Source organism: Streptopelia decaocto (assembly GCF_964273445.1).
Source record: "Streptopelia decaocto genome assembly, chromosome: 2".
Lineage (NCBI taxonomy): Eukaryota > Metazoa > Chordata > Aves > Columbiformes > Columbidae > Streptopelia > Streptopelia decaocto.
In genome coordinates this window covers 136,429,313-136,558,118 of record NC_138655.1, presented here as the reverse complement: position 1 = coordinate 136,558,118, position 128,806 = coordinate 136,429,313, and the positions used below count along the sequence as shown (strand labels likewise).

The window sequence follows — 128,806 nt, the reverse complement described above, 5'->3', positions numbered from 1 at the left end:
TGCAATGTTTCAGCTATAGATTAAAGCAATTATGAATAAATTGAGCACTTCAAAAACACACTGTAAAAAGATGGTTTTGACTGAAGGAGATTTTTTGGCAGAGGTCTAATCTTTCATCAAAAACATAGGATTGAAAATGTATAAAAAGTTGTTTATTAACCATCCAACAGTACTGAACAGCTTTAAAAAAAATCTGCCTAATGCCATGTAGGTTTTACCACTTAACTTTTCTGAAGATAGACTTTCTAGACTTGAGATCACCTTGGTAACTTATGCCTGGGGCACTACTTTTAAAATGTATACACCAAAAATAGGCTCAGTATCTAATGCTATAGGACAGGAATGTTATCTATTAATTACTTTTTTGTATCTATAATCCCAAAGACTGTGTGTGCTCTTTTTGTTCTGGCATCTGATTGAAGTTTCACCGTGAAATGAATACCTCTCATTACATGGAAGAGACTTCCGGCCCGGCAAGTAGTGTGCAAATCTTAGGAATTGTCATCTTATCAAGAAAAATGTGGAAGTTGAGGCTTTGCCTTCTCTGTAAGTAATTTCTGCTTTTATAGTTTTGTAGGAAGAGTACATCTGAAAGATGAAAAGGCAAAGAATATAGAATTTCTAAACTTTTATTTCGATATTGCAGATTTAATCAGGTTATTTAGTAGAAACAGAGTGAATACTATGCTTATCAATCACCATTGAGATGTTTTTCTTGAAAACACTAAGCCTTCAGAAAAATGCTAAAGCACAACTGTTTATCCTGCATCAAGCACAGCTGTTTCACACCAAGTCCTTTAGAAAGCTGTTAGAGCACAACACGGTAGAGCGCAAATACTTCATCTCAGAGAATTCCTGATCTCCTAATCAAGAAATTTCATTTAAAAAACTGATGATTTGCTACCATCCAGATTTTATTATCAGGAAAACAGGGAAACATAAAGAAAAAATAATAACTATAAATCAAAATATTAACATTAATGTTGTTTCATATGCTAAATTAAAAATGCAAAATGAAAACTCTTAAAGCCATTTAATGATTCCCTAAGCCTAAGGCAACAAGGAGGGCTTCTAGAAGCACACAAGTAGCAGAGGCCAGCCTTCTATGATTATAAATCCACTGAACTATGCCTGCAGCAGTCTATCAAATACTCAAATAAAACCAAATCTGTTAAAATTAAGGGGGGATATTATCCCCATGGCAGATTTAAAAAGGTGGGGAAAGCCTTTTTCCGTCCTGCAGAATTCTGAGAGCCTTTTTTCTAACTTAAGTGCATGTCATTCAGTCAGCCTTTGAGTCCTTTGGCTACTTTCCACTGGATTTAAAACAGAAATACTAAGTTTGTGCACCTTTAATAAGAAACAGGAGCCATCTAGTGAATGTGGCACTTGGTGGCATCTACCACCACCACCCCCTGACACACACAAACACGGCAAAGAGAGGTCAGCCCTTACTTGAGTTTCATCCACTGGCTGCTTAGTCCAGATGAACTCATGAACTTGGCAATCAGAGCCCAAGTCTGCAAACCAGACACATCATCCACCAACTCCTGCCAGAACAGAGGGAAAAGGTGTGGGTGGCTTGTAGGGGTGGTGGGAGCAGTGAGGACAGGGAACGGGAATGAAAAAAAAGGAACTTAAGTAACATGGGAGAGGATCAGAAATACTGCAAAAGAGGACTCCAAACACTGGAGGAGTAGCTGGGTGCATTGCGATAAGTAGAAATATTGGGAAATCTGTTACCGTTGTATGGCTGGGAGTGTAGGGGATGTAGAAGCCAAAGAAAACCAGTTTTAGTGTCACTGCTTATCAAACAACTTGATGTACTGGAAGGCATATTTAATAAATCTGGATAAAAATGTTATATTCTTCTTGAAGCAAGCTGAAACAGTTATGAGCAGGGATGGAAAGAAACAACCCACTGAGGAGAGCAACATTCTAAAATTCAGATTACCTTCAAATTCTGCAGCATAAAAAATACAGGGAAAAATAATTAATTACTTAAACTTCACTAATCAAATCCTCATTATTTTTGGTACAGTTACAGAACTTAATGGTGATGTAGTTGAATGTCTTATAGGCCAGAGTTTCTCCTAAATTGGACAGTTATCGCATTGTTTGATCTCCCTGGCCACAGACACTGAAACAAGTGATGTTTCACAAACCATTGCCATTATAAAATGGTGTAGATAATCACACTTTCCTGTCTTTTTTCAGTTCCCTTGTAGAAACAGAAATCATGCCTGGTTTGCTCTTCATTTAGTGTTTAAAGAACAGCAATGGAATATGCTGGCTAGGAGCTTTTAAGTAAGTAGAGTACATTTCCTGCTGATTTCATTCAGATTTTAGTGAAGGGGAAAGAACAGGGGGAAAAAGAATAGTACGTCACTGGCCAATGAGCATAAAGAAGTCTCTGCCCTCATTCAGGTTAGCAGAAGCACCTTTCATCCAACCTGGGAGCAAAGTCTCCTCTACTGATAGACCAAACACTTCCTTAATTACCCCCTATCTGCTTCTCCAAGGGTAGATCCATTTTTAGAAAAACATTCAGCTACAAATCACACCTTTGCAAACACTCATCATCTATTCATGTGTGCTGTAAGCCTCAAGTATGACAGCATATGTAACTTCAACTTAATTCAAGGGTGAGACAACACATACCAAGTAACTCCATGGGTCTCAGCTTTTTGCAAAGATGGAGATAATGTTAACCTGGTTGCACGGGAGAGCTGTACATCTGCCAGATGATTGTACGCAGGACCATTCCTACACAGAACTGTCAGTCTGTCCATGCTCTGTTGACATGAAATGTTTTGCAGGAACATGTTGCTACTAGAAAAAGATCATACATGTCACCACCACTTAGAGTCTTTCCCCAGCACAAGCGAGGAAGGATCAGCTGTCCCAGCAGCTGCAGCCTGCAATTGAAAGGCCTCCTTCCTAGAAACTTCTACATCTTCTCCTGTCAGATGACAGACAAGACTGTGCCACCTCCATTCAGCTTAACTGTCTTCATTAAGTAAATCTTGCCTTCATTATACAAACTGAGACTGAAAAGTTTCAATGTAACACAATTTCTTACACTAAATATCTGTTAATGCTGTATATAAATGATAACTAGTGGCACCATGCAGCATCTGTTGCATCAGCCACAACAGTGATGATTAAGCATTTCATTAGTAACAAATTATTCAAATGGATGACTCATGCTGTTTGCCTACTTATTCTCCTCCTTATGCATGCTTAAATCAAGACTTGTACACAGCCTGTCCATCCAGATACAGACTGTCAGCTATGGAAAACACTTTTTCCAGCAGTCATCAGGGTTTATCTGCACTATGTGACAAAACAGATTTCAGTGAATTGATTTCCAGCTGTGTTCAAAGATTTCTCACTTCTTCTTTTTTTGGACCTGCAAACATGGCTCTCATCTGGCAGAAGTCAGAAAATTTTAACATTTATGATTTTTAGACATAACAGTCCCTGACTGGTCAAATACTCATATAACTTGGTAGTTTTCACAAACATCCAGTATTCAGACAGCAATGGGGTCAAGTTTGGTTGTACTTGTCTGGCTAGAAAGTCTGTAGATCTGTTACATGTTGTGTGTAATTGGTTTCTGGAAACAGCTTAAGCTCTTCTTCACTGCTTACTGTGTTTTGGAAGTATTATACAATGTGGATCTTGACAGTTCTGTTATGGGATTGTAGATGTACAATTCAGAGCGTTAGTGTTTTGTGGTTTTGGGTTTTCGTGCCTGTGGTTTTTTTGTTTGTTGTGGGGTTTTCTTGTCTTTGTTGTTGCTGTTTTGTGGTTTTGTTTGTTTGTTGGGGTTTTGTTCATTTTATTTTTCACTTGTCTTGACGGTATACAGTTTCATAGGTTTATATTCACTTAGAAATCAAATTTAATAGAAGTAAAGCCTTCAGATTTACAATGCCGTTTTTAACACTAATACTTCTTGCTGAGCTGTTTAGTACAGGACTGTTTCAATGGCTGCTCTGCACCACCTGCTCTGCATTGAATGCTCCATGCATCTCGGTCCCAGGACTATCGAATCTCTCTAAATGTGCTCATTATGTGACCATATTAAAGCTCTGGTCTAAAATACAAAGTTTGATCTGTAAAATTAATGCTGCTATTGAATTTTGAGTTAATAAGCCTGCAGTTCCTGCATTCATGCTAAATCACCTACTCTATTAGATAAAATAATGTATCAGCTTGCTTTCCTGGTACAATACCTACCCGTGTAAACTTCCTGGTATTCTTGTTACTGCAACTCAAAAATGGCAAAGAAGGAATAAAAAGAAACAGAGAGAGCTGACAAAGAGCTTTTGCATGAAAACAGAGAAAGTAAATTAACGATTCTGTAGCTTAAAGAGTCATAACTGAATGAGAATGTGATACAGATCTAAAAAAGTATGAAAGAAGGTGACTGTTCTATAGTACATGAATGTAATATGTCAAACAACTTACACTTTGGGTAAGCTTGGTTGACCATATTGAACAAAACTGACTACCCTAAATTCACTTTTTTTTCCCCAGTATGCTTTTCACTCAATAAGAATGACAGTAGTTACTGTAAAGAATGGTAGATTTTTTTCTAGCTAGAAGACTTAGCTAATGGATGCATTTAAAGCACATATTTTAAACCGTTTTTAAAACATACTGTTCCTATTACTAGGTATATCTTAATTCAGTGCCATTGTTATTCATACAATATGTAAGTAAAGGCATGATCCTAAGCCTTTTGAAAATCAGATTACAATACACATACCAAAAAGTTCATTTAGCTGCTGCATTCAATTAATGTAAACTATAAAAATATTTATGCTATCTAAATCCTGCCCTCTGGTGTACTGACATGATAATGCATAATGATAGTATTTCATCCCACCTGACTCATTCAGCATTTCATCATGACAAATAGTAAATGAGACTCCTGTCTGGGCAAAATATTTGTCCCACAGAAGGTGGAAGCTAAAGACTAAAACATTAAAGGTTAAGATACAATGCTTCAAGGGGGGAAGGATATCTCGTGGAAGAATTGGTTTTACTCCTTAGTTCCTATCAGTTCCTGAGAAAATAAATGCTAATTTCACAAATTTCTCTCTTTTAGATACTCAGATTGGGAGTGCTAGTACCTGATATACGGCTCTTCTGAGCACTACAAAGCCAATGAAAGCTGATGGTGATCAGTGAAATCATCAGCAAAGTAGTAGGATCTGCATAAGTACAGTTCTGGGTTTTCGGAGAATTCAAATGACACTCTTGTTGTGTCACTTTGGAACACATGCAATACTGGCCTTAGAAATGTGCCTCATTAGGTAATTTATAAGGTAAATTATTACTTTCACTTGTAAGAAAATAGAACAAGGGTTAAAATAGTAACCTGTACAAAAGAGATTAATTCCCTTGCAATCTGGATCCTGAAATTCCACAGTCCTCTTTTAGACCAGGCTCACCAAAATGCTCCTGGAGGCATGAGTATGTCACAGCATGACTGTGAGCTACAAATGTGATAGAGGCAAATGCATTCTGGTGTATCAGGCAAGGCATTTCCATAGGAAAGGCAAGCCTCGTGCAAAACCCAGGTGAATACTCACCTGGACCACTAGGGACATTTCTCATTCCTTGGGTTCAGGAAAGATCAAGTCCATCTGGGACAGATGCAAGCGAAGACTAAGTAGTTGGTTAGGAACATGGAGGGCCTACAAAAGAAGGCAATGGCTAGAAGGAGCAAGACAAAGCCTGAGAGGGCTGTCATGACTTTCAAGGAAGATATCAAGGATGAAAGCCAAAGCAGAAAAAGAGCTATCAAGTCCAAGGAAAGATACGGCAAACAGCACAAAACCATTCAGGACTTCTTCCCAAGCAAGACAGCCTCTCCTTAAATGACGGCGTAGCAGCACATGTCACTTGCTGCATTGAGAAGGAATGGCATAGGGACTGCCAGGGCCACCTTCCAAGCTTATCTGATGGAAAGGCTTTTCAGCTGGATAGCAGTGGCAAGACCAAGGGAATGACTTCTTGAAGAGAACTGCACAGCTCACCATTTGCATTCCATGTGGACAGAGGCTCAGGAGCCATAAGAAATAGGATACACAGGGGCTGCAAGGGGTTGCAGTGCTTTGGAGCACCCACTGCTGTCCTGACAGGCACAGGAAGGATTCTTGCCCCCAAGGTCCATCAGGTCAAAGGTATTTGGACACTCTCAGAAGTCCGGGAGATGGCTCCAGCTCAAGGGAAGATAGGGCTTGGGCAGCTCCTGGGAGGCGTGAGCAGCCTGTGGGACAAGGAGCCAGGTCTGGCTCACATGCTCAGGGAACAGCCGATCGCCAGCACTGGGGTCAGGAAGGAATTTTTCCCCCTGGGGCAGATTGGCACTGGTCCCCGATGTTTTTTGCCTTTCTCTGCAGCATTGAGTGTGACCACTTTTCAGAGCTCCTCTGCTCCTTTTTGGCTCAGTTACTGCCTGCTGCTCAAGCACCAGAAAGATGGCCTCTCGTGCCCTGCAGCTGGGGTGAGGAAAGCTTTTTTCTTCCCCCAGGTGGGACAGCAAGTGTCTCCGGGGGTTTTTTGCCTTCCTCTGCAGCGTTGAGCATGGCCCCCTGCCATGGCTTCTTTAAGCCATTTTGGCTGGGAGCCTGCTGCTCATCCTCCACGATGGTGGCCCTAAACCTAGCTAGAACAGCCTACCTAAACAAACATAAAACAACTAACCTAAACCAACCTTCAACAACTGTAAACAACGAACCTTAAAGAACCTAAACCAATCTACCTTAAAAAACTTAAAACAACCAGCCATGAACAACCTAAAAAGAAATTTAACAATCTACAGCAAACTACCTGAACCAACCTAAATCAACCTAAATCAACCAACCTAAACCAAAACCAACCTTAAATGACCTAAAAGAACCAAGCTTAAACAACCTCAAACATCTGAGAAACAGACCACCTACAAACATGTAACCTCATACAGCACAAAACGACTGAAAACAACAAACCTAAAACAACCTAAACAACCTAAACCAACCTAAACCAAATGACCAAAAAGACCTAAACCAACTCACCTAAACAACCAAAGCCAAACCTACCAAACAAACCCAAACCAAACAATCTGTAAAAACGTAAACCACAAGAAAAGACCTGAACACCCTAAATCTGCCTACCCAAATCAAAAAACCTAACCCCACCTACCTAAAAAACCTAAACCAACCCAACCGAAACCAACCTACCTAAAAACAACCTAAACCATCCTGAACAAAACTGAATCCATCCCAAAACAAACAACCTAAACCAATCCAAAACAAACACCCTAAACCAACCTAAGAACCTAAGGAACCTCAAACCACCCACCTAGAACAAAAAAATTCAACAACCTAAACCAACCTATCGAAACCAACAAAAACAAAACAAATTTAAAAAACCTAAACCAACCTAAAACAGACAACCTAAACCAACATCAACCAAAAAGCCTATACCAAACTAAACCAAGCTACCTAAAAAACCTAAATCAACTTAAACCAAATTACCTAAACCAAGCTAAATAAACTAAAACTACCAACCTAAACCAACCTAATAAAAGCTAAAACACACAAGCTAAAGAATCTAAACAACATCAAACAAAGCTAGCTGAAACAAACCTAGCTTAAAAAAATGGATGTCGCAGCCAGATCACCATCACATCTAAATCAACCAGACACCATCCAAAACCAACCAACAAAACCTGATACCAACAAACGCAAGCTAAAATCAAAGAAACAATCCTAAATCCAAACAAACATAACCTAAAACAAATCACACACAAAAATGCCCTCAGCTTCCAACCTAAAACACCTGAAATCAAAGAACCTATACAACATCAACCAACCAACATAAAACAACTGTTAAAAAACCTAAAGCAAATAACAAACAGCCTCAGAAAGCATAAAACTGCATGAAACAACCAAGCTAAACCAAATACCAAAACTAAACATCTGAAACCAACCTAAAAAATACAAACTCAAATGACTTGTATAAAATGACCTAAACCTAAACAAGGCAATATCAGCCAAATGACCTAAATCTACCTAAAACCACCTAAACCAACCTATAATGACCTCAACCAACTGAAAACGACAAAGCTAAAAACCACTCTAAACCAACCAAACTTCAACAACCAAGCTAAAACACCATATAAAATCTAAACAATCAAAACTCAACCAAGCTCAATCAACTAACAAACACCCTACCAACAAATACCCTGCCCACCATGTGCTGCCTCACTTGGATGTGTCTGGAGACTTGGAAGCTTCACTATCCTACCTTCTCCTACAAATGGACCTTGACCTTGTTTGGAAGTTCTAGAAGGGGAGTGCAACGTAAACCAAATGACCTAAAACAATCTAAAACCAAGAACTGAAAACAATGTAAATGAAAACAACTTCAGATACCCCACCTAAAACAACCAACCTAAAACAAATTCAACCAAAAATAACCTACTGCCTGGCTACACATGGGCATTGTGTTAATGCTTGTGAGCATTGGCTCTGAAACAGAGTCAGAAACTGAAATAAAATGACATGAAATAACATAACATCAAAAAAATCAATAAATTAAGAAATTAAAAATAAACTAAACTAAACTAAAACAAAACAAACACTTGTATCCATTGTATTATGTGTCCTTGAAAGTGGTTTTGGAGCTAAACTCCCCCTGTCATTTCAGGCAAATAGTCTCTTTGTTATTTCACTCACTGTGAGAGAACGGAACGGAACGGAACGGAACGGAACAGAACAGAACAGAACAGAACAGAACAGAACAGAACAGAACAGAACAGAACAGAATAGAATAGAATAGAATAGAATAGAATAGAATAGAATAGAATAGAATAGAATAGAATAGAATAGAATAGAATAGAATAGAATAGCCCTGACCAAGTTGAGGGCTCCATCCAGGAAAGCAGCTCTCTGCAGGGCAGGGCCCAGGCCCATCCAGGGACAGGGGCAGAGATGGGCACACACACCTACAGCATGGCTCAGGCAGGGACCCAAGGCCCCAGGCTGAGCTGAGACACGTCCCCGGGGCCTTGGCAGGAGATGGCAGGGGTGGGTGGGGGTCCCAGAGGAGGCTGGTCCCAGCCACTGAGGCCTATGAGCACCCCCAGGACCCTGGCAGAAGTAGACTTCCAAATATTTCAAAGCCACGGAAGGAAATATGTGGTCACTTAGTGATTGTAAACAATACTTCTGGTGACATCAATGACCCTACTGTGCTTCCTCACCATACAAAGTGCAGGCTCCCCGGAAAAATGTTTGGTTTCTCCTCTTTGCACTGAGAAAAAGGAGATGTTCCAGGAGGCAGCAGGGGGGAGGAAGTTCAGGAGGAGTTCTCTCTATAAGTCAACTACTGATAATGATCCAAATCTTTTCTTTCAGGAGCTTCCCTAGAAGAACAGGAGCTCTAAATGTATAAAAAGGTTTGTCCTCAGTCTTGTATATCCCTTGCTCTACCCTTTTAAAATCATGGATTTTATTCACAGGCCACCTTAGACCTTGAAGACCCAAACCTTGGGATTCCTTTGGTCCAGGTGTTCCTTCAGGACCCTGGATATCCTAAAAATATAAGAGATTAATTCCAAAGCTTTCATAGATTAATTTTGCAATTAATAAAATTAAGTAATTACCTTCAGAAGGAAATGTGTCTGTGAAAGTCTTGCTGTGTTTATTTCAATCCCCCTTGCTCACATTTCTGTGCATCTTAGTCAATAACATGGACAGCAGCAACCGATACTAATGGAACAAGGGAAGTTGAGATGTTCTTTCACTCTTACCCAACCTTATGTATGCAGTGGCACAGGATGCTCTGCTGTCTACAAACAGTCACCTTCCTTACTCAAAAGGCTTATTATTAATACTTTTAATACCTCAGTCAAAAGACACAGTAGGGCAGCTGGACCTACTGGATCCTCAGAAACTTTTTCACCCTGAAAATAATTGGCATTTGAATACTGTAACTTGCATTAGGAATTTATTATGAAATAGTACAAAATTAAGTGATAATCACAGCATATACAAAGAATGGAAGTATGATTTGCACAAATAAATGATTTTCAGAAGAAATACTAACACCTAGGGGAAATAGTCTTGCAATCTGTACCTACAACTTCCACAATCACACTGTTAAATCTGTATAATTTGGCATATTTTTAAAAAGACATAAATTTTACATGGACTGAGAGGAGTTTGAAGCTACTTTCTGTTACCTAAAATCAGATAAGCCCATATGCAGTATATAAGGGTATGCATCGTGGCACGGAGGAACACAACGGCACATCTGCTAGGCTCCACCAAGCAAGAACTTTTGCAAGTTTAAGTAATCATAATCCAAACCAGAAGTAATGTGAATGACAGCAATGTCAGACTATGTATTTTTTTTCTTTTTTCTGTAAAGAGAAGAGCAGCAGTAGATTTACATAGCTTATTGAGAAATTGCAATGTCTTTAAGAAATCAGTGTTTACATTGTGTTGTAACATGCAGAACTTCAGTAGTATTTAGGTGGTCTGTTTCCACATTCCTGATTAAATTTGACTAGTTTGGCTAGTCCTCTTGGCTAGACATGACATAAATACAATAAATCTCAGAGATGCACCTAAACTAGAAAAAAAAAGCCAAACTTCCAAGAAACAAATATGGAAAAGCATAACGTAGTCGTACGGAAGAAAGCTGTTTCCAATTAATGTATCAAAAATCATTAACTAACCTTGGTGTATCTTGATCTCTTAGGAACTTTAAGAGATCTTTAAGGAAGAAGCTCATGATTGAGCTTCCACTGTACCAAGTCCCTACATTATTCAAAATTCTTAAAGAACTCATACACTTGTACACAGAGCAAACTTAGAATATTCTGCAGCCAGAGTTACAAAAAAAGTGAATTCAGACCTCATCTCATGAAGAGAAATTCGTGGAAACAGTTTGAGATACAACTGCATGAAAGCAATTCTCACACATGGAAGATCAAGCAGATCTTCCAAAGAATATAAAAGCAACTGATCAGAACTGTAAGCAATGTCCAAGAGGCCAGAAAATGTATGATTAAAATGAGACTTGCCAAAGGTCAAGCTGAACTAGATCCTTAATGATTTATTTATTTTTATGTGCTTCTTTAGCCATATCAATTACAAGGAACAGGGAAATATAAAAAGCAGCTTTTATATATTATAGCTATTATACAATAGTGATGAAGATATTAATACTCTAATTAATTAATTAAGTACAACTTCAAAACTAAACAAATATTCTGCATTATATATAAATAAAGATGCTGCTATTGGACAAAGGTGCAAATTTAGAGACAGCTACAGGAAAACTAAAAGTGGAAAATCACACTGTGGAAAACAGAAGCAAAGATCCAAGAGTTTAAAAGGCTCAGAAATGTTTGAGAAATTAATGGTGTCACTAACTAAATACTGTCCCAGCATTTATTTTGAGATCCACATAGGAAATATAATTTCTGAGTATGGTAGAATGATCAGTTATAAAACGTGTATGTCCCAACAGTTCATGTGATCTAGTAACTGTGACACAGTGGTTTCTGAGAAGGTGAAAATCTTCTGTATTCTTAAACACTGAATAGCTCTTGTGTTTCCTTTAAATTTGCTTGGCACCTGTCATTAGAGTAAGAGCATTTACTGGTTCAAAATACAATTTTTCATTTTAAAATTTATCTGAATCTCTCTTGTGCCAGAATCACAGGAAACACCTCTTCTGTAGTTTGTGTATATGTTCATAGCATATTTGGACCATCATTAGGACTCAAAAAATGAGTAAGATGTCACACATTTAAGGTGCTGATACCCTAGTACCTAAAGAATTTCCTCTTAAAATAAAAGTTAGATGACGTGATTATTGCAATTGTTAACTAAACTCATGTCCCATACTTTCCTACAGGAAAATGTTAGGAACACACAAACTGAATTTCATCTTTTTTATAAAAAGAACAAATAGGTGACTATCGGAAACAGAGGTGAAAAAGTCACTGTGACCCACTTCAACAGTAGCAGAGGAAGTGGAATGATGAAAAATGAAACAGATAAACATGAAAATACAGGCTGCCAATTTTGCCTTTGATATATGATAGACCATTCTATTTGAATTACTCTTAATTTTTCCAAATATTTTGGCCTACTTTATTTATAAAAACAATTGCTGAGCTCCTAAAGATTACTATTATTAAGGAAAACAAGGCTGGTTTTATGAGGAAGAATGCTTTTAGAATGGAAAGAATATTAGAACAAAATCTAAATCAACTACTTGTTGTACCATTAATATCATATTTGTGCCTTAAATTAATAAACCCTGTTAATATATAACATGTGAAATATATCTTCTTGGATAATACAAATTATCTCACAAAACTATGTAATAATACTTTTAAACCTTATTTTTCATTTACCTGAGGTCCGCAAGGCCCTTTTGGGCCAAATAGACCTTCCAGTCCCTATGTATTAAAAAAAAGACAAAAATAAAATATTTTTCTTTACTAATATTACTTAGAAACTACTAAGAATTTGGTTGGGCTATCAAAATTTAAAAATAAATTTTAAATAAAACATATTCAGTATTAATTCTTAAACATCAGCTAATAAAAAATTCAGTTTTAAACTATATGCCAATATTCTGCATTGAAATACCCTGAACCACACTCCTTTGTGCCAAAACTAGTCTTTTGTTGCCCTTTATAGACCTCCTTAGTTTATGATAGTTTCTGATACTTTATAGATGGCAAATGCCTGTTTTATCACTGTCTTTCACAGTTTTATAATCCCCCCCAACAGATTCAATATAAAATTTTATAGGCTGGGTTTTTTTTCTGTTTGTGTTTGTTTGTTTGTTTTGTTTCGTTTTGTCTTTCATTCAGAAGGCTTTTAAAACACGCCCTGAATAACTGTTATCTGACAAAACAGGTTGTCTGGCCTCCTAACAGATTCTTAAAGTTTAACACATTTAAAGCTTTTTTTCATATGAGATATGAAATTCTTCCTTTCTTGAATGATGTTTCAAGTTTTTCTATAATTCCCTTATTCCTGAAGAGATGTTACAAACCCCAAGGGAGACACAAATTTTCCTGTGCCTTCAGAATATTACCATGAAACAGACCTATTTTTCTCTTTTCTTTTGACAAAACTTCTTTCTTGCCTTTGAGCTCTTTATTGAAATATCTTGCTTAATAACTGCTCTCTAGGAATTCACAAACACTTCCATTTTCTCTTTGATACAATATATAGGATATAAGAAAAAATACACAGAATTACCATTGACAGGATTTAGTTATGATCCATGAGAAATCTGAGCAATGACAATAATACATTTTTTTTTTTTTTTATTTACATAAGTGAGAGAATTTTGAGTTTATTCTACACGTCTAGGTAACAAGACCTCAATTGTTCTTCCCCTGGGTATGCTTCTGAGTCTATGAAGTCAAGTCAAGACTGCTGTTTGGCATCTGTAGAGCCCAGATTAGTCTCCATATCCACTTGTAATTCCCACCACAGAGCACATCCAAAACTAGAGATGAAGCCAAGGACACATCTAGAGAACGTGTATTTAACACAACTGTAAAATCACGGACAGGCTGGTTATCACACCTGTTTATTGAGATTGCTCAGTATTTCCTATGTAAGACTCTGGGTTTCATTGTTTACAGCTTTATTTAACTTTAAAGACATAAACTGAACCTATTCATGCCAGATGTCTTTCTGTCTAAGTTTTAGCCAAAGCAACCTGGTCATTTACAAGAATGAGGCTAACAAAAACCAGGTGTTTTTCTTTGGTTAAATAAAATCTGCATCTTTCACAGTTTAGAGCAGTAAGGTGTATTTCAGAAAGTACAGAGCTTAGGGGAAGAGAAAGGTGAAAGAGGGATGTAGTTGCTGTGGCTCTCATGCAAATATACTGAATTTTGGCCAAACTGTAAGCCTTTGAAAAAAGTAATCTGCACCCACTTGTTAAACACTTGGATTGGAACGGGGAAGAGAAATTGGAAAGATAGAAGCCAGAGGGACTAAATGCAAAAAGGTGACAGGTCACAGCTGGAGTCTCCTTGGTGCACCATATTCCCCTGTAGCGCTTGGAATCAGACTACATTTTTCCCAGCGTTCTTCATCCCGCTCTGGGAACAGTCCATTCAGATGACAGCAATCTAGTCTTGCTGCCTACATTAGCTCAAGAGGTAATGTGGGAGTAGAAGATTTCACATCCTACCTAAGGATAAAATCTGATCCTAATGAAGTCAGTGTTTGCTATGGTGAGTATAAGCCATCCCTTTTGAAATACCACCTTTTTTCTTCTTAAGAAGATACATTGCTAAGACTTGTAGGGGGAAAGCATCCCATATTGCTTGACCAAATTTCAGCAAGTGATTCCCACACTACATCCATAAGATACACAAATACTATGTACAATATTAATGTAGTATAATAATGTACTACAATTTTAGTTGAAGAGTTGGAGTGTTGGAAAATACTGCCATATCTGTTATCTGTTCCAGCAATTATTCCTTCTTCAAAATGCACACTTGATGTTCTGCCAGAAAACGTGGAGTTCCCATTTCCAGGCACAGGCCCTTATGACGTCTTTATCTGCAAGAGGAGAAAGCGCTGCAGTGTCAGGTACTGCCTCCCTTCACAGACAATGGCTGACAGAAAAGATCAGGAGAGTACTTTTTTGACACTGTTTTAGGATTGTTTTACTTGTTTGGTGAAGAAATTTCCATTAACAAGCCACTGCCAATATCTCAGAGGATTTTTACGTCAGTTGTCACCTGCCCTGTTCTGCAGACAGAAGTGGACCTCTGGTGGGCTGTCACACTGTGACACTCAGCACTCTCTGCTCCACACGAGCAAGTGAAATTTCTTGTTTGCAACAACTTTGCAGATGATAAGCAATACAAGAGACATCACAAGAGTGTCACCGTTTGGAACAGAAATACTATTTCAAAGGCACTAACATGTCACAGAACTACTTTCACAGAAAGCAAAATGCTCCATGTTAAATTAAAATTGTCTTCAGGAAAACAACTGACTTTCCCACTACAAAAAAGTTTTGACACAATTTCTTAGCAGCCCCACGTACCAGTCACAGCCAACTCTTTTCATGTTTGCAGAATTACTGGACTTATTGCATGTGCACATTAGAAAATCTGTATTTACTACACTGCCATTGGTGAGATGCCCAGATGCATGGGAGGCCAGGATGCTGCCGCCGGACAGCGTGTCACCCCCGGCTCCCATGTGGGCAGGTCTGGGGAAGGACATTCGGGCACAGGACATTTTCTGAGGTTCTTTCACCATTTCAGTTCATCGCAGTCGCATCATCCAGCGTGACACTGTTCAGTCGTTCCCATTACTCGCTGCTTCCAGCGCGGTGTAAAAACTGTGCACGCCCACCACCCTGTTGCACCCGATTCTAAGAAATTTTTGACAGTGAAGGTGGTGAGACCCTGTCCCAGGTTGCCCAGAGAAGTGGTGGATGCCCCATCCCTGGAGACATCCCAGGCCGGGCTGGACGGGTGCTCTGAGCAACGTGATCTAATTGAAGACGTCCCTGCTCATGGCAGCGGGTTGAACTAGATGAGCTTGGAAGGCCCTTCCAACCCAAACCATTCAGTGATTCACCCCCCGCCCCGGTGCCGGTTGTGCTGTCCCCGCCAGCCCCGCGGCGGCGCCGGACACCGCCCCACGTCCCGCCCCGCGGGGAGAGCAGCTCAAGGGACACCCCGGGGCGGGTGACCCTGCCCGCGCCCCGGCACTGCCTCACGGCGGGACGCGTGCTCTGTCAGCCACGCCAATTCAGCAATTTTGGTTAAAACCCAGCGTTAGCCGGGCCGCCCCCACCCGCGCCGTGACCACGGCCCACAAGCCCCGGCCGCCTCACAGCCCCCGGCCGCCCCACAAGCCCCGGCCGCCTCACAGCCCCCGGCCGCCTCACAGCCCCCGGCCGCCTCACAGCCCCCGGCCGCCCCACAAGCCCCGGCCGCCCCACAAGCCCCGGCCGCCCCACAAGCCCCGGCCGCCCCACAAGCCCCGGCCGCCCCACAAGCCCCGGCCGCCCCACAAGCCCCGGCCGCCCCACAAGCCCCGGCCGCCCCACAAGCCCCGGCCGCCCCACAAGCCCCGGCTCCAGCCGTGACGCCACCACTTCCCAGCAGCCGCCGCGGCACAACAGTAACGCAACCGCTTTTCCTTCCCCGCCCGCCGGAAGCGCCACAGCTTTTCCTTCCCCTCCGCAGCCGGGCACCCGCCTGCGCCTCTCGCTTTCCCCGCGGGCAGCGGGGCCGGCTAGCGGCCGTGTGGAGCGCCCCGCAGCCGGGTGAGCAGTTGCCGCGGCCGGTGCGGGTGGTGGGCGGTGGTTCGCCCCTCAGCGGCCTCCTCGTTGCTCGGGTCCCGCGGCGGGCCGGGCTGAGGCCTACGGGCTCGTAGGAGTCGGGCTGAGCGGGTAACCAGCAGACACATAAAGGAGGAAGAGTAAATAACGCTTCCTTCTCCTGCTTCCAACTCTAGTAGAAGTTTATAGGAGGTGTGGGGCCTTTGTGTGTCTGCGTGTGATGGTTCTGGACATACAGCTACTGAAAACGTAAGTGATGGTGAAAACAGCAGTGTAAGCTTATGGATGCTGGTGGGACACATACCAATGAAGAGAAGGCAGTGTTGGGGCAGAAGGTGGGGTTAGGAGCAGGAAAACAAGATGGGGAGTGGGGAGTTGTATTTCTGTAGAAATCTTCAAAGAGGGCAAGACTTCCAGTTCTGGGCCCCTCAGTTCAAGAAGGACAGGGAACTGCTGGAGAGAGTCCAGCGCAGGGCAACAAGGGTGATTAAGGGAGTGGAGCATCTCCCATATGAGGAAAGGCTGAGGGAGCTGGGTCTTCTCAGCTTGGAGAAGAGGATACTGAAGGGTGACCTCATTAGTGTTTATAAATATGTAAAGGGTGAGTGTCAAGAGAATGGAGGCAGGCTCTTTTTGGTGACAACCAGTGATAGGACAAGGGGTAATGGGTACAAACTGGAACACAGAAGGTTCCATTTAAATTTGAGAAGAAATTTCTTCTCAGTGAGGGTGACAGAGCACTGGAACAGGCTGCCCAGGGAGGTTGTAGAGTCTCCTTCTCTGGAGACATTCAAAACCTGCCTGGACACCTTCCTGTGTAACCTCATCTGGGTGTTCCTGCTCTGGCAGGGGGCCTGGACTAAATGATCTTTCAAGGTCTCTTCCAATCCCTAACATTCTGTGATTCTGTGAAGACTTTTTAGGTTATAGAACAGACTTAGACAGAACAGACTGACTCTAATTTCTGTCTATTAATGCACATGAATTAGGCAGAGAAGTTTTCTGTGTGGTTTAGGGTGTGGCTCTTTATCAGCACTACACCCACATATCAAGCCACATCACATTTCGTTTTATTCTTTCTTCCATGATAATGAAATAATACTGGTGGGGGGGTTGTAAACACAGCAAATCCTGCTGTCAGTTTCTTTGTGGTTGTGTTGGTTTTGCCTCAGTAGGTATATGGCAGCAAAAACAAAGCGTGCTGCTGTGGAAAGGATTCAGATTTGGGCCTGAAATGTGTATGTGGATCAAAGTCGTTCAGAACCATGTTCTTGTTTATTTGAAGATAATTCCAGATTACAAAAGAATTTGGGGTTTGATAACATTCCTACAAATTATTTTTTCAACAGTTACCATATGCATGGATGTCACCTGAATCTTCTTACAAGAGCTTAAGTTGCTTGTAATCTTACCCTAAACATGAGTGGGTCCAAACCCGACATTCTGTGGGCCCCGCACCACGTGGACCGATTTGTTGTATGTGATTCAGAATTGAGCCTTTATCACATTGACTCTGCTGTAAGTTCGGAACTCAAGGCAGGGTCCTTGCGCTTATCAGAAGAAACTACAGCTACGCTCTTGTCAATAAATTCAGATACACCGTATATGAAATGTGTGGCCTGGTATCCAAAGTATGATCCTGAATGTCTCCTTGCTGTTGGACAGGCCAATGGCCGAGTGGTACTTACTAGCCTTGGTCAAGATCACAACTCAAAATCTAAAGACTTGATAGGCAAAGAGTTTGTTCCCAAACATGCACGGCAGTGCAATACTCTAGCGTGGAACCCGCTAGATAGCAATTGGCTTGCTGCTGGGTTAGATAAACATCGGGCTGACTTTTCGGTGTTGATCTGGGATATCAGTAGCAAATACGCCCCAGAGACTGCAGTTGCTACAGAGAAAGTAAGACTGTCAGCAGGAGATCCAGAAGCGGGACTGGTAGTAACAAAGCCACTGTATGAATTGGGACAGAACGATGCTTGTCTCTCTCTCTGTTGGCTTCCACGGGACCAGAAGCTGCTTTTAGCTGGAATGCATAGAAATCTGGCTATCTTTGATCTGAGGAACACAAGCCAAAAAATATTTGTCAATACCAAGGCTGTCCAAGGAGTGACTGTTGATCCCTATTTCCACGATCGTGTAGCTTCCTTCTATGAAGGTCAGGTTGCCATATGGGATTTAAGAAAGTTTGAGAAGCCTGTTTTGACCTTGACAGAGCAACCAAAACCCTTAACAAAAGTTGCGTGGTGCCCAACAAGAACAGGACTGTTAGCTACTTTAACAAGGGATAGTAATATCATTAGACTGTATGACATGCAGCATACTCCCACTCCTATTGGGGATGAAACTGAGCCAACAATAATTGAAAGAAGTGTTCAACCATGTGAAAACTATATTGCTTCATTTGCCTGGCATCCCACAAGCCAAAATCGAATGGTAGTAGTGACTCCCAACAGGACTATGTCTGACTTCACAGTTTTTGAAAGAATTTCTCTTGCATGGAGTCCTGTGACATCATTAATGTGGGCTTGTGGACGACATTTGTATGAGTGTACAGAAGAAGGAAAGGCTAGTTCCTTGGAAAAAGACATAGCAACCAAAATGCGTCTCAGAGCTCTGTCAAGGTACGGTCTTGATACTGAACAAGTTTGGAGAAATCACCTACTAGCTGGAAATGAAGATCCTCAGCTGAAATCGCTTTGGTACACTCTGCATTATATCCTTTATTTTAATGTAGTTTATATCTTGAAGAAGTAATATGCCTTTATATGTAAACCAGTTACATGAAGTGCATGAAAATCTTTTAAGTATAACACAACATCCTGTAAATACTTTGCATATATTAATAGGGTGTGACTTTTAATTAACAAGAAGTTTTTCAAACACTTGTGAAAAATTAAGCTTCCTATACATGAAAATACTTATGAAGCAGTATACTGAAGATATGGATCAAAAACTTACAGGAAACAAAGGTCCCTTAGTTTATGCTGGCATTAAATCAATTGTGAAGTCATCTTTGGGTAAGAATGTGCCAACTTTGATAAGGTTTATTGTAGTATTGGTACAGAATGATGCACTCATGGGCTTGTCTTTTAATTGTTGAAAAGAGTCTATTTAAAAATATAGAAATGATGTATTTCTATTTGTGTTTTCAAACATGTAAGTTTACAGTTTATTTTACAGTACTTTCCAGAATTTTCAGTGTTCTTTTCAAAGTTCCACATGGAGGTGTAGTTCTAGAAAGCTGACTTTACTGTAGTCCCTGCTAATGCAGCGACTACGTTTGTATCACTGTTTAAATAAGCTGCCTTATTCTGAAGTGGTAATCGCCCGTGGTGCATCACATTATGCTTCTCATGCTCAGTGAAGTTTTTATTAGTATAATCTATTATTTGAATCTTTTTTTTCTGTATTCATTATGTCTTATTGATATTTATGCTCCTTGGAACAAAAAAAATAAGTCTTAAGTGGTGAGAATGCTTCTAGCACGTTGATGCTTGCTAAGAAGAAGAGAACTGGTAGAGCAGGTGCTTAACTGTGTATTACATGTTTGCAAATTGGATATACTGATCACTCCTGTCAACTGTGACAAGAACCTCCAAAAGCTTAGGAGGTAGAGGAAAGAAAAAGACTTAGTGAGGAATACATGTCAAGTCTACATGCATGACTTTTAGCAGATCAAAATAATTTTGTGTGTGCTGATCCTTACCATGGAGTTTTTAGTGATGATAATTTCAAGTACTAAAATACGATACTCAGCTTTTGTCCTCTTATGATTGAAATTGAAGTGTTGTGTCGCAATTGCAGTTTAAATTGTGATTTAAGCATAATTTGACTTATTCCCCATTTCTAGGAACAACAGAGAACCTCAGGCACAGCAGGAGTGGATCTGATAGACAGGCAGATATTATTCAGTATCTGAGTGAGGAGAGATCCTTGGCTTTGCAGCTCTGTGGGTGGATAAAGAAGGGAACAGACTTAGATGTGGAACCTTTTTTAAATTCACTGGAACAGGAAGGAGACTGGGAGCGAGCAGCTGCTGTTGCACTTTTCAACTTGGACATACGGCGAGCAATACAAGTTCTAAATAAAGGAGCTTCCTCAGGAAAAGGTGTGGATTGTGCTTGGTATCTTTTGTTTTGGCATTTTATCACCTTAGTAGATTTTTATGGAAGATAGTATGGAAAAGGTGCCTGTGTTGTCTTATAAAATAGTTACTTGAAGTGGTTGTATTGAAGCCTGAGAATCTGACAAATCCTAATGTTTCACTCTGCAGACTATCATATGCTTTACTGTCTAGTTAAAATTGATTTTATGTTTCAGAATTTCCTATTGATACAGACCCCAGAATGTGTTACACTTAGAACTAGTGGCTTCTTTTATTTTAATGGAATTGCATGTTGGCTGCATGTCACATACATCTGCTTCTGTCTGTCTGTGTGCAGCTTTCTGCCAGTGCAATGGCTGCAGAATAACTGAAATGTAATATGTAGGGTCTGCAGAAAAACAGTTGTTTTGGAGTAATATTTGGTAAGAGTTACAGTGTATGAGGGAAAAGTTAAGACACTGGAGCCAGGAGATGGAGGTATTTTTGCTCTGTTTTCTTAGCAGTATTCCTCCTACAACTCCGATTTGCGTCTTTGTTCTCTTTTTAAATACAGAAGACTATCTTGTCACTGAAGTGTTTTGGTAAGGCATGAAGGAAGCTGTTCTTGGTGGGGGGAAGTGTGTGTGTGCTTTCCATAGAGAACGTTCAGAGCGGAGACAAGCTATCTTTGAATTAAAAAACAAAATGAAACTTTCCGACAAGATTAATATTTACATTAAATAGATTGTGTTTAGGAAACTTGTTGACTTGAAGCTGCTATATGCAATTGTCATCCTCCAACTAGGTCTGTTAACATGATGGCTATATATGTAATCCTATCTTTTAACTTCTTGTGGATGTGAATTATGGTAAAACAATATTTTATTATAGCAATAGGAATATATTTAGCAGTTCAAAACTATTTCAAAATACCAGAACCAGTATGATGTTGCTTAAAGTATAACTGAGGCTGTCATGCATGTGGGCTTGCAACTTCAGAGCTGCTAACTGTAAAGTAGAAACTAAGAAACACTAGTGTATGCACGTTTATTTTAGCTAGCATTAGTTATACTGCATTTTGTCTTGCATTCTGACAAAATATTCTGCTTCAAACTGATACTTTTAAGTTGCAGTTTTAATTGGATTTTTTTAAGTCCTTAAATTGAATATTGTTTCATTGATTGTTTTTAATAACACAGGTGACCTGAACCTTAATGTAGTGGCAATGGCTCTGTCAGGCTACACAGATGAGAAGAACTCGCTTTGGAGAGAAATGTGCAGTACTCTGAGGCTGCAGTTGAACAATCCCTACTTGTGTGCTATGTTTGCTTTCCTGACAAGTGAGTCTGGTTCATATGATGGTGTTTTGGTGAGTAAATTTTTCTTATATTAGAATTCCTTTAAGTAATAGGTAGATATATATATACACATATGTAGGAGAAGTGCTATATACTCCATTAATTAATCAGATTAGAATGTATTATTTTCTTCTGATGGTGGCCAATACCTTTTTTTTTCCTCCTAAATAGACATTTCATATTAGTGAATATTGTGTTAGCAGACAAAGCACATAAAAACATGCATAGGCAGCCAAAATATCCAGTATAGTCCACACAAAGGTATTTTTTTTTAGTGTGGAATTCTTAAACCATTAGAAAAGCATTATCAAAATAATTAAAGCAAGAAGAAAAATGGAGAGAGAGCTTAATAATAGAAATGCACGAAGCAGAGTTAGTGCAGGGGAGCTTGTAGAACTTTCATCAAGCTATATTTGCATTGAATTGTATTGTTCCTTGTTAAAATAATTTTACTGTGTTGAAACCATAAACAGTAGTTTCATGTCTTCTGAAATTGGTATAAACTTGCTATTTGACGAGCAAACTACATCTTTAATTATGAGATACTTTGAGCCTTTAGAGGGATAACATACTTGGTCCTTGGTTAGCGAACAACAAAAATACTTGATTCAGTAGGAATTATTCAGATCAAGGGAAGACTCCTGTAATGCAACAGAGTCATTTTCCTCAACCTGTTAAAGCCAAATTGTCATAATACAACGCTTTTAAGGTTTTAAATAAGAATAAGGGAAGAATCTCAGAGGACAGAAACCAAAGTCTTTTTTTTACACTGGCATGAGAGAATGCTAATGTTCTCTGGATATTATGTAATAATTTTATAGTTGTTTTTTGTTGATGAATTGGAAACTGACAGACAAGTATTGTATTTTAATTTTTACTGTAAAGAAACCTGTTGAAATTTATGTGAAAAAGCTAAGTACCAGAACGAATCTAGTCAAGGATTCTATTCTTAAGTGTTTGGTTTTTTTTTTTTTGGTGTTTGTGTGTTTGTTTTTAAACTTTTACTCATGATTTTAGGAAAGAATCAGGTGGTTAGACTGGTTATTTTATTTTTCTGTTTTTTAATTTGTAGTATTAGTTATACAATAGCACAAATGTTCTGACTTTCACAAGCAATGTATTGAAAAAGCGGAAGCTTGTGTGTGATGCTAGTATTCCCGTTTTTCTCTCCAAAGTATGAAAACAATGTAGCTGTACGAGACAGAGTGGCGTTTGCTTGCAAGTTCCTTAATGATACTCAGGTAAGTCTGTGGTTGAACGTTTAAGCAAACTGTTAAGCTTTTTTGGTGGAAGAGACTCTGGGGTGGAGGGTTGAACGCTGGAAGAAATCAGTGAAGAGTGACTTGTTTTCTCTCATCACAATACAATATAACATATGGTATGATCTGGTTGTCAGTTTGTACCTTCAGCTTAATTTTGTCTTTTTTTTAATATTGATGACATGCTGGTTTGTTAAATGTTATTGCATTAGCTATCTTACTGGGTTTCTATTTATTCAGCATTTATTTCCAGATATTTACCTTCTCTTGAATTAAGGCTTGGTTTTAAAGCGAGAATGTTGGTTTTTAATTCACTGAAGTATTTAAAGTATATGTAACCTCCCTCTTTGTACTTCATATCAAGAAGCTTAAAGTTTGTTGATAAATATTTGAATTCCTGCAATATAGTCGATATAGTCATATAGATTTTCCTTATAGCATTCTGTAAACAGTGTATTCTGTTAGCAAAAAGACACTGTTAAAGGAAGCCATTCAATTGTTGAAAGTTTTGACACAGGCCAATGTAAACAAGTTAGGAAGGGATGAACAAATGGCAAAAGTTCAGTGTTGTTTGTTTGGGTCTTTTTAATAGTTGAACAGATTTATTGAAAAGCTGACAAATGAAATGAAAGATGCTGGGAATTTGGAGGGAATACTGTTAACAGGGTTGACAAAAGATGGAGTGGACTTGATGGAAAGTTATGTTGACAGAACTGGAGATGTCCAGACAGCAAGCTATTGCATGCTACAGGTTGGTGTTTTACTCAAAAATAAATCCCTATAGAAGGCAATTAAACATTGTTTCTTTAGCAGTATAATATTGAATCTTGTGAGGTAAAATGTATTTTCCATAATTATTTGTGACAATATTTATCATGCCTGTTTTGTGGAATCATCTGAAGCATTCAATGTTAACTACAAATATGAATCCTCACTCTCTCTGGGTGCAATAGCTTTAGGAGATTGTAGGGGAAAGAGGCAAAATGAAAAAAAGTCCCTTTCACTAACTGAATTGGAATACCCATTCCCCTGCCTGTTGCTGATGTTTTTTCTGATAGGTTCGAAACATTATTTTTTGTTCTGAGATTATGACAGAGAACTGAGGTGAGGGGTTTTTTTTGTTTGTCTCTAGGTATCAGTTTTGTTTTTTTTATGATGGCTTTGTCTTAGCCCTTACACAGTTGCAGCTATCGCCAGCACTGTGTTTAACTGCATATGTAATCATAACAATGACATAGGCTCTGATATGTGACAGAATTTTATTATCCTTCGTCTGACAGACACCAGGTTTTAGTGGACACGGCAGCACGGGTATTTTCAACCAGAGAGGCAGACTGAAAAAAACTTTTAGCAAACACATTACAGTTGAACGGATTTTTTTTTTTAATAGACAAGTTAGACTGTATCATTTCTCATATCTTGTAGTACACTTTGTAAAGTCTTTTGAGAAAGTGAGTAATACGTGTTGTGTATCTTCAGCCTGCGTCTGACATTTTTTCCTGCTTGCTTTAGGGTTCTCCATCAGATGTACTTAAGGATGAGAGGGTTCAGTACTGGATTGAGAACTACAGGAACCTTTTAGATGCTTGGAGGTTTTGGCATAAACGTGCAGAATTTGACATCCATAGGAGTAAGCTGGACCCCAGTTCAAAACCTTTAGCCCAGGTAAATGTAATTCTTGTATGAACTGGGACCAATCCAGAAAGGAAAGTGGCATGCACTTCTATAAAAAAAAGTTGCTGGCTGCACTTTGGCTTTTGTGAAGATTCAAGTGTAAAAGAAAGACTTAAGCTAAGGCTGCCCTAGAACAGTAGCCATGCTTTTTTCAAAATATTTTTTGAGGAAGGACTTAAAAACTGTTTTGATAGAGAGTACAGAAATATGGTAAACAAAACTACATTTCTTCATATCTAATTTAGGAAGTCAGTTCCCTACCATTTTTATTAAAGTGTGTTTTATTTTATTTTTTTTTCTTAAACCTTTTTCTTTCAAACAACAGGTTGTCTTTCAGAAACTGTAACTTTTCAATACTTTTTCTGGGGCAACTGTTTCTTTGTTTGTTTGTTTGTTTTTTTCCTTGGGCAACTGTTTTTTTTCCTCGCACACTGAAGAACAAAATCAGAGATGTATCAAACAGCTGAATTCTGCATCATGGTAAGAATGATGCTGAAACCAGGGAATTGAATGAAGAACCAGTTCAAATTGGCTCTGTTTTATATGAAGCAAACCTAGAAGCTATTTTGAAGCCCTTGATCCTAAACTAAAAGCGAACAGCAGCAATTTTCATTATCAGTTTTGAACATAAGCTAAACCAACAACTGACGCCCTGTACAAGTGCTTAACATCTGGTGGCATGTTTAGCCACCATGGTGTTACCACAACACATTCCGCTCTCTCATATCTGCTAAGTATGTGCATTTCAGGGCCCACTGGTGTCTAAGGTTTGCTGTTTTGGAATTCGTGTATCTGTCGTGGCTGTTTTAGGAGAGCTGCATCCGTACTCCTCCAAGCAGGAGGAGGTTGAGTTTACTGCTCCTTCTTTATGCAATCAACATAAACAACCCCTGAAGAGTTTAAAATATGTGCTCATTGGTATCAAGTCACAACTTGTGGCACAGGAAAATCCTCATGTTGGGGACTCTAGAGTGCATCGTCTGACTATAAGGAGGAAAAGACCAGATTTAATTAAGTAAATTTCATTTCTTTCATTACTGCAATTATAACTTTGTATTATCTTAAATAATACCTTTCCAAGTCTTAGCAATTGTGAATATTTTTATGTGCTTTTGAGGCAAGTGAGCATCGTTAAGGCCTACTTCTCAGCACTGCATGCCAAATATATAAGCCAAGTTGTTAGGAACTCAGTCACAAGTAGCCTTGACTTTCCAGGGCACTGTCTAGAATATCCAGTAAATAAGTCTTTGTTAGCTTAAAAAAATCCAAAAAAATAATCATTTTGTTTCTTCTCTTTAGGTGTTTGTGAGTTGCAATTTCTGTGGAAAATCTATCTCCTACAGCTGTTCAGCTATTCCTCATCAGGGACGAGGTTTTAGCCAATATGGAGTTAGCGGTTCACCAACTAAGTCGAAGGTTACAAGCTGTCCTGGTTGCCGTAAACCCCTTCCTCGCTGTGCGCTTTGCTTGATAAATATGGGAACACCAGTTTCCAGCTGTCCAGGTGCAACATAGTGGATTTTAGTTATTCAGCTAGAGTACTAGTTAGTGGCCTAATTAGCAGTTCCTGTTGGAAGACCTTCTCTTGCACCTTTTTCTATTTGTATTCATATTGTAAATATTCATTCTCATCATTGTGAAGGAGGGAGACTAGAACACTTGTTTACATCACATCTGATTTTATGATGAAACCTATGTTTAAGTTCCTTGGTGTCAGACCATATGCACAGTTGCTTGGTTCTGACCATTTTCCCAGTGAATTGTCAGTGAAATTCCATGGTTAAACAGATGAAAAGATTCAAGCATTGTGGTGGTCAGTATTGTGAGCCTTAAAACTGTAAGAAATGGGAAATGAGATTGTTGAGATGAATTCTAGACACTAGAGAAATCTTAGCATGTAAGTGAATTTATTTTTAGCTAGAAGAGGAAGAGAGAATAAATGTCATGTGGTAAACTTTCTCTTATAAAAGCGTATGGGTCATGCTGTCACAGCTAAGACATAATATGATTGGAACCTCTTGGTTCTAAACATCTTGAGCTCAGTGTTATACAAGGTCTATGTGAAACTAATTTTGTCCATATTTTTAAGTCAGTCTTGTTATAGAGCCATGCACAGCTGTGCAGTTGTCATCTATTCATATCTCTCATTCTTCCACTGATACATGTATTTTTTATATATTTATTTTTATTTTTAAAACAGAACATTTCATATGCAGTAAAATAGGCCCATAATTCACTGGAACATAAATCAATTGCTGAAATGTAAATCACTGTTGAAAGAGATTCTGTCTGTGTCTGTCAGATGTGAAACAACAGCTCAGCAATATAAGTCTTGTTTTGGCTTTCCACCAGTTCTTCTTTGTTTAATAATTTTACTGACTTCTCTTTGAAAATCAGGCCACTTTTTCACACGATCCTAATGTCAAATTTGTTCTAGTAGTATTACTGGGACTGAAATATAAATGAAGCATGATTATTTACAAGCATATTTGTGGGGGTGGGTTTGCCTCTGCACAGGAGGATCCAAGTCAGATGAAAAAGTGGATCTTAGCAAAGACAAGAAGTTAGCCCAGTTCAACAACTGGTTTACTTGGTGTCACAACTGCAGGCATGGTGGACATGCTGGGCATATGCTTAGCTGGTTCAGGTAAGTTGATGTTGAAATCTTTCTTATTTGACATGTGTCTGCTGCACTGAGTAGGGCATGCCTGCTTTGCTGTATCTGTCGTTATGCTTTGTCAGTTTAGGGCATACGCAAAGCCACTATGATGCTGAACTTTTTTGAGATACTGTGTCTCTGCATTTACTCAAATGTATAGGTTACAAAATTCTTGTTTGATTTTATCTGTTTTTTTCTTTTTTTCTGCTATTGTTATCTAGGGACCATACTGAGTGTCCGGTTTCTGCCTGCTCGTGTAAGTGTATGCAGCTGGATACAACAGGGAATCTCATTCCAGCAGAGACTGTCCAAGCATAAATATCGTTTGAAAATGTGAGGCTCTCTCATGGATGTCCATCATAGTCCAAGCATGTATTTTAGATAAAGGTCATTTGTGACTTACTGACTGTGAAAAAATAAATTGTGATACAATTAGCAAAATGATGTGTGTATGACTGTGCTTGGTAGAAACGGGTATTCCTGAAATGAGCCTCTGGGTACGGAATGTGGTCCTTGTTTAGATGTTTGAAGCTGTTCAGTTCAAAAGCACTCCTTGAATTGTGGAGTCTTTGGATTTCCTAAAAGTTTGAGATTTCCTAAAAAATCCAAATAACTTTTAATAATTTTTCCAGGGTAGTGCTGATCAGCCCTTTTATTTGTTTTCCAAACAAAGCAGTGTTTATATGCTGTGAAAGTGGGCCTTCAGAGTAAACACCTAGAAAGTGTTTTTCAGAAGATCGGGAAGTGTTGCTGTGGGTTCCTCTTTTCGTTGCTTGATCAGACTTTTTTGTATGCAAATGATCATTTCCTTCTAAGATCATTCAAAGCGCCACTGTTAAATGTATTCTAAAGATTTTTGTTTTAAAGAAAAATAAATTTATTTTCCCAAGTTTTGTTAATAGTAAAGCAATATCATTGCTATTCAAGGTTTTTAGTTTGCCCACATACCTAAATGATGTGAATTTTAATGCTAAAGAATTTGGGGGTTTTGTCTCCTAGCAATGTCTATATCCTAGGGGAGTACCCTGAAAAGTCATGTATTTGTTTCAGTGCAAAGTACAGGGAAACTATAGGAGGTTTCATTTGATTGATTAATTTTTTACATAGTACTGTGAAGATCTGAAATCTCAAGGACTGGAGACTTGTAAATATTTAAGTTTTAAACTACATGCTGAGTTTTGACTACAAAACATTTGAAGACTTTTGGATAATAAGCATTTCCCTGTACTGCAGAAATATGCTGAGAGGTGGGAAATCAACCTATATAAATCCTGCTTCTGGTCACTAGTGGCTACTAGTCAGCTCCCAAAAGGCTGCAGAATTTTGGGTCATTGACCAGAAGTAGTTCTAGCTATGTTACCAGGTGGAATCAGGATGATTTATTAACTTGGGAGTCAATGATATTTTGCTAATACTGTGCTAGGAGCTAATTGGTATTGTTGTCCTTCACTTTGTAGGCAACAAAATTCACACAAATTAGGGAAAAAAAACCCCACCTGTTTTAAGGTATGTGATAATAACATCAGTTTACTTGGTGTGTGTTTATTTACTACTAGAAACAGTATATGAGTTACTTAACACTTGCGTGCTATGAAATACTAAATGGAATGCTAGCAATAATCTGGTACCGTATTGCCAGGACTGTGAAAATTGCTATTTTAAAAGAGAATATATTGTAAAATACCACTAGTTCTAAGTACTCAAGTGTAGTTGCAACAAGATAGAATGTGGAAACGTTTTCTGTAGATGTACATAATTACATTCAGGACTTTGGGTTATATTTTCTGGTTTACCATTAATGTTGTAATACATCTGCTACATTTATTCTGATCTAAAATTCTTACCTAATAGACAAAGATCTTTTTAAAGTTAAAAATCTAAGAGGTACTTGATATTTGTAGGCATGGGAGAGCAGTTACTTTTTTTTTTTCTTGTCAGAATATTTATTTATCTTTCCAGTATTTTTGCACACCTTATGTTGCTGAGCTATTCAGAATGTTCTCCATTTATAAATGTAAACTGGGGTTTAATGTATGATACCCTATTTATATAAATAACAGGCAATAAAAGTTTTGCTTTATGAAAATGAGGTTTTGTAAGTGTCAAGGAAATGTTTTTATTCCTCTGTAGTAACAACATTTAGAAAATTTTCCTGATAAATTCCATGTCCAGGTGAATGCAACTACTAACTTACAATGTTTTGTTTTCATATGTAAAGAAAACCCATTTATAACATTTTCAACTTGTCTATATCATCCGTTTGTGTCAAATTCTGTAATTTCATTAAATTAGATGCTTACTTTGATACTTGGCATGTCTTTGAAATGTTTTGGATTATGAATATGTACATTTTCTGGCACAGTATAATACCAGTTTTGGTTGTTGTAATTGTTAATCAGGCTTTCAGGCCAGTAATTACACTATTTGCAAAATCTACAAAGTAAGAGGTGTATGTTTTTTAATGATGAGGGTTGTTTTTTTTTTTTTTGTCCTTGCTTTGCTTTTAAACTAATAAAGCTGTGATTTTGGGGGTGATTTGTTGTCTTCTAACAAAAAGTATAGCTACAGCCATTTTATTGGCTGCAGCTACTTTCACTGTTTCCTCGTATCTGCTCAACCCTGATAGAGTTAACTAGATGAAGGTAGCCTTGCATGCTAAATGTTTTCACCCTGTGGTTCCTACTGATTACACCCCATTATTTTCATTTCATTACGTGCTTCAGCCTTGCCTCCCTTCCCTGATTAAGCACACATACTTTCTCTTTTTATGCATAGGCTGCTTGCAAATGCACACAACGTGAGTTGTGCATGCCCCAGCAAGGACAGCAGAGCAGGTCTGGTGGCAGTGACCAGGCTCCCCTTCACGTCTGTTTCAGAATTTTTTACAGCTTACCCTGCCGGACAGCTAAAACATACTGATAATTCAAGAACTGTTTCACAAAACATAGCTCTCCAACTTGAGAACAGTATTCCATGAAGACTGGACCACGTAGCAGCCCCTGCAACAAGGCAGGCAGCCTTCAGCTGCCTCTTGGCATATGACATGAGCATTATTTTAATATCAAGAATATTTTACAGTTCCTTGCATTGCTGTCTTGTTAGTATAGCCAGGGTAGGCCCTTTATTCACAAACATTGAGAGGCTATAGAGAAGCAGATGAATGAAAAGCGCATAGTGGAAACCTTATGTATCATCCCTGCAGGACTGCACAAACAAGAAGAGTCTTTGCTGACAAGTGGAAACTGCACTGTTTCCCACACAGATGTCCTGAAACATATACACAGAAGAGCACCTGCCCAAGGATGGTCTCCGTATGGGAGTGAAGTGCTATAGCCATCTAGTGGTGGCCTGTTAAATCAGGCCTGGATGGTCTCAATGAGTAATTGTATACATTTGGCAGTATACATTCACAAAATATCAATTTTCTAAAGTAGAATAGTACAAAAGACTTTTAAATGCTCACTATTGCATGCAATTATTAAGAATGACATATTCTACTGAGCACTAAAATATAGCAGTGATAGCACTACAGCATGGAGCACTGTATTGCACCACATAAATCTCATGTTCTTGTTTGCTTTAGGAGACTGACTTGTACTTCAGAGATCCTCCTTCCCAGTGGCAGTAACTTTGTCATTGTCTGTCTTCTAAGTAGAGAGGGGGAAAAATAGGTCATCTGTTAACTTTATCACCCACCCAGGTTGTAGTAGCTTTGATAAATAAGAAGACTTTAAAACATAAATTCCTTGACTGAAAACAGAGATGTCTATAAGTAAGCACAAGCTAGCAATCTTAATGAGGCATTTAATCTACATATTAAACCTGAAACCTGTTTGTATGAAAGGTTAATGAAAATGGCTAAAGTTTACTTGAAATACTTTGAAATATTTATTAATTCACAGATAACATTTTCAAAGTTAGATTTTACTTTGACTGTGTTACCTTTGGAGATCTACTTTTGCTACATGCTGCAAGGATAGTAACAAAAGTGGGAACTGTGGAAGTTTGTATGATTAAAGTCATCATGACAAGCTGGCTGAATCTGGTACTTCTGCTTAGACTCCTACCAAGAATTAAGGTTGTGATGGGAACTCAACAGCACTTGAAATCCCCAAGCCTAAGTAGGCATCTTCCAAGTTTTTAACATCAGTGCCAAACGGCAACTACCTTGTGTTAAAATTACCCGTGTCAGGTAAAATAGAACAGGTTTCACCATGTACCACCAAAAATCACACTCCAAGATAAAACATTGACACAAATAGCTAAATGTAGTCAGATCTTTTTTTATTGGATAAGAGGCCATTTTGAAGATGGAAAACACTCCCCATGTTCAATAAACTTGTATCAAAGCAAAAAAAAAAAATAATCTTTACAGCATAATCCCACCAAATGTCATCAATACAAGTTTTCTGTAAAGTATCCTAGAACCTCTACCAACAATAAGATGCCTAGAAAACTTCAGCTTCTAGCAAGTCCAATCCTGCAAAAGAACACTCCTCAGGGATGTGAAGGGTTAAATATATACAGAGAGTGAGATATCCACAGAAGTGTTCTCCTTCTTGCTGAATAAATACATTTTCAAATTAAAAACATTCTTCACTGGCAATACATGGCATACGTAACAGCATCTTTTCATTTGTTGGATATAAATGCAACTGTTAATCACACTGTCAGGTACAAAAGTTACGGTACTGTTGTCCTCTCTGAAGCTCTAAATATATGCTGAGAAAAATCAGTTGTTCTCCCCAGTGCCAAATGGGAAGTATTCAGGGAACTCATGAATAATTTTTAGTGCTTCATTGTAGAGTTCCAGATCTGAAAGATGGCAAAGAAAATGGTTATGATGCGTAAGCTAAATGCCCCACAAATGACAGCATTAAAGCACTGCTTATTTTAAAGCAGTAGAGCTGAGCATTCCCAGGTATCCCTCATCCTCCCCAGTTTTCCCAAGGCAGCCAAGCTCTCATTGCTTGCTTTCTGGAGGGTTATTTTCAGGCCTGCTAGCTGCACAACTGCACCAGGTCCAGTGCAAGGCAAGAATCATGCGGTCAGGAGTAGAAGAATGATCAGACCATAGCAATGATCTAGACTGGCTCCAGCTTTGAGTCAGTCCCCACAGTTTGTACACAATTTCTCCCATATCACTCTTCTTTTCTACATTCTACTTCGTATCTGGCAGCTTGAAGAAAGAACTCGTCCATAAGACAAGACAATCAGGCTCTCCCTTACTTATTGAAGAACAGTTAAGAACTCAAAATGAATGTGTAATAATGTATACTCTTACTTACCAAATGGACTTTTATCTTCTCTGAACTGGACATATGACATACACATGATGGTTGCCTGATTTGTTACTCTCCCCACTACTTCAACAACTCCTGAGATCTCTTCATCTAACTAGAAAACATACCAAATATGAAATTAGTATCACTGAATTAGCTGCTGTCTCTACTGCACAGCACTTAAGCTAGGAACTCTCTACAACTGATGGTTTGTTCATGACACATTCTGCTCCAGAGTTACAGCTTTTGTAACAGCCAGTTCAGTACTGATACAAAAAATATATAAAGAGGCATTACAGGGAAGATATTAGTTTACAAGTGTATCAAACTCTGTCACTGAATCACTGAACAGAAATTCATCTAAGGCATAGAGAGCAAAGGAACCCAGATTTCAATGCACTGCATTCAAACATGAGTAAATCGTAGAGCTCTGTAAGAGCTGTGGAGGTATCATGCATGCCAGAGAACAGTTCCAGTATTCCAGATTCAGGAGGTATAACTGGAAATTATTTCTTAAATAATCTACCAGTAAGTGTTCAGAATGCAAAGACACTGAGAATAACAAGCCTTTAGTTGAACACGGAAAAAAAAAAGCTACAAATTTTATTTTACTCCAAAATTATACAGCTCAAATGTGTCTTCTTTTTTAAGATACTAATTTTAAGAGTGTAGTAATGTTTCAGTAATGGTCTTCCAATACCGAACTCTTAACTTTCTAAGAAGTCTTCAGGAACAGAGCAATAGATTCCCTCCCCCCAATAATTTAGGGTTTCTTTGTTGAAAGGAACTACACGCGTGTACACACACACACAGAGAAATTTATTAAAGGGGAAAAAAGTTTGAAAGCATTTTGATTAGCAAAACTATAAGTTCCTCTATTGACATGATGCAAAACAGAGAGATGAACCTTGGATGATTTTTCTGCACACACCAGTTTCTCCTACAGCAGTGGAACAGACTGTGAAGTGCCCAACACTGCAGCTATGCATTTACAAAATTCGACCAATTAGTCTGTTGGGGAATGTTGTGGAATCATCAGTCAGATGCTTACACCTGAAGTTTTAGCAACCCAAGGCAAGAAACCTTTTCATGAACTCAAGAAAGAGTTAGGAGGCAGAACTTCTACGACCGACATTTTTTTGCAGTTTGAAGGTGAAGTCAGCAAGCTTAACATTCGTAAAACAAAACTCTTTGCCAAATCAAACTGCATTTTTCATTAAGGAGAGACTCATGTATTGAAAGTTAGGAAGTATCATGTGCAATTATTTCATATGGAAATGGAGAGGTTTCTCTGCATTTAACAACTTATTCAGAGAGAAAGACATAAAGACTACACAGATGCTCAGTTAAGCTAGAGCATTAGCCATCACAAAGAAAATAATCCTTTAATTACAATATTTGCTAGAGGAAAAATACACTTACAGAGAAAAGAGAACGCCAGAGTGTTATTATTCCTTTGGTGGTACGTGATAACAAAGGAAACAATACTTTCTGTGCAGTAACTATAAGTGTATCTTATACCTGTTATATTAAATTATTGATTTTTATTTTTTTTAAGAAAGAATGCTTCAAGCTAACTATGAAGTTTACATCAATTCTATGACAAGTGTTCTAAGAGGATACAGAAATGTCAACTCAAAAAACTCTTGAGAATATCTTATTCTTGTTTTTTTTGCATTATTTTCACAAAATATCCTGTTAGTCATACCAAGATAAAAGCAATAAGAGAGGAAAAAGTCAAATTAAAATAAAGACATACGGTGGAATATATTACACTTTAAACAACCAATAGAGGAAGACACAGTAGCCAGACAGGCAAGTGTCTGACAAGGAATGCATTCTCGATACCAGCTGAAAATTGACAAAGACCAAGGCAGTTCATGAATATAGAGACTGCAAATTAGCTGGAAGATGTAAGAAGCAGAGGCAATTGTGGAAAAGGGAGAAACCAGGGATTATTTTTTTTCCAGACTGAAAACTCAATAGATGCAAGGCACACACAGGCTTCAGAGGGGACAAAACCTCTGGTACACAGAACCACTAAATGTTAGGGATTGGAAGGAACCTTGAAAGATCATTTAGTCCAATCCCCCTGCCGGAGCAGGAACACCTAGATGAGGTTACACAGGAATGTGTCCAGGTGGGTTTTGAATGTCTCCAGAGTAGGAGACTCCACAACCCCCCTGGGCAGCCTGTTCCAGCGTTCTGATACCCTCACTGAGAAGAAGTTTCTTCTCAAATATAAGTGGAAACTCCTCCGTTCCAGTTTGTACCCACTGCCCCTTGTCCTATCACCGGTTGTCACCGAGAAGAGCCTGGCTCCATCCTCGTGACACTCACCCTTTACATATTTATAAACATTAATGAGGTCACCTCTCAGTTTCCTCCAAGATAAAGAGACCCAGCTCCCTCAGCCTTTCGCAAGGGGCAACATATTTCCAAAGTGCTCCTTAACTCACCGGCTCGTTCAGCTCCACAGTCGTATGTTTCCCTTCCCCATCCGAAAGCACGAAAAGCTTCCCCGTCGGATGAACCTACAACAGACATTAGGCCGCTCTGAGCCTTATGGCCTCAGCCGCCTCAGCCACAACCGCGCAGCGGCGCTTCCCCCCGCGATCCGGCCGCTCCTGGCCCGGCTGGAGCCGCCGCGCTCCCTCAGGCCCGGCCGTGAGAAGGCGACACCCTCCCCCTCCCCCACAGGCCCTTCGCAGGGCAACAGCGCCGCGCTCCGCCCCGAGACCCCCCCGAACAGACCGCGGACCTTCTCGACGCGGCCCACGAAGCAGACGGGCCGCCCGATGTTCTGCGCCAGGTGGGCTGTAGCGATGCGGCGCCGCGGCACCTCATGGATGTCCCCCATGGCGGCGCGGCTTTCCCGCCCTTTGGCGGAGGGGAGGGGCGCCGTTACCACGGCAACGGGGGCGGTTGGGGCGGAGGTGGGGGTGCGGAGGGGAGGAGCGGCGGGGCGGGACTTCCTGTTCGCCTGACGCGACCCGGAAGCGGAGGTGGCGGTTAGCGAGCAGCGGTGGCGGCGGAGCCGGGCGGGCCGGTGGGTGACAGCGCGGCGGGTGTCGCCGCGGAGGGGAGGCCGGCTCGGGGCTGAGCCCCGGGGAAACCGGGTTCCCCGGTTTCCCCGGGGCTCAGCCCCGAGCCGGCCTCCCCCCCGCGGCCCGTCCGGCCCCTTCCAGACCTATCCGATGTGTGTTTTGTACTCGAATAATTTTTTCCTAAATCATCTTTTATTTCCCCGCGCCTAACGGTGAAAGGGCTGGAAAAAATGCCCTATGAGGAGTGGCAGAGGGCTTTGGGCTTGTCTAGCTTGGAGAAAAGGAGGGCTAGGACTAGAGAGGTTCTCCTTCCCCTCTGCTCTGCCCTGGTGAGACCACACCTGGAATATTGTGTCCAGTTCTGGGCCCCTCAGTTCCAGAAGGACAGGGAACCGCTGGAGAGAGTCCAGCGTAGGGCAACGAAGATGATTAAGGGAGTGGAGCATCCCCCTTATGAGGAAAGGCTGAGGGAGCTGGGGCTCTTTAGTTTGAGAAGAGGAGACTGAGGGGTGACCTTATTAATGTTTATAAATATGTAAAGGGTGAGTGCCACGAGGATGGAGCCAGGCTCTTCTCGGTGACAACCAATGATAGGACAAGTGGCAATGGGTACAAACTGGAACAGAGGAGGTTCCGCTTAAATATGAGAAGAAACTTCTTCACAGTGAGGGTAACAGACACTGGAACAGGCTGCCTGGGGGGATTGTGGAAGACGTCCAGGCAGGTTTTGAATGTCTCCAGAGAAAGAAACTCTTTCTCTGGAGACATTCAAACCTGCCTGGACACCTTCCTGTGTAACCTCATCTAGGTGTTCCTGCTCCGGTGGGGGGATTGGACTGGATGATCTTTCAAGGTCCCTTCCAATCCCTAACGTTCTGTGATTCTGTGACCCTGGGGAGATGCTGAACTCTCCTCCCTCGTATCCAGTGACAGGACACGTGGGAATGGTTCAGAACTTTGCCGGGTGAAGTTTAGGTTGGATAGTGATAGGACAAGAGGAAATGGCCTCAAGTTGCACCAGGGGAGGTTTAGATTGGATATTAGGAAAAAATTCTCCACAGAAAGGCTTGTCAGGCATTGGAACAGGCTGCCCAGGGAAGTGGCGGAGTCACCATCCATGGAGGTGTTTAAAAGACATTTAGACGAGGTTCCTAGGGACATGGTTTAGTGCTATAGTTAGGGTATGGTTGCACTAAATGATTCTGAGGGTCTTTTCCAACTGAAATAATTATATGATTCTATTATATGATTCTGTGATATTAGGAGGCATTTTTTTACTGAGAGGGTGGTCAAACACTGGAACAGGCTTCCCAGAGAGGTGGTCAATGTCCCAAACCTGTCAGTATTTAAGAGGCATTTGGAAAATGCCCTTCATAACATGTTTTAGCTTTTGTTCATCCCTGAATTGGTCAGGCAGTTGGACTGGGTGATCATTGCACGTCCGTTCCAACTGAACTGTTCTTTTCTGTTCTATGTGTTTGATTTCATTTTACCATTAAAGAGCTTGCACTCTAGGGTTAGAGGAACTGATGGACGTGAGACAGAGCTAGTATCTGGACATGGTGTTCTTACCACAGGTTCCTCCTGATTGCTCTTGCAGCAAAGATGGCTAATGCTGTCCTGGAGTGCATTAGCTGTAGTGTTGCCAGCAAGCTGATGCAGGTGATCCTTCCCTACTGCTCAGCACTGGTGAGGCTCAAGTGCTTAATCTAAGTTCTGGGTGCAAGAGAGATGTGGACTTACTGGAGGGAGTCCAGGGAAAAGCCACAAAGATGATGAAGGGGCTGAAGTGTGTCACATATGAGGAAGGGCTGAGAGAGTTGGGACTGTTTAGCCTAAAGAAGAGAACGCTCAAGAGGGATGCTATTAACATGTATAAATACCTGAAGCAAGGACGCAAAGAGAATGGAGCCAGTTTTTTTTTCAGTGGTGCCCAGTGGCAGAACCAGAGGCAATGGGCACAAAGTGGAACACAGGAGGTTCTGTTTGAACATCAGGAAACACTTTTTCCCTGTGAGCGTGACCGAGCACTGGCACAGGTTTCCCAGGGAGGTTGTGGAGCCTCCAACCTTGGAGATACTCAAAAGCCATCTGGATGTGGCCCTCAGCAACCAGTTCTAGGTGGCTCTGCTTGAGCAGGGGGTAGGACAAGATGACCTTTGGAGGGCACTTCACACCCCACCCCTTCTGTGGTTCCGTGGTTTCGTTTCCATTTCTAAGACCAGTGTTTCAGGAAATACTTGAGAAAATCTAACTCTGCCCTGGCTTAAAAGGGCAAACCCCACACTGCCTATGCATGTGCTATCTCTTCTAACCAGGTGCAGGTTCAGCTTGCTAACGAGCACCAAGTGTTTTTTGTTAGTTGGCTGGGTTCATGTTGTGGTGTCTCAGGAAGCTGAACTAGCTTGCCAGGGAAACAACCTACTGCCAGAAGCTGTGCAGAAGGAGCACGTGGCCAGGGAGTGCTGTGGGGTTATATCTTCTATGGGGGTAGTGGGGGGGGGTAGCTGATTGTCATCTCCTCAGTGTCAGGTGCCATTCACCTTTTGAGTAGTTTATTTGCAAGAGAATATGCTCATCTCCCTAGCATATCTTTGGAGATTTTAAAGAAATCATAAACCTAACAGTTGGAACAAGATGCAGCAGGCTGCTGCAGAGTGGTTCTTCTAGGGCTATTTTGTCTGCCACACTTGAAGGGTCAGCTGTTAAAAAAACACACTGTAGAAGTTCTTACAAATATATGCCTGTATCATACTTAGCTGCTGTTTAAGGTTTGCAGTCAAAAGAGAACTGGTATTTCTGCTTCCCTTAAATTTTGTAAAAGAAGCCTTTGTCAGTGTTTTGTTATATGTGTGGGTGTTTTGTTTTGTTTTTTTCTATTTCTGATTCTTGACACTTATGTTCCTTTTTTCTGCTTTCAAGAAGCACAAACTAAAGGAATATGACTAATGTTAATGCCAGATTAAAAAAAATCCATTGTATTTTTTTTTTTCTTCAAATAGTAACTTACACTATGCCAAAAGCTTTTAAACTGTTATTTTGGTGTCACAGAGAAATCATTTCGATGTGCAGGTTCTTGACTCTTAAATGGTTTGTTTTCATGTCATAAGCAAGGTTGTACAGCACTGTAAACATCTTGCTCTTTTTCTGATTGCTGCTACTTTGGTGAACCACAGCAGATGCTATGGAAGAGAGAATTGCCCTGCTGCTCTCTTTTTTCCACTTCCATAGATTACATAGCTTAAACTGCTCAATGTGAAATTATTCTGGTTCTTTCTTTAAGGTCAGTTTTGTGTCTTGTTCTGACCGCGTTTCATCATTTATGTAATTACTGGCAGTGCCGCTGCAATTCTGCTTTGCTGTAGTCCTGGGCATCCTCTCTTTATCTTAGTTTGCATCTTTGGTGTTTTTAATATTAAATTACCTTTCTCCACCTATGACTTGTGAATATGCAAAAGCTGAAAAGTAATGCTAAAATGCTACTATCTTCATTGTATAGAAAAATTTTATTGGATGTAACATATTGGTTTGGCTTAAAGGTCACCCATACTTCTTGTCAAAGGAGACTGACAAACTGCAGGAGGAATAAATTAACCCCTTTGTGCAGCTCTGTAACTCATCTTTGTCCCATCCCACATATGTTCTCAGAGCCTCACAAAAAGACAAAATATTTCTTGCAGCCTCACAGAATTGCTATAGTTTGCACTGTGTTACTTGCTAATGACTGAAGCGGTGCCAAAAGCATTATTCTTTACTATCAGTGACTGAGATTGGAGAAAGAAAAAATTGTGTTCACTTTTTGGTGAGGAGGAAACATGAGGAGAAGGGAATTGCATATTCCTACCAAGGGAGATTTTTATCTTTAGGCAGTGAATTCAATTTCAGGTCTCCTATAGAAATGAAATTAATCCCATCTGGAAGGGAAAAGTGCTGTGCTTTGTAGGAGAAATTGCCACAGGAACGTGGTGCTGCCTCTGAATGGCACGTATATTTTCTGTGATTTTTGTGCTGACAGCTTTAAAAAAAAGCCTCACGACTAAGTGCTTTTTTTTCCCCCTGGTCTGTGTGACCATGCATCCAGGTCCACAAACTTCCAATTTAATTTTTACTTTGAAATGAAACTTGTGCAGAAACTGGTTGTTCTCAGCTTTCGTTAACTGAAACCTCATCTTATCTACAAGTAGTAAAACTCCAGCCTGATACTGCAAGTGCTTAACCTGTGTTCTTATCTTCAAGAGCACGAGTGTTTCCATTCAACTCTGTGTTTCTTTGTTGGACAGGGGCTTTGTTCTGTTTTTAACATGTAATTCAAGAAATTTAGTGGTTGCATTTCCCCTTGCTGAAGAGATTTATGTTTACTTTTGAAGTACCATGGTTGATAAAATTCTTAAGAGAGCAAATACCACAGACGTCCCAGCATTGCCTGCCTGCAGCTTTTCCTTTACCTATGCCATACTGTATACAGGTCTACTTTTTGTTTATGTGCCCCTCTTCTGTTTTTTTTTAGTCATTCTTTGTTATTTATTTAAAATGTAGTATGATGTTCAAAAGTACTGAACTGTGGCAAGTAATAGCTGGCAATCGCCTTCCTCCACAGTGAATACTCAGACCTGTAAGATCTGCAAGTACAAGTTTTGTTTCTAAGTGGTGAACACCCAGAGAAGGAAACAGCCTCACTAAGCATGTGAAGTCTTTTTTAATATGTGAATTCCTGCCACTTCCACGACATTCACGATAACAAAACACAGCATATGCTATTTTGTTACTGCTGGTCCCCTGGTGTTAACAGCCTAACAATTTGAGACCCGAACTTAGAGGATACTTTTGTTTGCTTTGTTTGTTTCCCTGCTTCAAGCAAAAGGATGTGTGGGGTTTTTTTTGCTTGTTTTGTTTTCTGTTTGAGCAATGCTGGAATTAAATGGAATTAAGTTAAAGCTACTTCAGAAAGTGAAAACTACAAAGTAAAGATCAAGTGTCATATATATAGATAAGTGGATTTTGTGGCTTTTAGAGAAAATGGGATACTCGGGCTGCCTTCTATCAAGGACAGGAAGAAACCTAGTATGTGAAAGTGTTTGTAACATTAATTTGGCTAGAACAAATTGTACTGATTGTTAATCTACCCTGAATTAAATAGTATACTCTGAATTAAAATATATGTTGTCTTTTAAGCAGTGATGTTTAGCTACGTTAAATGTGCAGCATTTAAAAGACAACAAATGCATGGTTTCCTGTAAAACTCTTTTGTGCCATGAATATACTGATTAAGATGCTTCCTTTCTTTGCAAGAAAGGAGAATAGTATGTGATAAAGCTGAAAACTGTACAATAATGCACAACTCAAAGAGAAAAAAATGTGATTGGAGCGACTTCAGCTCTGGCACCTGAAGTGGCTGACTGGAATCTGAGCCTTTACCAAAGCTACCTGTAAGATTTTACACATCAGCTTGATTTTGCTTCTTGTTGTTGCACACTTAAGATGAAGGTAAAATTGCATTTTAAACTGTTCCACAACTGCCTCTCCTTCATACATCATCGGAGCAGAAACCTGACTCTTGAGCATTACAGCACAGGTTTTTACCACTTGAGCTATGGGACTGACAACCCTAATTGGTAGCAGGAGAAGACTTATTCCCTGAGGGCTGAAAAAGGAATATGCTGCTGGCGCCATGTGTTGAGCCTGGGTGTGGGGGAAGGTAAGGAATAAATGAGGTAATTAGGAGTTTCTACTGTGTAATCTCCACAGAACTGGAAATATCAGTATTTCACATGGTAAGGTAGGAAAATAAGCAAAAAGGAACAAAATGCAGATAAGTAACATTTTCTTTTAATTACTGCATATCTGGGACTGGGTGGTTTGTTCTGTTCTTGTGTACGTTGGTATCGTTTATTTGGTTGCTAGCAATTGTACTGCATCAGCATAAGCAAGCAATAGCTGGCCAGCCTGCGGGATATTCAGTCTTTAAGTCTCAAGTATCAGGCCACAGTCTGAATTGTTGCTGCTTTTGCCATGTTCTATTTATATACTATTCCTGAAAGCCAGTGCTTACACTTCATATACGACTTTCTGTGAAATCAAGTATGGAAGACTTTGGTATCGCTTTTAAAAGCAGAGTTGAGGCAGTTGGTATCTGGTGAATACTCAGTGCTGATTGTGCAGTTAATTGCTATCGGTCACTGACTAGGGGAAAAAAAAGTCTTGCTTATGGTACCGTGAATATTTGGGTGGGAAGTGAGGATTTCTAGCAAATAATTAATTCAGGATTTATATATATATATATATATATTTAATCCAAACACTGCATGGTAGCACTCTTCTTTTTCCAACCTCTAAATATTCTTATTTGTTAAATTTACTGTGAAATAATATTATTGAAACTTGACACTGTGCACCTTTTTTCTGTAGACTGGACTCCTTTCCTCTGTTGGAGGTGTATGTTAGTCATTGCTATCAGTTTGTCAGTGCCTTCTCCTTTAAATGTTGGTGTCTGCAAAGTAAATCAAAATTATATTATTCAATTTTTTACTGATTTTACATTGGCATTATAGTTTATTGAAACCTTCCTCTCTGTGTTTGGCACCCAGCGTGTTTCAGCCAGACCACAGGCTGCTCCATGGGCTGGTGTGGTCCAGTGGTCTGAGTTTGGCCCTTGGGGACAGGAGGCGGCTGCTGCTCTTTGCTTGTTGTCCCAGCACTGTGGCGGGAGGAGGCTGGGGACACTCTCAGCTCCTGCATTCACTGATGCCAGCTGGGTAGAAAATAGAAAGTAGGTGGTGGTACATGGGCAGTCCTCTCGGTAAGCCGAACTTCTGGATATGTGCTTTGTATAGTTCTGTCGGTTGTTCTTCACAAGAGTCACGCTTAAGAGGCTTTTCTTACAACTTTTCTTGGAAGAAGAGAAGCTTCCTTGAGTCTATGTCTTAAAGTTCAGAATGATTAGTTTGATTAGAAGATTGGATGTATCCATGTTTATGGGGTGGTTCATAGGACATAATTTTGCAAAAGCTGGCCCAGTTGCCTATCTTCTGGCTAGTGCTCATGAAGTTTTTAATATGATTTTGTCCTTTCTAAGCTATTCAGAATTGCTTCCATGTAATATACCAGTCTTCAGAGAGAATACATCCTGGCCATAATCTTTTGCAGTTGATGTTTTTATTCCACTAGTTTCCTTATTTTGTTGTAGCTGCTGTGAACTCAGATCTTAGCTGCTTTGGAAGATTCTGTAATTGAATTACTGTTGTGAAAAAATTTGTAATATATGATTTTGTTGCAGTTTCTTTTAAGGGAATCAGTGGTAACTGGTAATCAAATTCACCCAAGTGTTAATCTGTCTCCAAGACTGCAAATGGGAAAAATGAAAAGAGATACTATGCTAATGTTGTAGGAGTGGGTGGGTTGATCTTTTAAATTGATGCACAGACACTTAAAACTGAAAATCTCTTGTATAGTTTGCTTCATTCAGGTATTCCTGCATTATAAAGCTGCACATTTTATAGGATCGTGTTTTGGGCTTCGAAGTTTAGATGTTTTATAACTAACTCTGCTGGGAAAGTTGGTGAAACAACAACTCAAAATAGCACAAAAATATGGAAATGTGCTGGATAAATGCTGAAGGGTGTTTCCTTCTTTCACTTTCCTTCAGAAAGGTTGAAATTGTGGGGTTTTTGGTTGGTTGCTTGGTAGGGCGTTTTTTGTTTGTTGGTTTGCTTTTTTTAATGCTTCCAATCCATTCAAAACTTTATAGAAACGTCTTTTATACTTCATTCTCTTTTTGCCTATTGAAGTCAATTGTTACATCACAAGGTAATCTATCTAACATAGAAAATGCACAATATTTCCAATCTGGTAATAAAGACTAAGCTGTAATACCATGTATGTGGCCTTTGGCATAGCATGAGCTTCTTGTGGTAAATTCTGATATTTTATATTTATTTAACACATTTTTTCTTCATTTTAGATAACGACTCAGAAGGAAAAAAAAAAAAAAGAGGTTATGTTCAGCTTCTTCCGAAAAAGTCAAGATTCAAAGAAGGTTACAGTGCCAGAGAGAGAGGCAGATGGATTTGTCATTGTGGGTGAGTGGCGCTTCTGTATAGAGTGATTCTTATCATCTTTGGAATGTAAAAATTTCTTTGAAGTGCTTAGCCCAAATGAAATATTAAGAGAAGCCATGATAAAAATTGTTTGGAATTCTTACTTTCCTGAAGGAATTAATATTCCTAATCTCATCATTTGGACTAAATAGCTGAAGTTTTATTTCCATAGGTACGGACTCCTATTCAAGAGCACTGAAAATGTAGTTTCTTGTCTTCCTCTCATATTGCGAGCAAGAAATTGTTATGTCCTTACAAAACAAGAATGCTCGAAGTTGAGGCTTCTAGCTTTATGATTAGAGTTGTGGCAAGAGAATATCTTATTGCAGTCGTTAGATGACTGTTTGTTTTTCAAGATCCTTCCTTTTGGTGTTACTCTGAAAGTCTTTTTATATTAGAAGCCAAGAAACATCTGTATATTTCTAATCACATGGCAAATGTCGATGTTCTGTCTCAGAATCTGGCTTTTTCTTAGTTTGATGAAAATTAACCAGTTGAAGGTCTTCCAAGTCTTTTTGTTATTCAAAAACTAATCTGAAGTGTACTCACCTGTGAACTGGCTAAACTTGGAGCTTTAGTCAAGCTATTTCACGGGCTTATAGGATGGCTCAAGCGTGCAGAAGATAAAGAATTTATTGCTGTCATGCTGTAACTGATCCTTTTCTTTTTCCTCTTGAAAATTTGTGTTTTCCTCCTTGTAAATCTGTCATCATCAATATTCCGCTTCTGCTGCTCTGATTTACTGACTTGTTCTTATCAGGAATCTTACTGTGTTTCTGTAGGTGTTACTTCTTGAGCATTTTCAAGTCACGAAAGCCTCTAGATTATAAAAATCTAACAATATGAGAGACTATTGGAACTCTTTCTGAGGAGAACTTAATTCTTTCTAATAGTTCTCTATTAAAACAAATCTTCCTTCACATCTGTGACGCTGTGTTGTCATGTTTCATGGTTACCTTCCACTAGATTTTGTTAATCTGCACTGGTCACATCAAATCACTCCAGCACTTGCATTGTGGGAGGGTCAAAGGAGACACATTGTTGTCCCAAAAAAAGTCTGGAGATCATTTAGAGTTTTAAATCTGTAATAAGCAGAGAGTTTGAGTTCTGCACCCAAAAGTTGCTTATGTCTCACAATTGCTGGGCCTAATTCTGCATTCACTTTAACGTCATTCCTTTTTCCTTAAATGCTGTCAGTGACTATTAAAACTTTGTTCATATAAATTCATACTAATTTGATCTGTTAAATATAAATTTAAGAACTATCAATTTTCCTTGAATCTTCTCTTGTTTTATTTCTATTTATTAAGATTTTTTGCTCAGATGGAAGTTAATTTAGCAATCTACAATGAAATGGACTGTAATTTAATCTTAACTAACTTTTACTGGGCAAAAGAATTGCTGTCAACCTTGTCAGTGGAGCACATCACTATCTTGCTAGATGGATTTCATTGCAGAATTATAGGTCAGCACTTGAGTAGATACTTACCTAGAAGTTTTGTTTGTCTAGGAATAATAGCAGTCCAAAACAAAGGCAAAACCAAACCACAATACCTAGCTATTCTGCTAGTTACCTTTTTATTATTCAGATGGGAGGTTCTGAAGCTTTTTTGAATTTAGGTATAAAATATTCTAGAATACCAGCACTCTAATGTCTTTAACAAATCTCAATAGGATTATAGGACCTTTGGTGTGAATACTGCTGTAGGCACTGGACACTCTTGAAGGGAGTGAGAATTTAATTTCTTAAGTTGGTTTCTACACCCAGTCTTTCATTGAAAGTATGTAAGAACAAAAACCCTGGTCTGCTGATACTCTGTAGACATGGGAGGAAGTGTTTTGCTTTTCTTTCCTGGAGAAAGAAGAGGAAAAATACATCCTCAGGGGATGCTTGCTTCTGATTCCCACTGTTGTGGTCAGGACAGTTTGTCTGTCGCAAGTCCCTTGCAGGATTGTTCACACTGTGCAGCACTGATAAGGACAGCCAGGAGCCTTACTGGAAGTCTGAATGAGCCCTATGAAGAAAGAATCAAATGCCATGTCCATTACCTATTCATTAATGTTGTGAGAGTACTGAGCATCACAGTTAAATGTAGATAATTGGACTGTGATTTTCCTAACAATATTTAATTATTCTAATCTCTTTCTGTATCATCTGCTACTTGAAAAAAAGGGAAGATGGTTCAAAACTTAATTGAGAAAGAACCACCAGAGCTATCACCCTTTCTAATCTTGAGGATCTTTTGTTTGTTTTCTATTTTTTTTCACAACTCCCGTTATATATTACAATAATTTAAATCTGCTTTTGCTTGTTGAATATCAATGCATTTGGAATTTCAGTATCTGAATACCTGTTCTTCGACTAGAAAGATGACTCATAAAAACTCTTGAAGCAACAAAAACAACTGTGCAACATAGTAGCTGAAAGATATTCTCTATTTTATCTTTTGGGGCAAACACTGCATGTGTGGGAGTCAAGAAAATATAATTCGTAATTCACTCTCCACAAAACAAATATAAAATGTAATTTTCTACCAGGGACTAAAGCATTTTTACATCTACCTACCAGTTCACTTATTTTCCAGATACTGGTCATCTCATCTGTTCATGAAGCTGTAGAAGTGGTGCTTGTTCTGTAACAAGCAGAACTATTATTTTGAAAAGGGAAGAGACTTATGAAATACAGACAACACATGTGGTTGGTTTTGATGAGTGAAACAATTGCAGAAATATGAAAAATGTTTCAGGGAGTTGTCTGATTATCACAAATTTGCCAAAATTCAGAAAACAAGTAAGTTTCCATTTAGCTTAGAGATTTTGAAGAGTAGTCTTTTTTAAGAAATTTTTCATGGTTTGTGGCTTTTTCTAATATAAAATAAGTTCCAGCCTACCATCCATTCTTACTGTTGCTAGCCAAAGAGAAGACAGGTTAGAGCTAGCATTTTGGTTTGGCACACAGCTAAATATCTCACATCAGATCTCAAAGATGCATGCGACTCGTCCTAATCTCAGTCTCAGATCAGGAACTGAAAACCTGAGACAGCAATGCTGCTTCCCATGTGTATTTAGCAAGAAGTTCAGAAACTCTACAAATATCCACATGGTGCAGATGTTTTCACTGGGGTGGCTGGTCAGTGTTTTTTGCTTGAAGACAATGGAAATATCATAGAACCACAGAATGGTTTGGGTTGGAAGGGGCCTTTGAAGATTATCTAGTCCAACATGCCTGTCGTGGGCAGGGACATCTCTTACATTGTTCAAAGTCCTGTTCAACTTGACTTTCAACACTTCCACTGATGGGGCATCCACAACTTCTCTGGGCAACCAGTCCCAGTGTCTCATCACCCGTATTGTAAAACAAAATAAAACAAACAAATGAACAAATGAAGAAAAAACACTTATCACAGAATATTGTTCTGTATGTGCTCTTTAAACTAAACCTGAAAACAAAAATAACATTCAGCAGTATTTTTTTAAGATGCTGATGTGCAGGGTTTTAATTACTTTTCCAGAAATTTTGATGTAAGCCAATGTGAGGGAGCAGCAAGTGCTGGTGCTTCTGCTGGGCAGGAGAACCTGCAGCTGAGTGAGGGCACTGAGAGGCCGGGGGCTTGGGTAGAGAACTCGCCTACGAGGGCTGTGGTCCCTTGTTGCCTGAGCAAGGACAGCAGAGCAGGCCTGGTGACGGTGACCAGAGTCAGTGGAGAGTCCTCAGAAGAAGTCCTCAGGGAGGGGGCAGAGCTGAGGCCAGGCCGGGTGGTCAAATCAGTGGATTGGGGTCACCGAGGTGCATGGACAGTCACAGGCATCCCTGTGGGGTGGCTTGGGCAAGGACCAAGAACCTGAGATGAGGCTTCTCCTCCAGCTCTTTGCCCAGATGCTGATGCATGTGCTCAGTGCTGGCCATGCGTATGGACAGCTAAACCCCTGGGGCTGGGGAAAGGGTTGCTGGGCCCACTGGTGACCTCGGACCTGTACAGCCAGGGTGGTTGTCTTGCTGTTTGGTGGCATCTGAAGGCAGCATGGTTCTCTGGGGAGCTCTTGATCTGAGCCTTTGACCATGCCCGAGTTCAAGTCTACTTTGTTTACTTTTAAATTGCGTTTTAAAAGCCAATCTGTTTCATGGATTTAAGAGTTGTTGGGTTTTGTTTTGTTTTCTTTCAGGGATCTTTTTATGTCATAAATTGGAATGGAGTAAATGGCTTGGAGAAGCAGCTCAGTTGCTGCTGCTGATAACGCTGATTTGTAAACATTTAACTTCTGATTCTTCCTTGAACTTATGACAGCTTCCTGTTTCATTTTTTTAGATACAAATTAACATGAATTTTCAAACTGACTAATGGCTATTATGTCAGAGCTCTGCTCTTGACCTCAGGTGTGGGTCTCTAACAGGTGGTAGGGAGTATTATTATTGACTTACAGAGAGCATTTGACTGTCACCTGAAGGTTGTTTTCTGACATCCAACATTTTGGTGTAGATTTTTTTAAAGTTCCAAGAGTAAGCGCCCAAGGAAAAATGGGCAGGCATGGGATTCTCGTCTGCGTGGTGTGACTGCCACAGACGCAGTGAGGGTATGGCCATGGTGAAAAGGGTTGGCAGGATTTTTATAATGAAGATACACTCCTGTTCTGTAAACCTCCCTTTTCCTTACTGTGCTTTCCTAGATGGTTGAGGCCATATAGAAATAGTAAACAAATTCTGAATGAACACTTGCTTGTTATGCTTCTCACTATTGGAACAAGTATGATTTTTACCTGTTATGTTTCCTCTTAAGAGAATATAAATAGGCATAGACATAAGAAATTAAGTGTTCTGAAATCTCTTCCTAATAAGAAGAAGGACATGTGATATTTAAGTGAGTCCTGGATCTCTCAAATTAACTGACATGTACCTCTGTTTCGATGCTGATGTCTGAAGAGAAGGAGCTCCACAGAACACATGTGGCCAGACTTGCACCAACATTTAAAACCTCACAGAAAACAAAGTGGGAACTGATTTTTTTTCATCCTGTGAGATGAAATACAGTATAAGGCAGAAATTTCTTCATTATTAAGAAAGTAGAAGAGAACTGATATTAGATAAAAGGTGGAAAGTTCAGGAACTTTTTTGTGAGAAGGAAGATGTTGTAGAAATCATCACTGCTACATGTTGTGACAAAGTCAGCAGCATAACGGGATGCAAAAGGAGTACATGAGTTTAATAAATTATGATGGATGATAGCAGATAGTCTTATCTCAAAATGGTGGTGGTCACGTATGGCTTACTATCTTAAGCTAATCTCTGCAAGGCACTCAAACTTTGGCTTTATCTTAAATGAAGTACTTTAACCCTACTTGGCTGTATTCAGTACATGTATTACTGAGTTAATTCAGTATTGTAATTCCTTCATATGGGATCATGCTTGTCTGTAGACAGGAGCATCCTCACTCAGCTATGAGACTGGAAAGAATGATTTACAGCCAACTGAAAGTTTCCCTCTGTTAGCTACAGTTACATTGCAAAATAACATCTTTTACAAATCAGGAAGTCTGCTGTGCTGGAGATGTGAAAAAGTAAAATGATCAACACTAGTCAGTTTTTAGTTCTGGAAATCTTGACTCTGTTTTTCTGAAGAGCAATTTTACATATATTTCTTCCTCTTTAATTCCAGTTTCAGTTTTGACATGAATTTATTTTGCATGCAGATAGTCTTTGGGGTACCTTTTATTGTGGAAGGAAGATTTGGATAAATCGCATATTTGAATTAAGGGACACCCCTGCTGTCACCCAACATGATATAAAGGCCTATTTGTTTACGCACTAATCTTGGTAATACAAATCTCTACATATGTTTTTAAGAACTTCTTAAATGTTTGCTTCTGAGAGAAATGTGCAGTTTTAAAATCTTCAAGGGTGAGTGTGTTATGAAAGGAAAATTTAATATTTTGATCCTCTCAAATCAAAGGAGTACTGCATATGAGTTTTTTACTGCAATTCAAATAGGTTTTTGGTTTCTCCACTCTGTGTACACACTTCAAAAATTAAATGCATCAAGAGATTTGTAAAATCTTAGTGTTGCTGCTGCTGCTGTTTGTTTTCTAGGAGGCAGTAGTAATGTGTAGTAGATTCCTGTAAATCTCTAAATTGTTTTTTTTTCATTAATATTTAAGGAGCTTTTAGTGGTGCTAGTAAGGAAGGCTGGGCTGCTGCAGCGTTTTAAAATATGCTGTTACATTAAAGAAATGCACGAAGCTTTCTGCCAGTTGGAAAAAAGCAGCGTCTCAGTGTCCTTTCACTTTCTGTATCAATGGGCTTATATTATGTATTTTTTTATATATATCAGTAAGTGCTTGTGTAGTTATTTCCAACCCTGCGGTCTTCCACTAACCAAGCTACTACTTCATTATGTTGTTTAAGTGTACAAATATTTTATACTAACTTTATAATAATATGAGATTTGGAGAAATCTTTAAGTATTTTTTATCTAACAAATACTTTAGATGTGTCAATCTATGCCACTGTAAGTGAACGCTTCCGATACGCACCAGAACATCACTGTATTAAGTGGCCTGTTTCTTGAACTGCTGCTTTCTGGGCTTTATACTTAAAAATCATTAGTAGCTCATTTGGGCACGGAATTTTACAGTCAGAGTTGCCTGAAAAGGGAGGAGGTGTAATTCAAAGACACAGTCCTCTCCTCTTAGCGATCCTTAGTTGCATAAGGAGGTAATGGCTACCCTTCATTCAGTAATGAAGTCAAACTAATCCTCTTGGGTACTAATTTTGCACAAAAACAAACTGCATTTTTCAATAGTACCGCTAGATGGGGATTTCTCTTGTATTCAGGAGTTGTAGGGCTTTTCTCTCCCATACACACACACAGGCACACACACAAAGTGGAGCAGTAGTAATTATCAGTACACTATTTTATTAGACTGTAGGTTTTTGACAGATTTATAAAAAGCTTTTAAAAGCCTAATATCAAATCTATAATGGCATTCCAACCTAATAAAAATAATGAAGCTTGAAATGTTGACAGCATGTATCTAGATGTTGGCTTGTAATTCCTTCCAAACAGATCTGTTGAGGCCCATGTGGGACCTAAATAACACAAAGAAGTAAATTTGCATATTTTACAGCAGGGGGAAAAAACAGAATGCAAAAACATGAATAATTAGGAGCACAAGCTTCATGCTATATTAATACTGTTGAAAAGCATGTGTTGATTGTATTCTGAAAGCCAGTAGTGATTTGGTTGAGTGAACTCAGTCAGCATCTCTTATGCAGATTAAAGGAACTGGGTTACAGAACAACTGAAATTCATTGTTTTGCTGTATAAGGAGGTATATTTCTTAAAGGAAATATTTTTTCCTGAATTCTGTACAACGCAGGGAATCTTTTTTAATGCTTCATCAAAGCATGTGTTTTTTGACAAAGGACTGTTCAATTCTTCATTTACTTGTGCAACTCTAGATTTTAAAAATACTTCTCTCAGGCACAAATCAGATGTTAGTATTTTTAGCACCTTACTACACATGACCTACTTATTTCTCAGTCTATTACATTTCTCCATTTCTCTCTTTTTGCTTTCTAACGCTTGAGCCCCTGAAACACATTAATGATGCTACTTTGCTATGCATTTGATTATTTTTTAATTAGCAAAAATGCCCTTTTTAAAATGTTAGCATACAGGCTAACATTTTTTAATCTGAATAAGATGAATCATTGTATTGGCCTCTATTGATTGCAACATAAGATTTATGACATACTTTTTATGAAAAAAAAAGTTATTTACTTAAAAATAGTAAATAGTATTAAAAGTGATTTATTGATTGCTTTGGCTGAATGTTGTCGTGGCGCCTTAATTCAGAGCTATCTCAAAAAGTTACCTGGTTTTAAACACTGACCCAAGGGAGGAAAAAAGAAAGATGAAGATTTCTTGTATAACTTCTACAGCAGTTTTAATTCTGGGGAGAAAAAGGAAGTTAAAGTATGTGCTGCTGTATTAGACAGCTTTATTTTGAGGCTTTAAGACAGAGAAAAATGCACAGAACTAAATATTTTCAATCTGTCTTTTAAGCACATCTCCTTAATTTGCATGACCAAAGGAGGAAAATGGTAAAATGTACCAGTCTTTTTAGAAGTTGATGTAATTGTACGAGGTTAAAGAGGCATCTGGCAAAAGGTTGTTTTGAGGTCACACGTGCATCTGACAGTTTGCTGCCAGCCCTCTAAGAAAATATTGGTTGGATTTGCGTTCCTGTTTTTCATATTAACTGCCTTCTGACTTGATGGATAATAAGTAGGCACTTTCTACATGTCCAGGTCTCCAAACCGCTCCTGAGAGGTTTGGTCCTACTGATTTTAACTCCTGCAAATATTGGTGGAAGTAGAATATGCTGAAGTAAGAAAATCTTTTTTTTGCTAGAAATTTTTCCTCAGAAAAGCTGAGGGCATTTCTTAGACATGACTATTCCGCATTGATGTATTTACATAGGTCGACATAGTATTCTTTAACCTTTGCTTGTAGTAGGGTGATCACTTTTGACACCTGGGTTCTGACAATTCTACTCCCATACATAGTATTACAGTTTACTCCCTGGTAGTAGTGTCTTACTCTATTGGTCCATACACTATTCTTAAAGCAATTTGCAGCTGGAATATAAGAAAGAAAAATGCTGATTGCTTATTGTAAAACCGAGTAAAAATAGCAAAATGTAGTGTAAAACTAGGGATTTTCAAGTCCTGGTTGTAAACTTTGTCTCCCAGAATATGCTGGTCATTAAATCTCTTTCAGAATTAAAAGCTGCTTTTCTTTATGATGCAAAGAAAATAGTTCAAGATACGATAATATACTTTCAGCCCAAGCCTGATTTTCCTGTGTAAGATGAACTTACAGCCAGGGCTAACTGAAAAACAAGAGGTGGAAAATGTGTTGCAGGAGTGCAAGTTGCTCTTCTGGCAAGTGATAAATTCAGGTTGAAGTCCCGCTTTCAGCAATGTACAGCATAGTTCAATCATTCCTTGCAGAGAGAGCTCTAGTCATTAGCCCAGGCAATCCCTGCCTGTCTGGTTGGAGTCATTCTGACTTCTACAGATGTTAATCAAAGTTAATTTTCTCTGAAGAAAATGTTATGTTGAGCTGATTTTACACACACCTCTCCCTGTCTCTGGCAAATACATGTTTTTGTACATTTTTTCAGTGGAAAAAGAAAAATTACTTTGACAAAGATACATTGTGTTGTTTATTTTTAATCAGGTAGTATATAGAAACTCAAGAAGGTTATGTTCTGTGTTTCACAAGTGTTCCAAGTCAGTAGTGTCATAGACCTCAGTATGAAATAGTAACGTTAGTGTGAGACTTTCCTTTATAAAATGAAAGATGGCTTGTCCCCTTGTGCATAAAGGTGGTTTTTTGCTTTAGCTGCTCTTTCTTTATGTGCTAGGTTGAGTACCTTTCAGTAAGGGCCAAAGAAATTAAAGGATATAGGTGGTTTATCCAGTCAATTGTTTTGAACTTCAGTGGTATTTCATCTATTTCTGCCATAACACATCTTTGGTGGTTCCCAAAGATGTTATGTGATTTCAGATCTCTGCTCACACAGCTTAATGATTTCCAGCTTTTTCATGCTGCTTTTCTCCCACAAACGAGGGCTGCATAGAGTCAGTTCTGAAATTCTTCTGTCTTCCTTAGTCAAAAATAAATATTTGCTCACAATATTAACCATGGCTTGCTGGGAAGATCATACAGTAGTCTGGTTTTGTGACCATGAGACCATGATCACTTCACTGTGCTTTTTATACCTTTTAGCAAATTATTCTAGTGGTGCTTCCATTGTCATGTGCATGCCCTTCTACTTGATAGTAAAAAATAAAGAGGAATGCAAAGACCTCATATAATTAGAGGGCTGCTTCATTTGTACAGTTTGTTTCTTTAACAACTAATGCACGCTTTGCTGTTTTTACAGTTAACCATGTACATCACAAGATATAATCAGTCTTAATTCTGTATCTTGATTCCTAAATTTATGCATGTTTATTTGCTACAAAAACTGTGTATAGGGCAAAAATGATGGTGGACAGAAAATCATTCAAAAGCTAAAGTGAGTTTAACTCAGGAATATTGATACAGTGTGAATGTTTTTCCAGCAGCTGAGATAAACATGGGACTTCAAATCCACTCAGCAGATCTATGTTTGCAGTCTTCCCATTTCCTTCTTGTTTTTGTCAGGCTGTCTAAGTGAAGTTAGGGGACTAGGGGAATATGGATTAGGTCAATATGGATTTTGTATTTTGTCTATAAGAATGCAAGTACAAACTGTAGAGAGAGCTCTCATAGTTGGTAGTATTGACTTGTCAATGGTGAGGTTCTCTTGTGTTTGTGGGGTTTTCTGGGTTTTTTTCCCTTTTTCAATTACTCCCAGATTAATGATGAGGTCTTTGAGCATGTGACCACCATTAAACATGTACAATATACACTTTTTTTCAGTTAAAATGGGCAGACTTCCTTAAAATGATCTAAAGTCCCAGACCTTTCCTGTAACAACAGCAAAAATTTCTGTTAGGCTGTATCATTTTAAATCTATTTCCATTGAGACCTGTCTAGATCAGCGATATACTGCAGTTGTTCAGAAGTTTAAGCTCGTAGTTTTCCTGTTCCAGGGTGAATAAGGGAGAAGAACAATTTAAACCCCACAGGATTAATTTTTATCCTTCTTTCAGTTTATATGAAACTTCATTTTTTTGAGAGGGAGGAATGGCAATGTATGGCTCTTTTTTTGTCATTTTGTTTTTTTTCAATGGGAACTTGCCTACATAATTTCTTCTGAACAATTTCATCTTTAGGTCTTGCAAAAGGAAGGCCATGACTAAGGAAGATTTGATTTACAAAAGCATTAGCAAAGCTATTATAGCAGAAAGCAGCCAATATTATCTTCAAAACATGGATATTAAATACATATACCAATGTGCCCTTCATTAGGAGAGAAAATTAGGGGGGAGATATTTTTTGACTAGAACTGTTTTCCTTTACTAACCCACAAGTTTTGTCAACACTGTTATAAAAAGATGCACGAAGAGCTTTCTTTAGATTTAAACAAAACTTAATATATTGACTCCAGTTGAATATAGTCTTCAGTTGGATATATCAGCTCTCAGGAGAATTTATTCCTACTTTACCACTGTGTGAATCAGAGGTGAGACTGGAGAAGGAACCAGTAGTAGTTCCCAACTTGTGTATTGTGTTCTTAAAGAACTAGGAGAGAGTGAACCAAGAAGTAGCATTAACCAGTTTTGAAATTCCATCTATAAAATGTGTTTTGAGCATATTTGCCTAAAATGACCCACTAGCAAAAGCAGAGACTGGCATTAAGCTTGAATTCTTGGTATGCTCTGGAGCTGAAGTGTCTGAATCAAGGCACCGTACATCAAGCACATCTGTCTGCTTGATTCAAAACCAAAAGCTGAAGTTACAGTGTGTTCTTCTTGAAATATGTTTGATGTGTACTTGTGCTTATTCAGGCATTCATCCGAGAAGCAGACCTCAAATCTAGTTCTGCATAGGCTTAGCGCAGTCAGACGCACATCGTCTAGCATCAAAGTCTGAAGTAGTCCATTTGGGAGGACCTCCACTGTTTATGTTGGCTGCACTGTGCTTCTACTTCAATAATGCAAGATGTAGGAGCTTCTCTGATACTGCATTAATCATTGAACTGCAGTGACCTGGGAGTAAGGAGGCTGGGATACAGGTCTCTGCTCCCTACCCTGTGTGTGTGTGTGTGTGTGTGTTGTGGGTTTGTGCTTTTTCCCTTAAACTGAAATGGCTAAATTTAACAAAACAAACCAAACAAAAAAGACCCAAAAAACAACACCCCCCAAAACAGTGTAAAGAGACAAGAGTGTGTTGCCAGATCTTAGGCATCAGGCTCCGACTCTTTCGGATTAGTTTTACCTTTGTCCCAGGCACCCTTTCCTTTTTTGCGGGGACCAGGCCCCGCTTCAAAAGGAAGGGGAGAAAGGTGCCCCATGCAAATTAAAGTGTAGCTGAGCGGGAGGGCTCCCTGTGGGAGGCAGGAGCTTCGGTACCTTCAGACTATGGGGCCCAGATGTCAGGTCCGCTGCTTCTTGACTGGGCCGGTATAGAAGGTGAGAGGAAAAGAGAGATCTGCTCTGCTTTCCCTGGCTTTAGTTTCTAGGGAAAAGGTGCCCGTTGTGCCTGGAGTGTGTTGTGGGGGAGGCGGGAGTTAAGCTGCTTCCCGATCAGATCCAGGACACTTGTGTTCATGTGCAGAAGCGACAGCTAATGAATTTAGATCCCTAATGCTTTTTGTGGCTTCTGAGACAGCTGCTTTTTTAGATAATTGGTTTGAGTATGCCTTTCCAGGCATCATACCCATTCTAATCTTTTTGATAGCAAAATATGTGTGCTGTGTGAAGATAATGAGTCGTGGTTTGTCATAATATGCTTTTCATTTTAAATAGTATTAAAGAGCAGTCAAATTCTATACTTGTAAGTCTTTGCTGTTAGACTCAATTACCTTTTTAGGAGTATTAAGAAATGATTATAGGAAAGAAGGGGGGGAATTCTAAGAAAAATAATTGAGGATCATACTTTCAGGTGATATTCAACTTGTCACAGCCAAAAATGCATTCATCATCTGTCAAAAGCTGATTGAAAGAAGCCCTGCTCTCTTGCCGGAGGTGCGTTGAGGGTGTAGCTGTGTGGCGGGTGGGGTGTGTTTTGTTTGTGCGTGTCCCCTCTTAGCGACTTGGCCCCCCCGGGGGCTGGGGCTGAAAGCACTGACTGCTAAAAGAAATAGGATCTTCTCTGATGTAAAATAATAGTAAAAGGTATCTGGCACATTCTGATTCCAGGTTTGATTATAAGAAATTATAGAGAACTTCAGATTATAAAATGTTTTATCAATATTATTTGCCTGCATATGGCTTTTTAAAACCTGCAGCACACAGTACTGCTGTGGAAGTAGGTTTAAAGTTGATCAGGGCCATAGTGCAATAATGTTGGTCCAGTGTTTATCATTATAGCCCAAGCTAATTTGTCTTGCAGTTTTTGGGGTTTTTTTTGCAGTCTTCTGTTTGAAAACAAAAAGGCAAAGTATTTTTTTTTAATTTTTTAAAGACCCACCTCCCCTCCAATATTCTTGTGATATCTTTTACTGGTTAAAACCAGGACAGTAATACAGGCTTGTACCTGCTTAGTGTCAGCAGGTATCTTCCAGCTGCATGTCTCAGGCACTGATCTTCTTAACAGCTACTCTTGAGCAAGAAATGCTTTATTTTGTACGCTCTATTTGATTAATCAGATGGAAAGCTAAGGGTGGCTGTCTTGCTCTACCTGTGTTCTTATTTCAGGAGGTGTGATACGTGTAAGGAGTCTTCTCTACTACTCTCTTTTTCCTACCTTGGGTCCAGTGAAACTACTGATTCCTCTGGGTTTATATTTCTTTAAGTCTTCAGCACATTCCTGGCTGCATAAGCCATCTGTTTGCTGACATTCTGTACCTAAAGTCAATGAACTTCTTGTGCAGAGAATGAATTATGAAGTTAAGACGTTTCTGGTGAGAACATGTTGGGGCACTTTTGATCTCAATGCTGAAGATCAGGCTTAACATGGGGCGCAAACGAACACATTCTCAGAGGCTCTTGCTTTGAAACTTCTTTTTCCATTCTACTACTGATTACTTTCCTCATATATACCCTCCCTTTGCCAACTGGAGAGCAACCAACAATTAATTTTGTTGCCTGTGTGACTTAAAGTAGTGTAAGTGCTCTGATCTGATACCTGGAGTGTTAAGGGCCGGTGTTTGAGCAGTCTGGTGTGTTCTGCCCCTTGTGAGAGCATTGAACCATGTGTTATGCTGACATGCTGCAAGCAGAAGATCACAGTGTGTATACTATGGGGGTGTTGTTTGACTTTTAGTTTTACTATGCGAGTATGTCTGGACTGCTTTTTATTACTGTCAAACCACCCAAAAGAGCAGAACTGGCGTTGAAATAAAAAAGAAGCCAGTTTTTGAGAAGTCAGGATTTTGAGTAAAAAGATAAAAGCCATATAAACTGCCCCCCAGAAATCATCTGAAGGCCAAAGCATAATGTAACATGGTTCTTGTCCTTCTTTCTTCCTTACAAAACACCACTGCTTCTAACTGGGAAATCATATTCTGAAATATAAATGGAATGATTGGTATGAAACCTAGTTGTGAAGTACAATGTGTAGGTAATCAGGGTAAGAAACATGTCCCTCACTGCTTTAGAAACATGCTGAAATGCTAGTCAGGCAGGGGCAGAGATATCCCAGAGTGTGTTTACTGTTGCCAGTTGTTAAAATCCTGTCTACTTTTAGATGTTCCTAGCTTCTGAAATATTTATTAACAAAATACAGGTACAAGAATCTCAGCTAGTATACTGGATGGACAACAAGATATCCAAAGGAAGAGCTTTCTGTATTCTTACGCTCCCCACATTCTAATGGGATACTAACTAATACAAAGTAATTTTTCTTCTTAAATGGAAATATCTTATTTGTGGATGTTACTATATGCTCCAAACATGGTCATGATAGACTCTTCTAAGAATTGTGGTGCAGAAACTTGGGAAAGGTTTGTAGATTCCCTTGAAACCTTAGTGATGTGTTTGTTTGGGGTCATATCTATGGCCTTCCTAATTTCCCAAGGTGGATTTATGTACAATTATTTTTGTTGGTGAAACAGTTGAGGTTTTCTTGCCACTGAGCATAATCCATGTTTTAGTCATGATGGAAATGTTTGGATGGTTTAGATCTTGATGTAAACTTTGAGGTAGATAGATTAAATAAATACAGTTTGAATAAACAGCATTGTGGAGGGGGGAGGCTTTTTTATATTCAGTTTATTGTAAGCTGATGTCTGGTTATCTTTTTCCCCCTTAAGTTTTGTCCTTATTTTAGCATGGGATGATCAATTGTTGCCTTTTCCCTCCTGGTTACACAGTGTAGAGGAAATACTAGACTATGGAGTTGATCCTTATGAAACACTGCTAAAACATTGCTGCATGTCCACCACCTGCTTCTGAACAAAATATTTCTAGCAAGCCATATGTATATCCTTTTCTATTGCCAGTGAATTATTTTCTGAACAGGGAATTGAAGGAATAGCCTCAATTAAAATAAGTGTGTGCACTGGAGATAAATTCACCATAGTATTCAAGTTGAAAGGATTCAAAGCTAAATGTGGAGTTAATGAAGTGAAGCAGAGCTCTGTGGTTCTTGCCTTGTTCCTGTGAGATCTTCCACTGGAGATCCTCAAATAGCCAAGTAACAGAGCAGCAAAAGGCTGACAAAGGTTGAATATCTGGTCCAATCTCATAACATCATTTAATTCTTGTATCCTGGTATTCTTCACTTCAGGTATTTCAGGATCTTCCATGATCATGCCCTCCTGACAAAGGGGAATTTCAGAACATTAAACATTGCGTGTGATGGAACCACTGCAATTAAATCCTCTGTGAATGCCTTAGAACATGAGAGGAAATGTGAGAAGGACCAAATATGTCTTTAATTTACCTTTGAACTAACTGATTTCAGGTGGCTGTCCATAGGTTCATTTGTCCATGTAAATTAGAGTGCCCTTTTGACCCCAAGGCTACCAAATTTTAAAGTGAAGAGGCAGACAGACAGAAAAAGCATAACTTACCAAACACATGATGCAAAGTATTAGCTGTCCCTTCAGAATTCAGCTTCTGATGTTCATAAGACTTACATCTTACAGAAACCAATAGCTCTCGGCTGGTTTCCAGACACTTGGGGGAAACTTTAGGTTATAATTATGCTTTACAGCTTCTTTTAATTAAAAAAATTTAAAAAACAACTTCATATTGCCAACAATTTACTTGTGTCTAAGTGCTTTCATTAAAATACAGTACCAATGTGAAAATTTGTTCTTAAGAAAATGAGCCTAATCTTTAGGAGTTTTTATAAGTGAATATATTTCACAGAGATGTATGATTATCTATACAAATTGTTGGTTTCAAGATTTGACCACAATAAAATTTTCCTTCCCTATGTAATCTGAAAACAATGTTAGTCTACTTACGAGTATGTTTACTTGTTATTTTTTGCATTGGATGTAAGCGGAAAGTTGATGACATGTCTCTTGTATGCTGCTGTCTGTGTGTTTTCAATATAGGAGGAAATAGAATCAGTTCAGCATGACTGGATTACTATAAATAGTTCTAGAAAATACCTTCATTTCCTCTCCACATTTATTTTTGTCATATGCCTTACCAACTCTTCAAAAATCTGTATGATGTAATAAAACCTGAGTGTTTTATTTCTATTTTAAAAATCCAAAGGTACGACACAGCGTGGTGGCCATACTTGAGAAAAACAACAACAAAATAAGCCCATCTTATCCAAATATTTTGGGCATGTTTCGTTCATCATTTTTTTAGGGAGGTAAAGAATTTAACTATGGCAAATAATAGTGATGAAAGCAAGAATGCAATGTATTCTTGTGCTAAAAACATTAAAAGCTATTTTGAGAACTAAGTAGTACATTTCTGCATTAAAAGGAAAAAAACTATATATTTCAGTCTTTTTAGTTTTTTTCTTCAAGTGGAAACTAATTAGATAAAAATAATTTTACACTATTTCTAACTTATAACCATTTAAGGTGAAAAAGTTGAAATTTTAAATAGGATAGTTATGCTAAGTGTATTCTACGGGTGGATTCCAGGGTATTTCCAACTGTAGTTTAGGTAGTACTAGTGCCATGCTTAAGGCACTTACTACAGTACCTTGATACATTAAAAAACCCATCATTTTTATATCTGAACTTTTCACAAGGGGAGTGAAGGTGGGTTTTTCACATTGAGTTAAGTACATGTGTGGTGTCCCACAGTCAATTCAGGTTCAAGGAGGTTGGAAAACTTATCCCAGTGCTAATATGAAGATGGCTGATTATTAGCATGACCTAGCTAAATTCAGAATATTTTAAAAGGCTGCAAAAAAATCTTTAAGTCTCAAAAAATACTAGTCGTCATCTGTGTTTCTGCTCTATATGCAGACTCTTCTTTTTTCTGCTTCTTCCATATTGCCCAAGTTAGCTTTCACTAAGAATTGCGAAGTCTTGATATGATTAAGTGAAGTTTTTGTGAAGTTAAACAGGTTTGTATACTTGGCACATTGAGATAAAGCATTTAATATTGCCTATAGATAGTACCTTCAAGTTTATTTTTAGTAAAATGTACATACTTAAGAATTCCCAAGCGCTGAACAGAGCAATTGTCACCCTGGAAGTTTACAGTGGCAAGTTTTAGCTTGTACTAATTCAGACTGGGGAGGAGACATATTTTTTAGTTTATCTGTTCATCACTGTGACTTGTAAGAATGAAACAGTGCAGATGGTAGATCTGGTTTGATATTGAAGGAGTTCATCCATCTATCTACATTGCTGTATGTCCTTCTGGTGTGTAAGCATTGCTAGATTTTGGTGGCCTAGAAAATACAGAATAGAAGCAGGTAGCTATTTCTGCTGTAAATTAAAATATACCTGTAGTTGAGACTTACTCTGAAGTGTGCCACTCACATTTTGAAAGTAGATTTTTGGAAATCACTGAGTAAGAGCAGAGCAAATGACAAACAGCTGCCCATTTCCTGAAATCTTTGGATGGCATTTGAAGGCAAAATAATAATTAAAAAAAAAAAGCTCAGTATAAAAATGAGGGAGCTGCAACAATTGATGAGATGGATTGCGTCGAGTAGGTTTAGAAGCTGAGTGTATGTCTGGCATAGTGAACTGCTGGCTCTGCTGACCAAAGCTTAACACGAATATCAGCCAAGGAAAGTTGTCACTATGCGCCTTGGTTGATGAAGTGTTCTGTGGCATTTGGACAGTGGTAGCAGTATGGTATTTTGGTATCTTTCAAAGAAGGTAAGAGAGGCTGTTAGGAATTGTGGGTCTGTGTACTCTCATGTGTTGCTGATCCCAATTTCATATGACTATACTAATTACAGATACTCTTTCATACCTTGCTCCATTCAGTCCTATCCAAGTACAAACAGAACTCTCTTTCTGTCTTCCAGTGCCACAGCAGGTAAGCGCAGAGACATCTGTGTATATGTATTAAAGTAATTGTATTTTCTAATGCTCAGTACAGTGGGTTCCAGAGCAAGAGAGCTACACTTGCCTGTTTGGCCACATGCTGGCCACGCTGGTGTCTCACAATCCACTCACTCTAGGTGGCCTTGCTGGTTTTGCCTGTTGGTGCATCTGAGGTGAGGATTTCCTAAGAAGTGGAAGACAAATGGAGTTGTGTTGATTCTAGAGGAGGACTTTCTAGGTGGAGCTGTTCTAGGTGAAGCAAAGTTTCCCCTCTCTGTGTGTAATCCACCAGGGGGGGATGAACACCAAAATTTGGAAGGAGCAAACCAGCAAAGTGTTTGGCTAGGCTGGCCTTTTTGCATCTGAGAGTACGATACCTTGTTGCCACCCCTGTGTGTCATAATTAGGATGTGGACTGGTGGGTTGTTCCTTGTACTCTTGAATAAAGAGGGAGGCCATAACTCTACGTTTAACTTTTTGCTGCTATACATTTGCCCCAGTAAAACTTTGTAGGAAGGAGAATGGTAGTGCTACAGCTTTGGATTTTTCTTAAACCTTTCTTCCTGGATGGCCTGTGGCTTTTGAGATTGATTTAACTTCAAGTTATAACTCCATTGTGTCTGGATTTGTCTGTATGGATAAGTCCAGACAGATTCCAGTTCATTTTGCCTGAATTTGGCAGGTTGTCTGGATGTGGGACTTCTCTGCTTTTAAAAACACAACAGCATTGAATGGTTTCTGAGCTGCTGACCTGCTGAGAGCAAAGCCTTGATTACCCTGGCGCCAGTGACATGGCCATGGAGCTGCATGGCCCAGGCTGGACCTGCCTGACTTCTGCCGCTGCAGAAGGTTCGGCAAAGGAGCTTGTCTGTCAGCATATGGCTAAATAGGCACATCCTGGGTCTCAAGGGCAAGTGTGTTACTCATTCCTGTCTGGAAACCAGGTGGTTTAAAAGATTGTTGAGATCAGGTGGTTCTTTAAGTTCAAGAGATCAATAGAACTTAAAAAAAAAAAAAAAACAAAAACCACTCAATTTATGGCTAATGGTTGCTACAGAATTTATACTGTAACTTTCTTTACAGTGTGAGTCCAGTAAAATGTAACACAGGGAGGCTATATTTTAACTAAAGGTCATATGTTTTACAATCTTTAACCATATTCAAGAAAAGGAAGTCCTATTAAATGCCTTTTTTTGGGCATCAGTCTCGTTCCAAGCCTCTTAGTTTAATAAGTTCACTTAAATCTGTTGTCAACCCATATAATGTTCCCAGGAGTGACTATTTTTAGTCAAGCATTTTAATTGAAATTGGTAGCTTTCCTTAAAGGTTAGTATTTAACTCAAACAATTTTAACAGTTTATCATTCTTAAAACGCATATGTCATGATAAACTTTCTTCCTTACATGTCCCATCTTTAGAAACTGAAAGCAGAGTTGTGCTTTTTGAGGTTTTTTTTGTTTTATAGTGCGTCTTATCATTGATGAAGTGATCAGACATAATTTGATTTTTAGCACATACCATTTCTTTTTCTATGCATTAGTATACAGAAGAAATGGGAAAAATACTTCTATGTGGGTTCTACCTCATTTTATATCTCTGTTTTTAATGGTAGATCTTGCACATTATCTAGGCACACTATAGTACCTTGCACAGCACTATATCTGTATATCTTTTCCTGGTCTTCATATTTGCTTACCTAAAATCTGCTGTTTTTGTAGTAATGTTTTCAACAGTTCTGGCCCACTCTTTAGATAAGTAGATTGTCCAGAATAGCGTGGAAATGCCAGTAAAATGAATCGTTGAGTTCCCCTCAATAATATGTTTAGGACTTCCTTAAAAAGTGGATATGAAAACTTCTTTACTGAGAGAAGTTGAAAAGACTGAGCTTGTCCTGCTGTGCGATTCGGATACCGGGGTACAACTGCGCTCGGTTGCTACAGATGTGTCTACAGTGTTCAAAATACAAACTGTTTGGGGATACCTAGGAATATTTAGTTGTAGGTGCTGCCATGCTTTTAAACATTTATTTTTAGCACTGTTAACTATTAGATTTCCATTTTATCTTGGTCTGAAAGTGTTTCATATTAGTAGCTAACCAAAAAAAAAAAAAAATCAAGTTGGAGGGAGGGCAGTGGGTTTTTTTCCCCCTTTTGTTTAACATAACATAGCAAAATTGGCCAGGTTGGGAGGGCTTGATGAAGAAGTCTTATGAGAAGTTTTCCATTAACTGGAAAGTCCTGTAGATGTCAACTTTAAAGGTAAAATAGTTAAAATTGTATACAACATCTCGTAAATAGGTGTCAGGTATATTTACATTTGATTTTTACCACAGTATTTCTGGACAGCTGCTGACTTGAGGAGAGCCACTAAAATTGCAGATGTGGAACATTTTGAAAGACTTTTTGGGGGTTGATTTTTTTTTATTTGTTTGCTAAAGAGAGATATTATTTGACAAATAGCACAAATCTGCTCTAGTGAATGGTTGTACAGTTTGTAATGGTTCAATCTGTGTTTGTTAAAGATCTTGTCTGATTCTTCACTGTTTGTTTGTTTGTTTGTTATTAAGGACCACATTTACCATCCTAGTAGGTATGGGGGAGTCCAGACTCTTACCACAAATTGTTTCCGTCTTAGACTTTTATCTTGATTACTGAGTTTTATGATTTTTTTTAAAATTGTAAATTTATATGGTAAACCACGTTAGTTCTCCGCTACATCCTGTGATAAGCGTGTTTCGCTAGCAAAGAACCTCATCCTTGATCTTTTTCTTTCACTTTTGTGTTCAGCCACTCCTAAATAACATACTAAAAATAAACCAACTTCACTGAGATTGCTTATTGACATTTGTATTCAATGAGTCATTCTAGTGTGTTGCTGTATGATTAAGATCTATTTTGGCTTTTAATCATACATCCATGTGGTGTACTCTTGAAAACAAGTAATTGAATGTAAAAGATTCTGATTTCTGTCTTACCAATTTATTGAAGTCTAAATCTCTGTATAACATTAAACTTAGTAGCTGTCTGTTGTTTGAATATGTAGAGACTTGGCTACGGTGCATTTTTTTTTCAGTAAAGGCTCAACACTTATATCAGCAATAATACGCATAGTTTCAGTCTCCTACATAGTCTGTAATGGGTCACTAAATGGGAATTTTCTTTCAAGTGTGCCAATTAAGGACACTTTTGGTACTTTACGAGAAGAGGACATCTAGAATCTAGACTTCAGCTAATTCATTTCAAATGAAGCAAACAAGAGAGAGAGACCTGTCATATGACCTGTGTTTTTTTAAGTAAGATTGTTGTGCATGCAATGTTAAACTTTCTGTAAAAAGACTGTAGGTCTGAGATACAGAATTATAAGGAAAATCATCTGCCAAATAGCAAAAATGGCAATTTACTTAAATGTATATATAGCGTTTACTATTATCCATGACATATGCTGTCTTGAATACTGTTTTGGGATTAGCTGGCAGACAGTTTTTGGTAGCCCATGGTTCCATGGTTGCTTTTTGCGTGCCTGTGTGTGTATCCCCTGAAAAGTGGCAGCCACATGCATTCCATGTGCCAACATTCCTGGCGTGGCTGCACACGAGTTGGATCAGGGATCTCATCGACTCCCAGGGCCGGGCTGAGTCTGGCCCGAAAGTGATGGTGGAGTCTGGTTGGGCCGGGGTGCGGCTGGAGAGAGGGGGTGACAGCACAGCCCGGCCCAGCCGCAGCCTGCGCTTACTGCTGCTCACATCGACTGGGAAACCAGCCCTCACGGTAAACCTGCAGAGCATATATGTATTATACTTGTTGTATTTTTGTAAGTAAACATGCAATGAGGAAAATCTAGTGCTGCTCACAAAGTTATTATAACCATTGCCTGAATTTTCATAGACAATCATATGATCGTAAAATCATAGCATCGTTTTGGTTGGAAGAGACCCTCAGGATCATCAAGTCCAACTATACCCTAACTCTAGCACTAAACCGTGTTCTTAAGAACCTTGTCTAAACACCTTTTGAACACCTCCATGGATGGTGACTCCACCACTTCCCTGGGCAGCCGGTTCCAGTGCCTGACAACCCTTTCCGTGAAATTTTTTTTCCTAATATCCAATCTAAGCCTCCCCTGGTGCAACTTGAGGCCATTTCCTCTCGTCCTATCACTTGCTACTCAGGAGAAGAGACCAACACCTTCCATGCTACAACCTCCTTTCAGGTAGTTATAGACTATAAATGTTGCTGGTTTTCACAAACGTGGATCAGAAAATGTACATAGGCAGTGCAAGGGAGCCTTGTTTTCAATTGTAGTTCTTTTTCTGGAAACTGGTCACTTTTAAAACTCAACAAAGGAAAAAGTAATTAGAAATATATCTTAGAATTAAATGAACAATGTATTTAACATAAATGAAAAATCAGTTTAAGTTAGTGTATCATGACTGTATTGATTCCACTAACACAGTTATACAGTAGTTAGCTCTCTTAATGGTCTGGCTTGCTGCTCCTACTCAAATTCATTGGTTTTGTATTACACAGCTAGATCAATCAGGTTAAAGGGGCAAGGAGGTAGAAACCATGCTACACCTGTATGCGCATCTCTCAGGAGTTTTTGAGTCCATTGTAGGCTTGATCAGAATTCTCTGTAGGTGCAAAATTCTGGCTTGGCACAGTTTAAGGCAAATATGAACCTTGATTTCTTAGTAAGGAATAAATTTTAAGCAGCTGCAAGATTCTTGATATGCAACCAGAGTTTTTCCTCCATTAAAAAATCATACTGACTGAAAAGTCCTGAGTCATTAATTTATGGTTCATTTTGTCAGTTTGTGTATGACTAAGTAGTGGTATTTTCCATGCAGTATCTTTTTTTTTCTTCCCTCACTTTATTGTTGCAATAGAGTATCACCAAACTGGGTAAAGACTAGTACATTCTTAACCTGGAGAACTCTTTTTTTCTTAAGCTGGTTTACTGTAAAGATTTCAAGCAGTTACACTTAGCAGTTTAAAACCAGGCCATACTGCTTCATAGAAAGTCTTAGAAAATTAGGGAGCTATGTGTAGGAAAACCCTAGTAAAACTACCTACTTTCTTACACCATATGTACCACAGATTTCAAGGTAACCAAAGTTAGTGCAGATGTAAGATTAAAGTATGTATTTGAGAGGGTCCTCTCCATCTCACCTATTGAAGAGTTGCCGCTCTGTTGTACTAGTGGAGTTATTTCATTATCATTTTAGTTTTCTGTTTATGAAACTTAATGCATGGAGTCAGCTTTGTGCCGTTTTTAATCATGTATTTGTACTTTGCAGCTTTGCTTAAAATCACACAAATGTCAATGAAGATGTATGTTTTTGTGCACTTTTCATACCCGTGATGCTATACCTCTCTTTACAACGATTATAGGAATGTTCTGAAAAATCTAAAATCAATATTGTAGGAGTTTTTAAAAGGATTGCCTGATTTGTCTAGTAAGTTGATGGCAACATCCTGTTAATTGACGGACTGTTTAAAAATCTGTTTTTACCAAAAAGTTCTGTTAAACACAGAGCAAAAATAATTTATTCTTTAAAACTGAAAAAGCAGATTTGTTTTTTATCTATTTGACATACATAGAATGTGCAGTTTTAATTGATTGATATAAAGCTTTGGGCTTCAATCTAGTTCTATATATGAAATTCCAGTAATCACAGAGCTCTGATGACAGAGCATGGGACTGGGTGCATGGCAGGTAGAATTTCCAATCTATTTTCAGTGCTCACTACCCTAAAAAAACTATGCAGGTACTGACACCATAGTTTCAATCTTGATCAGACATGCTTTAAAAGACTATATTAGTTTGTCAAGAATTAAACCGCACTTTGAGGAATACTTCTACATTAGAAAACCAGTTCGACTTTCAAACAGTGTGCAAATAACAAGTGAAGGAAACTACAGAATTGAAGAAAAATCACCTCCACTGCATAAACAATGTTCTCATAGAGCATTGCTCAAGTAATAAATCTTCATATTTACCAAACTTTCATGTAATAGAAATAGATGTCCAGCTGATAAGAGTCTGTTTTTTATAGCTTCATTTATGGCCCTATCACTACCCACAGAACCCGGAATGTAATAAATTACTCCAAGAAGTAGATCAACTAAATTACAGTTTAATGCAATAGCGCTGGGTGTAGTGGAGGAGTGATGACCCTGTGCCTGAACACTCCTGCTGGCTGGTCATTAGAGGAAGGGACATTGGATTATTTTCTGAGCATCTAGTTCTGAAGTCCTTGCTGAAGCAAAACACTTTTTGGGGGAGAGAGGAAGGGTGGAGGATTTTATTGTGTTAGTACAGGGACTATAGCTTGAAAAGAAACAGTCTGTTAGAGGGAAATACAAGGTAATAAACTGCCTTCATTTCTCCTTTGGACATGGACATACTAAAGGCCAAAGCAAGACATTTTTCACCTTAGGGATGGAATTTAAAAAGTTCTACATAGCATTCAGAAAACTGCAGCTTCAGTTACTTCTTCTCTTTTTCATCCCATCCCTTTAGTCTTTGTAATGAAAGCTATATTTCGTCTCTGATTTAAACAAAATCGTTGCATAGTAGCAATTCCTGTTTGGAAATAACTGTGTTTTGTCTGGTAGCCAACTTTATGATGCAGTGTTATGGAAAGTGTGTGTGTACCACAGACAGTCCTGGTCCCAAGAATTTCTCATCTGAAAGACAGCTAAGAGTTGTGCCAATCAAGAAAAATATGAAAGATTGTGGAGGGTTTTTTCTTTTTAAAAAATAAACTTGGGGTGGTTGTTGCTAAATGGCAACCTGGTGTATGTGTTACAGGGAGAAAAATTTGAGGAATTGTCTTGAAAACTCTCATGAATTTTGTTTTGTAATTTTCCCCACACGTGGCTGATGGCACCTGAGAGTTCATCAGGGAGACCAGCTGGTGTTATCTTCATGGGTACACTGGGAAAGAAAAACAGCAGCAGTACAAATGGTGAAGGTTTATACACAGTAAGGAGCCAATGTGGAAAGGGTAGCAGTGAGGTGTAGTCAGAAGAGAAGCTCAGAATTATTTTGGCATTAACAATAATTTGGTAATTGAGTTTTCTGGAGCAAGTCTTCATGGTTGTAGCTAAAATGATGCTTGTGCCATGTGTAGGGACAACTTGGAGAGAGCGGTGGTGACTACAGATTTTTGTGCATTATGTAGAGACTTTTTAATAATAGAGTGACTATATGAAGTGATGCAGTGAGTCGCCAGCCATCACGGATTTAAAACAATTTTTCTCAACCTGGCTGTCATCTCAGCAGAAGATTTCAGACCTGTCCATTGCATGGTGCTTTGGATTGTCATGCCCAACCTGGCACATACTTGAGCTTCAAGTACCAGCTTTTCAGACTGAATTGTTACCTGTGAAGGTTATTTTCTAAGCAGCCATTATGTTAAGGCCATTACTACCTTTTAAAGTACAGGAAACTCAACTAGTTATGCTAGTTGTTAGTAATTTTTCTCCAAATCGTAGTCATAGTATTTTCTAAGGCAAACAGGCCTAAGATTTTGCTTTGAAAAGACATGAAAAACATCAGTATTGTCTCTTCTGCTGGCTGGTCTGTGGGGCTGGTGACCCGCAGCTGTGGGGGTGGGAACTGCTCAAGCTGCCCCACCAGTGACAGACACCCTCACTGCCATAACGCGCCAGACTGGATGTGAGCTTTTGGCCAGATGGTGTCAGTTATGGAACCGAGAACCGAACTCAGGAAATGCAGAAGTTAAGGCTTGATTGCACTGTGTTAACTGTTTATCCATACACATCATATTAACGGCTCTGATTAATGACAACAGGATATTTTAAAATATAAATGTTTCAGATGCAACTGTACTGTGCTTTCTGTGCTTAAAAATCATCTTTGCCTTACATTATGGATGCTTTGCTTTAATGTCTTTGAACTTAAAATTGCAGAAATTTAATTGAATTTGCCTCGTGTTTCAAAAGCAGATTAGCCTTTGAATTTTTAGTTCAGATTATCTCTCCCTAAACCACAGTATATGAGAACATACTTACATGTTTTATTGAAAGCTTCTGTATTTCTTCTCTGCTTCTCAAAGGGTATGTTGAACAGTTGTAACTATGAGTTAACCTATCCCTCAGTACCTGGTATAGAGTTCATCTTTCAGAATTATTTTTTTATTCCTTTAGGTTTTGTTTTACATACTTTTTGATGTTTGTTTGGTAAAATGCCTTTAGTCAGAACAACTTTTATAGGCATATAAATAGGCATAACTTTTTATAAATGTAATTTTTCCGATTAGCTATGAGTATCATTAGATAAACCAGACTAGCTTTTTGGAGACTGCAACCCTTCTTCAGGTGTGAAAATGAAAGCTGCTGCTGCCGCTCTTCAGTCAGATCACATCCGAGACAGTTGCTCAAAATGTAGGCAAAATAAACCATCCTGCGAAGAAAAGAGTCAGTGCTTTTGAAAAGAGAGAAAAAGCTGATGAGGGTGGGAGGAACAATGACAGGGACCCAGATTTTTGTGGGCCGGAGAAGTTGGTAGGGGATGGGGATTTAGAATACTGTAAAACAAAGATCTTTCTTGAGGCCACCATTTTTAAAGTCCGTCAGAGAAAATAACAGATACTACTTAGAAACTACTTGCAAACCTGTAGTGAACTCTAGACAGTCATTTTGCATTCATATTCTCTTTTCAAAGCTTAATTGCTTCTAGTTTCAGGCTTAAAGGACTTCTGTGAAATAAAGCTTAATATTTGTGTCTGCTGTAGCTGATCTAAGATCTGTTACCTTTGCTTATAGACTTTGTCCTGCCTGAGTTCTTAGACCTTTACAGCTACACCAAACCACCACTACAGTTACTTTTAAAAGTCACTTGTTATTTGTCCATAGTCTGACAGACAGACATTTATTTTATTCTGGTAGCTGTCGAAGAGCACGTGTGCGAATGTTAAGAGGTCATCCTGGATATTTCACCCTTCACTTCTTCTTGACCATCATTTTACATTTAACACAATCTATAACTTGAGTTCTTCAGCAGGTCAGGCCTTGTTTTTCAGTGAGATAAGTAGACATAATTGTTATTATCCCAAAGATAGGTCCATTGTATTGTTACCAGGCCCAAAGCAAAACATGAACTTAGACTGGCAAGCTGATCTTGCTTAAAGTGCCAGCCCAATTTAACTTTCTTGCATTCACACTAAATGCAGCACTTGTATTTGTGTGGTGTTTCCAAGCCAATTATTCGCATACATTTAAAAAGCAATCAGATCTGGTCTGTTAGGTCAAGATAATATGAACATAAGTGCACATTCTTACAAATAATCTGCCCTAAAATATAAAGTAGAAAAACAAATGTAGTGTGAAATGCTATGTAAAATGCAGGCATGGCATAATTAGCAAAGGACAGTAGAAATGTTGTTTGTTAGGACTTGAATAGTAACAGTCAATTAATTTCTCACAACAGGAAACAGCAAAACATTTAACAAAGAAACATCATCTGTTTCTACAACATAAAGACTATACAAAGAATCACAAAACTGAGGCAATTAATAGATCATAAGTCATGAATTAAAAAAACAGTAGGGACTGACTTCATATTTCTTGCAAACAAATCTGTCTCTGTACATTTTAATCATAGTTAGATTTTAGGTTTTTTAAATAGTGTATGAATGATGCTATTCTATATAAAACAAGCACATACCCAATAGCATGGCTAATTCTGCATGTTGTGGTAAATAACATGTATAATGTAATTGTAAGCTTGATAACCTTGGCATAGCCATGATTATTCAAACTGTAAAAAAACGCAGATTATTAGTTCAAAGTTAGCTAGTAAGGATGTGATTAATGTTTCTTCCCTTCCTTTTCCTCAGCACCAGAATAATGGAAGTGATCTAAGTTGGATAAACAGAGAAGTAAAGCAGCATTGTGTGAGATGCAGAAAGCAAGCAGTTATAAAGTAATCAAGACCTCAAGCTCTTGCAATGAAGTCAAATCTTATGATAAAATATTTATCACTTAAATACCGTGAACTGCCCCCAGAAAGCTTCAATGACCATGTAAACTCACTGTGCTCCAATTTAGATACCTTCATTGCATTCCTGGTAAGGAACCATGCGGATACCTGTGACAAGCTTACTTTCAGTATATAGACAGTAGGATCTTTCTCCTTCTATAGGAGGTTTGATCCTGGATTGCTAAAGTTAATTACTCTTCATAGGACCAGGATCAAACCCCATGAGAGGATACAAGAGTATTTTAAGGGTAACACAATTAAGGGAAGAAATAACATTATCTGGAAATGTTCTGTTATCTGGAATTTCTGGCTTAGTTCTCCACAGCTTTGCCAAACATCACATGTCAAGGCTGTTGGGAAAGGTACAACTTTCCATGTAGCTCCCCAGAGCATGGGGGAATCTGCTTAGCAACTCTTTTGAACTGGGGTTATACTGAGAAAGGCTGATGCCAAGTAGATATTTAGTAGATTTTGAATAGATGTGCTAAGCTGGCTAGTGATACCATGGGTTTTGATGGTGCTGCTTTTTACTCTTGTTTACTTGAGTTTTGAAAATCCTGTTACAAAGCACATATTACTTGGTATTACTCCTCTGGTTATTTGGAAAACAAACAAACAAAAACCCAACAAACCAAACAAATCCTTCCCTCTTCTCTTTTCCTTCCCAAGAAAAGAAAGGGAGAAAGAAAATATTGAGCCTTATGGAAAACAGAGAGATGAAGGCTAATGGAAATCGATTCCAGAAACAGTGGATAAGGAGAGAGAGGGGGGAGACCAACTTGACTCTGCATCGCCTCTTTTACCCACAGAGGAATGTCGCCAAGAAGAATATGTACTTGCTGGAAATTAAGTAAAGTGATCCTTCTCAGAGCATGGGAAAAAAAAAAATATATATATGTCTGAGTTGCTGGGGTTTTTTGATGTTTTTTATATCTGCTTCTGGGCCAATGCAGCAACACAGTGTTCATTAGTCACGGCAATCTGGTGCAACAGCCAGACATGGAGTGCAATAGGCTTGATCTAGTGGTACTGCAGGCAGATATGCATGTACAAACCCTGTCCAAGAGTTAATGTTTAACATCACTGGTTTGCCTTTGGTTTGCATGTTTACAACTGTTTTTTTCTTCTGCAATGTTATAAGACATTTGTCCACTGTATAAGTACTGTAAGTGTAATACTGGGGAGCAGTGATAACATCTTGGAAATTGCAAATGCTCCAAAACACTTGATGATAAGAGGTTGAAAATCTACTGATATCATGACGAATTATTGAGTCAGATGCAAATGAAATTTAGGGTATGCACAACGTGACATTTCATACTAACTCCTAGGCTGCAATTGTAAAAAGTAATTTGGATTCTATTGGACATGCATATAGTGATTTTTTTTTAATTCCCCTACTTCATTTTAAGCAGAGCTCTAATAGTTAATTATCTGTGGGGATACTACTCTGCCATTGCAACTTTAAAATGCCAAGAGCTTCTGCTGCAAAAAAATTTAAAGAAATATTCTACTGAGGGATAATTTCAAAGCAAGAGGAAGAATTTGAAAACAGCCCCTCATATATGCCACTGGACATGTCCATCACAAAAAATTTAATATAAAATGGCTGAATTCCAGTGCCAAAGACATGGTGCTTTTTGATTGGTATATTTTTGTATGAAAACTTTGTGCAGTGAACAGTGTTGCCTTATGTGTGATAAGTGATAACATTTTAGAGCTCAGTGAATTGCTAATTTTTAGTTCATCTGCAATCAATGTCCATCAGCATTCCCATACACACCCTTTTTGAGACACAGCCTAGTACCAGCTTCAAGTGCCATTCTTACGCTATCCTTCTGTTTCAAAAAAGAGGAGGGATAATTTATAAATAATGGAAGAATAATCTCATGGGGCTTTGCCCAAGAGCCTTCTGCTTAAGGTGCAGAGAGGATGGATGAGTTCATGGAACAATCCCTGTCACTGAGAGGGGCTGGCCTGTCTCCCTGCACCTGAGTCAGCATCGTCACTTGCCTGATGTCTTGGTGATTTGATTCATTTCACTAAGCTGGTGAAAAACAAGTCTGACCTCCCCCCCCACCCCCCCCGCCACGATTTGGGGTTTTGTGCCTGCTTAATAAAGTGAACTGTCTTGCCAGAGTGTCAGATGAACAGCAGAGACAGTTTGAAGGACCAGCTTATTTAGTGAGGCCTTACCTTGGCTTAGCTGTCTTAAAACTGCAGGCTAGGACTGACTGCATGGTACATAATTTATAAGAAACAGAATCATGTTACTTCTAGTAAATACTCTGTAAAATCAGCTCGAGATGCTGCTCAGAGGTCATGTGTTTTGAGTTGCAGTAAAAATGCAAAGATGTTCTGCTGCTGTTGGACAAATATTTGAGCGAAGATGGAGAGTAGTAATGAGAAAGATAAGATGCATAGAAGAGCTTCATTAAGAGCAAAATAAGACAAAAGGTATTGAATCAAGGGGTTGCTTTTTTTGTCCTACTGACAATAGCTTTCAAAGACAAGCGTTGGTGTAAAGATTTTAGCAGTGTCTGATAGTCCACAGGAACATGGTCTTCCCAAATGTTGATTGCTGTTTGCCTTAACTTTTAACGTGGGCCAAAATAGCAATATGTTACACTTTTCTGCGGAATCATAGGTAATTAATACTTTTTGAAACATTTAGTCCTTTCAAAATCAGTAGCTTCATGTTTACATTGCTTCATTAGCCCGAAGAGACTTAAACCATAAACTGATCACTACACAAATGTTGTAGTTAAATGGGAGCTTGCAGACAGTGTTTTGCTGATTCTCTGTACTAGTTACTTTACCTCTCTAACATCCGCAATGTGCGGGTGGTAAAATCAGCCCTTGCCAGTCCTCTGAAACAGTGCAAATATAGTGAGAAGTATGAATGAAAGTGTGCAGAAGCCACTTGGCCACGAATCTAGAGAAAGGAGATCACTGTGCAACTGGGTGATGGGTGTCTTTGTGACATTTGAAAGTGGAAACCTGTCCAGGACAGTGACTCGCATAGCAGAGACTGAGCTCTTCACACGTATGCTGTATTATTACAAAGGCAATATGCTTTTACTTTCCTCTGCTGCCCTATATATCAGTGAGTTCAGTCTCTCAGTCTTATCTTCCAGCTCTTTGCTTTCCACTCTCAGGGCCTATTTGTAGACCTGCCTTTTCAGAACAACCTTCCACCATTAAATATGGTGTGGAAAAACAAACAAACCAACCAACCCAAACTCTATCATCTTAACATTTTCATTAAAAAAATACAAGCCATAAAACACAGCCTGACTTTCTACATAGCCCTTGCTCTATGTTGCTCCCCCATGTCCTGAATGTTGCAATCCCTGGTAGAGATCAATAATAAGAGAAGGAGACGATAAACATTATTCAGTATGGAAAATTTTCCATTGCGATAAGGAGAAACTGGTGTTGCTTTGCCATATATATCAATTTATTGATAATATTAGTGTGGTAGTACCGAAACTGATCTATCGGCTCTTGAAATTATCTCTTTCTTTCAGTTGCTTGCAAAGGAAAGGACTTTTATAAAAGATTTTTGTAATGGAAAATGTGTTGTAGCTTTTGAACCTGGTGGTATTTTACTGTTTGAAGTATCAGTATCAGCACTGCCGCTTCCAAATTAATGGCAGTGCAGATGATTGAGAACAAAGGGTTCATGTGATTTAAATGGTTTTAATCCTGGATTATTTCAGTCAGGACTCAACCTTAAAATATAGTAATACTGAGTGGGAGGGAAGTGCTTGGGATTTTACTGCTTTTCATAGTAAATGACAATGTATCTAGCTTGTTTAAAATGTTTATCAAGATTTACCTCCTAACAAAGGTTATGATGGTATCCAGTTGATTCCATTACTGCCAGGGTGTTTTATCAAAGTGGGAACTGAATCCAAACACTCCCTCTTGCCCCTTGAAATACTCTGAGGTCTGCTTATTTCTGATGGTGATCTTATTTATGATCTAGACTTTGCAGGCTGTGCATTGCACTTTGTCACAAAATCTCTGTCAATCCTAAATAGTTGGGATTTCAGAAAAGGTATTTTATAGTTTTGTGATACCCAGTACAAACTTTCAGACCAGCTAAATGACAAACAAAATGACTGCTGTATATGCATAGCGCATTGTGGTATTCGTGAAAGTATATTGATTGTGGTTAGCTTTGTTTTACATGTCTAAATATCTAAGTTTAGCTGCCTTTGAAGCAGTTATGTATGAAAAATATATATTTGAAAATGTTGCTTCAAAAAGGTTTTGAGGTTTTACCATGATTTTGACCTTAGTTTGCACGTTCCTCACTAGCTTTCTTCTGAGTTCTTAAGGAATATCACCTGATGTATCTTACTAACATTGCTGTAGTAGTGGAATTGCAAAGTGTTATCAAAAGTAAAAACTACAAAAGGAGTTTCATAATAGTCTGTTATGATTAAAATAACTTTATTTAATGTGCAGTTATCCTAAAGCTGATTCTGCATTCCTTGTAATTCAAAACCTCCAGACTAGATAATGTTCCTGATGAAACTTTAATTAGATTATTAAAGATTTTAAGTTTCTCATTCTCCCCATCTAGAAATATTCAGTTGCCCTAAGAAAACAGTGCACATGTGCACATCAAATGGATTTTTCATTAAAAACTTGCAGCGGTTTTCCCTCTGCACCCTCTCCCCTGATGAACTCCAGTGAGATATATTCCTGCTGGTAAAAGACCTTGGCCCATCTATGACTGAAAATGAGGATTCAAAACAGGGAAACAGCCACTTCCCTGGGCAGCCTTTTCCAGTGCCTGACAACCCTTTCTGTGAAGAAAGTTTTCCTAATATCCAATCTCAGTCTTCCCTGGCACAACTTGAGGCCCTTTCCTCTTGTCCTATCACTTGCTACTTGGGAGGAGAGACCAACACCCTCCATGCTACAACTGCCTTTCAGGTGGTTGTAGAGGCCATCTTCATACAGTAACTGGAGGACCTGGAGGAAACAGGGAATCTAGAGCTTGTGTCAAGTAGGCATTATTAGGAGATCTAATACAATGAGAAGTGGCTATTTGAAGAAACTAAAAAGAAGTTAACATTGGCTCAATATATATGATGTCCTCTTATTCCATCCTTCTTCCCCTCCTGCTCCTTGTATCCCAGTTATCCTGAAAACACACACAAGAATAGTTACTGAGAGTGAGAATTACACTGCTGTTTGTGAGAGGGTTGCAATTAATGTCGTCCTGACTCCCAAGGGTTTTTCTCATGACTTAGTGCAAAATCTGGCTGAAGTTTTTTCTACAGTTGGAAGTTTAATTTCTGTCTTCACCGCTGCCTTGCTCATGAAATCTGTGAAGACGTAATAATTTTTGAGACTTATATTCTTGTGTCATTTGGTTTAAAAGAGTTTCTTGTTCCTGTTAGAAGACCAGACTGAAAGAGGGGTTGTCATGTGCGTCATATTGAACATGGTTTGGTTTGCTTTTCTTGTTCTTTATCTGGCATGAAAATTGCTGGAAACTGTACTTTGGGGAAAATTTTAAACACTATTTCTTGACTGGATTTTAGTGCATATAATTCTCAGAGTACCTGAATTTCAGAAACGTTTTCATGTTGTCGGAAGGGCAGGGAAACACCAGCACATCAGGTCCATTGACCTGGATTCGGTGGGTGGCATAAGGAATTAAAGCCTTGTTTTTGCTACTTTGCCTGGCCCCCAGACAGCCTGCATCATCCCTCTCTTCTCAAGTAACAGAACTGAAAATCAGAAGTAGAGCAGGATTCATTTCTTTGGATAAATGTTTATACTAGACTAAAAATCTACTGTAGATTCAAACTGTTAGCCTTTCCTTCTAGAAGTATGAATTTTCAATACTTACACTATTTTATACGCAATCTTAGCAATGTGAACGTGCTGTTTGGCAGTTATAAGGAGTAACTTCTGAAACAAAACTAGTACTTTTACTTAAAGAAGTTCAGAAGTTGCGCTGAATTTAACTGTCTCAAACAATTTAAAAACAAAACGAAAAACCTGAAAGTGGCACCATAACTTTGTGACAGGAGCAGTGGTAAGACCATTATAAATACTTGTTTATCTTAGAGTCAGAACTTATCTAGAGAAGAAGGCAAAAAACCAAAACCCCAAACAAATCTGTTCTGTACTATGGAATATAAGGTCTTCAGAATGAAAGGAGTCTTCCCACTGAATTTGGCAATTATTTTTCCCAGATAAGCAAACACTTTGTCTTTCACAGTGTCTTTTTTGTTGTTGTTGTTTATAGAAGAGACTAAAAAAAAGCCTTTTAAAGCAATTTACAAATCCGTTAACCTTTTCATATGGAGTGTATTGACTTGTGAAGCCAAATACATCAATTGGTTTATTATTAAAATACCAAAATATTTTGTAAAAATACTCAAAAGATATAAAGTGTTGTTAATTTGTTATCCTGAGTTATTACTCTCAGGCTACATTAAAAATGCAACAAATACATAAAATTTGCTTGTGATCATTCTAAAACACTGCAGTGATACATGTAGCCTAAAACCAGTCCTCCTGAATTGGCAACACAAAATCAAACCTTTTCCAACTCCTAAAGGCAGAATGAAAACTAAGGTGGACTAAGTTTTTGATTTTTCTTCGTTTATATGCTAAAAATTGTAATATTCTTAAGCATGGGATAATGTCTGGTCTCTACTTAACCCGGTGTTTCTAATCTAGCTCAGGTACAATAGGGATAAAGGCAGAATAAATGAAATGTTGATAGGGAAGCTACAGGCAATATTTTAAGAAAATTCCTAAGTGTAGCTCAGCTTCTTTTCTTTTTTCTTACTGGGAAATAAGTGAATTTAAACACCTTTTAGGAGGTGGTTCTCATTTTTGCATCAATCAACATTAACTGAAGGAAAACTCCTGATTATTTTCATTTGAATAAAATGAGCGGTGTTTTCAGCTACCTCCAATTTATTTCTGGCTAAGACATCAAATCGATTTAATGTAGCCAAATAACTAAAACCCAAAAATCTGACTAACCACTTGCTATTTTGGAAGTGTTTCCTGGACTCAAGGAAGCCTGACCACTGAGAAAGTGTTATTAGGATGTTGTAGGAAACCCACTCAATAGTTTTGGTTCTGGTTCAGCATTTTTGTGGGTGTATTTTGTGTGTCTTTATGTTTTTTATTAGTAGGAACACCTACATTTTGTTGTGCTTATCGAAAAAAAAGTGAGGCAACACATCCAGAAGTTGTGCAGTGCAAGTTGTACTAATCATGACTTTCATCCAAGTTACATATTATGACTTAATTTGTTTTACTTTGACTGTAATAAGATTGTTTTGGTTCGTATGTATATGAGATAGATATGAGACAGAGAAATGTATGGTCTTGGAGAGCAGGTGATCAGGAGTTGATTGATATTTTGTCTTGATGAAGGAAATTACAATTTTTTAATAATTATGTTTATGTATATCAATAATAAGTATAAATAATCACTAATAAGTTGTCCTGTCACCGAATATGTTATTTAACAGCTTCTGTAGCAGTCAGCTGATTAGCAGTATATTGGTTTGTCAGGTTTTTTGTGTTTTTTAAAGTTAGGCATTGCAGTTCCTATTTAATACATCTGCAGACTTGCTGTAGATGGTCATTAAAAGTAGCTACAGGAACCCGTGTGGTGTGTGTGCATGCTTGGGGGAGGGGTTGCTTTTGGTTTGTATTTGTAAGGAGCACTGACATAGAAATCAAAAGCTCAGACCAAAAGAAAACACTTGTTTCCAGAATAGTGAAGACTTTTTTTTTCTTTTTTTTCTTTTTTTTTTTTTTAGAGTCTTTGAAAATTTGGAAGTAGTGTGGTTTGTTTTTATTGTGAAAACTCTCAGGAAGAACAATTCAGAGTCAGTGCCATTCTTCCCAGCTGAATGGCGCTTGGTTTGTGAAATGGAGCAGCTGTGGTAGTTTCAGCTTGGCTCACAAAACCATTTGCTTTTTAATCAAGAACTTCAGATTCTGTGGTGGTTGTTCCTGAAGGAGATGGCCAGCCATGCCCTGTGAGACAGCTGTAGTATAATTGAGACAGACTATGTGAAGCAAATATAAATGCTGGATTTCTTAAAAGCAGACTATTCACTAAACTGTAACTGATTTTTTTAAAGGATGAGAAGCGTTTATACAGGCAAGAATTTAGTACATGATTAAGCATTTTATCTATAGAGATGTTCTTACATACATTGCATAAAATAGGGTTTAAGTCCTCAGCATTAGCATTCAAGTTTAGACAATGCAATAATCCAGGTTTTGATGAAGTGTGTGCATATAACTGCATAATGAGAAATGCCCCACTTTTCCCAAAAACGTTGTTACAAATATAGTTGAGGTCTCTTTCTTAAGTTGTCTGAGAGGCGTTACACACCACACATTCACACATACACTTATTTTAAGAAATAAAGGCACTTGTATTTTCTCAAATGGAACAGAAGTCTACTGGAGGCACCGAAAGGAATTGTTCATCTTTGGTGGCAGTTATAGCAGTTACACATTTAGAAAAACTTTTCAAAGCAGGGAAGTATTGTGGAAATAAGTGTTCCATCTCATATAACGTAAAACCTCAGACTGACAGTTTGTTGTAGAAGGGATTTTTCTAAATAGCAGTGTTTGACTAAACCAAAAATAACTTGTTTTGCATCACAAATCAGAAAGTGCTGCCCATATGTTTAAAAAAAAAAAAAAAGGTTAAGTTTTAACATTTTGTAGTAATTTTATAGTCACAGTTAATAACTATTTGGATCTTGGGGTAGCTAGTTGTATGTTTTATGCTGAACTATACATTTTAGTATGTGTGACAAGTTTATACAGATCAGAATCTTTCACTATCTGCAGGCAGGCAGTTTTCTTACTGCCTTTTACATAAAGTTGAGATTAACATTTAAAAAAAAATACTATTCCCAATTCGTATGAAGATAGCGGTCCTCGTGGCAGAATATGATGTTGCTCCTAGATGTTCTCCTTTGTTTTCAAACAGTTTGTCCCATTTTATGTTTCCAATGTGTGCAGTCTCAAACCTCTTTGATGCTGACTAATTGGGAGGGGTGGGAAGACAATGTAAAAGGGTTAATCCGTTACACTGGTATTAATGAGTCAGCTGGATCCCTGCCATTCTCTCGTTTCTGGTTCACTTAGCACCGATTAGCACAAATGACATCTAGTTCTGTGGGAAGCAAGCTAGGAGGATGGTAGGTAATGCAGACCTCAGAAGAGAACAGCCTGGTCTCAGGTTAATACAGGTAAATAAATCCATGCCATGTGGGTTGAGATAAGAAAATAATCCTGTTTTCCTGCTGGACCCCTGGGAACACTGAGAGTGTTGGTAGGGCTGGGATATTTTAAACTCACACGTGGTAGATCAAAAGGTGGTCAGGTTGTTTTTCTGAACTCCATTCTCTGATGTGCTGCTGGGGATTTGAGCTTTGGAATTTACTCACCTGACACCCATGCATTAGAAATAAGATGGTAAAAGAAAGTCATTACTGCATGTGTGCAACTGAGAGCCCCTTTCTTAAATCCGAGACCTCTTGTGACAAAGTTTTGGATAGGCTGGATTGAGTATTAATGCAGCAGTCATGTTTCTGTGGTGTGTCCTGAGCTTGTCGTTTGGGAATCTGGGACAGTAATAGAGAGACATTTATTCTAAGATGTATTTTATTTTCATTTCTTTTGATTGCAACTGTAACTGTAAACTGATTAAAGAAGCAGATGAGGAAAAGGAAATCATGCTTCAGAAGGCACTTGTAGTCAGGTTATTTTTTTAATAATTTAGAAACCAGTTCAAGCAAGGCCAACTCAGAATCCCTCTCCTACAGCTTCATTCAACATATACACTGAAGTCCAGGTGAAGCTTTGTCTCCTGTTCCCTGGTGCTTCTGGCTTGGATCTTCCCATAGTTAAAGCAGAGTCCCCTGTTCCATCTCATTCCTTCTTTTCACCTGCACTGATGCCTAAAACAAAACAACGTGCAGTGCGGCTGCAATATGGGATAGACCTCAGGTAACTAGAGGGGGCCGGGGTGTCTCTTGTGCCAGAGCATTTTCTTCCTCCCCAAATCTCTTTGGTTCCTGGGATGCTCCTAGAGGCATACTCACATCCCATAGCTGAAATTCTTCTTGCTGTAGCAGAAGTTTTCTCCTGATCACAACCTTTCAGAACAGCTGCCTAGGTTTGGTCTACCCTTCAGGTTGAAGAACAGTACAAAAATCATGGATTAGGTCACCTTACATGAGTGTTTGACTTCAGATGTCTTCATTTGGGAGCAATTCTTCCATTTTAGTCACTGTATGGAGAGATACTTCCCTGCATACGCAGCAGATGTTTAATGAAGGTGCCTCCTGGTCACCTTTTGGGGAAGCCTGTTAGAAATGGCTGCATGAGGAGCCCAGTCTCCTGACTTAGGGGTCCATGTTGCAGCTGTTCCCCTTTCCCCAATGAATTAGCCCCAAAGCATTTTGTGCATTTGTGCAGCATGCCTACATTTTAACAAATTTACAACAGGAACAGTCTTCTAACCTTCAAGTTACATAGAAAGTTTGAGACTGGCTGGTTTTGAGGCCTTCATTCCTGATTAATCACGTTGGGGCAGGACAGTAAAGTGACAGAATGTTTTCTAACTATAAAAGCTGTAAAGTTAAGTGGTGTGGGATATCTCAAAGGCAAAATCCTGCATGCTGTCTTCTCACATGTCCAATCACATTTATCCGAGAGTTGTTTGGCAAGTAGTGGTTTTGCGGGAGAGGATAATCTGATTTTTGTCAGCTTACTGCCACCCAAAAGCAAAGGTGATGCTTTCCTCCACTTCGATGAAACTTGTTTTGACCCAACTCTGGTGTTTGCTGGACTTCTTTGTGAACTGGCTCACTTCCCAGAAAAAGAGGTGGGCAGGTTTCTGCTGGGTTAATAAGCAGAAAGTCTGATGATCATCAGAGTCACTGCAGTGGCAGGGCTGGAATTCCCCTCCTAGTGGTGGTGAGTGTTCAGATCAGTTCATGCGGTCTCACACGATGTCACCTTTTTCCAGGCATCGATGAAAGATGATCGACCATACTGGATGCAGAAATAGTTGCTCTGATGAGAAAATCACTTTGTCTTAGACTAGCTCTGTGTGTAGCTGGGCTGATCTTTTGCCCCCACCCCTCCTGAGGGACAGCCAGTTACCTCATCCTGCTGCAGACCCTACACTCTTGTGATATAATTTTCTGCAATTTGTGAACTTTCTTCTGCATTAGTGCTGTGCTTTTGCAGTGAGGTGAGTTGACTCAAAGGGGTTGAGTGATGGAGCCAGGTAAGTTCAGAGGGAAGACAGAAATGTGAGGTGTGAATGGGAACGTGTCCTCTGGCATTGGTGAGCTGCTGAATTGCCTCTTAGTGTCTCATCACTCCGCACTATTCAGATACCTGATCAGAAGCTGGGTCTACTTACTGAGGTAAGATCAGATTCAGGCAGCTGAAACAGTTCTTCTGGACCAGGGAGCTGAACGGAGCCCCTGAGGAGCCAGGCAGCCTCAGAACGGACGAGGGGAATGGCAAGAGCAAACAGCTCGGAGCAGAGAGGAAAGAAGGGTCCCCTCATTTTGGCAGCAGTGAATTGGTCTGATGGAACCACAGATGGTCCCTTCCTGCTGCGGTGCCTGGGTGCGTAGACCTCTAGGCACCAAGCCTACAGTCCTTACATCTTCTCAAAGGAAATATGAAAGTTCTTTTCTAGACAGAGGCTGTGTTCTTTGAGAAAGAAAGGAGTGTCATTTCATATTTGTGGCCCTGCATATTTTTTCCTTCTAGTTTCTCTGCACATCAGGCTGCGTAATGGTGTGAGGTCATGGTGTGAGGATTTCAGGTTCTGAATATAGGACTCATTCCCCAAGTAGAGCACACGTAAAGCAGTAATTGCATCATGGAAACTGAATTATCTCTTGTTTTGTGAAAACCATTAATCTGCTGTAGAGGCTGCCTATCAGATACAAGAGTTCAGGTCTTTGTGACCTAGAATTTAATCTGCCAGTTTTCAACCAGTTGAATAGGTATCTGGTAACACAGCCCTTTGTGTGTGGGATGGATTGGTGTGTTGGCTTGTTTTATAGGGACACAGCACATTGATGTTATTGGTCTGTCCTCTTCTGTGAGTGCCGAGCTCAAAACAGAGTTGTTAAGGAGTATGGCTAGAAATGAGAAAGAATATGATTGTTTCAGGTCTCATTTTTGCAAAATTTGTCATCTTCATGGTTCATGTAAGTGCATCTTAAACAGAATTTATAAAAATTTCATTACCTTACCTACTTTTTTACTAATATACCCACATGAAGTTAAATACTTGGATGGATTCTTTTTACTGACTAAGTAAAATTTGAGATTTTTCATAAAATTACTTTGCCAAGAGTAATTCTTAAAGCCACTTTACAGAAGTCCTGAAAGAGCTGTCATCCAGACTAATGCTGTTTGCTTCCAGAGGCAGCTCCTTGAACACAGCAATTCAACTTTGTGTAGTGGGTGTTCACTTGTTTGATTCGCTGGGGCTCACAAAAATGAATACAAGTTTCTCATGAGGAGAAAGCCAAAGACAGAAAACAAGTTGCACTATTAACTGCCTAGGAAGAAAAGGAAGAAAACTAAAAATACATATTAACCTCTCTTTTCCTATAGCCTACTGAGGATCACAAAAAGGTGCATTTCCTAATATAATAAATTGTCTGGGATTTTTGGTATGTTTAAGAATTTAATCATGCTTTTGATATGTGAGCGCTAGCACACCTTTGAAACTTTCCGTGTTGACGTTTATAATGTCTAGAGTGGAGGCTACCTTTAGATCTGAAGTACTGCCTTCTATTTTGTCACGATGGAAGGCAAGACTGGTGGTATGGTGGGGTATGTTTCCACAGGACAGCTGAGCCACTTAACTGGCTAATGAAGGACTCATCCTGCTTCTTGCTCCTGGAAGCAGAATTACTTTCCTTCACCCTTGTGCCAGCTCTGGGGCTCACTTGACATCTTTGATTTAGCTCACTAAATTGGCAGCAAACTAAGTCAGCAAGAAAGGGAGTGTGTATTTATCTTTTTTTAACCAATTCAGTGAGCTCAGGTGGCTCACAAGATCTCAGGAGACTCTGGGAGCCACCGCAAAGGAACCAACAGGAGCGCCAGGGCTGGGACGAGAGGCAGGGCTGCTCCTTTTGGCAGCACCGAGCTGTTAGCCTGACTCAGCCGTGTTGTGAAAACTCACCCTTAGGTAATACTGTTCGCACTACAGGTTGACTGACAGTTCTTCAAATAGTAGCCAGAAGGGAGTTACCAGATGCGCGCGGTTTGTTTTTGTAGGTGGCCTTGGCTGTTTTTGGTGTGTTGTGTTTTGAAACAGCTACTTACTCTATTCTAATCATGTTATTGCATGAAAACGTTCTGCAGAAAAATTACATGTGCAGGGTGGACCTGTCTGGGAACCTGCCATTGAGAGTGAGTAAGGAGCCACAGAACCTGGAAAATTTTGTCCTTCGGCCTCTGGGACAATGTGCCCGTTGGATTTGGGGGAATTCAGAAACCTTTTTACTTCTGGTATGCTGAATGTTGCAAGCTCAAAAGCCTGAGACAGTAAGCGGTCCTTCATCTTTGAACATCTGGAAGTTTTTCTTAGAAGATCTGGTACCCCCTGTTAACGTAGTGTCCTGGTTTTGTTAAAAACAAGTTTCTCTTTTAGTGAATGCTTCATATAAAAGTGAGAAATCACAAGGATCTTATCCCTTTTCCTTATGGCCGACACTAGGAGAGGACCTTGCGAGTCATCCCTGTGAACTGAGGCCTAGTGACAGACTGAATCCAGTTCCAGTTGGCTTCAAGGTCCAGTCCAGGACTTCGGGTGCCGGCCCGAAGTTGCCAGGACTTTCAAGATTGGTTTTGTATATTTTGTATTATTTTCTCTGTTTTTATTGGTAGCATTAGTAAAACATTTTTAATTTTTCCAACTCTCTTCTCTCTGTCCTCCTTTCCCTCCCAATCACCTGTCCTGAGTGGGAAGTGGGGGGAAGGAGGGGCTGAAGGTGGAAAGTGGGGAGAGGGGGCTAACAATACATCTGCCAGGGTTTTATTGTCACCCCGCAATCAAACCTCGACACATAGCTGACACAGCACCAAGGCTACCGAGTGCTGGTAAAGCTGAAGTTCCCTTGGAACCCTGGCTGTGGAGTTGAAACCCACTGCAGATCGCTCCCCTGGCCTCTGGGGAGGTGGCTGGTCACCATCTCAGGAAACCAAAAATGTTCTTTTTTCAAAAACTGCCCATCTGCCTTTGTGCTCTTGAAGCTGGCATGATCCTATGTGGGTGTTTTGACAAATGGAAATGTTCTGGTTTCAGCTGGAAAATGCCATTTCGGTGCACAGTTTAGGGAAGAGACTGGCATAACTTGGTATATGTGATCATGAGCCCTCAGACAGTTCCACACCATTAACAGCTGATGATAAAAGTTACAGCCAACTGTGACCTTTTCTCCATTTTCTCCATGTATGATAAGAATACGGTAAAAACTCCTGGCAGATTTTTTTTTTTAAACTAATTACTCAAGTACTGCACAATTATTAATTAATTATTCAAGTACTGCACAGTTATTATTTGTTTTCTCTCTGCTTTGTGAGCAGTGTTAATGTCACTTGTTTGGTGTACATGCAAATGTTTGGACATTTCACTGGAAGTTGCAGCCAAAAACGTATCAACTGTACTTTCACATCTGTTGCCTTTATGTCTTTGTAAATGGATATTTTAACGTGGCAAGGGTTTTTTAGACTTTGTAAACTGAATTTCTCTCTTCAGAAATCCCTATTCATCTCTGTTTTCAAAAAAAAAAAAAACTTCTGCCCTCCTATTTGGATACGTTTAAAGAATTCTAACAGATCTCAACTACTACGCTTGTGTAATGTGAAAATGCAATTGAAGGTCCAAACAATGGTTAAAATGTGTTCATGTACTTAAGCCAGAAATAGTAAAAATCTGTGAATATTTAATGCTCTTTATTTCATTGCCTTTAAAATCAAGCAATCTTGTGATGATATGTTCAAGTGAACGCTTCCATGTTGTTTACACACAAGTCAGAAGTGAACAAGAAGTTCCATAGTGTAGTTTCTTCTACAAAGCTGGCTTTAAAATACAGTTCCTAGAAACACTAAACCATCTTAAAGCACAAAAGTAATCAGAAAATAACACGTAATCCTAGTTAATCCACATTATTGACCTATGTGCTCTAATAAATAAATAAATAAAATTATGTAGTCCTTTAATCATCTATGTGGAGCTGGTTATTCATGAGAGAGGTCTGATCCGAAGATTAGCTACTGGGCTGGGTTTTGCCCAGCCGTTTCTGAGGACAGGTTAAATGGATTTATGTTTTATTTTTTGAAGAGACTGCTTACTTCTTAACCTGTTTTGTTTGTTTTTTGGTTTTAGATTCCTAAGACTGAGGTAGATCAGAAGATGGTAGTAATACAATGAAATTAACAGTGTAAACCAAAAGTAATGTTTTGAGGAGTTATGGCAGCAGAGATATTTCATTTGTTTTATTGAATAAATTGTTGAGATTGCTTTTGGATGTAGGGTTGGGGGTTTTTTTTGATATTCAGAACCTTTGTGTAACAATTTAGGTATGTTTTATAAATTTGTACGTGTTACTACATAAAATCCAAACAGAGAGTTTATACTTCTTTTTAGAGGAAAACAAAGTACATTATGTTCAGAAATACTCTGCACACATGTGTCAGAAATGAAAAAGCACCAGTGGATGTAGCATAAGGTTTTCTGCTCTGAATTGACATTATATAGTCACAGTGGCATAAGATTGCCAGTCTGCTGTCTAGAAAATAACTTCCAGAACAATGCATGGAGTGAAGCTTTTTGAGCCACAGTATTTGTAAGCCTTCTGATGGAAGCTTAGATGTTGTGATTTAATATTCTGCATCAGGTGTATTGGTGGCTGTATGTCACACAGACACATGTCAGCTGTGTCAGTGTATCTATACAACTTTTTTTGTGGTGTTTATATTTTAAATTAATTCTGCTTAATTTTGTTTCAGAGTTGAGTGGGGGCTCCCGTACCTCTGAGATGATGGTAGTAGTTTAAGTATGAAATGATTATTGCTTTGGAGCAGATTTCTTATAATTATAAAAGTTACCTTAAATTATTGTTTTGTCTTATAGGTTGATTCTTCTCCCACGAAGTATTCCCTCAGTTTTCTGGTACTTTCAGAGTTTCTAGAAGATGTGGCAAAAAAGAGTTCTTAATAACTAACATGAATGTTGTAGGCAGCTGCTCAGTTGTAGGCAGCTGCTCACACCCCAAGGCTGGTTATTGGGATGAGGTTGTATATGATCATCTCATCACAGTGCATCCCACAGCAACTAGTAGGACAAAGATGTAAGTGGGCCTAATGTGGAGAGACTGACTGATGTACACATTTTTCTGTGTGGTTTTCCCTTCTTCTTCATGATGTAGAAAATATTTCGTGTTTAAACGTATCTGAAATGCTATCAAGATAGAATAAAACACGGCGTTTCCTGGAATAGGAGAAATGATGAAGTTCAATTTCTCAGGGTCCTCCTTGAGGATCTCCTCGTCCTTCAGCCATGCTCCAACAGCCCTGGCTATTTCCCTGCATTTTTCTGGTGGCCTCTCTTGCCTTCATTCCCAGTGACCAACCACAGCAATTGACCTGCTAGCGGGCCAAGAACAGAGTGCAATGAGTTTTTACTTCAGCAGGGTCATTACTCCTGGTCTCTTTTTACTACCCAGCTGCAGATGGTTATATTCTGGAAACATCTCCGAGTCTTCTATCTCTGTGCCAGTTTCAACTATGTTTGACAATGTTTGCTTGTGTTATCAGGGACGGAAGATGTGTCATGTAAATCTATTTCCTTAGGAAACCAGCTTAAATTTGCATTATTTGTTTTCTGAAATAATTTGCATTTATGTAGCAAGTTTCATATGCAAAAATCAGTCCATGAGCATCTCAGTTTTTGACAGGCAAATCATTTTAATGCATGCTGGACCTACCTACATGCAAGTTACACAGCGTAACTGAGAGCTTGAGCAGGCAGACCACACTGCGGATTTTTAAGTGCTAGGAAAATGCTCTTCTGTCCTCGTCAAAGTGGGCTTCAGTGTGCTGTTTTCACACTGGACAGAATTGCCTTTAGAACCATGCCACAAATAAAACAGGAGGAGGGGAGTCCTAATCTCATAGTTAAGTGAGAATAGTGAAATCATCTTAATTTCATCCTGAAAACTTGTTGGTTGATCCTGTAAACTGAGATAGGTTTTATAAGTTAGTTGAACTAATGACAAGAAAATGATACTGCTAAAATGTGTTTCAGGGCAGGTCGCTCTCCAGCAGCGCTCTGTGTGAGCTGCCTTATTGTCTTCAGCTGAGTTTGTTGTTGGTACCAATGTTTCCCCAAAGCGTTTTACCACTGGTCGGGAACTGAAGAGGTAAAGACTTTTATTGTATTGAGATTAAACTTTTTATCATCCTTCCAAGCAAAATAAGAAAATGCAAGAAGGATTATGAAGATGACTGTCACATTCTCATCAAAGGCAAAGCAGACAAAGGCAAGAAAAACAGAAAAAATAAAGGCAAATGATTGTCTTTACTTCCCTCCTTTGGAAAAGCAGAAAGGATCTAGTGGGAGACTATAACCATGGAAGGAAATGTAGCTTTCCAACTCCTGCTTTGTTTGCGCTGGTTTCATGGCAGACAATCCATACAGCAAAGCTGGATCATGCCAAGTGCAGAATCTTTCACTACCAGGAAGCAGATTTGAGAGTGAAGTGGAAAACAGAGATTTTATAAATTAACACTAAACTTCTCTAAACATTTAAAAATGTGAGGGACTTCTTGTTTTGTTCTTAACTTTAAAATAATGTACTTATTCTATGGAATGATTGAACTGGTCCAAATGACCATGACAATAAGCTGACACTCAGTGATTATGTAAACAATAAAGCTAAAAAAAAAAAAAAAAGTAATCAGCTTCTAAAACTTTTTCAAAAAAACAGAATGAATGGTTTAGTTCTTCAGAACAGTATGATTCACTTGGGCTTGGAAGGTTGCATTTGTTTTGATATGAAGAGGAGGGGCTTAACTGACAGATAAAGTGAACGACAGGAAGATTTAAAGGTTCTCTGGGCCTCTAGGAATGTCAAGAACTGCAACTTAATGCATGTAGAGGCTGGCCTATGGCATCTAATCTATGGCTTCCAGGCAGTTTTGCAGATATTTTTTTTAGGGACAATGTTCATGGTAAATGCTAACATATAATAGATATGGTGGGGGCTTATCATCAGAGCACTATCAGTCGAACAAAGGAAGAGGAATGAATAGTTTTGAGGTTCTCCCTGAGGCATGGGCACACACACCCAGATAAGCTTGGTTGTTGGGTCAGAAGGCTTAGGTGACATACACTTCTCTTGTGTAGCTTTTGTTTTCAACTTCTTCCTTGGAAAATGATGGAACATGTCATAAGCCCTTACATGGATCTGTGCTATGTTGGTTGCTTCAGTACTAAGGATGTACTGAGTAGCTGATAAATCATATCGCTTGCTTATTCCGATACCAAACCTAGATAAGAAAGGTGTGGCACCATCTAGGGTAATGAACTCTAGAATGGGATTTCCAAATAGCAAGATGGAAAAGTGAGATCTACTGAAAGATGTGCTGTGGTGAGGGCGTTCAGTGGTTTTGTGGGCTACTTAGAAAGGCTGGTATGTGCATATAATGGAGGGGAAAGTACTTGCATGGATCTGTCACATCTGATACATCATGGATTTATCAGTAAAGCAGAATGAGACTGAACCTCAGCATTTCTTTATGTTTGACATGGAAATACTGTAAGTTAAAAACAAAGTAAAATAAAATTTAATCATAGGGGATCCTGGCTCGTGGATGAATGAATTCTACAGCTTTCTGGGACCTGGAGGTAACAAATAGTAGAGGGATAGAAATAACTGAGAGCTGAGAGAGGCTGTGGAATCTCCATCTTTGGAGACTTTCATAATTCAGCTGGACAAGCACCTGATGAACACAGTTTAGTTTTGAAGTTAGCCCTGCGCTGAACTGGAGGTCAGACTAGTGTGACCTCCAAGGATTCCTTCCAACCAAAATTTTGCTATGAAACTTTGGCTTTTGATTCATCATCTTTCTGTAGAAGTTGGCCACCTCTTAAAGGAAAGCCATGTAAATGTGGGTTGGGGGAGTGGGAGTGATTTAGCCTCAGTCAAGTGGTTGGAGATGGATTTGGATTTAAACTCTAAGGGTCCTTTGTTTTAGGATCCAAGAAAGCTTTGAAAGAAGTCAAACTTTTAAGAAGTTGGAAATACAAAAAAGCACAGAAATAGAAAGCTATTTGCAAACTTAAAAGTGTGTAGATCTGGGATACTGAAACCCTGCAGGAGCCTCTAATCCTCTCATATTGTTTTTCTATTGCCATCTTTCTACAAGTTTTCGTTTGTGGAAAAAAAAAGGTTTTGTAGTGGAGTTTTTAGTCTGTGGTTGTGCTGTGATCTGGATAGTGGGATGTGGGCTGAGAAGACACTGACAAAATTGTTTAGGAAAATGAAGACTACATTAATATCACCTGCAGAAGGGTGGGATACCAAAATGAAACTGGGTGGCTAATCTTCAGTGGCATGTGCTGTAGCTGGATTTGCTGTTCCTCTTAATTGGAAAAGGACTGAATTTTGTTGCTTCATGTCTGTAAATGCAAAAACACTCGGAATAATATTTAAGCAGTTACACTTTTACAAGTTTGAAGAAATCATTCTTTCAGGGGTCTTACTTTGCAGGGCTTACATAGATTTTTTTTTTTTTGTGGTTAATCAGTGTAATTAGAGAAGATACTGGTAAGTTCTACTCCCAATCAAAGATTTATTTGTAAAACCCTTTAATACCCAGCTATAAAAACACTGTCAGAACTCAATATAAGGCTGCCAAAGACTTACCATGTGCCTGCTTAGGCTAACACAGACCTCTGCCTTAGCAGGGGCTTACACAGGCTTCCTTCTTGTTCACCCTTATGCAGCATAAACTCTTAAACTCTTGTTTTGCTGAAAGTTGCAGCTGTGGAGAATCTTTTTTGCTGATATATTGGCTTTTTCAGGGGGTATTATTAGCTTGTTGAAATGAAACTGCTGTTGATACGAAAAGCTTTAATATGAAACCAGGATGAGGTGACCTGAAACTAGGATGACTTCATTGTTTTGCCAACTATATATATTCTTATAAGGCTATTATGTCTTGGTCATGTGTACATGGAAGGTAATGAGGGTTAATGTGTAGGTTTTATAGCACTAATGCTATGCAGAATTGTAGTCCCACTTTTAGAAAAGGGAAGAACCACCTATCCGTCAGTGTCCTGTCTCTCCAATTGAAGAGGGCAGCACCTGGCCAGTGCCTTTTTTGATTCAGATGGATCATTGAGCAGTCTCTTAATCACCAATGGGAAGTGTTGAATCATTTACTGTTTATTATATTTTGCCATAATTGTGTACAGTACATTCAGGGGGGAGCTGGACTAGATACCCTTCAAAGGTCCTTTCCAACCCAAACCACTCTGTGATTCTATGCTCATTAGCAAAAACTTCTAAAGGTCTTCCCTATATCTTTTGTTAATTTTCCTGATCCCATAAAGCCAGCACAATTTCTTGTTCTGGAAACTGCCGTCAGTGTTCCCTGGTACTGCCCCACTGCAGTCCCCAGCTGCAAATATATTTGACTGATATTCTGGATTGACAGCTCAGCGCTCTTCTTTTCCACTAAATGTAGCTATGGACTCTTCTTGAAAAGAACCAGGGCAACAGAGATGAGGCTTGAAGATGGACATATCAGTGAGGAGAGCGGCAGCCACTTGACATCCATTGCTGATTGCTCATCTGTTGTACGCACAAAGAAAGGAAAAGAACATTTTGCTAGTACATTTGCAGTGGTGCTGGAAGCAAATGGAACCTGTGAGACCTTGGCTGGAGAAACAAGCAAGGCTGGGAAGAGACTGGGCAGCAACACATTTCATCCTTGCTGAAGGAGCTGGAGGGTATTTAAATGAGGCTGAGAGAAGGGCAGAACTCAGAATAGTGATACTATCCCTTCACATGGAAGTGGGATTGTAGGGAATCCTGAGACTCAGATGCTCAGGGGGGAGAGGGAATTACAGTTCTTCAGTACTTCGCTGGACTGAAGGTGTGACCACTATCAGTGGACTGAAGCCTGAAGTTCTGTTAGTTTGTTCTGGAGCAGGGTGACATAAAATTGGTGTGGCTGGCCTGTCTTCTTTACCTCGGGGAGAGAGGGGAAGATTTATGAGTAAGAAAGAGGGGCAAAAATTTGCAATAAAAATTTGATGCTTCTATACTCCTCCTCTCCTGTTTTCAGATCCTACTAATCCTCTCTTAAAACTTTTTGTCCTTTGGCTTCCAAGTAGAAGCCAGAATACTATTTGTTCTTGCCATTTATATGTAGGGCAAAGAAGATAATGACAGGCAACAAAGAGTTAAGCACCTAGCTGACGTATAGTGGAAAGTAGCTGTCTTCCTTTTGAAACTGAAGGTGACGTTTGAAACTCCATTATTTGGTAGATGGTCACTGCTTGCCGTGTTGCACATGCTTCACTGCCTGACAGAATTCTTGCACAGACCAGGAAAGATGTCAGTTTAAGTGACAGAAGACTCCAACATGTATTTACAATTGGTTTTAATTTTTTAAACTGAGGGTAGCCTTCTGAATGTTGTGTGTTGATCAAGAGACTGCACAGCCGGAGGATAACAGAATGCTGGAAGAGGAAAGAGTATAAATAGAAATCCCACTTCCTTGTTGAGTAGAAGCCAAACTTGTGGTTGAACCTTTCTATACGAGAGTTTGCTGGGGTCCAGATAGGCAGCTGAATGCAGATTTCTAAAGAAACCAAAAATTCTGAGGTCTGCAGAGGGGCAGAGGTAGTACGTACTGAAGACTGGACTGGGTATTTCTTTCCTGCGCAACGCTTGGCTGCAGTTTGTGGAAAAAGAAGATACCAGTGGAACTCAGCGAATATTGCTGTAAATCCAGCACCAGCTTGGTGAAAGGAGAAATGTAGGTCTGACCTTTGAGTGCAACGCTGTTCGTTTGGGCCTGAAAGAGGCTTAATATAACCTAAAACAGCCTCCCAAGACTGAGGATTTGAAATATGGGCTTATCTGGACAGTAGAATAAATATGTCTACTGCTCTCTTTTCAAACTTGAAGATATTTTTCCATTGATAAGTAAGGGAATATTTTACAGCAATAAGCATGATTTTTTTATTCCTGATAGATTTTCCTAGCGATGTCCTGCATATATCAGATTATGTTGCTGATGTTTAAACCATATTAAAGTGTGTGGAGCACCCTTCATTTCTATTTCTTATAGTCTCTAAATAGTATATCACATTTTTAGATACATGAGTTAACTTTTTTTTAAAGTTTTATTACTAAAATTTTGCAGAATGTTTTTAAACCGAGGGATAGATGAATCAGAATCTAATTGTTTCGTAAAATGAATAATTTTGTCTGTTATATCTTAATTAAAATGCAGCTTTAAACTTGCTCCAGTTCAAACAAATCCATAGCCTATATTTATACAGAAGGTTAGGCTAGATGATTACAGTGGTCCCTCTGGCCTTATCTATGAACATATTTGCAGTTCAGTTCCGATGAAAGACTTTTCTTAGGGAGCGCTGGTGGGGAGCTGTTAGTCCTGCCTACTAAGGTCTTGTGTTTGTGATTTTTGCTGACCCAGGTTTCACTTTCTTAGTTTGCCAGAATTATAATTGGATACCTATTTACATCAGGATTGTGTAAGGGGAATTGTTTGGGTTGGATATTTTTTCCAAGGTGTTTGGAGGGAGGAGGTTATTTTTCATGGGTTAGTTTTGGGGTTTTTTGGTTGATTTTTTTGGTGAAGTTTTCTTTTTTTTTTCCTAGTCACAAACTAACAACCACTGGCATTAGTTCCTGCTCCCAAAGATCTGTGCTCTCATGGGATGTCTGTCTGTTTGGTGTTTACCTTCACCCATCTTCCTAGCATGGAGGTAGATGGGAAGAGGAGACTGCAGGGTCGCAGAGGAGAAGAGGAAAAGCCAGATCAGAGGGAAGCGTTTGAGAGGCTGCGTCTGAAGAGGGAAGAGAAACTATGACTTGTAGTTAAGGAAAGAGGTTAGAATTGAGGCCAATGGGAAACTAGCTGCACAAAAAAATTAGGGGTGGCTAAACAGGATGGGTTGGCTATAGCAAGCTTGATTAACATTAGGAACTGGAGGAGCTGGGGAGCTACGTGAAAGTTCGTTGATTATTTGGGCTAGTAGAAATAAGGATGACTAATATGTTTGGATATTTGAGATAAGAATCAGTCAAAGAAATGCACTGAAAATATTGATTTCTTTAGAAAACTATTCTATCAGAGTGGACATCCTGGGCAGTTTAGTATGCAGCTGCCTATAACTGTTTTAACTTCTTTAACTCAAATAATAACAGTCTGTACAAAGATTCATGGCTTAACTTGCAGGATCATATGCCTGAAAATTTTGGAGGATATTGGGGTTTTTCCATTTGTTTCCCATTTGCCCTTTTTTTTTTTTTTTAGCAAAAAAGAGCTCTGCATTAAAGTTCATTTTACAAAAGCAATTTAAGTTGTGAAACACTATAGATATTGCTACATTTTGGCCTCCTTAAGAACTTATGACCTCTGGGAGTTGGGTGTCAAAGTTCTAAGTCAAGAAATTTCATTTCTCTCCAAATGAGCTGTTCTTATTCTTTCTTTCCTGTGAACATTTTTACATTTTTGACCTTTTGGTCCTGATTTCAAACAAAGATTTCTTTTCATCCTAAGGAAAACTAACCACAAGAAAAGAAGTATATTCTGCATAGCATTAACACACATCAATTTGAACTTTTGTTTTTTTGGATATAAAAACTTTTCTCAGGAATGGCATGTAAAGACAAGGGAAAAAAAAAAGTTGGTTCTTGTGTTTATTAAATCTCCGGTGTAACTCACTTTCAGTATGTTGACGCATACACCCAACTTTACCCAGAATGAGTCATCTCACTGACTCAGTCCGCTGTCCTTTGCCACTGGCTGGCTGCACAGCTCCTCCCTTACACATTGGATGAGTCTTTGTCTGGCTCGCTGCAGTCCGCTCTCATCGGCACAAGTCTCCCTGCAGCCAGCGGGAGATCCCTTGACGAATCCTGATTTCAGGGAGGGGTATCCTGTGGAGTCTTTCTTCCCCCATCCTTCATGGAATGCAGGACTAGGAGTGAACACAAAAGGTCATTCATCTTCCTTGGCTTGGCAGGATTGAAACCATTCATGACAGATGTTTCTTCAGTTTACCTCTGAAATATTTTGGAGATGGACCACTGTTTAGAGAGGCTATTTCCTTAGGAAGTTGTTTCATGTGCTTAAATAACCTTACTCCTGGAAACTGATCTAGCCTAACTTGGGTACCATTTAAACTTGTTTACACTCTCATCCACACCAAATGTACCAAAAATGCATCTTACTGTCCCCTTCATATATCTGTCAAGCGTTTTCATGCTTCTCCAAGTTTTTGCAGTCATTCATTGCAGAGTGCATTTACAAGACCTCTAATAGTTTTTCTTTGCAGACCTCTTCATTACAAATGCAAACTAATGGTTTAACATTATTTATTTTCTTGGCTGTTACTTACCTCATTATCTTATAGGTGCTTACAAATTTGTTTATCGCAGTATTGTGAGGTGGAATCGAAGATGAACTGACACTCCATCTCCTTTGGTCTCTCCCTCCCCTTTTTTTTTAAGAGGTTATGTGAATACAAGTGCTTTGGAGTATTGTAGGTAGAGAATTCCTAGTTTACTGAGAAGCATTTTTCAGCTCCCCAAAAGACTTGAAAAGTTTAGATATTAACGGAATTAATAGGCATTATTGATGATTCTCAAAATACACTGTTAGGAATAATACTTGGGTATTAAAAAGCATGCCCAGTGACTAAATATTACTGCTTGTTTTCATAAGATACTTTACCAAATATTGCATTGTGCCCGGGGGGCCTGACCAGTCAGTCCCTGGGGGCTGGTGACAGCGTGGAGCGAGGACGTGTGGGCCTGGGTGTCACTGGCTTCCAGGCGACCGGCCCACGGGCAGAAAGTGGATTCTGCCAGCTGCACCGGCTCTAAGTAAACCTCTGGAGAAAATAGAACAGGAAAGTCAAAAACACAGGCTTTGCAGAGGAGTTAAACTTGAACCCTGTCATTTAGAATTGTCGCTGAAGGGCTCTTTAAGGGTACAGACTTTCAAAGTACTCTGTTACAGAAAGCAGTGTCAGTTCAAATAAAAAATAAAAGAAGAATTATATGATAAATCTTTCATCTTTCTAAGTTGTCTCTTCTTACAAACTGTTTGCTGAGTAGCACTAACAGCAGAAGGAGATAATCCACAAAATCTTTATAACTTCCTGAAAACCCTCTTACCAACAAAGAGGACTGGAGAAGAGATAGGTGAGGTGGATACGTGCTTTACAATATCTGGGAAACAAATGTTGTTTTTGTTCTGTTTTGTTTTTACTACTTCTACCTTTTAAATAAAAATGAATAACGTACCTTCCGCCTTTAAAATCGATTTAAATACTCTGTCTCTATTGCTGTGATCTGTTCATCTTAGATTGGTATCAGCTGCAGCTTTTCGGATAAACTGAATCACGTCTCCTCAGTAAAATCCTGGGCAGAGGCAGCCAGGTGTGTGCAATGGGAGGTCAGTGCCCAGCTCGCCAAGGGGTTATTGTCCTGGTACAGTCAATACCAAGCAATTTCCCTCAACATGCTGCATCTCTCTTTCAGCACTCATGCACAGATATCCTCCATATGGAAAGGAGTTTGTAAATGAGGATGGAGTAGTGGTGCTCATGTCCTCCTTGCCCGGTGCAGGACTGGGACATGATGGGTGTGTGCACCGGGTATCGCCTGTGCAGCAGATACTCGAACTGCTCTGTCGCCTTTGTTTGACACACTGCCATGATTAGAACTTAATGGTCCTAAAGTGTGCAAAAATAGGGGCCCTGCCTTTTTTCCTTCTCTTTCTTTTCCTCTGAATTTTTCCCTTTAACTAACTGCCACAGATTTATTCCCAGGTTTTGCAGACCACTTTTCAATATTTTTCTCTTTCCTTGTGTTCAAAATTGTGAAATATAAATGTGGCAACAGAGTAACCCCTTTCCCAGGGAATCATATAATTTGATTTTAAGAAGACTCAGTAAATTTTCTTATTCTGTATAAAATGTGAAGGATCTAAGTGATTTATTAGGTGGTGCGTTTGTTTTGTTTTGTTTTGTGTTTTGTTTTGATTTGATTTTTGTTTTTTATACTTTACCAGGTGACACAATTGATGATCAAAGTAGAGAGTCAAAGGATAAAACTTCATTTCCAGAGACCAGACCAATGTACAACCAACCTCCACAGGTAGGAGACTTATTTCCTTACACACACATGATGAACTTCCATAGCAGCTCATTTAGGAAGCGTGAATGTCCTGCTGGAGAAGGTTTCAGCACATTCACATCTTCCATAAACTGAGTGCCTACTCAGCCTTCCTTGTCATCCATCATAAAAGAAGCATTGCTAGTAATTAGATGGCAGTATTATCAAGGCCACTGATATTGATTTGCAAAAGAAAGAGTAAGAAGGCTGGGCTGTGTGGTATTGCTGAATATCTTATTTTTATACTTGAGACATGCGAACATGAAACTTTAGCTAGAATGTTAATGAATTGCATAGAAACATTAGCATGGTGAGTAGTGATGGAAAATGTCAAACATTTGCATAAGTCATTATTTCCACAGCTACCATTATAAGTAACTTCTCGTAAATGTGTGAGTATAATAGACTTACTTTCTGTTTCAGTACAATGTGGCTGTAAATCTGGACTTCCTTTTCTTCATCTGGTTTATTTAATATTTAATCCATGTATACCAAAGAGGGCTTTTCAGAATATTTCTGCATATGATGTACACATGTTTTCTTCTCCACTCCCTCTGAAAATGTTTTTGCAATGGGTATGAGCCTGTTTTGCGTGGCCATATAGTTTTAGATATTTGCAAGATAACTGTGAGACATTTTCCGTGGACTTTTTGTGCTTTTGTGGTGGTGTTTGGTTTTTTTGCTTAACCTATACCTTCTCATACCTAGCCTTGAAACTAACTGTGTCTGTGCCAGTCTCTCTCTTCTCAGTTCTATTTTAATATTTATTATTGCTAAGTCCCTTGTTATATCAAAGGTGTGTGAGATAATGCTGCATCTTTAAGAGTGGTCAACATATCTGTAGTCTCCTTTTTTAATTTCAAATTAAAAACTCTGTCTGATACAGGAATTTTAAATTCATCATAGGTAATGATTTGGCTTCTGATAACATGAAAGTATGAATTAGTTACAATTAATCACGAAATTTTAGTCTGACTTCTGGATCCATGCACTTCTGAGCTGGGGTGTTTTGCAGCTGAGGTGTTGTGGTTACCTATGGCATGGACAGAGTTTCCCTTAATGTGATGTTCTCTCTAGGTATTGTGAGCTGCCAGTTATTGTAGCATCAGTGGTTTGTTCAGTTCTGTGGAATTCCAATAAAATAGGAACTTGTGTAGATTTTAAGTGTTAATGAGTTAGAGGAAAGCAGCAAATTTTTTTCAAAATAAAATAGCAGATATGACAGTGAAAATAAACCAAAGATTTATTTTAATATTTATATTAAAAGACTTGTATGTCACAAGAATACTTGTATGAACTGGCTTGTGACAACATCAGTTAAATTAAGATAGCACAGGTACAGCACTAGTAGTATCAAAGTTATTAATTCCAGTCTCTGGATTGGCGTGTTTGGACTTCACATTTACTCAAATAAGTTCTCCGTTTCTCAAATTAAATAGAGTAACTGAGGATCATGGGAATTAAATGGATAATTCTGGCCATTAGAAAAGCAGTATTCCTATTTGCAGTTGTGAATATGCTTTGTGGGAGAAATCTACCAATTTAGCAAAATTGGAAAGGCATTGTATTTTGTATTATATATTCCATGTATCACTGAGAAATAGAACATTAATTGAAATAATAAACTTGTTACCCATAAAACAAGAATGCTTCATAAATGCAGTACAGTATGTTAAAAGATACCTGTTAGACTGCAAAGCAGTATCAGATATTTGTCATGCAGAGTTGCATAGAAGAGTGTTTAGTTCTTCAGCTGCATCTTTCAACTGCTGGAAAAATGCTTTTATTTTTGAATATAATAGATTTTACAATTTAGTAGATGTAGACTTTGTGGAACATGGGAAATGCTTTTAGAATTGTGATTTAAAGAAGAATGAAGTAATACTTTGTTCATGGGTCACTTCCTTATTCAAAAGGGAAATGAGACTGAGTTAAGATTTTTTGAAGAAACTATCTTCTGGAGTATTTTTGGTCACTGTCGTCATCTTTGGAATTTCCCATTTTCTTAAGTACTATTGGATTTGTTTGCTGTGCAACTACTGAATTCTCAAGTACCTATTTTTGTATAGTTTTGCATAATCATTTAAACCAATGCACAAATACAAGCTTACACCAAGATCATCTTGCTGCAACTAGCAATGTGTAACAGAACCTCTTGTACCAACTACCATACCTGCAGTCTGTGTTACTTAAAGAGGTTTTGATATTGTGTGCATGTTAGAGGAACTGCAGATATTTAGAAACTTACTGGAGGAAGGGTCTTCTCAAAAGGCCAACCTTAGTCCAAACATTTCATCTTCTGCTGCAGAGAGTGGGAACAGAAACTCCTGCTTTGACCGGACCAATGTGGAGCATCGTCTCCATCTCCACGAGTACGGGCGCAGGTTTGGGAGGGTCACTGCCTGATGCCGAGTCAGTCCTGGGGAGATGCGGATGCTCTGGGCCTCATCAAGCACGTACAATCCTGCTGAAGTTGCTCCAGGCTCATGGACTAAAAGTCATACGCACATTTAAGTGCTTTTCTGGATTGTGGCCAAACTGCTTAGTGCTCTGCAGGGCTGAGAACTTATATTAGTCTCTTTGGACACTGAAATACAAAGCTTCTAATTTTAACTACAACATCATCATAATAGAAAGAGATATTACGGTTTTATTTTTTCATGCTTGTGAGTTTTCCATTATTATAGTGCAATTTCCAGATAATTCAATCTTTATCTGCTTTCACGGGGAACTTAGGTTAGAGAAAATAACAGAATGGAACGGTTAGTTTTGATATATGAAGAGTGCTAGAAACCCTAGTAGTGTGGTGGGGTTGTTTTTGATAATGAGCTATTCCACTGGTAAAGCAAATTAGCACAACCTTGCATTTTTGCCCTACTGTGAGAGCAATTATGTAGCATATCTATTAGGAGACATAAAAAATATTTTTGACAGATGGTATGGCTGTGAATTAGGATTTATGAAGATTATTGTATGTCTGGTGTCCAGGACACCTGGGATTATTAAATTGATGTAAGAAACAACAACAACAAAAAATTACATTTCTGGTAATAGCTGCAGTGTTTTGTATCTCCCTACTGTCACCTTAAGAAGCAGCTCGGGTTTATTTGATATTGCACTTCTTGATAATCTGACGTGTGCTCTTTAGCCAACAGATGTCAGCAGATTTAATGGGTGAAAACTGTACCAGTAAGTGTATTAAAATAAACCACCAAAAATGAGCACCGTCTTTTGATTGTAATTAAGATTTTTCTCTTGCTGTGTGTTCTTTTTTGTTTGTTTTTCTTTATAGTTCTATTTCTCCCTCAGATACTTAATAGCTATTGCCTTCTATCTAAGGAGCTTGTTATATGTTTTCTAGGGCAAGAGAGAATCCCCCAAGGGATTGCTTAATCCATAATTATCTAATTTATATGTTGTTGTTATAGCCATGCTTAATTATCTACCTTGCTGTGATACTTATCTTCATAGGACATAGTTTTCTTTATGAATTGCAATAGTTCTATGATGGTTCTTCTGCCCTTTCTTTTCATAAATTGCTACTAAAAACTGAGAACATAGCTGATAGAAAGCCCAGGTTTCCTAAAGTAAATTTAAAATTATCGGTGGTTTTCTGCATTTAGATAAATTTAAATAAATTAGAAATTAGAAAAAATATTTTTGTATCAGAATAGGCAGATAATATCCTCATTAAGCTGATCCTTTGTAAAGCTGCTATGTAAGGATTCTGGAGAGATGTAAACGAGTTTCCCATTGTCTGGTTAGGGGTCATTAGTCGATTGGAAAGAAAGAAACACTATAAGATATAAAATATGAAGGAAGAGATAACGGAAGTTGTTAGTGCACAATTTAAGAGTGAGGGAAAAAATAAATTTAATTTTCTTTTTACTCCTCTTAGAGAATTTAGCAAGTATTGCTGAAATTGATAGACTTTCAAGATATCCTTTTCAGCAGAATGCCTGATCTAATTCCAGGACATGAATAATTCTGATATTACTTTGTCTTCATTAAAGAAGAAAATAAAATAAACTTATTTCTTCCAGATCTGTTGTTGCCTATTTTTGACTAGAGCTCCACTACCTGGAGTATTTTTACAAGTTACCAGAAAAGGAGATATTACTGATGGTGTCTCTGTCCCGTCACCCTACTCTTAGTTTATGGTTCAGAGGGTCCCATATTAAAAAATCTCGAGAAGGGTGTTCTGGCCTAGATTTACTACATCATTTTAAGTTCCTTATATTTTCTTTATAAAAGGTAGTATATATTTCAAAATTATTGGCCCATGTTTGTGATTAGTTTGCTTCATTTTGACGAAATATAGTGTCTTTAGAAAATGTTTCTGCTTAAATGGGGATTTTTGTTTTAAGCTTTCATAAGGTAGAATTCTAGTCATGGCCTGGGTAGATTAATGGCTTTGTCATATGTCATATTAAGTCTAAGATCTTCTTTTTCAATATAAAGCTCTTAAAGCACATTGGTCCATATTTTCTCTCTTCTTAATTGGGTATGTAGGCAATAATCACTTAATTAAATTATCCACTCTTAGAAGGGACTGGAATAAGACTATCTGCAGCAGGACATCAAGCACGTACTTTTGTCTGAACGTCGGTACCGTCAGAAGAAAGATCTGATGTTTTACTGGGCTATTGTGTATGATCATAAGCTATGGGAAGTGAAGTTTTAATGTTACCTTTAAAGAAGGATGACTAGTTTTTAGTGTTGGTGGCTGCAATGGACATCATCTTTCTTAGCTCCCTCTATCCTTTGCATGTGTAGTAAATAGCTGGCAGTTCTTTGGGGGAATCCACGTGCGGCCACAGATTGAAAGTGCTTATGAAGTAGAGCTGACATAAAAGTAAGGCACAGGATACGGTTGTGATCTTAGTGAGAACAAAGGTAAATAGCCAGTCAGCTAAAAAAATCAACTGTTACATATTACAACTATTACTATGCAACAGCGTATTTACTTTAGAAAGCTTTGTTATATGATAAAGTTCATATTGCTATCTGTTTGATAATTGACCAAAGTATTTCAGGTCTTTTCTTACTAGGTAGATCGCCAGAGTGTATGGACCAGTGGACTTCTGTCTGTCCTCAACATTTAGGCAACTTGTGGGGGAGGGTATATGTACAAATTATATATATATAGATATATATCTATATATATATGTGTGTGTGTGTGTGTGTGTATATGTGTGTGTATGTATATATACGTGCCTATATGTATATATATGTATAAAAGACCTGGGAGTGTCTTGTAAACCTATCACCTCTTAGGGTTTTTCTCAATTCTGAAGTGAATAGTTGAACTTATTATCTGTGTAGCATGATACACAGCTGGGGTTATTTCAGATACTTAGTAATCTCAGTAACATCAAGAATGCAATGTCCGTTGTCTTTTTCTTAAAGAGAAGCATTATATTTTTAGATATAGGGAGCTGGAGTGGGAATTGGGAGATGTGAATTAACGTGGTTGTCACCGACTTCCTCTCTGAACTTAGAAAACGGTTCATTTTCAAAAGTAATGCAGTGCTCTCTTACAAAGCACTTTCCTATAGCACTATGCAAGTGTGAGATACTGTAAAACGCTTTGTTCAACTTTGGCAGAGAATTCATTATGACAAGAACTGAGGAGGCATTGCAGTCTTCTAAGATGGGACTTGAATGTTCTGTCTGGGTAGCAAATACACGTAAACACAACAAATGACTTGGAGCATCCCTTCCTGCTGGTGGAGTCAGCGCTGTGGTCGGTCGGTATCATTGCTGAGGTTTGAGCCACAGAAGACAAAACCGCCTCCTGTAGGGAAGGAGTAACACACAAGCATGGGATGGTTTAGTGCCTATAAATGGCAATGGATGTACCACATGTAAAAAGTTCATAAAATAGTAAAAGTGGCCTGACTGGCAGCATCTTCAATTTGAGAGCCAGGCTTTGGTAAAGGAACGCATACTCCCAATACTGGCCAAGGCGCGTGTATCCAGAAACACAATTTGCCAACCTCCGTATTGAGTTTGAGCAGAGACTCGCTATATGTTTGACTTAATTGCTTATGCAGTTGCATTGGATGGTTGTTAGTAGCAGGAGATGCTCAAATTGAGTGCCCAGATGTTCCCATCACATTTTTTAACCTTTCTCTAATTTTGGGTTCTTCTGACTAGCTTAATCCCCAGATAAAACTACTGATTATCCTGTATCTTGCCCGAACACATGTGGTTGGACTAAAAGCCAGTAATGCTGCTTCACTTTGCTGCTGTCAACAAATTGATTGGTCAGTCATCCTGCCTCTGGGAGCAACCCTTCTGGGCTTTCCAAATGTTAAAATTGATCTAAAATGCAATGTAGATCATACATCACTTGATGAGACTGTGTGCCAATATAGCCTGATGTTACAGTGATATTTACAGCATGATGCATTAGCGTGAAATGGTGGCTGAAAGACTGTAATATAGGACAGTTTATTATTAATAATAACTAAACACCAAGTAAGGAAAATAGCAATGTCTTTAGGTTAGTTTCACTGCCACTTTCTAGGGGGAAAAAACCCACAAAAACACACCACAAACAGCAGTGGGCAGTCTGTTTTAATGGAAACATGACATGAAAACTGCCTTGTTTCAGTCCAAAATGCTAATATTGATAAGACAGGAATATATTTTTCTGTACTTCCCATCAGTGTGGTGTGATCCTTTCACCACAATGTGCTACTGCTGTAATTTCTGCCTTGAAAAAATCCCCAGAACTTCACCACTCCTCAGTTGTATCAGACTTGGGAAAGACTGTGCGCTGGGTAGCACGTTGTCAAATTTTGTTCTAAAGCACCTTTTAAAAATATGAAATAAAGTGGAAATAATTTGTTTACAAATTTCTTTGCTTCCACAATATTGCAAGTGTTAAGAATATTTTTCTAGTGTTGTTATGTAATTAGGGGTCCTGCTTGGTAAAAACAAATCTGTTTTAAAAGCCAAAAGGTACCCTTCTTCCTTTTCATTATGATCCAATTATCTTTCTTCTGTAGAGGACCAGGGGGCTTTGGAGGCCACCTTAATTGAAAGTGATCACCATATTTGTTTCCTTTTATTTACTTAATTAGTTATTTGGCCTTTTATTGCTTTAAGAGTCATCGTGCTTTTATTGCTCATCTCAGAAGCCTGACCAGTAGTTGCTGAGGACAACTCAATCTTGTTACTGTAGGTAGATCGAAGCTTTACAAAGTCCGGCTCCTGGTAACCTGTTTGCTGAAGGTGATGTTGACAAATGCTCCAGCTACACACTGTGTGTGGGGGAACTCGAAGTCAAATTTCCATCCTTCCTTTGTGTTACTGACTGGAATCTCTCTGGAGAGAGCAGGCAGAAAGCTGTGTTAGGAGATGCTTGCCTAATTCACTTCCTCACATTAGAATGTTTTAAATTTGTAAATAGGACATATTGCCAGTCTTGCCACATGCTTGGATTTTAAGCAGCAGGATAAAACCCTCTGAAGAAACACTTGATACAGCAATTTTTATTCACACATCTGCCAGAGAATCTCTTTATGTTCTGTAAGACCGAGGAGAGAGACTGTTAGGAAGATCTGGGGGGTTTAGTTACCAAACAAAAGTTGTGCGAGCACCACTGAGGCTGTTGTTCGCAGGAATCACTGGAGGAAGATCCACCTGGGTTCAGACAAGTAGTTCTTTTCTGTTCACTCTAGTTAAACAGCTTTTTTATGAAAACCAAATCCAGGATCATTTCCTTTTCCCTTCCTCTTATTGTAGATGGAAATTGTTATCCCTTGGTCTTTTTCCTTTCATTGATATTAACGTTCTAGGGAGACATTTCACAGATGTTGCTGAATACCTGAAATTATTCAAGGAGGTGTTTCCTTTCCTTCTCAAAACAATAAACTACTGATTTATGCAGCTTTTCTCAGTTGTTCCAATTTACTGAAAAATACACTTGTTTTTTTTTTAAACGGTGTTTGCTAAAGGTTTTCTTACTAGTCGTTTATGGTTAATTGTCTAAGTTCTTAAGTAAACAGCTTCCTCTCCCATTCAAGTCCTTGGATTTTCATACACTTAGCAGAATAATGAGAGAATTAAGTATTATTCCTCCTTTTTAGAGGTTCTGCTCCTCGAACAGCTACCAACTCAGAGATACTTTCACCTTTTTCCTGCCATAGCAGGTTACCATGTTGGAGCTTCTGCAACAGCGGGGGTTGGGAACAAGAAATAGAGACATGGAGGCAGACGCCCGGTTTGTCTGAGCTTCTTTTACTCAGAACGTCAGCTTCCCAAAAAGTCATCAGGATATTTTTTGCTTGCAGCAGTAGAAAGGAACTCAAATCTTGTTGTCACCAACTACATGGACCAAATATAGCTGCTAAATTAAAACTGATTATTTAAATGCTATTTATTTCAATGTGCAAGTAAAGTTTTATAGAAAATTATTTTTTTAGTATATTCTCTGGCTATATTGAAAAGTTAAAATACAGTCTTTCCTCCTGATTCCAGCTCTGTTAAAAGAGTATTTTCTAGGGGGGTGTGTAACATTTGCATCCTAGTTAGTTAAAAATTATTGCCCCACATACAAAGAACTCCTTCATGGTTCAAAGTTGCTTCAATAGATAACTGAATTTTAATAGTTAATGTCTGAGTTTTGTATTACATCAGGAACGAAGGTAGCAGCAAAATAAATGTGAGTACTTTGTGCTTTGGGATGACACTGGAGTTACAGAGCAAATCCATTATCAGCATTTTTCAGACTTCTCTGTTCATTTTGCAATATATTGACTTGTCCTTCACTTCTCATTTGTGGCTATGAATGCACTGCTGGGTGTCTAGAGCTGCCAGTATTTTCAATTACAGTCCTTCTGCCTTGCAGTTTACTTACTATAATAATTTTCATGAACTTTTTAATCTTTCAACAAACGTGCTACAGAAAAAAAAGTAAATCTGGCCTAGTTAGTAATATTTCTTGGCAGTGGCAGAAGCACAACGTGCTGCATGTTGTTCATGCTGCTTGTTCTAATGTATGAGATCTTTGCTCTGAATAGCTTGCGTAGTACTTTGAAGGAACAGAGGAACTAGATAAATTGTTCTTTAATGAACTTGCATCTCTCTCTTTCTTCTTAGATAATTCTTGTCATGATATTCATATTGCAGAGGGGAACGTCCGGAATTCACCTGTGAGGACAGTGCCCAAAGCACAGGGGCCTCCAGTGAGGCCCAGGGAAGCGGCAGGAACAGGAACCTGCTACTGAGGGGGCATAAAAGCTGATACAGCTCTGCAGTTATCACGTTCAGAAATGCCAAAATTGGTTGGGATAGAAGGAAAGAGTATAATTATTTTAGTTATGGTGGGAAATTAAGACTTAGCATTTTTAATAAAGATTTAGAATCCTTTTCTGCTTTCTCTTAGTTCTGCAGTCTTCCTTCATGTTGCATCTTCTCCCTCTTTGTTCACAATTTTATAGTTTCTCATGATAGAGGCCCACATTTAAGATGTAACAGTTCTCTGTCTTTAAACAATTATCGAATGAAATAAATAACAGGAATTCGGTATAAAGGAATAAAAGTAGGAACTAGGAACAGAAATATCATTATACAATTTTGGTTATGTTAAGTTCAATATATTTGCTAAATTTATCACCAACCCTCCCTCCAAATACTTCCTGTGCCGAATTGTTATTATAGGGGATTGAGTAAAAACAGAACCTTAAGCTTGTTCTGGTTTGAGTTTGCAAAATTATTAATGAAGAATTTTTATTTTTTTTTTCTTCTAGGATGTGCAAAAGAGATAGTTGATTTAGACACTAGATTTGGAGTCTTTTGTGGTACTTCAGAATACTTTTCAGAGTAGAATTGCATTTTGCAAGTGTTTCATAGATGAAACTCACAGGCATCTCTAGCATTTACTAGGGCAATTAAGCTAAAACACTTTAAGAGTGGAACATTCAGAGTATCTGGAGTACAAATGGCAACCTCACAGTTCTTCCCCTCTGCAGGGGACCAGTTTTAGCTGTTTGAGAGAGCAAGGAGCTTGTACTAATTACAGAAAGTCCACTCTGCATTTAAACTATCAAATTGTTCCTACGTTAGAGGAAAAGCTAGTTCTGAATTTTTTAATTGCTTTAATGCCAGTAAGAATGTACAAATGTACATCGTTATTGATAATAAAAGTGCAGTTTAGTAAAGATTCCGCTACTGTTCTTTGCAGGCCAGGATACACTGTGGGCAGCTTTGCTATAATAAAAAACTGTAGAATATCACAGGTACTTTTCACAGTTTCTTTAGAATTTTTTTTTAATTTAAGATTTCAGCAACATTAAACTGACCTTGATTCCATTCTAGTCTAAGGAATGGCTGGAAAGCAGGCTTTAAAGTGGAAAATGAAAAATATCTACAATGTATGTCACAAATCTGTAAAAATATACTTAAATGGATGGTTTAAAATCTGGTTCTGTTTTACTCTGAACAGCAATAGTGATAAATGGAGAAAAAGCATGCTGCCTACTGATCACACAAAATTTGTACAGGTAGCAGCAGCTCTTTAAGAAAGAGTTATCACTGCTGTGTAACAGAATGAGAGTCATAAGAGCCTGGGAAATGAGAGCCCAAAGCAAATGGAAAAGCTGATTTCCAGTGACAGCCATTGTTGCTTCTAAAAGCCTCTCGAGGACTTGATCTTAGCCTGGAGCTTTCAGTGTGGAAGTCTGTCCTGCTGCAACCACCGACAACACCAGTATCAGGCTGGTATTGCGATTCCATTCACTGCATTTCTGTTACACAGAATTAAATCCAACAGAAGCCATTTGGATACGGCAGCGAGCTACTGCAAGGTCTCCAGCACTACTTCTTCCATCTGCTTGTGTTCTCCCAAGTAGGAATAACTTTTTTCTTGGGTCCCTGGAGGGGATCCTGACTAAACTCTTCAATAAGCCTTGAAAGAACAGCAGCTCTCCTGATTCACATGAGGTTTTCTGAACCATCTCAGGCCATCTGTATTGTGCGTGTCTGGGTGGGTTTCTTCCTGTCTTACAGTTCTGTAAGGAAATAAGTCACATACTTATTGGTGTGGACCTATTTTGTTGATTATGTTGTGGGTTGTGTTTTTGTGACATTTAAAAACTGTAATGTAATGTATGCTTTTCCTCTCTCCAGCAAGGTTTTGCTGATCCTTTTCTCCTAGCTTAAATTTTTGAATACAAAGTGCTAAACATTCAGAGCGCCTCATGAATGATTTTTCTTTCCCCTGTGTTCCTCTTTGCTGTTACTGTTCTTATTTGAAAAGTGAATCGTTGTCATCAATGGAGATGCTCACTCTGGAATTCCTACATATTTTCTAAAAAGGTCCTGTGAATACCCTAAAAAGCATCAGCTACAATTGGAGGAACAATCCACTAAGACAATTTCCATTTCCAGATACATCAGACGTAACTGCTAAATGAATTCTGAGATACATTATGATACACTGTTTACTGTAATACCACTGAATTGCTTGAAATAAAGATAATATTCCTCTATCACCAGTAGTGTTGTAGGTCTCTGTCATAATTATGATATTCCAGGATATTTACTGAATATTCTGGAAGACTGACTGTATTGTTTGTTTCTCAAGGCTGTCTTTTTAAGGAAAATGGGTCTGCTTCTGGGATTATTTTTTTTTAGAGAAAGTACGAATTTCTTTAAATGGATCACTTTTTTGTTAGAAAACCTTGTTCAATAGTTTGTATTATAATAATACTAGCACCGATCTTTGATTCTCCTTCAGGGCGCTGTAAATCCAGCTTCTCCGTACATTGTAAACTATGCATTTTCTTCTTCCTTATGAGACTCTTGGCAGACTTTATGGTTAGCACACAGAGATGCAGCAAATGAGATGTTTTTGAAGGCAGCTGAGAAACATTTTTTTTTTTAAAGAGCAAAAAAGAATAATTTACTTTAGAGGATAATTTTGTACTTTCTTAGTTTTGAAATAACATATAACACCCTTACTGTCAGAGCACAATTAGTATCTGGTGACCAGCTACCATATATGTTTACATATTATTTCTTTTATCCCTATTCATTTGGGTTGCAAACCAAGAATGGAGAAAACACCTTGCTTGTTTGAATTAAATTTGATTACCATACCTTCCGTAATTTTAACTGATTTTTTGACTCCCTGGTGTTTGGTGAAATGCAAATTGCTTGATGATCTTGTAAGTGCATTCAATTAATATTTCTCATAGCTGGATTGTGTGTCATAGCATTTGGCAGTGCTTTGTTTAGCTAGTGTCCAAAGAATATGCTCTGAATAGATTGTATTCTGGATAAATAAGTTCGGCATTTAAGTAGAAACCAGTGTGACTAATGTGAGATATCAAATTCTCTAGGACTTGCAGTTCTATATATGCTTGAAGAATGCATGCCTGAAAACATAAGCCATTTCATAACCTTGACTTTGATTGCATCACAGAGCTTTGTGCTGGGCTTTGCATTGTAACCAGCTTGGGCGGTCTCAGCACTGGTGGCGATTGATGTTCTCTACTGGAGTGTCCAGTTCTTCATTATGTTACCACCATTGCTATAAAACTCTGCTGGTCAGGTTGCCTTCATCAAGGTCATTTCACTGATGTGGATTCTCCAACATATGAGTGAAACATGTCCTAGCCCATTTAAAGAATGTCTTTATGATTTGGGAACACAAAAGTGTATGTAGCGTCATAAGATCTTGCATATGAGGCTGATACCTAAATATCACTGCAAGAGTGCTCAGAAACAATTCTGCATAACCAAGGGCAGTGCTTGCCTGTAATGACTACATTAGGCAGAACTGAGAAATCACTTCTTGCAACATGAATCTTTCAGGTCAGGAACTTTTTCTTTGTGCTTGGATACCTAATAGATAATATAATACAATATATGCCATAACACATATGACACACTGTGTACTAGATAAAGGGATGGGCTCCACAATATTCAAAGAGTTAAACTGCAAATGTGACAGTGTTTTCCAAGTTAACTTGGCCAGTGTTTTTCTAGAATGTTTGGGTTTTGCATACTGCATTAAAGAATTGTCCTCCCCAGGTTTTGTATTTTTCCCATTGCATATTTTGTTCGGATGTCAGTCCAGTAATAGTAAAGTACAATGTGACTTGTTATAAATGAAAAAGTCAATGTGAACACTTCAAGATAGTGAAAAATGGGCATTTGCATGGGAGAGACAGTAGTGGTTTATGTGTGAAATGGAAATAGGAAATCTTGAGTCCTTTTCTCATTCATGCTGTAAACTGATCTTGTCATACTGGACTCAAGACCTTCTCTTGAGGGGTTGGGTAAACTGGGACCCAAAGACCTTTCGATCTGAGCTCAGATTATGGCATTTATTATACTGACCTGACACTTCTCTTTGTTCCTGACTTTTCTGTACTATATTGCTCCCAGCCATTTCAGGCTTTATTTACGATACTGTTTTGACTATTAAGAACCTCACTGACAGTATGCAGAGACTGAGCATGGTAAAATGATGCTTAACAGTAAAATTATTCTGATGTAATTCATCTTTCGTTACTGCAGTCTTGCTTTGAAACATGGAGTGGGACTGGAAATTAAGAAAAGCTGTTTCTTGCTCTAACATTGTCAATATATGGTATCTATTGTGTGCAGAAAGGGTTTTAATTTCAGAGATTGCCCATTTGGCACCTTTCTAACAAATGCAAGGTTTCTGGAGGAAAAAAGAAGGTTCAAGATGCTTTGTGCTCTCTCCAGTTTTTCTTTCCTCTTTGAATTTAGTTTTTTCCATGTGATAGTCTAATTTACATTATAAATTGAGTTGATCCAGCTTGTGGGACAATTCAGATATAAACAGGTATTCATAAAAGTATAATTTGCCAGGTAAAATAAACATTAAATTCTAGGGTTTTCTGATTATCATCTGAGCTATGGGAACAGGACAGCAAGTGAGGAGTAGGGAGAGTAGGAGTAAGGACAGCAATGTCCAGGGAGTAGGGGGAGGCAAAAGGGTCTTTGAAGATCTTGTTTAACATTGCCTAGATGGAACCTTTCCCTCTTTTTCATTTGGGGCTTTCTGGCTCATCTCTCCTCTCCAGAGTATGGGACTGATGTAATACAAGCAAATACCAGTACCTCAATAAATGCTCCACAGGTTATTTCTTTGAAGAGGGAACGTAACAAATTTGTGTAGAGTATAAATTAAGGGAAGTTTTGATGTTTACAGCAGTTACAAATTTACGTACTTATTTGAAGTATTATAGTGTTCGGGTTTTTTCCAGATAAATATCATTAACCTAAATAAATGTTCTCTGTGTTTGGCAGTGTTTTTAGCAAAAGAGTATGTGAGCAGCAGCAGATGTTTATGAATTTTGTTGTGATGCATACCTTGAGCCTATTTGGCCATGGCAAGAAGGAAGACTTCCCTCTAAGTGTTACCAGTTAGCAGCTGTAGAAGCTGAGATCCCTTTTTAAGTGAGAGCTGCCGATCTTTGACTTGAAGATAACTGTGCTGATCAGAGCAGAGTTGTTAGCTACTCATAAGGGTAGAGAACTGAGAAAAGGAAAGCTGGGGAAAATAAGGAGCAAGAAGAAGCATCTGTAAACTGTAGCTGTAGGAATTATGTAGTACAGATGTATCAATATCACAAGAGCTTAGAGAACATTGTTAAAGCAGCAGAAACCCAGCAACATACTTTATCTCCAAAAGGCTCTGAAGTAGCCTAGAAGAACAGACAAAGATGGGATTACTCTTTCTTTTTTGATACCTTTAAAATAAAATGTTTCATAGCAATTAGCCAGAAGGTGATCTGAAAGAGAAGGGAAAGAATCAAATAGGATTTGCGCTGGGAAGTGAATCCCAGCAGCTCAGTAGGAAAGTCCTTCCCTCCCTTGCCTCTTTGGAGATCAGCTTTTGTATTGGATTATGACTGATAAGGTTAGTAGTTATATCTAGCAGCTATTCCTTTCAATAAAACTTGTTAACCTAAGAGAAATTTTACATTATTATCCTGTGACATAATAGTAACAGATCTTGGGAAGTTCATCTTAAGCTTCAGATTTCTGGTCATCGTGAGTATAAACAAAAGCTTCAAATGAGGGTCCATGTCAGAGTGTGCAGCAGCACTAACCCCTTCTGTCCCGGCCACTTATGGAGGAGCGAGCTTCCTCCATCACCTAACACAAGCACTGACTCTGAGCCGACCTAGATTGGCAAGATTATCTGTTCCACTGTCAACAGTTTATATGGAAGGTTTAATGCTTGCTTATCAGGAAATGATGGGTTGTGTAAGGAATGACTAGTGCTCAGGTTGTGTTCAAGTCAAATGCAGTCCTTCCTTTGAGAAGGATGTAGTGCCTTTTACCTGGCTTGGTAACTGTGTTTTTCTATAAAGCTTTCTATAAAACTTGGCCACGCGTATATTGCCATATATAATAGACCTCACCAGCCAGTGATTCAATTCCATTTCAAATTGGAAAGCAATATGAGTAATACTTTGAAATAACTGGGAAAGGACTGGTTTTTAATCACCGAAGTCATGCTTTTGGACAACTTCTGAAAAGGCACCAGGGGAACAAAAAATGGAGCTTCATCAGTTTATGAAAGTTGTGTGAAGTAATTTCCCATGAACAAGAATGGACATAATGGCAAAAAGTCCCATCAGCATTATGGGTTTCATAAATGTAGAGTAACATTACGTGGAGAAATTCCATTAATCATTCAAAACAATCTATTGTTGCTTTAGCCTTAATTCAAGTCAACCTGACCCAAAGAATTATATCAACATGTACTAAGAATTGCTGGTTTAGATCTGAAGCAAACTCTGAAAACAATTTTGTTTATTATTTTAATATTTGCTTTCCCTTATTAGTGGGTCACGATGTTTATGAGTACAAAGCTTTAGCTGCCTGAGTTGTAGTGTCTAAATTTCCGTTGTTCTTTTCTCTTCAGATAAATACAGGGCACCGATCGCCATTGACTGTATCAAGTGCAGAGGTGGGAAATGAAAGGAGCCAAAATTTGGAAAGCAGCCCTTTCATGTCAGATCTTCTGAGTGACGTCCCCTTTGCCCTAGCACCACATGTGTTAGCAGTACAGGGCACCCGTAATGACGTTCCTGACCGATTGCTCACCTATGACATCAATGATAATTTATCAAGATTTTGGTATGACTTTACACTTGAAAATTCAGTGCTTTGTGATCCATAATGTTTTATTTATTTTTTCTGTCTGTGTCAAGGAACAAGTCTTAAGGCGAAGATGAAGACTCATTTTAATCTACTTAATATTTTGGGGCCCTGCCATTGGTGTATCAGATGCATTGCATCAAAGGATTATTATTCACAACTGTGTTATATTTTGTAGCTTTAAGTGAACTCTGACTTACTCCGTTAAATATTCTGTTTATCTCCAAAGAAATCAAGCAAAGCTGTTCCAGCCTGAGTAGGAGACGAGCTGTTGGTATCTACTTCCAGTAGGTAGGCTGCAGACACAAACATTTCATAACTTCAAGATGAAGTCTACGCACGTCTGCACTGTTTTTCCACTCAGATACTAAACACATAAATCCTATAACACGTGTTTCCTTAAGATCACCTCTGATTTTCTGCAGATAGAAGCCAGTATTAACGCTAAAGCAACAGTGCTTTTGCACTACTGGTCAGACAGCTTTTCAGTTAAACCAAGTTTTAAAACTCAGACTTAATGATGAAGACTTAATAGAGTTGGTTAAACTTACCCATTTCAAAGTGAAGCTCAGCCGCTCTACTCCCTTTCCAGTAGATGGTATTTTTGTCCATCTCATTCATTTTGTGCCTGGAGAAGTCCCGCCTGTTGGCTGCTGTTTGTTCTCATTACCACATGTGTTCCTGATTTATACACAGATCAGCTTTTCCATTTTAACCTCTTTGCCCCCTGAAGAAGGAAATCTCAGGACACGTACTTTTAATGGTCACACCCTTCTTTTTTTAATTTGTGTGCCAGAGATACAGATGGCAATGTTTAACAACAGGAAAACATTACATTGTTTCTTATGCAGCTAAATTAAATGGCTAAGTAGCTAAACATGCATTCTCACAGAGTGCTGTGTCCTGCGCTCGCAAGGTTTGAGTGTGTTTCTCCCGAGTAAAACCAGAGCTGCTGCTGCATGCGCAACAGCTCTCTGATGTAACATCATGATTTGTGATGAATAGTGACCTGTGTCACACAAAAGACTACACTTGTTTTCTGTCTCGGGGTGGAATATTTATATTGTGCCAAATCTTAGTGTATATTTTCATATGTTTTCTATGCTCTGTGATAGCTAAAAATACATGTATTTTCAGATGTGCACCCTCTTACAGTATTTGAGGTAAATACTGTAAATGGTGGAGAAATAGTTTTGTGAATACATCTTACGTTGTTAAATATTCATATTTTAGATATTTTTAAATGTATGTATTTAGTATTTTTGACAGCTATGTTCATATATGTTTTGAAGTTACTGTTTCAGAGAAAGTATCTGTGCTGCAGTCCAATAAAAAAAATGCTGAATAACAGTGAGTTGTTTTTTTATATGTGAGAGTTATTGCTTGTCTTTACCTATATTGTTTACTATAGCTGTGAACACTAAGAGTTCATAGGAGCTTGAACTGGGGAATTCAATCTGGAAATCTTTTCACTGTCATTTAAAAATCAAGGTCCTTCTAATCAAATATATCAGACTTTCATCTGATGTGTTCTGTGTGCCATGCTTGTGACTCGTGGTGGTTTAGGTGGCATCCGTGACACTGCTCTGAGGACAGTGTGTCTGGGAAGGACTATGAGCTCTTAGAAGGAAGAGTTAATGCTACTAAGTTGTTTAGAATTGTGTGCTGAGTCTTCTAGTTAACACATACCTGAAGAACTACATTTAATTTTCATGACTGTTTTCTATTTAATTGTTAGAAAGTTAATCATTCTGCAAACAGCATGTTTCCATTCGAGTTGTCCATTTTGAATCTGAAATGTTTCTGCAGCTCAGCAGGTCTAGAAGCAGAACTGCAAAACACTGTTGAAGGCCAAACAAACTCACAGTACTTGTTCTTTCTTTGCTAGCTGACTTGGCATGAGATTTTTTTGTATTCATTTTTTTGCTTAGAGTTACATAATCTATCTAAAATAATTACATCTTGTCAGAATTTCACTCTGTTACACTCACGGGGATCCTTTCAAAAGAAAAGAAGAGGCAGAGGAGAGTAGGGAGGAGGTTGTATTCAACCATGATGAGAAATGTGGCCGTCATCCTTAACCGTGTTCCGTAAAGGGTAAAATTTACACCTAGCAAGAGTGTTAGTAATGAGCAAGGTACTGGGAATGTGTCTTCTGACTGCCCTCCCTTCAGCCAGGGCTGGGGCTCCAGCTTGTCCCTTGCTTGACATCATACATAAAATGTGGATTGAAGCCTAATGGTATCCAGACAGCGAAGGTGAATATCTTCCCCCTGGGATAAGAAAAAAATAAACTGTTATAAATTAGTAAGATTTATAGATTTTACCGTTTGCCTACTAATAACATGAAGATGGCACAAAATCTTCAGAAAAGGAAAGATTTCAAAGAGTCTCAGTTCATATAAAATGTGAATTGCTTGTGTCAGGTATGTTTAACATCATATGCTACGTAATTATTGCATAGAATATATGTAAATATATTTGTATCTGCCACTGTCAACAAATACTGTATGTTTCTATATCTAGTCATTCAAACATGTGACCCCGATAAAGGAGGTTGGTTAATTTGTAAAAAAATTTAATACTATTAGAATATAATCGATATTGGTATCAAAATGGTAAACTTCCCTGGGTGGCCTTTCTGTATATAAAAATGAGAACCTGAACAGAACTGTTTGCTTTGTGTTATGCATATGTATGTAAATAGTCTAGACAGAACTGAAAGATATTTCATAGCTGATGTCATTAATGTCAGAATTACAACAGGTTGTCAACTCCAGAACTAATACTGAAAGGCTCAGGTGTGATCCTGTGCCAATGACATGCTGTAAATGGGAGCTTTGTCACTGCCTTTCGTGGACATATTACTATGCCTGCACTCCTTTAATAAATACTTTATTTGGATTAACTTTGGTTCATGGGAGATTTTGAGTTTTGTTTACAGTTCTCTACATTTTCCTTGTGAGAGTTGTACTCAGCGTTGTGTGATAGCATATGGAACTTTCTAATAAATCAAACATAACAAGACACTTCTTATTTCCTCTGGAAAAGTGGTAAATACAGGCTCTGAAAAAGTCTAATTTTAAACGTAGAGAAAGGGGAGCGAAGCCCACATGGTCAGAGGTAAATCAAAGAATAATTGCTTCCAGAGCAGCCCAGCAGAAGGCTGACCGGGAGCTGGTCCCTACAGACAGCTCCCCGGTGCCAGATTCAGAAGTGGAACCAGGCATTGCCGTGTCCGGCAGGTCACTCAGGGAGGTGGTTACAGATCCAGCCTCTGATGTTTTCCGTAAAGTATAATCCAAACCCTGATACTTCAGCTGGCAAATACGCACTTGTGTGGTCACATCTGAGAGGTTTCGACCCTACAGCAAATAAAAGAAAAAGGCAAAGAGCATATTCGCCGTGATCATTACAGTATCTCAAAATAACACAGGGTTTATTACATTTTTAGCTGGGGAACCTGTTATGTTCACAAAAGCATGAAAGCGGCCTCCTTGGCAGGATGAGTGGGTTGCTCTGAACAACAGCAGAAAACTTGCACTAGAGAAACTGCTCTCCTCTGCTCCTCACCACCACCCTTGTGTTGTGACATGATAATTCATCTTACTTTGGGTTTTCTCTCCTCAATCTGGTGAGTATGGAGAGGAATCAGAAATGCAACTCACAGAAGTAAGTCCTTCCCATCTTAGGTAACTGCAACTCTTCTACTGATGACAGGGCATTCCAGATTAACCAGATTTCCTTGAGAAGCCGGACAGTGTCTGTTACAGCAACAGAGGCAGAAAATCCTCCTTAAAATCCAAAGGTAGGGTCCTGCTCGGTGCTGCAGGAAGAAGAAGGTTTAATAAGCCAAGTTGGGTTCATTCAGCCCATCTGCCATGCTGCCGCTCTTCATCAGTGTTAAGCTTGGCATTCTGTAATGAGCTCACAAAGTTAGAAACAGGTACATTAGGCCTGATTTCTTCCCATAAATATGTCAAATTCCTTAAACTAAGGAAAGTTATTCATCTCCCTGTACCCTCCATTGAGACCATGTTCTTTCTTTACCAGTTAGAAATGTATGTCTTTTGAGTCTCCTAGAGAACTACCTCTTTCTTTTCAACATATTTTGTAGAGGTGGGACTGTTTCCTGAAAAGAAATCTGGGCTTCATTCCGCAAAAGACATCTCTTCCCATAGACACTTTATTAGCTGTACTTCTGTCTGAATCACGTCCATCCAAAATAAGAAATTTAAGTATTCATGCTTACTGGAAGGGGAGAAAAGTCACTACCTTGTTCCTGTTGTGCTGACAGTCAGGTAACTTGGAAGCGTTACAGCCCATAGAAGGAAACTGAGATTTTTGTCAATTCAGGTGCCAGGAGTGTAAGAAGTAAATTTGATCTAGGCATGGCATCTCACTGTTTCTTTAGTTCTGGAGCACACATTTTAAGTTCTATGTACAGGTATGTGATGTTTCTCTTTGCCCTATATGATGCTAATAAGTAAGACTGTTTTAATTCTCCTGCACATGCTGCTGGGCCAGCCGAATGATCTAAAAAGCAGTAAGATGCCAAGCACTATTTTGACCTCTGTGGATGCACTCCCTAGTAAGAAACTCTGTGCACAGATTTTTTTTTCCTCCATGCATAAATTGTTTTAAGCATTCAAGAGAACTCCTGAAAAATAACATTTTAACCTTTATTTTCTGAAACATATTAATGGAGAGCTTTTCTGCTTTTATGGTAAGTGCTACAGATCTTGACTAAGCTTGGCTATTCTACATGCAATTACTTTGAGACCATGAAAAATTATTAGGTTTTACAGCTATCTATCTACTATGAAATGGCAGGGTTCTCATGTGTTCGCTATTTCTTCTGGTTTTACAGGAAGAAAAATATGTAGTAGAATGACATCAGACTAAGGGGGGATGGCGTCTAAGGCAATTGTCATTGAACATAATTTCTGTAGTATCTAACGTTGGCTGTAATGAAAACATAGAAACTAAATAAAGTGCAAGTGGTGAGAATACGATAGCACCATCATATTGATGATCCGAATCAGGAAGTAAGTCAGTATTGTGCCCCGTAATCTTTTTTGGTGAACATGTAGTAGATTGCACAACAATCCCTAATCCTAAAGCCCCTGTACATTAACATAAATAATGGGAGGGTGATGATGGATCACATACTCCTTTCAACATCTCAGAGCAGATATTTGTATTCAACCTGCAGCCTCTGTTTTACCAAAAAAAGACATTGACTGTTCTGTAAAAGTTTATTTTCCAGTGAGGTACCACAGCTCCGTGGTTGGTCAAATACATCCCTTTTACAGAAGCAAAACAGTCTGAGTACGCTGCATGGTTCATACAATAACCCAAGATCTGTAAAGCTTCCAGTGTTGTACTGCACATTATGATGAGATGTTGGAGGAGCCTTTTTTTCACTTCTGTTGCAAAATAGAGTATCTAGTAGTGGAAGTGGAAGTTATGATGACCCTAGAAGGATGCAGCAGCTGTAGAACAGAGACAAGAGAGGGCTTAGTTCTGCCAGCCAATTCAATTCACTTTTCCTTGCTGCAAAGATAAAATAAACTCTTGAGATCAAAGATCTCATTTACAAGGCTGTCCTCTTAAGTCAGTCGACACATGCACTTCAATAACAGAACATAAAAGAAACTGCTCACAAGCAAACAAAAAAAAGATGAGCCTCAATTATAAACATCCCTAATCCCACTGCGTGTGGATCTCAGCGTTATGGTGGGAGTAGCCACTCACGTCCAAATGTTCATGTAGCTTTTCTCCAAGGGCAGCTGTGGGCATCCGTCTAAACCTCACCGGAAAAGAACTCTGAAGCAGATGGACTCAGAAAGCAGAGACTCAGGTGAAATGGACCATCACAGGGAGGAGGGAATTACATATTTAAAACAAATGATACTTGTTAGAGCTAAAAAACACCTCGGGACTTCAGTCTGACCACTGTGTCACCCTGTTTATGAAGAGAAATCTGCTATTTGCCTGTTTTCCTTAAGAAAATTAAGCAATGTGTGGTGTTTTGGAAACGGTACTGTAATTTCCTTTTTCAGCTGTTTTTGGAAACTACTGGTGCATCTGCTTGGCGTATTGTGCTCTTAAAGACATTTTTAGATTCCTGTAACTCTGATTTTGACTATGCTACATTTAGATAGGGTTTTTGTCAAAGACTTAACATTGTCTTACCAACCAATTGAAAGCATCTTTTTGTTGTTAGTTGACTTCTATGTCTTTGGCAGTGTGGTTAATTGTCCTTCAGTTGTCTCTCAAATAAAAATCATTTACACTTCTCCATCTACATAATAGGGTGGAATAGAACATATGCATTAAATTTATTCCAGAAAGGATTGCTAAATTTTATTTCAAGTAGTATTGCAGTACTTGCAGATATTACTTCTCAATCTTAGTGTAGTTTTGGCTAAAACTGGACATTCAGGGTTAACATATTCTCTATCTTTTGATGTAGTTTAACTCCTGTTGTAATTTAACTCATGGCACAGAGTAGGAAAGATGTTTGTAGTGTCTCCACTGCCACAGCAACTTTGCTGTACAAAGATGATTTTCTCCAAAATAAAAGTAACTGTTAGCAAGAATAAAAGCCAACTAGTACATCCTTCTTAAACAAATGAGGTAATTCAAGTGAAGGATAAAATCTCACTTGGAAATTTACAAATAGATTTTTGTGGTTTTAGATAAATTGCAATTAACTGAAAAAGGCCTTTCTGGCACCTACTGCCTCATCTTGCTTCAAACTTATTTTGAATCATATACAAACTAATATTCTGCTTCCCCGAAGGAACAAACTGTGAAGATAATGCTGAAAAAGTTCTCATTTTGGAACATCATTTGCTTCTGATATATCACTTCAGCCTGGAAATTGTGACCCCGTAATTTGTCAGTCTCCAAGAGAACAGTCCACTCTCTTTTAGGACTTATTCTGAAACAGGTGTCTGAGCAGATAACCTGTGAAAACCATCTCAGCAAACTGGGTGGGCATAGGCATTGCCAGAGCGTTAGAAGATGAGAGAAGGCATCCCCATAATGGGATTTAATGTAGAGCACTGGTGGCATCAGAAATGAGAATATCCTCTGCTTTTCATTAAACAAAGGAAAAAAATAAAAAAAAAAAAGCGAGGTGGCAGCATGGCACTTTACTTGTATTTTTTAAAACACTGAGTATCTACTTTTTAATAGCTGACAGAATGTTTTTGAGAACATGGTAACTTGGCAACACTTAGTTTACTCTGTTTACCTTTTCCCCCCAGTATGTATCTATTGATCTTAAACTCCTCTGACCTAGGGAAAGCCTTTTCTACAGTGTTTATTACATTACTAAGATGATGAAATTTAGGGTAAACAGAGAAAGGGGATGATTCTTATCTGAGAATTTCCTCCCTTGAACCTTTTGTCCCAGATACATCCAGCCTGGACTGGTAGGTGCCTTTCCTAAATGCCTAATGGCTCAGGCGGGGCCAGAAGGCCCGAGCGGGGAATTTCTCAGATACAAATCTTCTCTCTGCTCTCTCCGTGTTGATGTGCTTAATTACAATCCCAGTCATCCTACTTTCCATCTGCTCGCAGGAGAAGGGAGAAAGAGGAGCCCTTTGGCCGGCGTTAGAGTTGAGAACCACCCTCTGGCTTCTCCTCTCTGTCTTTGGCCGTCTCCGCGGGGAGCCGAGTGTGACGGCTGCTGCTGCCAGGGACGGCTCCAGCAAAGGGCCTGGAAATGGGACAGATTTATCTATCTCACCCTTTTTGTCCTGCTTCTCTCCTGATGAATTATTTCTGCAGACATCGGGCCTGTTGTCAGCAGTGGAAGGCTCTATCACAAACGGGAATTCATTACTTTTAGATAAGTATTTTGATTTGTTTGAAGTGTTTAAGTCCTGAAAATGTGATCTGGGAAAGGTTCAGTGGACCGTTTCTTTGCTCCAGGTATAATGAAGGAGCTGGTCTGTTGCCAGCCATGGACAGAAGAGGAAATTAGAATATGCAGCATTTAAGGAAAAAGTCAGATAAAAATAATACTTCATTCTCTAGGTGGAGTTTTACTTATGAAGTGAACAGCAGTTCACAGTAGAGAGATGTGGAGGAAGTTAATTTATAATGACCACTTTCTGAAATAGATTGAGCTGGAATTCAGAATATACTGCTTAGTTGTAGCCCAGCAACCAGCATTTCTTAAATCTTCTTCTTTCTCCAAACGTGTGAGAAAATGGCCACCTGAGGTCACGCAACTTTCGCGAAGCTCAATTGCCACTTGGTACCTACATCTTGTCCTCAGCCTAGAGATATATTTTGCACAAACTTGGGTTTCAGCAAAGTTATTATAATTACATCGTCACAACTGAGAGCAGGATTTGTGCTAAAGGCTAAAATCAATGTAAAAAGTCTGGATAAGAGAAATGTGTCATAAACTCAAGTACATGTAGATGTATGTTTGTGTGTATATATGCAGGTATAGATAGATATAAAAATTGATTATTCATGAAGAGGTACATTATGTGAGATTAGTCTTCGGTTCCTCCAGCATAATTTTCTTATGTCCTTTAATTCAGATGTCAGATGCTTTGCATGACTCTTCTGGCTGGAAATCTGTGTCGCTTTACCCTATCTGCTGTTAATAACATGGTTAATAACACAGTTACCAGCTGGTTAATGTGAAGGAAAAAAAAAAAAAAAAAGGAAGAAAAAAAAAAGAATATTTTTTTAATGCCCCATAAACTATAGAAGTCGAAATTTTCCAGTTGTAACTTGTGTGAAGGGGTGAAATGGCTGTATACACTGATGAAGTTCCAGTTTCTAGCCCTCAGTCTTTCTGGTTTCATGTGAACCATGTGCCTTTAAGAACTACTCTCTATCCTCATAATTCCTTATTATAGGAAATTGCAGTTGGCAGCAATCAGGTTAAGTATTTAAAAATTTTACATTTAATTGAGGAGATTAAATTCACATTTCCAATTTAAAATGTTTTCCCATCTTAACTACAAAACCTGGTTGTATGTTTTAAAGCTTTTAAAACATGTTAATACTGAGTGTGAAAATACTTGACTTCATGAACATAAAAGAAAACACATTATTATATTTTTCTTGTCATTTACAGAAGGACACATTCCCTAGCAGGCACCAAATTGTTTATTATTTTGGTTGCTGCCTTCCCTCCCCTTCTCTATCCCTCTCCCAGTGATTGATTTGAAGTATCATATGTGGAGAAAATCCTCATCATGAAAGTGCTGGCAGAATCTGGTCAAGAACAGTGATCCCTCTTGGTACGGGATCATGTCCAGCTGAATTTTTGTAGTCTACATTTTCTTGCTTTTTTTTCTTTTTTAATCTAAATGACTTAGATATTTCCAAGAATGAGGCTCAGGGAAAAGGAATTGTGGTGACCTCTTCTTTGAAGTAAGATTAAAAAAAGAACAAGGAGACAGTCTATTAAAACGTGCCTGCCCTCCATGCTTTTTTTAAAACATGCTGTTTGTGTGTGTGTGATACTTGCCAAGGAGCCCATCTGCACCTTCTGTGTTCTGGTCAACAGTTGCATCCCATCTCCATTTTCGGGCACCTCTGTCTCACCTTTTCTCTGCTCTTAGCAAATATCTGAGAAATTTGCCTGTACAGTCTCCTGTATCTTTTTCATGATGGTTTCAACTCTCAGTCTGGGGAGACAGTTGAACCCTGGTGCTGTTGACAGCCCAGGTGGGGCAGCAGTTCGAGCCAACATGATGGACTTTGAGGCAAGAGCTGAGTTCATGTTGTCCTAGGTTTGTTTTTTAAATCTAGACAATTTCAGCCATTTAATGCTGATCCGAAAGAGCGTTAAGATTGCAAAGCTAAGCATGGGAATTCTGCTGCTTTGGGGGGAGTTTGCATCTGCCGTGTTTCCAGAAGCTCAGCAAAGTGGCTGTGAGCGCAGGGTTCCTCACAGGCAGCCGAGGCAGGAGCTGCGCTGCGGGGCCCAGCACGTTCGGCTAATTGCCTGTCTCGCTGATGGAGGTTGGAGCCTGCAGCCCCTCGCTGGGTTCACCTGCTGTTCCTGGAGACAAAGTGATCATTGATCTCAGTGGAAGCAAGGAGATCAATTGGGAGCCAGCAGCTGGTTTTTTCTTACAAAGGCAAAATTTTGCTCCTGTGAGTAGTTGTTGCTCCCATTTCCAAGCTCCTGATGGATCTGAACCCTGCTTCTTGTGGACTCACTACTACTTCACAGTTGCTAGCAATTATACATCTAATTCAGGGGTCAGAAAGACTTATTTCTTGCCTCAGATACACACCCAAATTGTATCCTAGGTGCACATCAAGACAAGGTCATGGTGTCTGCTATTTTTTTCCCACGTTGCCTTCATTTGGAAAGAATGTGTGTGGGTAGAGGAGGAGCTGTGGTGCCTTTCAGCAGATCCGCATCTGGACCATCAGAGATCCAGGCCTGCAAAGTTCACATTCAGCAGCAGTCTGACGGCTTTCATGAGGGGCTCTTGACTCTCAGGGTTAAACCCTTGCCTTCCTCCTCTGTTTCAAGGTATGTGTTCTACCTTTAAAGACTGGGCATGACAAACAGAAGCTTTTGAGAAAAAAAAACATAATCTGAGAATGATCAGTCAAGTACATTCTGCTCACAGTAAAAATAAAATACCGCTGGAAAACAAATGTTTCCAGGCGTTGCTTGGGGTGAAGGCTGAACTAAGCCTGATGGCATGGGCAAACAAGTCCTACACGCTTGGGTTCCCCACAGTGACACCCTCGGTGCCTCAGGCGGACGGACGCTGTGGCAGTACCGCTCCTCGGCAGGAGGCACCCGCACAAAAACTCACATACCGCTGGGACCAACTCCATTAGGCACTTCAAAAGCCATCAAAGGATCAAAATCAACCAAAAAATCAGAATCAATCTGCTGCTTACTAGGGCAAGTTGTAAGCTGTCTCAGGGTGGACATGATGTAATCACAGTTTCTTAATCCACTGCAGGAGGATGCAGTGGGAGCAGCGAGTCATGGAATAGCTGGGATTGAAATGTGTACAGGGTGGTCACATCTGTGCAGGACAGGAGCTTTTCAGAAAATCCTAAGTCCTATCCATCCTCTTAAACAGACATTGATTTAAAATGCTACTCTGGGCACTATGCTTTGTTAATACCCAGAGCAGTAACAGTTCTCTTTAGCCTTGCCCATACTACAGCAAGTAGTGCAGCCCAAGAGGAGTGGATCCGTAGAGTAAAAAGGTAAACCAAGGCTCAGGGTTTAATATGCGCTCTTGAAAGCATTTCCCAATTGGACCGCTGTCATGATTGAGACGGACAAATGACATAGACCAAGTTCTTCCAGGATGAAAGTAGTAGATGCCATTTATTGCCACAAGTGCATTTTTATACAGTTTTACCAATTCATGTGTCTCTTCACTATTGGTTACAAGTTACAGCAGTAACATCTCATTGGCTATTTTCGCTATCATCAATGTTACTCTTTTACTCCCTTCTCTCTCATGGGTACATCCTTAAGATTTCTGGATACTCCTTTACATCTTTCTCACAGGTAGGCCTTAATATCTTCAAGGCTAATTTCTGTTCCCATGCCCTCCCTCAGGGAATCCAAGAACCCACCATAGTCCCACAGACCACTGTTGCTCTTGTCCCACAGGCTGAATGTCCTCCGGACTCCAAAGCACATCTTCTGGTTTAGTTGCATTCAGAAGGAAACCAGCTTGCTCTGAGATGGCTCCATGGTTCAAATGGGACACAGTAAGTTGCAATGATCTGGAGTTGGACTCCCAAGCTGAAATGCCAATATATATGCACGCCTGGTATTTAAATAGGACTTTACTACAAGAGCTTGGCAAGCAGACTCGAGCTGAAGAGATGCTGAATGTTCTTGTGAAGTCACAAAACAGGGATTTGTTACGGCAATTATATAATTATTATGTAATTGCTACAAAAGTGGGATTTATCACAAAATCAGTTATCCTCTTATCTTCTTGATGCAGATCAGATAACTATATTTTTATTCCAGAATATCATCCAGTTTCCTAGACCCATTCACTCTCTGGATACACTAAAACACTACAAAAAATTATTCTTAAATGGCTCTTAATTCTCTGTGCTCTTGCCTTTTATACAAGTAACTGTTGGGGAAACAGCTTTTGTATTTTTTGGAAGTTTTTAAAAATGATTATTCCCGATTGAAAGAAAACAAACTAATCACGGAATGAAACATAAAACAGGTCACTTCTGGGTTCACATTACTTAAAACTGTAAAATATTGTAAACAACCATTTTCCACTTTTAATATTCACTTTTGGCAAAGTAATTTTGAAAACAAACTACAACAAAATGTTGGAATAGATATTAATGAAAAAAATCTTTTCCTTCCAAGTAGAAAGTTGCCAGAACAGTAAAGCATGTGAAGAGTTTGAACTTTTATTATTATTGACTTTCTAGTGGAAAATATTCTCAGTAAAACTGATTAGTTGCTTCTTTAAAAGTAAGGAGGAAGATAAACAATGCTTAGTCTGAAAATGTCTTAATCTATCCAAAAGAAAAAGCAACAAGAAGATTTTGAAACCTCCTCCAGGTTCTTCACAGTCGTTATCAGAGATAGCCTTCAAATTGTGATCGCCATCATTAGTGAGCTTTGTTATGATGATTTTTTAACTGGAAAAAGAAATAGGAATGTGAATTGTGTTTTGTGTATGGTGCAAATGTTTTCCTAACCTTTTCCCAATTACACCATGAGCTGTAACAGGGCCTGGTAGCGCCTACTAAGAGTTCTGGTCAAAGGAAGAAGCACTTTTCACTGTACAGCCTTCAGATGTAGCTTTACATGACTCCTACATTTATATCATTCCTTTATATGACTCCTACATTGAGGAGCTTTATATTTATCCTCCAAACACAGACATCTCCCCTAATCCATAGTGTATCAAACAATTTGAAAATAACATTACCAGTGGGAAGGTAGTCACCCACAGAAAGCATAATCCTATTTGATTTTAGAAAATATTAGTAAATTGAACAAGCTGCCTGAATCTCACTTGCCTATTTGCCTTTTGCAGAAGGATATATGGGTTATGGATAATTTATAAACAAATAGTATTATATTATTGATCACTAATCTCCATGGTTACTGGCCTCCTCCAGTTTCATCTCGGCTTCTATATAATTAGACCTTGTTGCACACTTACAGCAATGCAAGGTAGATTAGGGTAGAAACACAGGAATCATTACAAACGACAAAGAAGGAAATTTATTTTATTTTTCAGTGTGGCATAGCTGGCAAAGCTGTTTTGTGAAGACAAAGCAACACTGTGCTCAAACACCAGGCACCAAGTGCTTGTGAGCAGCAGGGCACTGAAGTTAACGGTGTGCTCAACAGATTTAGGTCCTGGTCTTTCTCCATAGATTTGTTGTAGACCTTTTTGGCACTTTCTGCCTGTTGTCATACTGGGACCTGTAAGAATACTCTCAGGTTGAGAGTCGCTCTCTTCTGATGTGATTATAAAGCAGCCATAAGTACTTAGGCTTGTACAGTTAATTTAAAAAATATTTTTAAATTCCTTCTTGCTGTGTGAAAGACCCATGCAATCAATGGGAGTGTTATTATTAAAAAAAAAAAAAAGGCAACATGTACATACGTACACATACAATATTAAGTATCTCAAAACTGAGCTTTCTACCCCCCTCTATTTTTCACTACAGCAATCTTGGACAGTTCTTCGAGCAAAAATATGGGACAGTTTAAAGTAAACTTCAGTGAAGTTTACTTTATTAACAAATCTGTTTTGAACACTCTTCTATGTCACTTTTGAACTGACTTGAAGCAGGTTAGTCCTCTTCTAGATACCTTGAATCTAAGATACCTAACTATTTAAAATGCAAATAGAAAATAGTGGAAGATCCTTTTGTATCTTGAAATAACTTTTAAAAATCTCTCTCTTAGTCTCCATGCACTGAATATTCTCTCACTTTTCCTTATCAGACTGTTTTCCATTTAATTTTAGTTTCCCTGTTTCTGGATTCAATTTCCCCTAGCTTCGTTTCTGGGGCATATTTATCCTGCGGCCAGCTATTCCCCAAGGCTGTGGATATCTGCTTTCCAATCTAGCTGCACAAGTAACTACTCTGAAGGACACGGTCACCTTTACTGTGCCAGCGACCAGAGGCCTCCCTGACTGCTCCTTTCTCTTGTGTTCCTGCATATTCTCAAACAGTAAGGT

The 128,806-nt window shown here is 38.8% G+C and overlaps 3 protein-coding genes across 9 annotated transcripts; 2 read left to right on the top strand and 1 right to left on the bottom strand.

Annotated features, from left to right (window-relative positions):
- The first annotated feature begins 16,209 nt into the window (after positions 1-16,209).
- On the top strand, positions 16,210-29,937 carry MIOS (meiosis regulator for oocyte development). Of its 3 annotated transcripts, none has more exons than XM_082047036.1 (12): positions 16,231-16,350; positions 16,542-16,614; positions 17,715-19,081; positions 19,287-19,385; positions 20,219-20,476; positions 21,652-21,821; positions 22,986-23,051; positions 23,662-23,820; positions 24,582-24,734; positions 26,043-26,247; positions 27,261-27,390; positions 27,624-29,937. In XM_082047036.1, exons 3-12 carry the CDS (start codon positions 17,785-17,787, stop codon positions 27,718-27,720), a joined length of 2,634 nt encoding a protein of 877 aa, XP_081903162.1. In that variant the 5' UTR covers positions 16,231-16,350; positions 16,542-16,614; positions 17,715-17,784; the 3' UTR covers positions 27,721-29,937. The 3 variants fall into 3 exon arrangements, with proteins under 3 accessions (XP_081903164.1, XP_081903162.1, XP_081903163.1); XM_082047037.1 differs by having other exon boundaries at positions 16,301-16,350; positions 16,545-16,614; XM_082047038.1 differs by lacking the exon at positions 16,542-16,614 and having other exon boundaries at positions 16,210-16,350.
- Positions 29,938-31,669: 1,732 nt separating this feature from the next.
- Positions 31,670-35,605, bottom strand: RPA3 (replication protein A3). The gene is made up of 4 exons (XM_082047044.1): positions 35,446-35,605; positions 35,144-35,218; positions 32,691-32,799; positions 31,670-32,217 (listed from the first exon to the last, which is right to left on the bottom strand). The coding sequence occupies exons 1-4, from the start codon at positions 35,542-35,544 to the stop codon at positions 32,135-32,137; spliced, it is 366 nt and encodes a 121-aa protein (XP_081903170.1). The 5' UTR covers positions 35,545-35,605; the 3' UTR covers positions 31,670-32,134.
- Positions 35,606-35,661: 56 nt separating this feature from the next.
- UMAD1 (UBAP1-MVB12-associated (UMA) domain containing 1) lies at positions 35,662-117,459 on the top strand. Of its 5 annotated transcripts, none has more exons than XM_082047042.1 (4): positions 35,662-35,689; positions 43,689-43,806; positions 98,329-98,414; positions 114,355-117,458. In XM_082047042.1, exons 2-4 carry the CDS (start codon positions 43,725-43,727, stop codon positions 114,610-114,612), a joined length of 426 nt encoding a protein of 141 aa, XP_081903168.1. In that variant the 5' UTR covers positions 35,662-35,689; positions 43,689-43,724; the 3' UTR covers positions 114,613-117,458. The 5 variants fall into 5 exon arrangements, with proteins under 5 accessions (XP_081903168.1, XP_081903165.1, XP_081903166.1 ...); XM_082047039.1 differs by having other exon boundaries at positions 35,667-35,733; XM_082047040.1 differs by having other exon boundaries at positions 35,676-35,695.
- The last annotated feature ends 11,347 nt before the right edge of the window (positions 117,460-128,806 follow it).

Bases quoted from the DNA above. Each gene is read 5' to 3' on its own strand.
- UMAD1 (XM_082047042.1), top strand. From the start codon at position 43,725: ATGTTCAGCTTCTTCCGAAAAAGTCAAGATTCAAAGAAGGTTACAGTG. The intron at 43,807-98,328 runs GTGAGTGGCGCT...ATACTTTACCAG, and splicing joins AGATGGATTTGTCATTGTGG to GTGACACAATTGATGATCAA. The intron at 98,415-114,354 runs GTAGGAGACTTA...TTTTCTCTTCAG, and splicing joins TGTACAACCAACCTCCACAG to ATAAATACAGGGCACCGATC.
- MIOS (XM_082047038.1), top strand. From the start codon at position 17,785: ATGAGTGGGTCCAAACCCGACATTCTGTGGGCCCCGCACCACGTGGAC. The intron at 23,052-23,661 runs GTAAGTCTGTGG...TCTTTTTAATAG, and splicing joins AGTTCCTTAATGATACTCAG to TTGAACAGATTTATTGAAAA. The intron at 27,391-27,623 runs GTAAGTTGATGT...ATTGTTATCTAG, and splicing joins CATATGCTTAGCTGGTTCAG to GGACCATACTGAGTGTCCGG.
- RPA3 (XM_082047044.1), bottom strand. From the start codon at position 35,544: ATGGGGGACATCCATGAGGTGCCGCGGCGCCGCATCGCTACAGCCCAC. The intron at 35,219-35,445 runs GTCCGCGGTCTG...TGTCTGTTGTAG, and splicing joins TCGTGGGCCGCGTCGAGAAG to GTTCATCCGACGGGGAAGCT. The intron at 32,218-32,690 runs GTAAGTAAGAGT...GCCATCTTTCAG, and splicing joins AGAAGATAAAAGTCCATTTG to ATCTGGAACTCTACAATGAA.